This window comes from Notamacropus eugenii, chromosome 2 (genome assembly GCF_028372415.1).
Source record: "Notamacropus eugenii isolate mMacEug1 chromosome 2, mMacEug1.pri_v2, whole genome shotgun sequence".
NCBI lineage: Eukaryota > Metazoa > Chordata > Mammalia > Diprotodontia > Macropodidae > Notamacropus > Notamacropus eugenii.
The window spans coordinates 422,964,313-423,108,491 of NC_092873.1; the positions used below are offsets into that span (position 1 = coordinate 422,964,313).

General features: G+C 37.3%; 1 long non-coding RNA gene across 5 annotated transcripts; it reads left to right on the forward strand.

The window, feature by feature from the left end:
* The first annotated feature begins 253 nt into the window (after positions 1–253).
* Positions 254–84,605, forward strand: LOC140529292 (uncharacterized). Of its 5 annotated transcripts, none has more exons than XR_011975484.1 (6): positions 254–437; positions 29,184–29,260; positions 42,265–42,310; positions 46,147–46,249; positions 58,681–58,741; positions 84,376–84,605. It is a non-coding gene; the product is annotated as an uncharacterized lncRNA (long non-coding RNA). The 5 variants fall into 5 exon arrangements; XR_011975482.1 differs by lacking the exon at positions 84,376–84,605 and adding an exon at positions 68,897–69,095; XR_011975483.1 differs by lacking the exons at positions 58,681–58,741; positions 84,376–84,605 and adding an exon at positions 51,334–51,985.
* Positions 84,606–144,179: the final 59,574 nt, after the last annotated feature.

Consider the following 144,179-nt stretch of genomic DNA (forward strand, 5'->3'; position numbering starts at 1 on the left):
GAACAAAGGAGAAAGAAAAATAATGGGGGACAGGGTGTTGTGTTAAGGAAGAAACAGAAAAAGCAAATGGAGAAAGGTTGCTTTGATTGCGCTTTGAGTCCCCACCTATCCCGGTAAAGGCGTGCGGAAATTATAACCTAAGACATGAAGCATCTGCCAGAGAATAAAGCACTAAGGGATGCCCTGAGGGCCAATGCTTTGCTGGGTGGGGTTGGTCCCCTCTGTGTTCCATGTTCCCATGGCAATGATTGCCACAACAGCCAGTGCTGCCCAACCAGCAGCCCTGCCTGCGTAACCACCTGGGCTTCTGCTTCTTCTGCTCCCTTTCCTTCACTCACTTTCAAATGCCACCAGACTGATGGGTGAGGCCTACAGCCAGAGCCACCACAAGGGGAAAAGCACTGACCCTGGGAACAGGATTGTCTCTTCTCCAAAGGGTAAGAATTGAGTTCCCAGCCCCAAGCGATACTCTTGGCTTGAAAGTTTTCTCCAAGACTTTCTGGAGTACTGCTCTAGAAAACAAGGGAACTTGGCAAAGAGATTGCTTACCAAGCTCTTCATCAAGTTGATGGGCTGCTTTTCAGCTTGACTGTAGCCACTGGACTTTGGCTTCAGTGCAGGGAAGGGGCAAGGGTGTAGGAATATATGAAAGGGAGGGAAAAGGGAAGAGAGAGAGAGACAGAGACAGAGACAGAGACAGACAGACAGAGAGAGACAGAGACAGAGACAGAGAGAGAGAGAGAGAGGTGCCCAGGAAAAACACAGCTAGGAATGCCTTCTCCTCTAAAGAATGGAGAAGGTATCTTTTTTAAAGAACAGGAGGCCTTGATGGTTTTTGTTTTGGGGCTCAAAACTACAAGAAAAGGGGTTGATATTAAACAATCAACACACATTTATTGAACACCTGTTACGTGCAAGGTAGGGGTAACTAGATAGAGTGCAGGGCCTGGAGTCGAGAAGACTCATCTTCCGAAGTTCCAATCTGGCCTCAGAGGCTTTCTAGCTGTGTGACCCAGGGCAAGCCAATTCACCCTGTTTGCCTTAGTTTCTCATCTATAAAATGCTGGAGAAGAAAATGGCAAACTCCTCCAGTATCTTTGCCAAGAAAACCCCAAATGGGGTCATCAAGAGTCAGACATGACTGAACTATAAAAACAACAATGTGCAAGTAGGAATACAGAGACAAAAATGAAACAAGAGTCTCTAACCTCAAGGTGCTTCCATCCCGTTAGCAAAAATATATTGATTAACAAAGGGGTGGTTCTCAACTGCAAGAAAAGGAAGCCCTTGCATTCAAGCCAGGTGGTTTGCTTCTCTCTTAAATGGCTGAGACTAATTTATGGATGAAAGCAAACTTAAAAAGGAAAACAAAATAGAACTTCTCTTCCTCTTGTAGGAGTCTCTATAAGTAGCCCCGCCTCCCTACGTGAGTGACTTCATCAGCCACCACTGGCTACAGCAGCATCCTTCCTGAGTGGCTCCACAGTATTGTGGACGGAGGTTATTATCTCAGTAATGACTCAACCTCAGAAGGCCACTGTTGCTATGTTTATCCTGAGTGTTGTCTGTTTCTTAAGCACATCAACTTGTGTGCATTGGGAGCCTGCAAAATGGGAACCAGGTGCAAGAAAACATAATGTGAAAAAGAAAATACTCCTGTTAGCACTCCATGGCCTCCTGATGCATAAAAGTTTATATTGCTCTACTTCGCATGTTCTACTTCGCTCCAAATAAGAGCATAGTACAAGATGGAGTTCTTCTTCAGCAGCCCTTCCATAGACTGGGGGCCTTCCATAGACCTGGGGGCTGAAAAATCCTAACAAAGAAACCAAAAAATTGCCTGATTCAAGGAGTAATTTTAAAGGCTATCAGCACTGATCTATTTTCATCCCTCCATGACTTGACTCATATGCTCCCACACTCCCATCAAGTCCACCCCTTTAAAATCCCTCTTTTCTTTCAAAACCAAACTCAGGAACCACCTTTTCCAGGAAACTTTCCCTGATTTTTCTCCATTGAAAATTAGCATTCCCACCTTGGATTTGTTATGGTATATTGTCTCTGCCTCTCTATATTCTTATCATATTCTTCTTTAATCATTCGGCTGAGTTAATATTTATTAATTTTTTAAATAAAATTACTTTAATTTTAAAAAATTTTTAAAAATAATTAAATATTTATTAAATACCCACGATATGCAAGATGGGACAGTTAAGGTAGTACAGGGATAGAGTGCCTGGCTGGGAGTCAGGAAGACATCTTCTTGAATTCAAATCTTGCCTCGGACCCTTACTGTGTGATCATAGGCAAGCCACTTAACCCTATTTGCCTTAAAATGAGGCACCTGTAAAATGAGGTGGAGAAGAAGATAGCAAACCACTCTGGTCTCTTTACCAAGAAAACACCAAATGACGTCACAAGGAGTCAGACACAATTGAAAAATGACTGAACATAAACATATAAGATAAAGGCAGATGGGCACAGTGGATAACCCTTTAATCTTAGCATCAGAAAACCTGGGTTAAAATTGCATCTTGGCAGCTCAGTATCCATGCCAGCTTTTACATCCAATTCAGCACCAATCTGATGCTGATGAAGTAAGGAGTAAATTTCAGTAGTGATCCTTGAAATCCAGCTACATGGTAGCTAAAACAAAGACATATCAGCGTATGATATTACCTTTGGCTATGGAGTTGGTGGAAGTAATGCTGTGTGTAAACCATGCTATGTTTTAGCCTTCTCTCCCTAGACACCAGCCAGCTAAGTGGCATAGTAGATAGAGCCCTGGGCTTGGAATGAGGAAGACTCATCTTCATGAGTACAAATCCAGCCTGAGACACTTACCAACTGCATGAACCTGAGCAAGTCACTCAAGGACCCTCAGTTCCTCATTTACAAAAATGAGCTGGAGAAGAAAATGGCAAACCACTCCAGAGTCACAGAGTCAAACCCAACTAAAATAACTGAATAACTCCAAAGTGGGATAGGGAAGAGTATACTCCCAAGGTGGTGGTGGAGGGAGGCAGAAGAAGTAGCTTCGTATTTTTGTGATTATTTTATCTTCAAAGAAAGTATCCCTTTATAAAAGCTAATTGATATTAAGTAAATAAATGGAACTGGGCTACTAGTCACTGGCACATGATTATGTGAGCAGAGAAACACAGTTGGCACCCCCACAACCCCTACCCGAGAAGACTACAGTTAAGCATGGATATAGAGACGCACGCATAGACACATACATGTATGTGTGTAAATACACACATATATACATATACATGGGTATACATAAACATGCACATATATACACATATAACTCGTGTGTGTGTGTGTGTGTGTGTGTGTGTGTATATATGGATATATATATATATATATGACCAATTATGCTTAATTACCCTTCTTATCAGTTCCTCCATGGATGCATAGAATCTTCCTTCATAAGTCCGTCTTTTCATATTTTTCTAAATCTATTAGCTTATCATTTCCTACACCACAACAGTATTCCAATCTAATCACATTCAATCTGAGAGATTGTCTATGAAGTTTTTTTCCCCAATTTTTCTTCATTCTCTCTATTCTTAGCTACATAGATTTTACTTATAGGGGAAATTTTTTATTTAAAATGGTCAAAATTTTCCATTTTCCACTTCAACACTCATCTCATCCTATAATATGATTTAAGTTCTGATACTACCCAGTCTAGTTTCTTCAAATCTTTTTTCCTTGGTTTCCTTAAAGTTCTGTTCTTCCTTAAAGTCTGTGTTCTTCCAAACGAAACATGTTATTGTTTTTTTCTAATTCAGTTAGATAACTTTTTAGTAATTTAATGAGGTTGGTATTACATAAGTAGATTAGTTAGGTAAAATGTCATTTTTAATTATATTAGTTTTACCTACCCATGCACAATAAATATTATTTCAGTTACTTAGATCTTTGTATAAAAAGTGTCTTGTGTTTATATTCATATAGTTCCTACGTTTTGACAGGTATCCTCATATTTTTATACCATATTATTATTTTATATCGTCCAAAACTTGATTAAGATGACTGACAATTGTGTAGTTTCCCTATTTTTTCTCTTTTGATTAAATCTTATTTTAGCTTTAATTTAATCTGAGATCATGATTACTATCCCTGTTTTTTTACATAAATTCTATTCCTGACCTTTATTTTATGTTTGTATATATCCATCATTTTTATAGCATTTCCTAAAAATAACATATTATTGAATTCAAATTTTTACTCTGCTATCAGCTTCCATTTTATGGGTAAATTTCATCCCATCCACATTCTAAAATATAATTAATTGTTATATATTTTCCTCCTTCCTATTTCCTCAATATCCTTCTCACCCTGTTCCTATCGCTCCTATCCTCTTCTTTACTCCTACTCTCTAACTTGTCCTCCTATTCCTAACCTACCCCACCTCCAAGAATCCCTCCTTTATGTCTCCCTCCACCCTATCCCTTTACCCTCTTATTTCTTTCTGAATTTAGAAGATTTTCATACCCTTCTAAATATATGTGTTGCTCCTCTTTATCCCAATCCCATTAATCTATACACCCTTTTATACCCTCTCTTATCCTATTCCCTATCCCTCCTTATCCTTTTCCCCTTCCCAATCTCCTTGCCCTTATTTCTTTCTGAATTTAGAAGACCTTTATACTCTTCTAGATATATATGTATTGTTCCCTCTTTAATCCATTCCCAATAAGAATATGGTTCCAGAACTACCAGTCTCCTCCCTCATCTAATTTCTCTGTATCAGTTCTTCCATTTGCATTTCATTTGTATGAGATAATTACTCCTTTTACCTTTTCTTACATCATTTTGCTTTTTAGAATCACATTATACTCAACTGTACCCTACTGTCTTTTGAACTATCAAGTTACTAATGACAGTCTTAGACATACAGTTTATATTTCCTCATATAAAAAGTAAACAGTCTGTTGCTATTGAGTCCCTTGTAATTAGTCTTTGATTGTTTACCTCATATTTCTCTTGGATCCTGTATGTCAAATTTTCTGTTGATTTTAGGTCTTTTCACAACAAAATCCTGAAAGTCTGACAATTCGTAGAAAGTTCATTTTTTTCCATTCAGGATTATACTTAAATTTACTAGGTATGATATTTTCAGTCACAACTCCAGTTCTTTTGCTCTTTCATGTATAGTGTTTCAAGACCTGTGATCTTTTAGTATGGCCGCTGCTAGGTCTCGTGTAACTCTAATTGTGGCTCCACTATATTTGAATTTTTATTTTCCTTGTTGTTTCTCTTTTCTCCTTTACACCTATGATATTCTGAGTCATCTCCAGTCATCCTGATGAATATCTGGTCACTGGATTCAGATGGCTCTGGAGGAGAAGTGAGGCTGGTGACCTGCACAGCCCTCCCTCACTCAAAACAAAGTCCAGTGCAAGTTATGTCATCATTTCTCTATGTGATGATCTTTTTCAGCAATGAAGGATGAACACAACAACAATGATTTTCCTGTAGGTTTTCCTCCAACGATCTTGTGGATCAGTGAATTTTTTTCTATTTCTATTCTATTCTATTCTATTTCTAGTTTCTATTTCTACTTTCCTTTCTTGTTCTAACACATCAGGAAAATTTTCTTTAATATTTCATGTATTATCATATCAAGATTCTTTTTCTGATCATAGCTTTCAGGTAGTCCAATTATTCTTATATTTTCTCTTCTTGATCTGTTCTCCAGATTCGTTTTTTTAATAAGATATTTCACCTTCTCATCTATTTTTTTCATTTTTGTATTTTGTTTTATTAGTTCTTGGTCTCTTATAACTTCACTGGTTTTCCCTTGCCCAATTCTAATTTTCAAGGAGTCATTTTCTTCCTTGATTTTCTGTATCTCCTTTTTCAGTTGGTTGACTTTCTTTTCATAATCTTGTAATTATTTCAGGATTGTTCTTATTTTTAAAAAATTTCCTCAATCTTTCTTAGTTGATTTTTGAAGTCTTTTTTGAGTTGTTCTATGAATGCTTCGGGGGCATGTGACCATTTGATGTTACACTTTCAGATAGAAGAGGATTTTTATTTTTTTCTTTTTGCTTCAGCATCCTCCTCTGAAGATGAACTCCAGTCTTCTCTGTTTCCATAGTAATTGTCTGTGGTTGGATTATTGCTCTTTTGCCTGCTCATTGGTGTTTTTTTTTTCATTTTAGATCCTGATTATTATATTCACCTCTAATCCTGGAGTATGAGGGGTGGTGTCTCTGGCCTCAGGTCCTTCTTATTATTATTTTTTGAGCTTTGTCCTAGACCCAACCTCTGCAATCCTTTTCCACTTCAAGCCACAACTAGGGTCGTTCCGTGTACTATTCTGGAAATAGTCTTGTTCCCTGAGAACGCTCCAGTGCCTATGACCTTTAGTTCTTCCCTCTGGCCTAGAACTGAGACCAAGAATTCAGCTCTTCTGTAAGTGCCTACAGCCAACAGCATCCCTGCTTCACTGCTTCTACACTCCTTGGGCATGTGCTTGCTCTTTCTCGCTCAGGACCATCAAACAATCTTCCCCCCTGCCCCTGCTTAGATGCCTGACTCACTCACTGTCCACAAGGTGAAGATTCCTGTGGTTGAGGTAGATACTACCTCCCAATCCAGCCGCCCCCATGGCTCACAGGTTGCTGTTTCAGGAGAGCTAGCCTGGAGTTTACACTTCACTCAGGGCTGAACCTTTGTCCTAGGATCTTTCTTCAAATCTTCTCCCATTGTCCCAGGAGGACCATGGTTCTGCCCCAGCTCCTGTTTATTTTTGCCACTCTATATTGAGCTCAAGGCATTATTTTGTCTTGTTTGTAAAAGAAATCTGGAGAGCTTTAAATTTTCCTACCTACTCGGCCATCTTCCCAGAATCTTCTCTCAATACTTCATTTTCATCAGCCCAATTGTTACCATATCTATATATTGCAATCATTATTCAGTACTTACACATTTAACCTTTTTTACATTTTTATTGATATATTTTGTTTTTATTATTGCCTTTATTTAAAAATATATTCCTCTCCATCCCTTATCCAATGAGCCATACCTTGAAAAATAAAAATAAAGAGGGAAAAAAGCAGTTCAGTAAAACTAACCCAATCTGGTTTTAATCTCTTAATTCTATCCCAACTGTCCCTTCTCTTCTTTTTTATACATTCTAGGATGTTTATAAATAGTGACCCTTTTATTGTTCTGTCCCTCTTCACCTTGGCACTGGAGACATCAGACCACACATTTCTTTCATTTGTCTTTCACTTTCAAGTGTTTGTTTCCTAATTACTTCACTTTGCTTTTTCTATTTTCTCCATTAATAACTTCACAAGAATCTGGGGGGGGGGGGTTGCTTTTTACTTTTCTCCTTCCTGTAATTCTTCTTTCTTTCTTCCTTTAAATAAATGTCAAATTGAAAGGACAAGGCTTTCTTCACTTTGGTCATCCCTGAAATGTATTGGGTTGGTTTTCTTTTAAATTTCTCACTGTTCTAAATGGGGTGGTTAATCCTTTATCAACTCAAATCTCTGCCAAACTTCCCTGATTGGGGGAAATTAATTTGGTCCATTATTTTGGAATGAAAGCAAATTTTACATGTCAGAAACTCTTTTTTATTTGTACTTAAATACCATCAATTCCATTGGTGCATTTTTCCCTTTTTTGTAGATATATTCCATGCTGTTAGCATTTTCATGCATTCATAAAAAATCAGGCATAAGGATGGACTGAATGTGTGCTGGTTATGCCTTCACATGCTTTCTGTACATACACCTGGAATTTTAGAGTTGGAAGAACCTTTAGAGATCATGGACTCATTTTTCAAAAGAGAAAAATTATACATACAGAGATTATCTGTAGTAGTAACTTGAAAAGGTAACAGTTATTTAGTCATAGTGCCTGGACTTCAACCAACATCCCCAGACTTTTCAATCAAACCTAAATAAGTGTCTTTTAAGCTTTTTATGGCCATACAATATTTCTCTATATTTGACTTAATGGGTTGCTTCTTGATTACTTCCAGCCTCATTTCTTCTTCCCAAGATCCCCACAAAGTCTCCTCCATATACCAATATTTCTTATTGTACATATAGGGAAAGCGACATAATTTTCTAATCTTTTAAGAAATTTGTGCATCCACAAATCTGATGGTTATTACTCCCCCCAGTTCACACCCAGAAACACCCACATCTTTTACATATTATCATTCAAATATTCATATTACCTGTGAAGCAAAAAATTTTATCCAAAGTGTCACTTTGTCAATATAAAGGTAAATCTAGTTTTTTTGTGTGTATATACAATGAATTTATTTTTTATTCAGACTTGTTTCTTGAACTCAAATTACACCTCAAATTATGGAGCTTTAAAGGGCATTTCTTTAGCCATTTCTTTTTCTAATGTTTTTCTTCCTGTTTAGCTACAGCTTTCTTGTTTGATTTATAATGAAAATTTCAATAACAATATGGTTCCACTTCTCCAGTATTATGCTCAATTATTGACCATTGGCTAAGTGTCTCATTTTTGAAGTACCAGTGACCAAGTTCCTGTTTATAAGCAATATAAATGAGTCAGTCTATTCTATCCCATTTTATGACCCTCTGTCGCCATCACTACAGAAGCAGAAAGATTTAAGAACTCTTCTGTATTTTTCCTTTCACCAGGTCCAAAGAATTCATCACAGAGTGATCAGGCTACTGATTGTTGGATTCTTGGTACTTGGCTAAACTTATCCTCAGGAAGTAATGTAGCTTGTTTCTTAGGCCATACTGAAAGCCTTTCCACCATGGTAAAACATGCCATAGCTTATGTACTACTGGTCTATCCTTCAGAAACCAGTGGTCTGCTCCATGCCACAAAGAGGCACCAGAGTATGGTTTGATGGAAAACCTGCAATTCTCCTTGCAGAGTTGGACAAAGTAATTGGTAGCATTAATGGTCTTGTGTATCCACAAGCAATAAAAAGCATCATTTTATCAGATATTTAGTCATCTTGTATTGTAGTGCATTTCCAAAGAACCACCATGAAGATGATTAAGAGCTAACATAAATTGCAGAGGCTGAGAATAGCACAGCAAACGTTGGAGTAAGTCATTCAAGAATAAGAAACAAACGAAGCTAAAGGTGACTACAGTACACAAAGTGATAATATGGTTCAGTGGAAATGGCTCAAATCCTATCTTTTCCGTTTACTCTTGGTGTGACCTTGAACAAATCAGTTAACTTCCTTGAATCTCAACTTTCTCATCTGTAAAATGAGTGTATTAGAGTAGTGAACTTTAAGGTCCCTTGTAGGATATATGATCCTATTCACAGAATACTTTCTTCCAGAAGAGAATACAAAAGTATTTGGCCTTGACACGCATACCAATATCATCAAAAATAAATTTATTATGTTTAAAATTATAGCAAATTATGAATGAAGTAGTCCTTTCATAATACCCATCATAGTGTGGTCATACTACTACATTCTTAGAGAAAAGATCAAAATGATTACCAGATTAAAAGAAAAAATAATAATTAGAAAAAGGAGTAGTACATAACTGAGTCAACTCAAACTTGAGTTAAAAGACTTATTTACTCCAAAAAATAGAAAATACATAGTAGAACCAACATAATTATATACTATCACCATTTTCTAAGGAAGCTTCATTGATCTAAATGAGTTTGCCACAGCAATATAAGCAAGAGATCCCAGACCCTCCCTCAAAAGGCAAACATTTGATTTCCATGATAAGTAGAAAAATAAGGCATCTAAGGACCACAATAACTCAGAAAAAAAGCAATTACTTTGTGAAGTCTTCTGGAGGAAGATAGCAGAAGACAACGAGCAGTATTTCCTCATAAAACAATGAGAAGCAGTGCAGATACAAACAAGCTTACAGAAAACTTGAAGAGAGATCCATCTAATCTAGATCATTCTGAAGTCACTCAAGGTTGATACTGGAAGTACAATAAACAGAATTGAAAAAAATGGGAAAAATCTGTAAATACTTCTGTAGAAAACTCTCCATCATTTATCATAGAGCCACCACATTTGTTTCAGGGAAACATCACAGACCCTGATGAGCTCCATGAGGAAGTAGAAATGACACTAAGAAAAACAAAAATGGGAACAGCAGCTGGAGGACATCAAGTGTACACAGAAGATGTCTGTGCTGGAGATGAGACAATTTTGAGGTCATTGAGGGATGACTTCTTAACACATCTAAAGAAAGGGAGGATACCAATATTTAGAAAGGCTACAGACCTTATTACTACCAAAAATAAGAAGACAAGAAAAATATGAACTATTAATTCATGTGCCCATTTTCCTATCTCTAAAAAACCTTTATGAAAACATAATATACAAGGACAGCATCTTTGATGAATGTGTAAGAAGGAAACACTTAGGACTTTCCAAACAATATTCTACATTGGACCTTGTCTTTGTAGTCAAACAATTGATTGAAAGGTGTAGAACTATAAGACCTCACTGTTCTTGTTATTGACTTTTTTTGAAAATCATTTGATTTAACAGAACAAAGGATATCTATGAATGTATGCATATATACACATATGTATTTATATATATGTGTGTGTGTATGTATATGTGTGTATGAGCATGGGTGTCTTAAAGGCTATACTCACACACAGTATCTTCCATATATGTTAAAATCATACAAGATTTCTTCACAAATGTAGCAACAGAAATGCTTTTGTTCAACAAGCTTTTGTTTATTAATATCAAGTGAGTCATAAAATATCAGGACTAGTTTGATGAAAATGATGGCAAAATTAAGAAGCTGCTAAACAAAAAATGAGAACTTTACAGAGTTTGCCAACAGGATAGTTCATCTATCTCTAAGGAGGAAGCATTTAACTCCATCAAAAGTAAAGTTCAAGTGAAGCTTAGAGAAATTCAGGATTCTTGGCTCAGTAACAAGGCAGATGAAATTCAGTTTTATGCTGATAGTAACAATCCAAAGTACTTTTATGATTTTCTGGTGACTATTTATGGGCCAAAGACCTATGGTGCATCTCAACTACTGAACACTGATGAAACTACATTGATTTGTCATAAAAACATGATACTGGAGAGATGGAAATACTGGAGAGACTCCAGAAAAAAATGCCAGCAGAACAGAGGTCTGTACACAGTGTTTGTAGATCTAAGACCTTTGATACTATTGGTCATGAAGGCTTGGGAAAAATCATGGCAAAAATGTGAAAGATCATTGGTTGCCCATGGAAGTTAATCAGTATAATATGCAAGTTCCCTGACAGCATACTTGCATGAGTTCTGGGTAATGGACAAAGCTCTCTGGCCTCCCAGTAACCAATGGAGTGAAGTAGAACTGTGTGCTTCCTCCCATGCTTTTTAGCAGGATGTTTTCAGCAATGTTCTCAGAGGACAAAAATGGCATCAAGGTCAGCTGTTGCACAGATGATAAATTATTTAATTTGTAAATGCTACAAGCTAAGCCTAAAGTGGAGGAAAATTTGGTTCATGAATTTTGTTTGTAGATTATTGTGGGGAAAAATGGACATTCAATGTATTGTCAGACTTTCAGGATTTTATTGCAAAAAGACTTGAAGTCAATAGAAAATTTGACAAACAGGATTCAAGAGAAATATAAGGTAAACACATCAAAGACTAATTATGGGGATTCAATAAAGACAAACTGTTTACTTTTTATACTAGGAAATGTAAACTATATATCTAAGATTGTTGTTAGTAATTGGGTAGTTCAAAAGAAAGAATGGAATAGAGCTGAGCATGTGTGTGTTTGTCCTTCGTTGCCAAACAAGACCACGACATCAGAGAAATAATGACATGACTTGCACTTAACTTTGTTTTGAGTGAGGGAGAGCTGTGCCAGCCTCACTTCTCCTCCAGAGCCATCTGAATCCAGTGACTAGACATTCCTCAAGATGACTGGAGATGACCCAGGATGAGGCAATTGAGGTTAAGAGGCTTTCTCAAGGTCACACAGTTAGTGAGTGTCAAGTGTCTGAGGTGAGATTTGAACTCAGGTCCTCCTGACTCCTGCATTGGTGCTCTATCCACTGCACCACCTAGCTGTCCCAGAGCTGAGTATGCTGTGATCCTAAAAAGCAAAATGAGGTTCAAGAGGAAAAACTGATACAGAGGAATTAGATGGGGAAAGAGGGTTGGTAGTTCTGGAAACCTACTCTCATTGGGAATGAGTTAAAGGGGGAACAATAAATACCTATCTAGAAATGTATAAAAATCTTCTAAATTCAGAAAGAAACAAAAGGCTACAGGAATAGGGAGGAAGGAGAGGATTAGGGAGAGATTTCAGGGTGGATGGGTAGGATAAGAGAGGGATCTTTGGTGGTGGGTAGGTTAAGTAAAAGGAGGGCAAGGTAATGGGTAGACCTAAAGTAGAGGGGTCAGGAGATACAGGAAATAGGAGATACAAAGAAATATAAAATAAGGATCAAGAGTAGAATTTATTAGGGGAAAAAAGCATGAGTAGTAATCATGATCTCAGCAAAGTTAAAGCTAAAATAGATTTTAGAGAAAGAGAAAAATAGGGAAGCTACACTATATGTCAGTCATATTAATCAATATTGTTTTAGATTTGTAAATAACTAGACTGTATAAGGTCAGAATATTGCTGTGGTATAAGAAACGATGAGTTGATAGAATTAGAAAAATATGGAAAGACTTGGATCTATGAAGGAACACATTATCCACCCACAGAGAAACAGAGGACAAACAAGTATAGTATGGTCTTACATTGATGCATATGAATACAAATATTTATATATGAGTACGATTATAGATATCTAAGTGCATATGTATGTATGTAAGTGCATGTATGTATATGTATATATAGCATATATGTGTGTATTATATATATATATTCATATGTATATATGTGTCTGTGTATCCGTACTTACTTATAGTCTTGAGGGGGAAGTGTGAACTTCCTCTGAACCACAGTTTCCTCATGTGTAAAAAAGGGAATGACACTTCCCCCACGCATTTCACAGGGTTCTTGTAAAGATAAAATCACTATATCTGCTGTTGTTCAGTCACTTTCATTCAAGTCCAACTCTTTGTGGCCCCATTTGGGGTTTCTTGGCAAAGATACTAGAGTGGTTTGTCATTTCCTTCTTTTCATTTTACTTATGAGGAAACTGAGGCAATCAGGGTTAAGTGACTTGCCCAGGGCAACATAGTTAGTAAGTGTCTAAGTCCAGACTTGAACTCAAAAAAATGAGTCCTCCTAACTCCTGGGCTGGTATTCTATCCACTATACCACCTAGCTACCCAAATGACTATGTACATATTAGATCAAAATATATATTGCCATATTAAAATAACCTATGAAATTTATATAGCACTATAAATTATACAAAGCACTTTTTGTTCATTTTATGATTTTATCCTCATGACAACCCTTTAAGGTAGTATATACTAAAGGCATTATTTATTATATCCACTTTACAAGTTAGGAAACAGGTTCAGAGATGTTAAATGACTTACATGATAACAGAAAGCTAGTAGGTGTGAGAGGCTGAATTTAAAACCAGGTCTCACCTGAATCTGAACTGATCATGTTTTATACTATACCACATTGCTTCCCATTATTACTAATACAGGATTATTTTATTAGTTGCTCTTAATAAGTTGACTGTTTGATTCAGTCATTTTTTTTCAGTAACATATGACTCTTCATAAGCCCATTTGGGGTTTTCTTAGCAAAGATACAAGAATGGTTTATCATTACTTTCTCTAGCTTATTTTACAGAAGAGGAAACTGAGGCAAGTAGGGTTAAATGACTTGCCCAGGGTCATATAGCTATTAAGTATCTAGGGCCAGATTTAAATACAGGAAAATGAGTCTTCTTGACTTTATACCCAGCATTCCATCCACTGTGCCACCTAGCTTCAAGGACAACAAATTTAACAAGTAAGTAAAATATATGTTTAAAATATTGGGGTTTTAGCTTACATAAATTAATAAAATCCCAAGATTTTTAAGGAATCAAATACTAGTATTCCCCAGGAACCATGAAACATCTCCAGATCATAGACATTAAATTCATTTCTCAGGTAGTCTCTTATTCATGAATGCACTATACTTATCTCCTGACTATACATTCCACACTCCACAGAAACTCTGCCAGTAAATCAAATAAAATCAAATTCATGTTATGCTTTTTAGTGTATAGTTAGTTCAAAGAAAAACTAGAATAAATTATCTTCAATAATCCTCTGGGATAGAAAATCCAAAATGCATTTTGGAACATATATTTAAAAATTGACTGATACTTCTGATGTATTGACAGACAAGAACTTATCTAAAAAATAGACATAGAATGTTAGTATAATTGACTTAGTACAGGAATCTGGTTCTATGGCATTACTGAGTATGTTATGGGAAATACTTCCTATGACATTTTCGTTATGCTTCCTCATAGAGAACAAAAGTTGTTGAACTGGAGAAAAAGAGATTGATTGAATGAAATACCATGGGGGTGGGGAGGGCAGGAATTAACCAGTGATTTAATTTAGCAGTCCATATCATTTGTAGTAGGAGGTTAAAAGTTGTTAAAACTCACAAAACATGATTTTGATATGCTGCTGTCCATTCACGGTATTTACCTGTTCTCCCCTCCCTTTCCAATAACAAAATGAAATAAAATAACTATTTGTGTGGCAGGAAAAAAAAGGAAAGGAGTAGTAACAAATATCAGATAAGTCTAACATTACACTATATTCTCAGAATGTGGAGCATACTTATGAATCAACTATTCAAGTGAGTATTGGTTCTCTTTTTTTTTCTCCCTCCTAGTCAATGTTTCTCTATCCAGTATGCTGCTTCTAGAAAGAAATTACTTCAGTGAGATATAGGCAGCTTAAAGACTAGCTGCTGCAGAATGGCAATACTGAATGGTATACGAGTGTGAAGAATAACTTCTGAGAAGAAAAGTACATCAATATTTTTATCTTTGACCAAAGCAACATAAGAGTTAGGATTGATGAGTTTCAAAGGAAGTTTCTTTCATAGCTACATTAGGACAACTTCTCTGTTTAATAGCTGTCTTCTGTCACACACTGGCTTTGGCACCATTAACAAATGCAGTAAGAAGAAAATATTTCAGTAAGTTGAGGATGTATTGAATTATTTTTAATTAATTGACAAAATATTTTATTTGTAGAATTAAGTGTTTCAAAATCCTTTTTGAGCTCTTTCATGGCTTGAGATAATTGCAATTTTTTTGGAGGTTTTGGATATAGAGCCTTGACTTTGATGTCTTCTTCTGATGTTATGCTTTGCTCTTCCTCATTCAAAAGGATGGAAGAAACCTTTTCACCAAGAAAGTAACCTTCTATAATCTTATTTCTTCTCTTTTTGGGGCATTTTCCCATCCAGTTACTTGACTTTTGAGATCTTTGTCAAGTGGAGGATGTACTACCCTAGGCTTCAGAGGTTTTGTGCAGCTGTTCTCTGAGACATTTCTAGGGACCTGTACATTCTCAGTTCCTCCAACGTGGCACAATCAAGGGAGAGGAGTTTGCTCCTCTCCTGCCCTGCACTCTTGTCTGTGAGCAATCACAAGCACTCTTTTCTGTCCAGGATCTGTGAGTAGGATTCCCTCTTCACTGCCACCACCAGCTCCACCACACCAGAACTCCTTCTCACTCCAGGACCACCACTCAGGACCGAGATCCAGATCAGCTGCTCAATTCCCCAGGGTCTCTAGGCCAAGGGCTAGAAAAATGACTGCAGCTACCCAGGAGCCCAGACTGGGGCCAGACCATACTCCCCTCTCACCCAGGTGAAAGAGCTTTCTTACTGACTTTGAAGCTGTCTTTGCCATTTGTGGATTGAGAAACATGGGAACCACAGCTGCTACCTGTGATCCCGCAACCTGAAGCCTCCTTGAGTCCTGTCTGTGCTGTATGGCCCAGGCTGGGCTGCACTCCTCTCCAAGTCCAGTGCGACAGACTTTTTCTGTCAGCCTTTCAGAATGTCCTGGGCTGGAAATCTGTTTCACTCTGTCATTTTGTGACTTCTGCTGGTCTAGAATTTGTTTAGTCATTTTTTACAGGTATTTTATGGGTTATAGGGGGAGAACTACAGCAGGTCCGTCCTTCTACTCCACCATCTTGGCTCCGCCCCCCGTTGAATTAAGTATTAAAAATCATTTCTTGCTAAAATGTCTTTTAGAATTTTCACTCTTTTACTCAACATGCAACTGAGGTGGTACTAAATCAAATTTCACTTCATACCCAGGAGGGAGGTATAAAAGGTATATGGAAAGGAAACTACTTAAATTGATTGACACAGGGAGGGGGGTGCAATAAAGATATGCAAGGTGTGTGTTTCTAAAAATTGCACAGAAATTCATTTTTGTGACTGGAATCCTACTTTCTCTTGACCTCATATCACTTAACTTCAGCCAAGCAAATTAGTGATCAGTAAACAAATATTTAAATGTAAAAAGAAGGGGAAGGAATGGCTATGAAAATCAAATAATCCTTTAAAAAAATAAAATAGGTGGGGAAGTCAAGATGGTGGAATAACAAAACACACTTTCTAGAGTGCTCCTGCCAAACCCAGCCAAATACCTGTGAAAAATGACTCTAAAGAAATTCTGGAGCTGCAGAACCCACAGATGATGGAGTGAAACAAATCACCAGCCCAAGACATCCTGGAAGATCGCCAGGAAGTGTCTATCTCACTACACTGGGAACAGAGTGCAGTCCAGCATGGGCTGCAAGTTCACAGAGGGGACCTGAGCAGGCCATGGAGTGACTGAATCCCTCACACCTGTGGTGATTTCCAGACTTCATGACCCCAAAATGCTGAGGATAATTTAGAAAATCAGTGGGAAAAGCCTGTGGGACCAGGGCAGGAGAGTGGAGTGGTCCAGCCCCTGCCCTAGGGCAGCTGATGGGGAAGGGGGCAAAGGAAGCTTCAGCAATCACAGTAGCAGCAATGGCAGCTGCAGACACTGTTTTGGTAGCTCTAGGTCCACAGATTTTGGGGGGGGGGGGGATTGAGCACCTGACAGTATACCCCCCACCCTCACTGGAAGCAGAGAACTACCTTGACAAAGTAAATGACTGGTGAAATAAGCAAAAACCAGAAACACGATCAGATAATAGAATCTTACTTTGATGACAAGGAAGACCAAAGCACGCAAACAGAAAAAAACAAAGTCAAAGCTCCTCCATCCAAAGCCTTCAAGAAAAATATGAATTGGTCTCAGGCCAGGGAAGAGCTGAAAAAGGATTTTGAAAATCAAGTAAGAGAAGCAGAGCAAAAATTGGGAAGACATGAGAGTGATGCAAGAAAATCATGAAAAATGAGTCAACTGCTTGCTGAAGGAGACCCCAAAAAAAGTGCTGAAGAAAATAATACTTTAAAAAATGGACTAATTCAAATGGCAAAAGAGATCCAAAAAGCCAATGGGCAGAAGAATGTGCTAAAAAGCAGAATTGGCCAGATGGAAAAGGAGGTCTAAAAGCTCACTGAAGAAAATAATTCCTTAAAGATTAGAAGGAAGCAGATGGAAACTAATGATTGTATGAAAAATCAAGAAATTATAAAAACAAAACCAAAGGAATGAAAAATAGCAGACAATGTGAAATATCTCATTGGAAAAACAACTGACCTGGAAAATAGATCGATGACAGACAATTCAAAAATTATGAGACTACCTGAAAACTATGATCAAAAAAAAAAAGAGCCTAGACATCATCCTTCATGAAATTATCAAGGAAAACTTCCCTGATATTTTAGAATCAAAAAGTAAAATAAATATTGAAAGAATCCAATGATCACCTCCTGAAAGAGATCCAAAAAGAAAAACTCCTAAGAATATTGTAGCCAAATACCAGAGTTTCCAGGTCAAGGAAAAAATATTGCACGTGGTCAGAAAGAAACAATTTGAGTATTGTGGAAATAAAATCAGGATAACACAAGATCTAATAGCTTCTACATTAAGGGATCACAAGGCTTGGAATATGATATTCCAGAAATCAAAGGAGATAGGATTAAAGCCAAGAATCACGTACTCAGCAAAAATGAGTATAATGCTTCAGAGGAAAAAAATGATCATTCAGTGAAATAGAGGATTTTCAAGCATTCTTGATGAAAAGACTAGAGCTGAATAGAAAATCTGACTTTCAAACACAAGAATCAAGAGAAGCATGAAAAGGTAAACAGGAAAGAGAAATCATAAGGGACTTACTAAAGTTGAAGTGTTTACATTCCTACATGGAAAAATAATATTTGTAACTCTTGAGACTTTTCTCAGTATTTGGGTAGTTTGAGGGATTATAAAAATATAGAGAGAGGGCACAGAGTGAGTTGAATAAGAAGGCATGATATCTAAAAAAAAATAAAATTAAGGGATGAGAGGAATATATTGAGAAAGAAAAAGGGAGAAATGGAATGGGGCAAATTATCTCTCATAAAAGAGGCAAGAAAAAGCTTTTTCAATGGAGGGAGGAAAGGGGTAGGTGTGGGGGGAAAAGTAAAGCTTACTCTCATCACATTTCGCTTAAGGAAATAATAACATGTACACTCAAATTGGTATGAAAATCTATCTTACACTACAAGAAAACAGGGGAGAAGGGAATGAATGGGGTGTGGGGGGAGATGATAGAAGGAAGGGCAAGTGGAAGGAGGGGTAATTAGAAATAAACACTTTTGGGCAGGGACAAGGTCAAAAGAGATAATAGAATAAATGGGGGGGGCAGGATAGGATGGAGGGAAATATAGTCTTTCACAACATGACTATTATAAAAGTCTTTTGCATACCTACATGTGTACAACCTGTATTGAATTACTTATCTTTTCAGTGGGGATGGGTGGAGAGGGAGGAAGGGAGAGATGTTGGAACTCAAAGTTTTAAAAATGAGTGCTAAAAATTGTTTTTTACATGCAACTGGAAAATAAGAAATACAGGTAATGGGGTATAGAAAACTATCTTGCCCTGCAAGAAAGCAGAGGAGATGGGGATAAGAGAAGGGAGAGGTGTGATATAAGGGAGGGCCACTTGGGGGAAAGGTTAATCAGAATGCACAGTGTCTTGTGGTGGGGGGAGGGGAGAGATGTGGAAAAAATTTGGAACTCAAAATCTTGTGGAAATGAATGTTGAAAACAAAAAATAAATAAATAACTTTTTTTAAAAAGAAAATAGTTGCTTTCTAATTTGTCTGACTTGAAAGGCAGAGCCAAGATGCCAGAATGAGGCAGGAACTCACCTGAATCATCCCAAATTTACTTCCAAACAATTATAAAATAACACCTCAAAATGAATTCTGATGCAACAGAACCAACAAAATGGCAGGGAGAAACAACCTTCTAGGCCAAGATCACTTAGAAAGCTGGCAAGAAAGGTCTATTTCAGGCAAAAGAGAAGCACAGTCCAATGAATGCAGCAGCCAGGTAAGCCAGCAGTAAGCCATGTCCCCGCAAGTCAGCAAGAGACCCCAAGTCCCAACACAGGTAAGTGGTAAGATCCCACAGCCATTAAGGGATCACAGGACTTGGAATATGATATTCCAGAAGGCAAAGGAACTAGGATTAAAACCAAGAATCACCTACCCAGCAGAAGTGAGTATAATACTTCAGGGGGGAAAATGGTCATTCAATGAAATAGAGGACTTTAAAGCACTCTCGATAAAAAGACCAGAGCTAAATAGAAAATTTGACTTTCAAACATGAGAAGCATGAAAAGGTAAACAGGAAAGCGAAATCCTAAGGGACTTACCAAAGTTGAACTGTTTACATTCTTACATGGAAAAATAATATTTGTAACTCTTGAGACTTTTCTCAGTATTGGGGTAGTTGAAGGGATTATATGCATATAGGACAGAGAGCACAGGGTAAGTTGAATAGGAAGGGATGATATCTAAAAAATAAAATTAAGGGGTGAGAGAGGAATATATTGGGAGGAGAAAGGGGAAAATAGAATGGGGCAAATTAGCTTTTTTCAATAGAAGGGAAGAGAGAGGAAGTGAGAGGGAAAAGTGAACCATACTCATCACATTTGACTGAAGGAACGAATGATATGCATACTCAATTTGCTATGAAACTCTATCTTACACTACAGGAAAGTAGAGAAGGGTATAAGCAGGAGATGGGGGGATGATAGAAGGGAGCATACATGGAAGGAGGACATAATTGGAAGTAAATACTTTTGAGGGAGGGATAGGGTCAAAAGAGAGAACAGAATAAATGTGGGGGCAGGATAGGATGGAGGGAAATATAGTTAGTCTTCCACAACATGACTTTTATGGAAGTCTTTTATATAACTACACATGTATGACATACATCGAATTGCTTGCCTTCTCAGTGGGGATGGGTGGGGAGGGAGGGAGGGACTGAAGTTGGAACTCAAAAGTTTTAAAAAGCAAATGTTAAAAATTGTTTTTACATGCAACTGGGAAATAAGGTATACAGGCAATGGGGTATAGAATTCTATCTTGCCCTCCAAGAAAATAAAGGGGATGGGGATAACAGAAGGGAGGGGTATAATAGAAGGGAGGGCAGATTGGGGGAAGGGGTAATCAGAATGCATGCTATTGGGTTCGGCAGAGGGAGGGATGGGAAGAAAATTTGGAACTCAAAAACTTGTGAAAATGAACGTTGAAAACCAAAAAATAAATAAATTGTAATTTTAAAAAACTAACAAATGTAAATTTGTCTCAGGCTCAAAAAGAACTTTTTGAAGAGCTCAAAAAGGATTTTAAAAGTTAAATAAAAGAATTAGAAGAAAATTTGGGGAAAGAAATGAGAGTGATGCAAGAGAATTATCAAAAAAGTCAACAGCTTGGAAAAGGAAACATTAAAAAATGGGGAAAGATGTATACAAATTCACTGGAGAAAATAATTCCTTAAGAAATAGACTTGGCCAAATGGAAAGGGAAGTACAAAAATTCAATGAAGAAAATAATTCATTAAAAATTAAAATTGGGCAAGAGAAAACTAATGACTCCACAAGACATCAAGAATCAATCAAGAAAAATCAAAAAAAAAAAGGAAAAATAGAAGAAATATTTCATTGAAAAAACAACTGACTTGAAAAGGAGATTCAGGAGAAATCATTTAAAAATTATTGAACTACCTGAAAACCATAATCAAAAAAGAGCCTGGACATCATATTTCAAGAAATTATCAAGGAACACTGTCCTGATATCTAGAACTAGAGGGTAAAATAGAAATTGAAAGAATCCATTGATCATTTCCTGAAAGAAATACTAAAATAGTAAGTCCAAGGAATATTACAGCCAAATCTCAGAACTCTCATGTCAAGGAGAAAATACTGCAAACAGCCAAAAATAATTCGATTATTTGTGGAGCCACAGTCAGGATTATACAAAATTTAGCAATTTCTTCATTAAAGGATTGGAGGGCTTGGAATATGATATTCTGGAAGGCAAAAGAGTGAGGATTACAACTAAGAATCACCTAGCCAGGGAAACTGAGCATAATCCTTCAGGGGAAGAAATTATCAGTTAATGAAATTAAGAACTTTCAAGCATTCCTCATGAAAAGACCAGTGCTGAACAGAAAATCTGATTTCCAAATACAATAATGAAGAGAAGCATAAAAAGAAAATAGGAAAGAGAAAACTTAAAAGATCCAATAAGTCTAAACTGCTTACATCCCTATATGGCAAAATGATACATGTAACTCCCAAGAACTTTATCATTATTAGGGCAGTTAGAAGGAATATACATACGCAGAGAGTGCAAATATGAGTGGATCATGATGGAATGATATCTTAAAAATAAAATTAAGGAATGAGAAAGGAATGCAATAGAAGAATTGGAAGGGAGAGATAGAATGGGTAAATTATCACATAAAAAAGGCATAAAAAAAGCTTTTACATTGGAGTGAAAGATAGGGAGTGGGTAATGCTTGAACCTTGGTATCATCAAAACAGCCTCAAAGACAGAATGAAATCTATCTTACCCGACAATGAAGTAGGAGAGAAGGACAAAGGAATTGGGGGCTGATAGAAGGAAAAGTGGGTTGGGGGAGGCAATGATGAGAAACAAAACCCTTTTCAGGAAGGAAAGGGTGGAAGGAGAGAGAAAATAAACAGGGTGGGGAGCAGGATGAAGGGAAATTCGCAGGTAGTAATCATAACTGTGAATGTGAAATGGGGTGAACCCACCCACAAAATGAAAGCATATAGAGTGGATTAAAAAACAAAGTCCCACAATATGTTGTTTACAAGAAGCACATATGAGGCAGAGTAAAGGTAAGGGGTGGTTCAGAATCTATTATGTGTCAGCAGAAGTAAAAAAACAAAAAGCAGAGTTAACAATCATTATCTCAGACTAAGCAAAAGCAAAAACATAAATGATTTAAGGAAGGAAATTATATCTTGCTAAAAGGTAGCATAGACAATGAAGTAGTAACAATACAAAATAAGTATTCACTAAATGGTATATCATTTGAATTTTTAAGGGAGAGGTTAAAGGAACTACAGGAGGAAATAGACAGTAAAACTATACTACTGGAGTACCCCAACTTTGTTATCAAAACTGGATAAATTTATTTTAAAATCAAACAAGAAACTTTTGCCTCAGTTTCCTCATCTGTAAAATGAGCTGGAGAAGAAAAAGACAAACCATTCCAGTGTCTTTGACAAGAAAACCCCAAATGGGGTCACGGACATAACTGAACAACAACAGCTTATCACTTATATTTTTACAATATTTCTTGTGTTTCTTCCCTTCTTGCAACTAACACTCTTTCCTAGTTCTGGCCATCTCATCACTTCTTATCTACATTATTGCAATGGCCTCCCAATCAGTCTAGTCTCTCCCCTCTTCAATTTATGTGCAACACAACTACCAAATTTATATTCCCCAAATACAAATCTGAACCTGTCACTCCCTTAGTCAAAAATCTTAAGTGGCTCCATATTATCTCTAGGATAGAATACAAAACTACACAGTTTGCCTCCCAGTCACATTTCCAGTTTTATTTTCATATTACTTCCCTCACACAATCTCCATTTCTATGAAACTGGTCAACTAGCTATTGCCCATTCATAGTACTCTATCTCCTAGTACCATAGTTTTCCCTAGGTGATCCCTCTGAGAGAGGGAAAAAGAAAGAAAGGAAGAATGAGAAGGGAAAGAAAAGGGAAACAGAAAGGCAGAGGCAAAGGCAGAGGAAAGTAAAAACAGGAATCCATTGAAGAAGTGAAATTGCTTAAGTCATCTTTTTCCCCCTTTTACAATGAATATCTCAAGTTTCGTTCAAGAGAAGTTTTGGGAAAATGAAAATAAATGTCAAGGCAATCACTTCTATAATTTTTAATCTCATTTCAGGAATGTAAGAACAGCTACTATTTTCTCTTTGAGCAGTCATCAAAAAATACATTCACCTTCAAGACAGAAATAGGCTTTACTATGAGGTGTATCCAAAAGCAGCCTGAATTCAGTGCATTCTAATTTCATTACTTACAGGTTTTTTTAATGGTGCTATGGTATTTGAATCTTGAATTTTTCATCTGTGAATGTTCACATTTTATAATGTCATAAGAAAAATCAATCTGAAACTAATGGCCAAGGGAATTTTTAGACACACAGGAAGATGCTGTATTAGACATCTAACAGTCACTGCTTTGTTGCCCATAAAAGTTGGATTATTTCTTCTTTAAAAGATTTATAGTTTTTTTAAATTCTGTGGTTCTAGTACAAAATAAATGATTTTTAGAAGACACTACCATTTTACATTTGAGCAATCTTTTATCTGATTTTTACTTGTTAGTAACAAATATCTGAGTAACAAAATTCAGACTGAGAAAACTCAATAGTTTTCATCTATTGGGGAGATAATCTATTTCTTCTTTGGTTGATTTATTTTGGACCATATTGCTCCTGTTTTTGTTCCAATTTATCACTAACAGTGTAACCTAGAAAGATAAAATGCATTAATTGTTGTTACAGTAGTAGAGAGACAAGTACAGGTCTAAAAACTACCAAATTTGGGTTATCTCCAACCCCCACGATTACTTTGTTTTATGAATTTAATACAAAAGACTAAGCTCTCTGGTCTTCCCTTTCCTCATCTGTAAAATTTAAGGGGTTGCACTATATCAGGAATAATTAGCTTTTTTGTGTCAATAGCCCCCTTTGACAATCTGATGAAGCCTATAGATCTTTTCTCAAGATAATGTTCTTAAATGCAAAAAAAAAATTCAAAAGATTACAAAGGAAACCAATTATATTGAAATAAAACTATTTTTCCCACCCAAGTTCCTAGATCTTATAAAATCTTTCCATGGATTCTTAGATCTATTGGCCCAAGAGCAAAAAAGCCCTAGGAGATGTCTTTATGTCCTTATGTCTTATGTCCTTCCTGACTCAAAAATTATAGCTAACTCAAATTCTGTTATTTCTACCATTACATGAAAATACATAGATGTTTGGTTGACAGTGCCTTCCATTGCAACCCTCTTTGACTTAGTAGATAAATCCTAGGGAGTTGCCTAGGACACTTAGAGATCAATTAATTTACCCAGATTTTACAATGACAGAATTTGAACCCAGGTCTTTCTGACTACAAGCTCAGCATTCTACCCACAATTAATATTTTAATGCTTTTAATTGTTCTTTGGGGGGATGCTTCTTACCAATTGAAGTAGCTTAGTTTTCCTGCAAACATAAGCATTATTTTTGATTTGTCCCTCTTCTGCTTTGCTGCAAATAACTTAAATAATCTTTTACTCATACTTTTCCAATCCAGGTGGAGCTCATTTTGTGGTATTTTATGCCTGCATGTCCTCTCTTCCTTTACTCTTCAGTTCTATCCCCAGAGAGTGGCATTCTCTCCAATCCTTGCTTTTTTTCCCATCAATAAAAATTTTAAGAGTTTTCTTGAAGGAAAGATTGAGAAAGTGAGACTACAATCAAAGCATCAGTATCTATAAATCTTACAATGTTATTTCAAGAATGCAAGAGCTTTTAATAAATTTGGTCTGAACCTTTATAGTCCTATGTTTAATAGTCATCAAACTCCACCATGGGTGTAGCTTAACCTTGAATGCAAAATATCCACTTTAAAAGAGCTACTCAAAAGCCCTTTTGATTAATTGCATTGTAGTATCATTAATTTTGTGCTGTTATTGTCATTGTTTTAACATTACCACATCTACCCAGTAGTTTCTTTTGCCACAATGATAGTCGTAAGTCGAAAAAGTAGGAATTAATTTTAATACAGTAGTATGGATAGAAAGATCACTGGTTGTGGCATCAGAATCCTAGTCCTACCCCTTACCTTTCTATATGCTCTTAGGCAAGTGATTTAAACCTTAGGACCAGTTTCTTCCTTTTGAAAAAAAAAAGGGTAGGGGGTTTAGATGGCTTCTAAGGCCCCTGCTATCCCTTCTATGATCCTTATTTTAGTATTTCCCAATCCACTGGCATCATTGTAGTGGACTCATAATGGTCACCATCGAGGTTTTATTTCTCAATCTTATTTTAATCATTCAATCTTTAAACATTATAAAGCACTTTAAGCATGTACAAAATATATACAAAGCATACATGAGATCATTTCTGTACTATGAGATCTTTTCAGGGGGAGACACTAGTAGCTGAGGAATGGAGATCAGGAAAGACTATAGATAGGAGGTGGATTTTCTTATCACTATGTCCATACTAGTAATTGTCTTCCATATTCAACAGGTAGCACTGCTGTTCATCATTAACAGTATGTGGGATGACTACAGCTGGACAGACTGAAAAGACCAACACTACTTACAGCTCACAGAGACTAGCCCTTAGTTCATAGCTAGATTGTCAGTAGTTATAACTGTTAGAGATTTGGGACAGCTAGGTGGTGCAGTGGACAGAACACTGGGCTTGGAATAAGGAGGACATCTTCCTGAGTTCAAATCCAGCCTTAGACACCAGCTGTGTAACTCTGGGTAAGTCACTTACCTCTGTTTGCCTAAGTTCTTCATCTGTAAAAGGAGTTGGAGAAGGAAATGGCAAACCGCTTGAGTATTTTTGCCAAGCAAATCCTAAATGGGTAGCAAAGAGTTAGACACAACTGAAAAAACACAATAGGTATGTAGAAAATGGTGCATGAGATGAGTTTCAAAGGAAACTCTGGATTCTAAGTGGAGCTAAGGAGATAGAGCATTCCAGATGGCAAAGAGCTTGAACAAAGATAAGAAGACAGAAATTTAAAGTCATTTGTGAATGTAGTCCTCTTCCAACCTTCCACTGGCCAATGAGATAACTACTTGGGGGAGAGTTTTACGAGCCTCACCTACAGGATTTGGGCCAAAAGGCTGGGAGAAGGGAAGAAAGGAGCAAGCAGGACAGAGAATATGGAGCAAGAATACGATCCAGCTTCTCAGCTCATGGTCAGCTTCACCCTCCAGGGCCGGCCGTCTGTCTAGAACTCCCTTTTGGAAGGACTGAAGGCTAACCTAGTCAGCAGTAGATTTACCCCTACCCCATTCAGGATGTATAGTGGCTGAGGAGTGTGTCTTCTCCCTTCTCTATCTGTTTGGATGGAGCTGAAAGTACCCAATTGTATCCCATCTTGTCATCCACCATTGCTGCTGGTATTTTGTAAGTCTGATTCTCTTTATATACTTTAATTCATTCTCACTTACTGTTGGCAGGCATGTTATGCCTTGAGATCAGAGTGTACATTGGAGGGGTGGCCTTGGATTTGTGTTTCACAAAATATCTACACTAGGACCCTGGAGTGTGAGAAGTTAAAGGATCTGGGGGCTATTGGATCACCATTTAGTCTTATGAATGATTCTATAAATCTCCCGAGCAGTGATCCCAAGATCACTTAAATTTCTCCTGAAAAAAAATGATTTGCTTATGCACATGTTGCTACTTGAGGGACGGTCTTAGAGAGTGCAGGTCCAAAAGGCTAGACTATGCCCCTTCTTATCTGTTCCACAGCAGCACCTACTGTCACATAAAGGGCAACAGGAAGGCCTTTGTGAACCACAGAGTGGGAAAAGGGGAGTAATGTTTACTTAGACTGGAGAGATCTTTAACTATAATAACAGCAATAATAGTTAATATTTATATAACACTTACTCTGTCTCAGGCATTGTACTAAGTACATTTCATTCTCACAACAACCCTAGTGCTATTATCTACAAATTATATATTTAAGAAGAGGAAACTGAGGCACAGAAAAGCTAAGTGACTTGTCAAAGGTCACAGAGCTAGCAAGTGTCTGAGGTTGGATTTGAATTCAGGTCTTCCTGACTCCAGGTCCTGTGCTCTATCCACTGTGCCACCTAGCTGTCTCCTTAGATATTGGTAGTTTTTAAGGAAAGATGATATGGATTATAGCAGTCAATTGGAGTTTGTTAGTGGGGCAGGAATATAGGGATAAAAGTATTGTAAAATATGAAAGAGTGTATATTTTACTCTAAAGGCAACAGAGAGTCATTGACGATTTTTAGCACACAAGTATTATGGCCAGAACTTTGCTTTAGGAATATCAGTTTGGCAGTTCTATGGAGGGGGGACTGAAGAGGGGAGATAGAAGTGAGGAAATCTGATTACTATGTGGAAAGTACAGTGCTAGATATGATTAAGCCAGGACAAAAATGACACACTCTGTCCTAAATAAAAAATTTACATTCAGCTGGGGTGAGGTCAGGGAATTGGGGAGGATAAATATGACATGTATATCACCAAAGTGCATCATTTGATGTGTTTTCAACATGTCATTACAACACTTTTCCTGCCCTCTCCTTCTTACAACCTCAGTTTTTAAGTTTTCAAATTGAAAAGCATTCTTCTTATTATAAATGTTCTAGAGCAACCAAGATCTCTCCCCATTAGAGTACTTTGTCTAAAATGAGGCCATGAAGTCTTTTCAAAAACCATAAATCTCTTTTCATTTCTGACCAAGCACAGGACTATTCACTTTCCTATCTAGCTTTTCCATTAACTCCACACTACTAGAAACCTCCTATAACCCTTATGGAGCCACAGTACAGCTTATTAAACTTGTTTTTTTTAAGTATATATTAATCTTATACAAGGAAACTTCATTTACTGGCATAAAAGAAATGACAGATGGTAAAAGAATGTTCCTTTGGAATTTGCCCTTGTCCTTGTATGGCCTTCTGTGAAGGTTTTCATGCCAGTGTTTCTCAAACTGGGAAGGGGAATGTGGAGGTACAGAGAATATACAGTCATGACCACAATGGGTCTTGTACAGAAGTTCCTAGGGTAAAGGGGATGGATCAGGAAAGGTCCAGCTAATATCTTCCCATCTGTCACCAAGCCACTCTTTCTCATTACCATACTGGTGCCTTGCCCATGCCATATTCACCTCCATTCCTCTGCCTTCTCTTTCCTCCAGATCTTTAGCTTTTCCTTTCAAGGGGGTGAGATGAAGAAGAGTCATTACCATTCCTCTCGTTATTTCAAAGGAATGGAAATCTTTACGTATTTGTATTTTTTTAGTACAAAGGTAATGTAGGTTATAGCAATAATAGCACTGTTTGAGGAAATTAAAGGAAAAAGGGACAAAAAAGATTTTAAATTGTCACTTGAGGTTTTTTTGTTCCTCATTTTATCTTTTTCTCTCTTCATTTTGTTATAAAATGTTTGCTCTTGGCTTTAGCATATGTTATTACCCAGATCCTATGACACCTTTGCATTCCTGCGTGTAAGAGAGTGAAGCCCATCCTGTATCCTATGACTTCTATTTCACATGGCTCAGGATTATTTCAGCTTCCCAATTGTGCTGTTTTTTTGAGAAGTTATTACATGCGATTCCCTGCAGGGAGCTTTGTTTTCTTAACTAACAGAAAATATTTGATTCTACCATCACAGAATTTATCAATTTGTTACTGACAATGACTGGCACACTCATTTTGAACGTTGGGTTTGATTTTTTTTTAAACCCCGAAAATCATTAAAACAATCTTCCCGGGATTCTAGCTTGCTTAATAGCATTCATATGTGATTTTTATGTGATCTTCTGAAGCTAATGTTTGTATTTAAAAAAAAAAACATAGCAGGTGTGAACACTGCCATCTGTCTCCATATTGATTTCAGTAAATGTCTTGTTTGCTAAAAAATTGATATGAAGCTCTTATTTAACATTTGTGTCCATATACTATAGAGAACATGTTGCCAATTGGTGCTTAACTCAAAAAATTATTTATGTCTTCTCATGTAAATTACCTTCTAGATATTAACCTGATCAGTGATTCTCAAACTGTGGTACATCCTAGGCCTTTTCAAGGTGTCTTCAAAGGTTTTCCAAAGGTGAGTGTCTTGTTCCATATGAACTACGTCAGTCATCTGTATACCCCATCTCTTCACGGCACCAAGCACTGGAGCTATGAGCTACTGAAAGCAAAGTGTCATTGTTGATTCCAGAGATATGAAAAATACTTCATAAAACATATTCCCTTGGAGAAGGCTGAGGATAATGGCTAAGTGATATACCCTTCTCCCATGTGATTTTGTGGCTCATTACTTAAACAATAACACTCTTGTTTTGTGGACCCTCAGTGCTTTCTAGGGCTCAAAAAAGAGCTCTTTTTTAAAAAGAAATAGCAAATTAGTATATTATTTACTGATCAGGTATCTATTGTATGTATGAAGTGGGACATGTATAGCTACTTTATGGAGAGGAATGATGTTTTAAAGCAAATATAGTTTTTTTCCCTTTCTTTTTCTTTATTTTCTTTCTTTCTTTCCTTTCCTTTCTTTCTTTCTTTTCTTTCTTCCCTTCTTCCTCCTTTTAATTTCTCTGAGAAAGAAGGCATAATATATACTATACTATTTATGTCATATGCCGTGGATATGTATAAAATCAGGATTATTGAGAAAAGACACCTACAAAAGGCAGTGTGGCACAGCAGATAAGGACCAGCCTTTGAGTCAGGGAAATACAGATTCAGATCTTGCTTCTGAAACATTAGTTCAGTGGCCCTGGGCAAATCACTTGACCTCTCTTACCCTGACCACTCTCTAATAGTGTAAGCTGCCAAGTAGTTGCTTATTTGCAGTGACAGTGGAAGTTTCCTTACTGGGAGTTTTCTACAGATAAAGTCACAGGTCCAGATCAAAGAAGCAACATTCAAATAACACTTTAAGGTCTGCAAAGCGCCTTTTAGACATTATCCCGTTTGAACTTCACTGTAACCCTGTGAGGAAGGTAATACAAGTATGAGTATCACCATTTTACAGAAATAAAAGGATATAGGAATGACAAATAACTTGTCCATAGCCACTTAGCTACAGCCACAGCATGAAAGATGCTTCCATTTGTCAGAGGTAGGATTTCTGTCCTATTATAGACCTCTTAGAATCATGGAATATTAGAGCTGGGGAAGACCTTGAACATCCCTCTCATATTACAGATAAAAAAAGTGAGACGTAATATCTTATCCAAAGTCATATAGCTAGCTAACAGCAGAACAGGACATAACCCTTCCGTTCTATTCTTCTAGGTCTCCTCATTCCCTGGACAGTAGGAATCCAATACATGCTACTTATTGCAGAATTACTGCAGCTTTTGGCATATGTCCCTCCCTCTATTTAGAATTTGTGAATTAGAGGCTGAGAGGGGTCTGTAGTAGAAGTATTTAAGGATTTAGGAGAATGAAAATGAAAACAACAATAGAAAACTAAACCTAGCTTAGGAAAAACAGCTGCCATCACTGTCTTCTCAGACATAGATTTCCAGTCTTCAAATAAAAATGGCTCAATTTGCGGGACTTGGTTGGAGTTTTCCCTGAATAATAACTGACAATATTGGAACCATAAGAACATTAGAGACAGTTGCCATAGCATCTCAACTAACATTCATCTTTAATTAAGTGTCAGAGTTAGGATCTGCCACTTCTACACACAGGAAGATATTGTGCTTTTTAAAAATGGGTATATATGAAATCAGATGGAAAAAAATGAGTTTAGCATTATTAATTCTCTACTTTTGCATTTATAAATTTTCTGATAAGATATTTTTAGGTTTATGGACCATATTCATATATCCTTATTTTTCCACTCTTTTTTTTTATTTTGGGGGGTGGGTACAGAATACCCTTTATTCTACCCCAGAAAGAACATAAAAGCAACATAAAGGATTCACAATATTCCTCTCTCCATTGAGTTCCACCTCAGAGACCTACATATTGAACCATATGACACTACCTTGAAGGTTTAGAATATTTCCCCTTCCCTGGGAGGAAATGTATGTAGCATGGCTATATAAGCACCTTCCAGTCTAATGGTGAATTCTATTATATGTGTACCTAAATAGGTATCTAACTTTATGGTACTACTTAAGGGCTTGTTAGAAAAAAAAAAAAGGATAATATCTGATTCCAGTTCCCTAGATACGCTCTAAAAAGAGAACAGATGATTTTAGGTTTGTCGTTTCCCTTCCCCTATAATTCCACCTATCCACTCAGTGGTCATTACACAGCATGTCTTCAAACAGATGTAGTTTTGACTGGAAGAGAGCAAAAGGAGAGGGTAGGGAAGGGAATCCTACATGATCAAACTAATATTCTTTGGCATAGGACCCAATAAATATTTTGTTCACTGTATGGCTCATCCACAGACAATTTTTAACCTCAGGCTAGTTCTTAATTATGTCTTCTGTAGTCTATTAAAATTAGATTGCACATCCTGAATTTCTGCCAATGGTATTTGGAGAAAACTGTTCCAAAGGGTGTTGGGCACAATAGAGAATCAGAGGATCAAAGGACAAGAGATTTATAATTAAAAGAGACTTTAAAGGTCACAAAATTCAATTCTTCATTTTTACATATGCAGAAACTGAATCTCAGAGAGTTTAAGTGACATGTCCAAAGACACACAACCAGTAAGTGAGTGAAACAGGATTCAGACCTAACTCCCACTGACTGCAAGACCACTACACCACCTACAACAGCTTTTAGTATGGGTCCACAAAGCAAGAATATTATTGTTTAAGTAATGAGCCACAAAATCACGTGGGAGAAGGAGAAGGGTACATCACATAGCCATTGTCCTCAGCCCTCTGCAAGAGAGTATGTTTTATGAATTATTTTTCATATCTCTGGAATCAGCAATGATACTTCTGGTGAAACCTGGTATCCCTAAGTTAGAGGGGTTTAGGGAAGAGGATGGAGAAGAGGAAGGAAAGGGGAGCTGAGAGAGAGAGAGAGAGAGAGAGAGAGAGAGAGAGAGAGAGATGCAGCTGGTAAGGTAGTGTTTCTCTGGAGTTGGCAGCACAGGGAGAAAGGGGAGAAAATCATAATTCATACCTAAATCACTAAAGATCCTTAAGGAGTCATTTTGAAAATGGCATCACTCTTAAGAAGTTAAAACTCCCAAGATTTAATAATATCTAGATTTCATTGGTTTTTGTTAATATTAATTGGATTGTATTGACCTATGATCTAGATTTTAGTTATAATGGATAGTTCACAGCTACAGACATAGAATAGTAATGACATTGACTCTTCTCCCACTGTACTTACTTAAAGAGTGATTGCTTGTACGACATTGGCTAACAGAATATCAGGCTTTAAATTTAAGAACAGAAGCATCTTCAATTTGGATAGCACTGGTAGTGAGTATACCAGGATGTTTCACACATCAGTATCATGTAACCCAGAGATCTCCATCTCCACTGAAAATAGAATAGTAATTTAGAGCTATAACTAAATGGATTTCCTTGGGTTGCATTGAGTTCCCTGTCACTGGTGGTCTTTGCAGATTTGATAACCCACATGTTAGAGATGTTTTAGAAAGGATTACTGATAAAATATAGCCTGGACTAGAAGGCTTCTGAGGTCCCTTCCAGGTCTGATTTTCAATGACATGACATCATATCTACCTAACCCTTTCTCTCCATTCATATAGTTACCATTCTAGTACAAAAATGGTCTCTCTGCCTCAGGTATCTCACCCTCTCCTCATCTTAAACACAACTGTCAAAAATGATATCCATAAAGCATAGGGCATGTCAAATCTTCATTCCTCCCACCTCCAATATCCATTTTGCTTCCAATTCTTATGACTTCTACCTTCACAACATCTTTTGCATGTCTTCTTCTCCCAATCAGTGTAGCTACCACCCCAGTTCAACTCAAAATCACCTCTTACCTAGACTAGTCAAGTGGCCACTCTCTCTCTTCTCCAATTCATCCTTTATGTAGCTGCCAAAATAATATCCCCCAAACATAGGTCAGGTCAGGCCACTCCCCTACTCAATAAGCTTCAGTAACTCCCTACTACCTCTCAAGCCAAATACACACCCCCTCTGTTTGACATATAAAAACCATCCATAACCTGACCCAACCTACTTTTACAAATAAATTTCCAGGGACTGAAATCCCTTATTTCCTTAAAAGCTCAGCTCAGGTGCCACCTTCTACATGAAACTTTTCTTAGTCCCCAACAATTTCTAGTGCCTCTATGAGAAAAAAAAAGCCTTGCATAAGTATGTATCCATATATATGCTTACTAATGTACACATTGTAATGTAAGTTCCCTGTGGGTTGGAACTGTTTTTATTTTTGGATTTATATTCCTAGAACTTAATGTGGTGCTTGGAATACTTAATAAATGCTCACTGATTGGTTAAATTGAAACAAGAGGGTTATATTAATTCAGTAGTCCAGCTCAACAAGCATTTACTAAGTACCTATTATGTGCAAAGTATTGTGTTGGGAGCTGGAGAATATAAAGGTAAAACAAAAAGAAAACCATTTCAGCCCTAAAGAAACTTCCACTCTTATTAGAGAAGTAGAATTGATTCTTCTATTTGCAGATGCATTTTGTTGATTAAATCAAGACCCAGGACACTGAAGAATCTCCTGAAAAAGATCTATAATTACTAAGAGGATTTTGGCCTGTCCTTCTACACAGGAAAGATCAAATGAATGAAGGTCTATTGCTCAGATGTCTTCATGCTTCAGAATAGACATCCAGGAGAGGTTGTCCAACGTTGCATATTGCACCATGCAATACGGATGAACTATGAGCATGGCCCAGAGTTGAAAAGGAGGAAAGTGGAATGAATTGCAAAGCACATTTCCTGACCTCAAACTTCCCACAATTGCAAATACCAGGCTTTTCAATATAAACATTTCCCCAGTGTTGCTGTATGACAGCAAGACCTGGAATGCCACTAACTCCAAAGAATTAAAGATGAGCATCACACAGAGGGCAATGGAAAGACTCGTGGTAGGTGTAAGCAGGCTGCAACATATAACCAATAAAGAACTTGCAAGAAAAACAAGAATAAAGAATGTCATCGAAGAATGATGTGACTGAAAGAGAGGATGGGAAAGTCATTTGACAAGAGCTAGCAATGACAAATAAATGGCTAGAGTGTTCTATTGGTACCCCGACACTGTTGGGAGAAAGTGAGAAAGGGCTTTAGCATGTTAGGGGACCCTTTATGACAAACTTTTGGGAGGACATGGAAAAGAGTTGTAGACATGGACAGAGAGACGAGGATGAGTACCAATCTACATTGTAAGAGAGATACAAAACAGATAAATAAACAAAAGATCATTTGGAAAGGGTCCTAGTAGGTGCATTGCTTTTGTCCTGAGGGTTTGAATAGAGGGAACAAGAAGTGTAAGGCTAGTATCCCAATGCTGTAGAAAAGAGGAAGTTGCAGAGGAAAGTAAACCAGGAGAACAATAAAGAAATGATAATGACAACAAAACTTACTCTTGAACCATTTAGTCAAGTCTATACATACACACACACATACATATGTATGTCTATACAGTCTCCCCAAAGGAATATACACACATATATGTATATGTCTGTGTATATGTACATATTTAAGCATATTTGTATACATGTGCATGTACGTATGCATGCATGTATGTGTATGTATGTATGAATGTATGGAGTCTCCCATAAGAGAATTAAGTTCCTTGAGAGTAGGAACCCTTTGTTTCATTTTTGTTTTTATAGCCCAGGCACTTGGCACAGTGCCTGGCATAGAATAAACACAATAAACATTTGTTGATTAGACAGGTAGGAGGATAGCCACATTCGTTGTCACAAATGGCTACGATGAAAGAAAATTTGAGTGAGAGGGAGTCATTGTCAGCATAAAAACTGCAGAGAGGTCAAGTAGTGTGGAGAATATTTTTAAAAAAAGATCATCCACTTTAGCCAATAAGAGATAAGCAGACGCAGAGAAATGCTTCAACTTGATTCACAGAATTGCAGTTTAGTTTACAAGGGATTAGTGAGTAGGAAGTGAAAAAGTGGAGGTTATAGACATACATACATTGATTGATACAGAGGATAGCTTTTTCTAGTTTGTGAAAGGATGACGGCTTGAGTATCAATGTTAAGTTTCAAGTAACTCTTTAAAGAAAGGGAAGGTCCACATATGGAAGGAGCCAATTCATAAAGAAAAATTGAAGATAAGAAAAAGGAGATGAGCAAAAGAGTAATCTCCCAGAGGCAACAGGAGAGGATGGTATCAAGGAAACAAGTAGAAAATTTCATTTTGCTAAGAAAGACTATCTCCTCCTCTGAGACAGGGTGATAGGATGGGGAATGGTGTGGAGAGATTTGAGGAAGGAGAAGGAGGGAGAAGAGGGAGGTCTCGCAGAATGGTCTCCGGTTTGTTTTTTTTTTAATAAAAGACAATTTCCTCTGATGAGAGAAAGTGGTAAGAGATGAAATAGAAGGATTCAGGAGAAAATATTTCAAATATGCATTTTGTGAGAAGTGATAATCAAAATAAAATGTTGCACAGATTCTGATCTCAAGATACAGTCACTAAGTTCTTGGAAAAAGGATGAAATTCCCACTTTATTCTCCTGTGATTGTGTTTTTCTACTGTATCTAAGGGTCCTTACAACTTCCAAACTCCTACATGCACTGACAAGTCGAGTCCCCAGAGCAAGATTGCCATGTATCCCCTTAGGGTTCGAGTCTAACTAACCTTGGAGTGTTAAATGTTGTTTTTTCTAGTAGTATTATTCATGGTCCCCCACAACTGTCCTTCTCCCTATGAGTTACCAGTTGATACCAATTAGTCAGTCACACAATTAGCTTTTAGAAAAGGGTCTTTACTATGCTAGTATGGTTGGTATAAAATATCCTCTAACAGTCTATAATAAACTCTCCTATAAGTTCATATATAGTAGAGGGGAAAATGAGCTGACACTTAGAAAGCATATGTAGCAGAGGGATAGGGCACCTCCTGGAAGTCCTTTTGTTGGAGTACACAAGAGGTTCCCTTTAGATATGATATAGTTTTTCTGCTGCTGGGTTCTTGGTAGAGTCTTAGATATGTATCTAGTCTGCCCTTGGCTCCTGAAGGAGACAGTTGCATAAGTTGTTCTGGGAACACTACAAGGATGTTCAGGGGAAGATGGACGGTCTAAATCCTCCAACTTTCTGAACTTCACAAGGTTGTCCTCTAGCCAAGAAAGAAAAGGAAGAAAGATGGGCCAAGTTGATTTCCTCACCTCTCAGTTGATTCCTTCTCAGGAATTTGTTTGGAATCTTTGCCCCTATATCACCACTTTCTTCCATCTCATTTCCAATACCTCAGTGGTTCTATTCAGTTCCCAGAGGACAGCCAATCTGAACAGACCTCCTGTAACAAGTAGGAGATATCTAGACTAGTAGACAATTCACAGCTAGTGGACAATTGAGATGTAGTGTTGCCTTAGAAATGCGTCAGGTCTAGGTGGTCAACTTGTGATCTCACCTGATAAATCTTTCAGCACATTACATATTATTGCTTACTTTAAATGGTGTGGGAGAATTTATTGAATGACTCAATGACCCACTACGAAAATTCAAAGAATAAAGATGTCCATGGCAGAAATGAGTGCAAAGCTGATAAACAAGTCAGAAAAATCAGATCTGAAGGGAGCAAGTTGAAGAAAAGAGTAAGAATAAACTAAGTCAACTGGAGTGGAATTGAAAAAGGAAAGGACAAAATCAAATAGAAAAATAGAATCAAGAAAACTGAAAGAAAGAAGACAGGGCTCAAAAGGTTTGAGAAGCTGGACAAAAAATAAAGTCACTATGGAAACAAATTGTTGAATGAGAAAAAAGGCTGGTTCTTCTGCCTTTTGTAAATTATACATGGGATGTAGCACTTTAAATTAACCACCACAAGGAAATCCAGAGTTCTGACATGTGAAACATGAGGATGTCGTTATTAGCTGGTGTTTGAGCATCAGCCATGAAGTATATATTACAACAAAGTCCAAACTCAGTCATTTCAATATTATCAAGTTAATCTTAACACAAACCAGAGAAGTTTGTGTTATAATCCCGTTAAGATGAAGAAGGAATTCAGACATACCAACTCTATTACTGCAGACTCAAAACAATTCCAAATATTGTACCAGGCTGCCCTGCTGTTGAAGCATATTTTTTAAAAGTGCTTTTAGAAATCCATTGGGATGAAAGCAATATTAAATGCAATTTTTACTACCTCAGCATGATTCGTATTTCTCTCTACCTTGCTGCTTTGTCTCCTTCTGTCAAAAGTTCGCCTACAATTAATGTACTCACAGCACACTTATATTTCATGTCAAATGATAAAAATGTCAACAAAGCACTATTTTAGGGTACATATTTTCTTGATCATTAAGAAAATTTAGAAACCCCATTTCAATACTAAATAAAGTCTCAAAGTGAGCATATAAAGTTAATTACAGGTAAATCCAACAAAACATTGTCCCAGACTCACATCATTTTTAATAATATTAATAATGATTATTAAAGTCAGACTCCATCATAATACCACAAAACTCTACTATAATATCTTGTTGTCATTCTCTCATATGCAAATCTGATAGTCACATACTGAATGTGACTCGAGCCACTTTGTCAGTCAGTCAATCAATAAGTACTTATTAAGTTTCTATGGTGTGCCACATGCTGTGCTAAGCACTGAGAATACAAAAAAGAGGCAAAAGACAGTCCAGCCCTGAAAGAGCTCTGTCTACTGGGGGAAGATAATGTGCAAACAATTAAGTACATACAAGTCATACAGGAAAAACTGGAAATTAACAAGAGAGAGAAGGCACTAGAATTAAAGCAGATCAGGAAAGGTTTCTGTAGAAAATAAGATTTTTAGCTGGGACTTGAAGGAAGCCAGCCAAGACAAGGAGGGTCAGATGAGGAGGGAGAGAATTCCAGGCATGAGGGAAAGTCAGTGGAAATGCCTGAAGCAGAGAGATGGAATATTTTGTTTGAGGAATACCAAGTAGGCAGATGTCACTGGACCACTGAGTACATGGTAGGAGGTGGGGGAGTAGTGTACAAGTGTAAAGGTAGAGTAGGAAACAATGATGAAAATCTTTAAATGCCATACAGGGTTTTATATTTGATTCGAGATGATAGAGAACCATAGGAGCTTATTGAGTAGGAGGGGTTGATATGGTCAGACCTATGCTTTAGGAAGATCACTTTGGCAGATGATTGATAGATGGATTGCAAAGGGTGAAGACATTGGACCAAGTCACAGACTATCACATTAGTCCCTCCTATCATTCACCACTTTCATTTCTTTATGTGTGCTGATGAATGAAGGGAAGTGAATCACGCAAGTGTTCTGAGCCCATTAAAAATTAATGTTATATAATGGTAACTGGGTCCTCAACTGCTGCTAGGAAATCCTACTATACCTCCCTTATCAACTGACTGTCCCACTCTCTGCAGTGGTTCTTCCAAACCTTTCCTTTCCTCCTCAAACCTCCCTTATCTCTCACTCTTTTCCCCACTCTCTCAGTTGAGAACCTTGCCTCCTTTTACCAAAAAGGTTGAGGCCCTTCACAGTAAGCTCTTTCTTCAGCTCCCTTCTGCCACTTTTCCTTCCTTCACTGTTGTTGCACATAATGGAATGGCCTTAAAACTTACCAAAGGCTAACTTCTTTACTTGCACAAGAGATCCCATTCTATCACTCTCTCCTCCAACAGATAAACCCCTCTGTCATCATTACTCTCACTTATTTTCAACCTCCCCCACTCTGCTGGCTCATTTCCTAATGCCTACAAACATGTCCATATCTTCTCAATTCTGAAAAAAACTTTCACTTGATCCTTCTATCCCCACTAGCTGTTGTCCTATAATTTCTTCTGTTTTTTGTAGCTAAACTCCTCAAAAAGACTGCACAAGAGGTACCTCCACTTCCTCTCCTGTCACTCTTTTCTTAACTCCCCAAAATCTAGCTTCCAATCTTATCATCCAAGTTACTAATGCTCTTAGTTGCCAAATTGAATGACCTATTTCTAATATTCTCTTTTCTCTAGGTTTTCAGGACACCACTCACTTCTGGTTTTCCTCCTACCTATCTGACCTCTCCTTCTCTGTCTCCTTTGCTGGATCCTCCTATAGATCATGCCGTCTAACCACTGGTATCTCTCAGGGTTCTATTCTGGACCCTCTTCTTTTCTCCCTCTATATTTCTTTACTTGGTAATCTAATCAGTTCTAATTAGATTTATTTACCATTTCTATGCTGATGATTCTCAAAATTAACTTTCCTGACCCAATGTCTCTGCTGGCTTCCAGTCTCACATCTTTAACTGCCTTTCAGAAATCTCAAATTGGATGTCCAGGAGACATCTTAAACTTAATATGTCCAAAACAAAACTCATTGTCTTTCCCCTTAAACCGCTTTCCTATAAGGGAAAATCACGCTCCCACTCCCTCAGGTTCAGAGCGTAGGAGTCATTCTGGATTCCCTACTATTTCTCACTTCCTATATCCAAACTATTGCCAAGGTCTATTGATTTCACTTTGGCAATATGTCTCCAATATATTCACTTCTCTGCTTTGTTACTGCCATCATAGGTCTTCATCACCTCACACCTGGAGTATTGCAATAGCCTGCTGATGCCTGCCTTAAGTCTCGCCCCACTCTAATCCATCCTTCATCTAACCACTTCAGTAAGAGATTTTCCTAAAATTCAGGTCTGTTCATGTAATCCCCTTGCTCATTAAACTCCAATAGCTTCCTATTGCCTCGGGGATTAAAGGCAAAATGCTCTTTTGGTATTCAAATATAGGTAATATAATATTTATAACCTACCTTTCCAATCTTCTTACACCTTCCTCCCCAACATGTATGCCTCAATCCAGTAACACTGGCCTGCTGGCTATACTATGAACAGGATACCATCTCTTGACTCCATGTATGTTTTCTGTTATCCCTGATGCCTGGAATGCTCTCTCTCCTCCACTCCAACTACTGACCTCTCTGTCTTCCTTTAAGTCCCTACTAAAATCCCACTTTCTACAGGAAGCCTTCTCCAACTTAATTCCAGTGCCTTCTCTCTGCTAATTATTTCCTATTTATCTTGTATACACTTGCTTTGCATAGTATTTTGCATGTTGTCTCACCCATTAGATTGTAAGCTTCTTGAGGACAAGGGCTATCTTTTGCCTCTTTTTGATTCCCTAGCTTTCAGCAAAGTGCTTGGCAAAAAGTAGGTGCTTAGTAAATATTCATTGACTGATAATAAGCATTATAATACATGTAAATCCAAAGGTTATTTTCTTAGTTCCCAATGAGCCTACCTCAAAACTTTTCAATACACAAATCTTAGAACATTTTCCCAGGAGGAATATCCTAAGGAATGTCTTCATTTAAACTGATACTTTTTCCCCATTTTTCAAAGTCCCATCCTTTAGCTATCCCTAAATATGTGTTGCTAGGATCATTCAGAAGGCATATGAGCATCAAAAGTAGTGCTAAGTAATAATAACCACTCTGAATTCTATAAAATATTAACAATCAACATGAATTGAATTTAGTGAGTTGGAAATTCTATTTTAGTAAAATAAATGTCTCATTTTCCTTTTCTTTAAAGTGATTAATAATGACAAAAGACAGAGCATGAAATTTTTCCTATCTATATTAAGTGACAACTACATAACTCTGTGACCTCCTGCTTACTTTGGAGAAGTTTGTGATATAGGGATCAGAACTTAGAACTAGAATTCCCAACCTAATTTGAGGGTTTATTGGCCTTGAATTGTTTGGTGGCCACAAATACACTTAGAAAGGAGAATCTCAGTGAACTACAGGCACAGGTAGAAACTCAGGATTCAAGCCAGACACAAGGAATTAAGTGGATAATGAAATTCCAACCAGGAAATGAAAAACAGTACACCACCATCATGAACAGACATATGTGTCCACACAGCAGTACAACTTAGGCATGATGATTAAATGTCAGAGAAGGACTGCATGCCCTTTGCCCTAGTTTTAAGTAAACTTCTTTTTGTGAGCAGATAACAGCACATATCCACCTTCACACCATGTTGCTTGCCCTCTGGTCATTATCCCAATCTCCCTCAGCTTGAAATTTGGACTCTGCCCTTGGGATACCAGACTTTGGGAGGTGAGTTTTCAACATCTTGCCAAGAACTAGGCATCCACATTTCCCATTCATCTCTATACATTGTCACCTACACTTCAGGCATCACCCCATATATTCCTCCACACTTGTCTCAATCTCCAGCTCTGTACCTACACCCTCTACCTTATACTACACTGCAGGGGACCCAGTTTCAAATCCTGTCTTTGATAGTTACTTCCTATAAGACCTTAAGAAAATCACTTGACTTCTGGAAGCTTTGGGGATTGGAGCATCTTTGGGAATGGCAGATAGAGCAGAAGACTAGGAATCAGTAAAGTCTGAGCTTAATTCCAGTTAAACTCCATTAATTTTGTGACCCTGGGCAAGTCACTGATCCTCTGTCTGCCTCTGGTGACTCACTAGGGCTCATGGATCAAGCCAGATCAGCATGGTTGACCCAAAGTGTGTAATGCAGCTTCCACAGTCATCACCTTCACTTCAGTTGCTACATTTTTCCCTAACTGTAAAAAACACAATTGTGGCCCCAAACGTGGCCCCATGTGTATAGCTCAAGATAATGCAGCCGTATTCCTCCACAAATCTCAAGTTTTGGAATTAGGCAAAGAAAATTATGTTCTGATCTTTGTAAGTGAAAACAGCTTTCTTGGAATGGCCTGTCTCATTCAAATTGAAGGGAGATGATTTTAATTTTTTTTCTTGTTTGTTTTTTTAAATAAACCCACACACTGGATAATAAAATATAGTGGGGAAAATATAGTAGCTAAGATTTTAAACTTTTAAGTTAAAAATATTCTTTTTTACTAATCCTTTCAGAAAATGGAACTTAAATCTCTTAACATGCTATTATATGGCTATAAAATCAACCCTCATAGCATCATAAATTTAGATCTACAAAAGACTTTAGAGGCCATCTAATCCAACCCCTTTATTTTACAGATAAGAAATTAAGACACAAAGAATTACTTGTCCAAGGGCTACACAGGTAAGTGACAGAGACAGGTCTTCAACCCCAGCTGTCTTAAATCTAATACTCCTTTTCACTCTAATTCCTCTCTATCACTTTGATCAAAGAATCAAATGGTGCCATGGAAAGACTATGGAATTGGAAATCAGGGGAACTGAGTTCTACTTTCTTCCCCTTTGCCCATAAAGAGTCATATAAGCATTATGGGATCTGACGACTTGGAATATGATATTGTGGAGGTCAAAGGAACTAGGATTAAAACTGAGAATCACTTACCCAACAAAAATGAGTATAATCTTTCAGGGAAAGAAATGGACAGTCAATGAAATAGAGTACTTTCAAGCAATCTTGATGAAAAAACCAGAGCTGAATAGAAAACTAAACTTTCAAATACAAGAATCAAGAGAAGCATGAAGAAATAAACAGGAAAGAGAAATCATAAGGGACTTATTAAAGTTGAACTGTTTATATTCCTACATAGAAAGATGATATTTGTAATTCATGAGACCTTTCTCAGTATTAGGATAGGTGGAGGGAATATATGTGCATATACATACACACACACACACACACACACACACACACATACACACAGAGAGCACAGGGTGAGTTGAATATGAATGGATGATATCTAAAAAAATAAGGGGTGAGAGAGGATTATACTGGGAGAAGGAGAAAGGGAGAGGTAGAATGGAGTAAATTATCTCATATAAAAGAGGCAAGAAAAAGTTTTTATAAAAGTTTTAAGGGGAAGAGAGGAGAGGTGAGAGGAAAAGAGTGAACCTTACTATCATTGGATTTGGCTTATAGAGGGAATAATGTACACACACTATTGGATATGAAAGTCTATCTTGTGATACAGGAAAGTAGAGGGAAGAAGATAAGAGGGGAAAGGGATGATGGAAAGTCAAAAGGGAGAATGGAGTAATCAGAAGCAAACACTTTTGAGGAGGAAAAGGATCAAAGGAGAGAACAGAATAAATGGAGGACAGGAGAGGAAATAGTTAGTCTTTTACAACATGACTGTTATGGAAGTATCTTGCATAACCACGTATGTCATTCCTATATTGAATTGCTTGCCTTCTCAATGAGGGTGTGTGGGAAGGGAGGAAGGAAGACAATGTGGAACACAAAGTTTTAAAAATGAATGTTAAAATTGTTTTTACATGCAACTGGAAAATAAGATATAAAGCAATGGGGGTATAGAAAGCTATCTTGCCTTACAGGAAAATAGAAGGGGAAGAGATAAGAGAAGGGGTGGGGAATGTTAGAAGGGAGGGCAGATTCGGGGAAGGGATAATCAGAATGCATTCCATCTTGGGTTGGGGGAAGGGGAGAGATGGATATAAAATTTGGAACTCAAAATCTTATGAAAGTGAATGTTGAAAACTAAAAATAAATTAATTTTTAAAAAGGGGAGAAAAGAGCCATGTGACCTTGAGTCTTTAAGCTGATTCGCAGCTTCCCCTTTTCTAAAATGAGTTGGGACTGGATGACCTCAAAGTACCTTTCCACTCTAACATTTATTAAATTTTCTGATTCATTTCACTCATCTTTTGTCATTTTGAAGCCCAGTTTTCTGCTGCTTCTCTGTTTATAGTTCCTCTGTCATTGAGGACAATGGAAAAGATCAGGAGAAAAATTCAAATCTCTGTTTTTATCAGAAGCTCTAGGGAAACCATTTGAAACTACTGGCTAAACTTCAGTTATTTATTATTTATCTATTATTTATGCCTTGGAAATTCAAAACCACAAGTATTTGTTTCTTCTGTATCCCCTTCAGAGACTAGTAACAGGGATGTTATGTATACCATGTTTGTGGAATACATGCTCATGGAACACTTTGAGTTTCCCCTATCTGTTGTCTAAATAATTTCCTTCCATTGATTAATTTGGTGGATAAGGATGCAAAATGGTTTCAATTATAATCTCTTGGTTAAATGTTCATAACTTTGTGAAAAATCTGCCTTTTGATTTGAAGCTTTCCATTCTGTGTTTAATCTCCACCCAAGTAAAGTTATTTTTTCCCTTTTGGAAAATTTGAGGAAAAGCCCTGTGATGATTTATAAGTTATGAAAGTGGAAAAATGCACTCTTCCTATTATTTAGTGAAATAAAATCAACTGATAACTACATAAGATTGAATAAACAACTACTGTCCAATGAGTGCTTTTCTATAGTAAATATAGAAGACTTCAATATATAAAGATCAACTTTTCTCTATTTTGGAAAATTTCTTAATCTAAATGAATAATGGTAGGGATGACAGAAAATTCCTTGTTGATTATACACAGTAATCATTTTTAAAAGAAGTTTAAATATAAGGAACAATATAATGCTCATATATGTATGCATGTATACATATATACACCATATATAGGCATACACATTCTTGTTAAAAACTGACATGGAGTCCGAAAAACTGAGTTGAAATTCTGCCACACACCCCTCTCTGCTAGTTATGACTTTGAAAAAGTCACTTACATGCTTCAAGTCATTATTTTCTCATGTGTAAAATAGCGTTCCTTATGCCAGTCCTGAATGTGATAGGTTTGTTGGGTCAAGCAAGATAATGGATTTGAGAGGGCTTTGTAAACTGAAAAGTCTGAAAAAGTAAAAAGTATTATTATTCATTTAATTTTTCTCATCTTTTTTCCATCAAGTTCAAATAGAAAAGGGCCATAGGCCCCGTCACTGGATTCTATTGTATTTAATGTTCTGTTGTGTTTGTCCTTCATTCTTGAAGAGGGCCATGACATCAAGATGATGATATGACTTGCACTTGACTTTGTTTTCAGTGAGGGAGGGCTGTGCAAGGTCACCATCCTCACATTCTCCTCCTGAGCCATCTGGGTCCAGTGGCCAGATATGGGCTCTTGAAAGGTAGATAATAATAACTACTATTTGTAACTGAATAAAGGTCAGCTCACCTGTAAATTCACTGTCATCTTCAAGACACCTCTAGTAGCAGAACTTCACCCTGTTTCCCTATTAATTTGATTTCTAGCATCAATAGCTATTTTTTTATTTCTGGCACTAGATCTGTATGTTTTGAATGCTTTTTCTTTCCGCATAACCTTGAAATTATGAATATTTGCTATGGTAACATCTATTTAAAACATTCTCTTTAAGTTTTTAAGGATCAATGTCACATTAATTTGATTGTGGGCAACAGTTTTGGTCTGTGATAATAATCTAGTTGCAGAACAGTTTATCTGTTAAGTTCCCAGGGATATTTTGAGGACTATTTGTAGTACAGAGATTTGTTGTCCATTTACGGAATAAAACAGCTTCTGATACCAATTCTAGTCGCCAGGGTGGTGTCTTGCTAGATATTCAGTAGATGTTAAATTGTTGCAGCCTACAACTAAAAGTTGTACTAAAAATATAATTAAAAGTTTCTGTTATTATATTGTTCCTCTCATCTTTTTCAATGAGATTCAGAAGCCATTCTGTGGCAATTCACTAACCATCTATTAATCTTTTCTATTTAATGTTCATTAGCCTAGTACACAGTTGGATAAAATGTTTTTTAGTCATTGAAAAAAGCTCATCTGTATAGGTTCACTGAAAGTATCTTTGATATAATTCTAGCATCAGACAAGACAACACAGATGATATGCCCCTTATCCTGCTCTCATATAGTTTTGATTTCTTCTGCTAATTCTCTACATTTTAAGTTTTTCATTCCATATAGCTTGGAGTTTCTGAATATTTAGTATGGAATTATATGTTTAAAAGAAAAAAATATTATTCTTAGGTCTTTGTAGATCAATATCATATCTGGGCAATTATAAGAGCTTGGTCTGTGACAAAGATCCAAGTCCATTCCTATTTTTTGGTTATATTCTCCAGGATCTTCTGAGGAGGTCTATGTCTGTAGTATGAAAATTTGTTATCCACCAATCTATGAAAGTTAGCAAGCTTCAGATAGATGTAGCCAACATGTCAAGTCTTGGTAAGTATTCATAAGGTACAAGTTTGCAGTAATGTGTTGCCCAGTTTCTCCGGCCCCTTACATAATCTATATTGATCACTAAGTATAGGTTCCTTCCATAATTTCTAGTAGCAATGATCTCGTCATAAATTGTCATCATAAACCCCTCTATTTCTACAAATAGATCCACTTGACTAAATCATTTGTTCAGTACTTGTTTGTCAACAGATAGATGGCTGAACTCATGTGGATGTTACACATGGAGGGACTTTTGCTTCCATTTTTTGATATTATATATTTCATAAGCTCCTTTCAGAGATAAAACATTTTACATAATATTCAACAAATGTGAAAGCCCAAGAATGGAGTCAGTTCGTTCCAAAAATATTTCTGTAGTCCTGTTTATCCTGTCATCTAAGTATACCTACAATCCCCTTCCTCCTTTTTTAATAAAAAGTGTCAATCTTTCTACAGCTGTCTTAGGTTGATGGGCCCTATGTTTTGGTAATATTGTATGCAAGGTTTGGGGGTGTTGTTTTTAGGATACTTTCCAGTTCTCTTCTGGTGTGTTTTACTATCCTAAAAGTGTATGCTAAGACTGGCACTGCACAGCTGTTATTTTTTTTTAAACATGTTCTTACCATTTGACTTTGTCTCAGGATTCCAGGAGATTTTTAGCCAAAGCCTTTGCCTTGATGACTCTATGCTTGACGAGTCTTGCCTAGAATGGAAGTTTTCATAGCTCAAATCCTTCAGTCTTCATCTTTCTTTAGTGTGCATTAAGAATTTTACTTATCAAAGTCACATGACATCTTGATTTCTTTGGAGAAAGATTCCACAATTGAAGGAGTTGTTTAATGTGTTTGTCAATGGAGCCATATAGTTTGGTGCTGGCCATATACATCAGTGATTAATAAGATATTTTGGCTCTATTCTTTTGAATCAGATTAAGTGAGGTAATATTTGAAAAGCGGTTAGCAGAGTGCAAGGCACATAGTAAATAACAAAACCTTTTTGAATTTCCTCCTAGCTTTGAAGACTTAAAGAAGGAAATGTACTTTGAGATCTTCCAGTCTAATGCCCTTATTTTGCAGCTAAGGAAAATGAGACCCATAAAATTTAAGTAATTTGCTTAATGTCATATAAGTAGTGAATGGTAGATTGAGGATTTTAACCCAGGTCCTCAGATTCCAAGTCCGTCAGTCTTCCCATTGCTTTGCCTCTTGTGATCAAACTTTCAGGTTATTTAAAATGTGGACATCAAAATAAAATTTGTAAAAATACTCAACTTATGTTCATGAAATTTGGAGATGTGAAAATTAGTAATTTCACAAAATTCAGGTAAGACAGAACAAGGGATTGTGAACTAAGTCACTCATGAGTTACCGGTAGCATGCTGATTGTGCTGAAGTCTGACAGTATTTATGTTTTGAATTAATAAATAAAACAAAGAATGCTAAAAATAAATCTTGAGCTATGACACATTCATATGATTATGCCAGCTTTCTGCCTAGTAAACAGTCAGAAGTTCTTACTATCCTCTTAACAATGTATTTTTCAAAAGGCACTAATGCATGAAAAATAAACAGTGTAATTTTGTGGGTAAAAAAGACACTCCCATGAAAATTTCTTAGTGCTATTAAGCCATATTTCTGCATTTGCCACATTTATTTGTCACATATATTGGCATTAGCATCTTGTGCTCCTGTGAACTTAAGTGAACTGTTTTCTTACTGTAGGGAATTAAATGAAATACTCAATTTTGATTTACTACGATGAATTTCCTTATCTGTACTAAAACAACTTGCATTTTCATGCAATTTCTTTATAGACTCACTAAATCATTTTATTGTATCCTGAGTTCCCATGACTTGCACTGCATATTCATCTTACTAGTTCAGATCTACATAGGGTTTTAAGGTTTACAAAGTGATTTCCTCACTAATGAGGTAGGTGGTAGAGGTATCATCATCCCCATTTTATAGATGCAGAAACTGAGGATAAGAGAAGTTAATGGATTTGCTTAGAATCTTAGCTTTAGTAAAAGTCAGAGCTATCAGCTCTAGCAATTGGTAGCTTACTTTTCAGTAATGCTTTTAAAAGGTCAGCATTGTTTACTGCAGGGCTAGAATTAAAAGGGAAGGAAGGAAACATTTATTAAGCACTTACTACATACGGGTCACTGTGTTGAGCACTTTACATATATTATTTCATCTTATGAACAACAGCCCTGGGAGGTAGGGCCCATTATTGTCCCAATTTTATAGTTGAGGAAACAGAGTCTGAGGTTAAGAATTTTTCCCAGGGCCACAAAGCTAGCAGACCTTCTTGACTCCAGGCTCAGTGCATCAGCTAGTTTCCTGACAATGACCATTTACAGTCAGGAAGAAAAGGGAGAGTTATTTAAAGAAACCTCTGTGGCTGTTAATTCCTCTGCTGACTTTTCTTCATTGCTGGGGGTGCCACATTTGGCACTGTCCAGACCTACAGCCTCGCCTCTTTCCACTGGGCTTATAAGCCTGCTATGAGTCATGATCCTAGTCCCATGATGAAAATGACTGGAGAGCCAGATGCCAGATCACTCCACATTGTGCCAATGCCATTCTGTCTTTCCTTTTGCCCCTTCCTTCCCCAAAGTTGGCTGACTTAGTGTTCTTATGCTATTTCCTACTCAGACTTTCAGCTGTCTTCATATAAGCCAAAACTTTATGGGAGGAAATAACTCAAAATACAGGGCCCACAGTTTCTCAGGTGGGGGCATACACACAATCCTAATTCACTAACATCTCAGTTGGTCAATGAGTTACTTAGGCATTCACACTGGTATTGTTCATCCATATACCTTTTTCTGCCTCATCAGAATTTTTTCTTTCAGCATCTTCAGAATTCCATTCTTAAGAATTATCCATCCCTACTGGAATGATATTTTAGAAAGTTTTTGGCCATAAAATGTTAACCATCCTATCTCTACACAACTTTAAACTGGCTTCCTCAAAATTTCAAGTATGTGTCAGACCAAGCTTGGCTTTCTTCTCTGCAATCACAAATTTTACAATGGAATGTTTCAGTTCTCCCCAAGGTTTCCATTATTATATTATTTTTAAATCAACCAATTACTTCTTCATGGTTGATAAGTATCAATAGAACAGAATATTCTTAATAGAATTTCTACTTTGGGTTTCCTCTATCTTTAGAAGGAGGAAATTATCATTTAGCTGAAAATGTATTTGCTTAAGGGAGGAAAAAAAAGAAAACATAATGGCTGATCTGCTTTTGGTAAGGAAGGAGTTCCAGAAGATGTCTAGATATTGAGGTCACACATTATGACTATATTATACCTCTGGGCAGGCTTCTGATCTGTTTTCCAGATTCATCTTTTACTCTTTGTTTCTAGGTGCATTATATTTTAATAACTCAAGTGCTCACCCTCACACTTTCCTCACTGTGATCATTTTCATTTACCCACCTAAGTTTGTCTTCTTAATATATACTATTCCACTACCTTTATTTTACCTCTCCTGTTTTTTTTTGGAAAAAGGCATATTCTTCTCGGGTCATATTTCAGTTACCAAGGCCAATGATATCTATTTAGTCAAATTTAGCTCCTTGCCTTAGGTTGTTTATTTCATCTTACTCATTCCCTTTGTGGTTTCTTTTGCAAGACTCAAGGCAAAAAAAAATCTCACCAACTGTTGTTGGGTGCACTCTGTCTCTGACCAGAAACAAATCATTTCTATATTTTAAGCTATATGAAGAAATGTAGGTTCCATTCTCAGGTGCCATCTTCTTTCTTCCCTCTAGTTCCTGGATTTCCTCAAATGTAGGTATCTTTGGAATATACAGTGCTACTCCACCACACCTATTTAATAGATCCTGATTCTTTGAATCAAGTATATCCTCCCAGTCACCAATCTTAGGAATACTCCAGTGCTTAGCACAGAACTTTGCATATAGTTGGTGTTTAATAAATGCTCATTGACTGATTGAAACCTGTGGGGTCAAATTTATCTCCGTGCATCTCTAGTTCATCTTCCTAGTTATCATCTCCAAGGTTCGGTTCAAGTGCCACTCCCTTCAAGAGACCTTTTCAGATTCCTCCAAAGGCTTTTCTCCTGGAAAAATCACTTTGCATTTTTTATATATCCTGTGTTTACTGATGAGTGAATGTGTCGCACCCCCAAGGAGAATGTAAACTCCCTGAGGGTCGCAACTGTTTCACTTTTATATCTCTATCCCCAACACCTAGCACAGTACCTGACACATCTTAAGCTGAATCACTAGAAGCTAACATGGCTCCATCAAGAAGAGGTTGGTCTAGATGAACTTCATTTCATTAATGATGATCCATTACTTACCGTTTTGACAGAGTTAGATCAAAGAAATGTTATAGATGTATACTTTTCCTAGATTTTAGCAAAGCACTTGACACAGTACCTACGCTGTCCTCATGGATAAGATGCAATATAGGCTAGACAATACATTCAATTGAGGCACTTTGAAATTGATAAGCAGCTATTAATGACTCAGCGTCGTCTCAGAAGGAGGCCTCAAGTGCACTATCCTGGACTGAGACTTGTATAATGTTTTGGCTTGGTTTTGTCTAAAAATAACACAATCACAACTTTTTTTTTTAAATACCCTTTAAAATGTGGTCTCTCTGGGCCAGCCCACTAGGGCTAGTGCTGCCCATGACCATGCTCAGGTTGAGTCCACAACACTCAGCAATTTCAAACCCAATACAAGTGCATGCTTTGTGGTTGTCATTTCAGTTGTGTCTGACCCTTCATCATCCCATCTGGAGTTTTCTTGGCAAAGGTACTGGAGTAGTTTGTCATTTCCTTCTCCAGTTCATTTTACAGATGAGAAAACTGAGGTAAAGAGGGCTAAGTGGCTTTCCCAGGTCACACAACTAAATGTGTGAGGCCAGACTTGAACTCAGGAAGGTGAATCTTCCTAACTCCATGCCCTGCACTGTATCCACTGTGCCACGTAGCTGCCCAGTGCATGCTTTACAATAGTATTAAACATCATGGAAACTTATGTATAAATAAAACATTCTTTTTCTTCTCCACCTCTTTTAACTTTATACATTTTAAACAAACAAGAGGGACAAAGGACAAGATGAAGAAGAAAAACAGCCTGTATAAAAAGCCAAATCTCCTTTTTCCAATGTGCTAAGAATCCTTCATACAAATTTCTTCTAGTGTGTGGATTTTGATTTTGCTCATATCGCAGAAGAGATTTCCCAGCAGATGTGACTGGAGAACACTGAACATCTCCAGTAAGAAATTCAAAAAAAATCTTGGGAACGAATAGAAATTTCAGTACTTCCTACATATTCTTATCCCACCAGCTTCCTGGATACTGCCTGATTAGGAGTTTTCAGAACTCATCATGAAGCCGGATGAAAATGGCATATGGTACCACTAAAAACTAATACTGAACCTGAAACATGGTGGAATTTAGGACTGTAACACTTCCAAATGCATCGGAGAGATTAGTGATATGATAACTTGAGATGCAAGTCCAAGCCAGCTGAATTTATTTCTGAAGAGATTTTGCTGGAAAATTGAATTTACTCATGGTTTTGGGTTTTTTTTTTTTGCTTATTACATCTTATATTTGCTGAACCATAACTGAAATAAAGTAAACAGTATAGCCAGTGCAGTCCAAGTATTTCTACTAGTATTTTGTCCATTCTTGTCCATAGCCGTCTTTGAAGTCATTCATATTATCATTTTCCTATAATGGCTGTAAGTAAATGAGTGGGTCATATTTGAATCTCTGGCCCACATAGACAATAAAGTAGGTAAAGAAGCTCCCACAGATTTTAAGATTCCAATTTGGAGGTAGGAGTACAAAGCCAGGTTATAATTAATTCCCCAATCGGTCCTTCCTGGGGCATGGCTCCCGGGTCATGAGCTTTCTTACAGGCTAAGGCAATGGAAGGAATAACATTAGTGCCCAAGCTGATGAACAAGATGGCAATAGTACCAAAGGGCAGGGGGACCCCAGCAATGGCGAAGATTAGGAAAAGGGAAAGTTTTTGGCTAGGGGGAAATGCAATAATTTTTTTCAGATTGCTAGACCTGTACTGTTTAAAATTTTTATCAATTATTTAAATTGGGGGCTTATGAAATTTATATATAATGCAAAACTAGGGAAAATAGCTAATATGCCAAAAACCAAAAATGTCTTCACAGGTTAGAATATTGGGGCAGATCTAATCAGATGAATTTTAGTAGATTTTAAGTATTACAGCTGGGATCAAAAAATCAACCTCAAATGTGACAGAAGGTTTCATAGATATATTTGACAAGCTATCTATGAATAGTTTGTCAGAAAAGACTTGAGTGGGAAGGATGGTTATAAACATATGATATGGTAGCCATAAAAGTTCATTCAACTTTGGGCTACAATTTAGATAGGGATATTGCCCTGAATGAAAGAGATAACAGTTTTGTTATACTCTGCCATGATCATACTATATTTGAAGTATTATATTAAGTTCTTGATACTTTATTGTAGAAAAATGCATTGATAAATAGGAGTAAAAGTAGAAAAGGGCTCAGAATTTCAAATCTGAGGAGCTGGATCTGAATCCACACTCTGCCTCATACTTCCTTATGACCTTTGGCAAGTGATTTCTGTTCTCCAGGCTTGAATTTTATCTATAAAATACAGGGGAGCAGGGGTGGGGGGAGGGATTCAATGGCCTCTAAGGTCCCTTCCCGCTTTGTCTGTGATCCTATCATCTTATAGGAATAGAGCACTCAGATAGCAAAGACAATGCCTATGAGAATATATTGAAAGAACTGGGGACTCAGTTTAATGAAGAGAAGACTTTGGGGGCAGGATGCAGAATACAAAAAGACATGAGTGTTTTCTTCAAGGACTTGAAAGGCAGTCCCATAAAAGAGGGACTAGACTTGATCTTCTTGAATGCAGGAAGAAGAACTAGTTTGAAGGGTGGAATGGGGGAGAAGTTACACCAGCATAAGAATGTACAGCCTTTCTGACATATGGAAAAACCTTAATTAAAGCCACCCAAAAATTTAATAAATTTTGATCAATAGAACTGAACTGAATAATGTCATGTCAAACCAGCATCATTTCTTTTTTTCAACAAGGTAACTAGACCTAAACCAGAGAAACACAATGGATTCCAGCAAAACATATGGCAAAGTCTTTCATAAACTCCTTTTGCATAAGATGAAAAAAGGTGGGCTCGATTATAGAATGCTTAGGCAGATTCCTAGCTGGTTGAGTAATACTATTGGAAGTGTTGATTAATGAATCTATATCACTCCAAAGGTGAGTCCTAGTCTGTATTTTTATCAGCGACCTGATTGAAGACAGAGAAGATATGCTTCTCACACTTTCCCATTACAAAGCTAGGAGGGATGGATGCCTCATACAATTTCTCTGAGTGTTCTCAGACACACCTGGAAGTGATCTCTCTCTCCTTTGATCTCATAGCTGTTTCTACTCCTTTGTACGCATGCATCACATTCTAATATGTCTTATCACCTCTACTATCACCCTAACAAGGTTAGTTTCTTGTGGGTGTATTCATACATATATGCATATACACATGTAAAAATAACTGCATAGTATAAATACGTAATGTGCATACATATATGAAGACAACATTAAAATGTTATTCATCATGGCATAGCAATGACCCTGAATTCACAAAAGCAATGCCAGGAAAACACAAACTCCTTCTGGTTATACCCAGCTAGGAAAGACTGGTGAATTGGCCCCATGGTAGATTATTCATCTGTCATCTGACAACCAGGCTAGCTACTTTTCAGAGAGGCTCTCATCACCAGACAGTTGGTCACCAAATGATGTTGTGTTTGGGGTTAGGCTTTCATATTTTAAATTTAGAGGGTTAGGGTTTTTTGGTGAGAACAATTGATGTAATTCATCTACTAAGACAATGTACGTAGTACATTGGTAGAGGGTGTACCCAAACCACTGGACTCAAAGACCCATGAGACATTGAAACAATATGCAGTGAACCCAGCAATTGACCCTTGACTCCAACGCACAAGGGATTACCATTTCCTGCTAGGTCTCTTTATATCCTTGGATTTAGGAAAACTGTCAAGAGAATTTTATGGTCCCCTATGACCAGAGAGTGTGACAGTTTCCTCTTGTGTAATCAGTGGAAATCATCCCTACCTTATCCCTCCAGAGCATTATAAAATTAACTTTGTATCTCTCTTCTGAATCTTCCACAAGCATTTCACATTCTACTCTTGTTGAATCAAGAGAAAAACAATCAAAGATGGGAGCAGTACCTTAATGGAAAAGTACTTTGCGAATAAATTCAAAATGAATCATACTCTGCAACAGTGAATATGATTTACTTTCCTCCAGGTCTCTTGCAGATCTGAAGAAGAAAAACTCCAGCCACCATTTGGAGAGAATCTCTTTAGTCACCAGTTTGCAAGTAAAATGAACAGATTGAAAAGTGGTTGCGTCTTTGTTGGATATAATAAAGTTTTATAAATGGTTCAAAAGGAAAGCCCTCTTTTCCCTTTTTAAAGTTTAACAAGAATAAGCTCTGAGTTAGAGTTACCTTGTATTCTATATATTAGAGAAGAAGTTCTTGGTAGAAACCAAATATTTGTTTTAGGATCCCAGCCAGAAAACTGTTTCCAAAACTGGTTTTCCTACCCTTCTTTCTCATACATTGCTTTCTTGATACACAGTATTACCACAACATGTAAGGCTTAAAATCTGGACCAGATAGGCATAGGAAGGAAAAGCAATGAGGGGCACCTATGGCAAATGTGAGGGGTAGTGAGGAGTATGACGGTAAATGTTTCACCCAGCTCTCTGGGGGAAGAAAACTGTACACATGGCATACTTTTAAGCTTAATCTACATTACTGGTATTTTTCATCACTTCTTGAGTCTAGACAATTAACCAAGCAATAAATCATTCCCTGATTTGTAGTTTTTGTTCATTTCCTAAAGTATAAATGCTTACGTTGAATAGTTCAAGTTAGCTTCAGCACAACCCTGGAGGTACTCCACTACTCTTTAATAACTATCTTTCTGCAGTTCTAATTCTTTCCTCTCTTTCATTCATTCTTTCCCTCAACCCTGCCCCCTACTCCCTCTTGCCTCCTCTCCCACACTACTTTTCTCCTATCCTTTTTTGTTTCTTCCCTATATATACCTTCTTTATCTACCTTACTCTAGTGATGACTGTCATGGATGATGAAGATGCTGATACCTGGGATAAAGTGCTTCCACTAGTCAGAGGTAGTTAAGATTTAAGATGAAAATTAGAATGGCACTATCTTGTTGTTTTGAGGTTTTTTTAACTTGGAATTTGTGGTTAAGCTATTTTATATCTGTCTTTAACAGATATAAAATTTTAACAGATTTGTTCTGGATCTTTTAATAAATTGTTTATGGAAATGAGCCAAGTTTTAACTCTGCATCTCTGGTCATAAAATTAGTTCTTTATAATAGAATAATAGTACTCAAATTTCACTTCATAGTAGATTCAGTTAAGGGAGTCAAAAATTTAAATGCAGGAAATCAAATAGAAATGAGATATGTCATCTCTTTCCATTTCTGGAGTCTGTAGGGAAGAAAAGAACAGGGAAGAAAAAGTCAGTTAAGAGGCTCAGTGAACAGACTGCTGGATCTCAAGTAAGAAAGACCTGAGTTCAAATCCCACTTCAAATATTCACTAGCTGTATGACCCCTGAGCAAATCACTTAATTTATGTTTGCCTCAGTTCCCTCATCTGTAAAACAGAGATAATAATAACACCTATGTCCCATGATTTTTTGTAAGGATAAAATGAGATAATATTTGTAAGTATCACCTCAAAGTGATACTTAGCTGTTAGAAGACAGTCAGAGAAGGATACTCTAACCAGAGGAAGAGCAAATGAGAAAAATCTCCTATAAGGACTTTTGGTTACCACCAAGTTGACTTGTTGCAGGATCCAGAAATAGAAAGATCAAAGAAATGGCAAAAATATTAGCTGATGTTATATAATTAAGAGTTGCAAAATGCAATATATAATTATTTCATGGGATCTTCAGTGTGGTATGTACTGTCTTATAGATAAGGAAACAGTTTGGGAAGGTTGAACAACTTGAACACAGACACACAAATAACAAGATTTAGAGGATTCAAAACCAGAGTTCCTCCTAATTTCCATTCAATAGTCATTCCCTTCCTTACATAGTAGATTCTGGGTAAGTTCTGCTTTGCTTCAGATTCAAAAGATTTTGATTAAACTGTTCAATTCTGTCTTTTAATCTTAAATTTTCTGCTTACATGGCGTTTAAAAATTGTTCTGGACTTGTTGGGAATGCTCGGTGGACTAGGATGGAGATTTCTGCTTGGTGCAGGTTGAGCTGGATGATCACTGAGGTTCCATCCTTTTCTCATGCTATGTGATTTTAATCCTAGTTTATAAATGTGCCAAGGGAGGTGAATATAGTTCATTCAATCCAATCCAACAAGCACCTATTAAGTGCATACTATATGCCAGCCATATACAAGGCACTTTGCTAGGCACTGGAAACAGAAAGACAAAAACAAAATCTGTTCCAAGAAGTATATATATACATACATAAGATAATTTTAGAGTAGTAAGGCTTCATGTAGAAGGTGGGACATGAGCTAAGATTTAGTGATTATAATAAATTTATAACAGAAAATGCATTAGCAAATAAGGTATTAAATCATCCCTTAACTTTTAAACCTTGTTCTTTAAGATAATTATATTATTCTAGTCTTCTTGGCCAAGGTGAGTCTTCTGTCTACTAAGTTATATACTGCCTTGTACATAATAAGTATTTGATAAATGGCTGTTGAATGTTAACGATTGAATTCACTTCACTACTTAGTTGCTTTACTGAAAAATTATATTATTTATTTGGGGCTGGGGGAAGAAGGAAGTCATGACAAAGTGATAATAGGAATATTTCAAGGGTGATCACCTTTAGTAGTTCTCCCATTCACAAAATTTCCAAAGGGAGTTGGAACCAATTCACTTCATCTCTCCACCTTGCCCCTCCCAAAAAAGAGGGAAAAACCAGTAAGCTCCATGGTGGCAGATACTATGTCTTAATTACCTTTATCACCTTCAAACCTGCTACTAGTTTGCAAAGGAGTAGGAGATAAGTTGGATGTCTAATTTCATTAGGGTAAGAAGTCCTCCCCTTGAAACAGAACTGCAATGTATCTATTACTTATTGTCTTAAGTTATTCGCTTGGAGCACTCAAAAGCTAAGAACTTTAGAACTAGATGGTGTAATGGATAGAGTGCTGGACTGAGGGCTGAGTTCAGATCCTGCCTGAGACATTTACTATCTGTATGATCATGGACAAGTCAATCAATTTCTCTTAGCTTTAGTTTCACTGTCACTAAAAGGGGGATTATAATAGCATCTATCTCACAGAGTTGTGAGAATCAAATATGATTACACATTTGAAATGCTAAGGAAATTTTAAAGCTATAGACAGACAAACAGATATATGAATTATTATTTCAACACTGCTATGATGTTAGTGGCAAGACTTGAACTCTAGTCTTCTTGACTCCAAGTTGAGTTTTCTGTCTACTAAGTCATACTGCCTTGTGCGTAATTGATATTTGATAAATGGCTGTTGAATGTTAAAGTATGAATTCACTTCACTGCTTAGTTGCTTTACCGAAAAATTATATTATTTGTTTGGGGATGGGGGAGGAAGGAAGTCATGATAAAGTGACAATAGGAATATTTCAAGGGTGATCACCTTTAGTACTTCTCCCATTCACAAAATTTCCAAAGGGAGTTGGAAGTTTGGGTTGTTTGGAGAAACTGCCTTTATTATTATGCAACTGATATGAACTGAATGTCAAACTCTGTGGATTTTTCCATCCTATTCCACAGCAGGGATAGACCAGGACATAAGAATAGATAGAGAAGAATCATTTTTTTTCTAATGGTGCAAAAATGGAAGAGGTAATGGTGCCAAGAAAAAAAAAGCCAGAACAAGGAAAACATACAAAGGAAAAAGGATGTGGGAGGAGAAACAATGAAAGCTTCAGCCAAAAGAAGGGAGCTAAGGGAGAGAGTTGAAAATGGAAGTGAGCTGAAAAAGTAAACAAATAGTAGTATTATTTTTGCTTACTATTTATTTGATAAAAACCTCAAAGTAATCTACAACCATATAACTACACATACGTCTTGCCTAGAGAAATGTCACAAGATCCAACAACCTAAGCTTAGCTTTAAAAACTTACTAATTTCTACTCAGAATTACTGGTAATCCAGTTAGAGTATGAAGTGAAGTTTCACACACCTTGTAAATTAGGCATCATTACAATTTTTTAATTGGCTTAATTGTCTATAATAAAATCCGTACTTCTTAATGTAACATTTAAAAGGCTTTCCATGATCTGATCTCAACTTATCTTTCCAGCTTTATTTCACACTACAGTTATCCTCTCCATGTCACAACTTTCCTGATCAAGGTTTTGATGGTAAGTTGGCATAAGAAATTAAATGGGAATTTGGGGAGGGGGGAGTTTGTGGAAGCCACAGGTAACATTCAAAGGCCAGTAAATAACAGAAAAAGTTTAGAAACTCAGAAATGCATAAAATAACATATAATACTATATAATGTCAACAGTTTATCTTTTAATACCATAATAATTTGTATTTCATCTGTTGCTCAAAGGGAGGGTCAAAAAAATTTTACCTAGATTTTCCAAATTGTGGAGACACTGCACACCTAACCCACATGATATGAAAATGATAACTGTACCCTCTTTCATGTACCAGTCAAACCATACTATTAAGCAGTGCCCAAACATGCCCCATTTTTCCTCCCTCTGACATTTTGCTTACACCAAACCTTATTCCTGACATATGTTTTGCCCTCTCTTCAACTGCTGTAACCCATGCTGAGAAAGTCCAATTCATGGTGTCTTCATGGTTTCTTCCCTAATACTTCTAACCAAAAGTAAAGTCACCCATCTCAGATGTGCCATAAAACTTTACTCATACCACTCTTATAGCACTTATACTATTCTATTTTAACAGTAGTGATAGCTAATAGCCCACATTCACATATAGAATATTACATTTAAAGAGTATTTTGTTCACAATCCTTCAAGTTAAGTCCTATCTTATGTATGTGTCATCTCACATATTCATCTTCATAGTCCACATAGCACCTAGAACTGTACCTTGCATTCTAGGCAGCTGGCAATTAATAAATTCATGTTGAATGTTAGGTGAATACATGAAAAAATTTTCTTTTTCCTTGTCTGAATTTCAAAAGTTGAAGTAGGAAGAGAAGTACATCATCAGCTTCTGAGCAGAATCTATATCCCATTTCAACACTGCTTCAACTTGAAGAAATTTGGTCAAATCTCTGGCAAGCTCCCAGGTTCTCCCCTTTACCCACAGTAGAACACATAAGAATGAATACTCGGTCAGAGTAACTTTGCTTTTCTCAGAAACAGTTGCCCCAGTTCTTTGGGTCCTAGGCAGACAAGTGAAATTTACATAACAGAAATAGTGTGTGAAGACATACCTCAAATTGCTATTGGCAAAAGGCATCCTCTGAGACTATAGCTCTGAATAGTACCCAGATCTGCCAAAAACATGGCTATCAGGTAGCAAAATAGCTACCCTGGCATACCAATGTGAATAGTGTTGTGTAATCCCCCATTATCTACAGAGAGATCCTGTTTAGCTATCTTTCCTAATGCCTAGACTATAATTGGCATAAGAAGGAGTAGTAGTGAGAGTATGGGTATACTGACACCAAAATTTCTCATATATGATATATACATGTACTGGAGAGGATTAACCAGACAATAAGCACAGGGCAATCTCATATTCTTTATACCTTTTGGTCAATTGTGTGACAGAAGGCAAAGTAAAACATTATTTGCGACTGCTTGTATCTTTCTTAACACTTCATCAAGGATATACTGGGTAAGGGTGTAGATCATCCCTTAAAAATATCATAGATATGTGAAAGTATGCATAGGGGTCATTAGTTTTTGTTATTTTCCAGGCTACCTTTTTTTGGTAATAATAAGGTCAATGATTTTTTTCGAAGCATTTAATATCCTTCCTGCTTTCAGATATTCTGAATATCAATCCCTTAACACACTCAAAATTGTATTACCACCAGCACATTCAGCTTTAGTGAAGATTCCATTGACTCTAGCTATTCTTGCCTTCCATGTTTTCCTTCAATGATATTTTTAATTCCTCACGGGACACATGTAAAACTGTGGTGTTGAGTCCAAATCAGCAACTCCACCGTCATCAATGGGGAACAGGGTTATAGATATCAATACAGACATTCTTCATTTTTTTCATATCCTCTTTCCAGTTTCATATCTAAATGCTCTCAAGATGATCTGGTTTAGATGGGTATCTTGCCAGGCTTTCTCTAGATGTTTTTCCCCTCCCCCACCTATTCATTGTTTTATGAGGTTATAATCTTGATAATCCTTCTTTATATCCCTCTAAGAGATTATATAAATGAATTTATATTATTATAAACCAGTGCTACCCTTTTCTTCCATGCTTCTTTGTCAAGGAGGTCAATGTTGTCTTGCTGAGGCAGTTTTTAAAGCTCTTTTGATTTCCTCATTGTAAAATCTGACCTACATTGGTTAGATTTCCTTGGGAAATAACAACTATCTATGCTTGTTCCTGTTTCTTCATTCCCTCATTTTTTGCTCCTGAACTATGTTTTCCAATATGTTTTCTCCTTAATCTTTCACCTTTGCCCTGAAATCTTTGGGAATTAAAGTATATATTAGGTTATTTTGGAGGGTCTTCTCTATTTCTAGAGAATTTCTCTACCTCCTCGTTCTCTACAACTAAGTTTGGCATATAAACTGTAAATATTTTCATGGTGGTCTTTTCACAAATCTTAGTCATGAGTTTGGAAATATGAATTGCCCAGATAATGTTCTTATTGCCATTGGATTCATGATAAAACCATTCTACCAAATTTCTTTGTCTCTCCAAGGAGAACCTATGAGTCATCCTTCTAAACCGTTGCAACTTCCTTTTGTCTTCTGGTATCATTTATAACAAGAATGTTAATATTGATGTGATTCACTTCCTGAACTCATTGGTCACTGGACAAAGATCTCACAGTTAGGGTACCAACAGCTAAGTTAATGTTTATGAATGGCTTAAAACCTGCGTGACTGTTAGCATCCTTTGTCTTCAGAAACGGAAAGAGGTAACCCAGGACTGGAGGCTGTTAAGTAGAAGTTTACAAAGGTTTTGTATTGTTAAATGTTATTATTTACATAGATGCCAAATGGGAAGAATGTCAGGAACAAACCTTACAGATTTAAATGTCTGTATGCATTTGTACAAAATATGAATAATAAAATTAACTCAAAAATTTAACACAATGAGGCCAATGTGTGACCTCGTTGATGATCATGGTCAAAAAAAAGAAGTTACTTGGTGGCCAACATTCTGGCAATCATCGTCTCCTTACTCAGTTCATCCTCAGATAACAGTCTAAATTATGGCTCTAAACTGGAACCCTCTCCAGTTTGGTAGAAATCACCAGAACTTGAGTTTCACTGGTGTAGTGTTCAAGTACCCCAGTTTGTCTCCATGCCATGATGATACATTGCTTAACACTTTGTTGGAAAAAATAGAATAAGACTTTAACATATTACAACAAGCTCTAGTATATTACAAGGCTTCTTCAGTGGAATCCACATTACAAAAATCATCAGTTTAACTGTCCATGCTGAAAAAGTAAAGTAGAAGAAAAATTCATATTTTCCAGACTGCTACATGGAACTGGACAGGAACAGACCATAAAGTGAGTCCACCAAAAGAAATATATTAGAAAATGCCACAGATGAACACCACAATGACTCCATAATGGAGTCATAGGAAAAGATTGAGCCAGAAAATATTTTGGAAATTGGGCAGTGCTTGCGATGAAACGGTTGCTTGTTCACTGTCACAAAAGCCCATCTCTTTAATTACAATTAAAGTATAGGACAACATTTTCAAGAGATTCAATTTTACAAACTTTTATAAAGTGCCTACTATGTGAAAGGAACAAGGCTAAGTGATGCAGATACAATGACAAAAATGAAGTGGTTCCTGCCCTCAAGAAGCTCACATTCTACTGGGGCAGAGGGATATAATGTGTGCACATATAAGTAAACACAACATAAGACAAGGTAATTTCAAGATGGAAAAAGGGTCAATGACTGGTAGCAAAGAAGACACGCTGGCCCACAATAGAGCCTGCATGATTTCCATGCTTAGTGGGCTCATGGAAGAGGAGATCTCAATGAAAGACACTGAAAAAGAACAGTCTTACAAGTAAGAGGAGAACCAAAAGACAGAAACTCTGTAAAAGCCAAGAGAAGAGTTAATATTCATGAGCAGGAAGTGATCATCAGTATCAAAAGCAGAAAAGTCAAGTAGAGAGAACTGAGAAAAAGTCATTGGGCTTAGCAGTTAAACATCATTGGCAAACTTGGAGAAAACTGTTTCATTTTAGTGGTAGTGTAGAAGACAGATTATAAAGGCTGGAAAAGAAATATGTGAGGAGTAAGAAAAATGGGAGGAAAGTATAGATGATCTTTTCTTGGAGTTTAGTGATGAATGGGGAAAGAAGGGATAGAATAATAGCATGAAAGGGAAACATGGGCAAGTGAAGGGGTTTTTTTAGGCATAGGGCACTCCTGAGTTTGCTTATGGTGTAAAAGAAAGAGCAAATAAAGCCAATACCAATAATAGCAAGAAATTACCAATAGCAGATAAATAAAATGAGGATAGAGAGGAGCTGGAGAGAGACAGACAGACAGAAAGAGGAGGGGAGAGTGAGAGTGAGAGCGAGAGCAAGGGGGGAGAGAGAGAGAGAGAGAGAGAGAGAGAGAGAGAGAGAGAGAGAGAGAGAGAGAGAGAGAGAGAGAGAGAGAGAGAGAGAGAGAGTGAGAGAGAGAGAGAGAGAGAGAGAGAGAGAGAGAGAGAGAAGGGGATATTGGGGAAATAAAGTCCCTAAAGGAAAGAGGAAATTGGAATCAAAAGGACAAGTGAAGAAGGTGAGGTGGCTTTGGCAAAAAGGGAAGACTTTCCCAATGCCTCTTAATTCTAGTGTCTTCCCTCTGTTGTTCATCTCCATTTTATCTTGCATATAGCTTGTACAGTTGTTTACATGTTGTCTTCCTCATTTTGATTGTGAACTCCTTGAAAGCAAAGACAGTTTTTTGCCATTCTTTGTGTCCCAGGTGCTTAGCATATACTGGTTTAATAAATGTTTATTGACAGACTGACAAAAGAGGAAAGAACTGGTTGTGCTAAAACGAAGGTGGTTGGGGGTCTGAGGTCTGAAATTGCATAGAAAGACAGATTGCCTCTATTTTCTCAATAGGAGAAACCCTATCCTGAGAGGGAAGGAGAAGGTTTGAGTAAAGAGGAAGGTTTGGAATAAACACCATGGAGAATGTGATAAAGAACATCAGGAAAAAGTAGAAAGGTTGCAATGTAGCAATATGTGCTAGTTGCAATTAGTTAATACATATTTAATGAACCCAGTTGTATGGCCAGTTACAGGTGTGATCATTAACAAGAATGGAGATGATAGGTAGGGAAAGCAACCATCATCAACCAGTGATGCTGTAGAGTTACAAAACATGAAACACACTGAGTTTAGAAGAAGTAAAATTACAAATACCTGTAGAAGTCAATGGAAACATTTATAGGGGTGATATTGGGGATCAGTACATTATTAACTTCTTGCAGCAAGATGTTAGTAGGTAAAAGATACAACAAGAACATATGCATACGACAGCAAAAGGAAGAAGACCTGTCTTGCCACACAGATAGTCTAAGTGGATCATTAATACTCCTAAGACATTAAAACAACCCGAAGAGGAGGTTAGCAAGTTGGGAAGAAATTCTTTAGAAGATTCAGGAGAAACATATAGCTAAAAATTACATAGATGTAGTCTTTGTTGGAGGCATAATCTTTACCATTACAGTAGCAGCATTACATTTAGTAGCAGCATTACATTTAGTCTCTGCTGAGCATTGCAACCTGTTGGTCTTGCATGGCAATGAACTATTGGTCCTATAATCTCTGTTGGTCACTGCCAGACATAGCCCCATTGGGCACAATATTGTGAGCTCTTCTCTGCTTCCAGCTGTTAGCTTCCTCTAACATGTCCAGCTGAATTACTCCCTCTTCTTCCTCCTTTCCTGTTATTCTTTAAGCTTTAAGTCCAGAAGCCTTTCTTCTACATCCCTTTTAGAAAAGGCAGAAGCTGTAAAACACTTGATCATTGAATTAGGGACAAGTTCTTTCTGGCTTTATTTCCCAAAAGGAAGTCTATCTATTTCTCCATCCCATAGCTGGAAAAGGAGATGCCTTGTTCAAGATGCCAAGCTCTATAGGATACAGAACAGAATTGCCCTGCCTAACAAGTAACCTTAATTCTAAATTTATATTCTAAGAAACTACTTCCTGATCATCAAGAGCCACATCTCTCAGATATCCAACTTGAACTTGGGGTCAGAAAGTTCATTTAACTCTGTGCTTACTTTCAAATTGCTCATCTCTTCCCAGCCTGCATTCACTCATAAACTATTCTTCCAGAAAACTGCAGCAGGTTCTTGGGGCTTCAGCCTTTGCCCTAAACCTCCATTTTGTTTCTTAACTGCATAACTGTTTTACTCTCTCATGTAAATGAAAGGCATTGGAACAAAACTAAGCCCAGGAAGCAAGGCTATTGTCTTTTCCCTACCTAGTTATGTTTTTCACCTTCCCTCTGGATATATATCCAGTAAGTTGTGACATATGAAAAGTATAAGAGACATAACTTCTCGGTAATTAACAATTATTTTATTAATTATGGCCAGTGAATAATTAATAAAAGTACTGGTCATTTGGTCATCTCTCATGAACCAAAGATCCCTCATGGAATCCCCTCAACTCTTACATGCCCTTGAAAAATTGGGTATTCCTGAGGGTGGAAATCAGCTCTGATTGGTTAACAAGTAATGAAAAAATACATACTATAATGAGGAGTGGGCTTGTTCTAATGATGGTCCTGGGATGTGACTGATGACTCAGTCTTAGACAGAGACTCATCTATACCCATACCACCCCATCTAGGGTGATCGAGGCAAAAGTGGGAATCCACTTCCACTCAGAACTGTCTGACTAAACCACATGGGTCTAAAATTCACCAGTTTACCCAGAGTACATTTTTTTTTTATCTTTTGATCAGATCTAAGTTTTCCCTTTTGGGAAGGCTATCTGAATAGCCTACAGGGATTTATTTCTGAATGAGGAAATAGAAGGAGGAAAAACTTAGTACTAATTCAAAAATTGGTTATTTATATGAGAGAAATAAACATTTCTCTCAATGCTTTTCTAGGTTTTAAGTTGATCTTGCGCAAGCATAAGACTTTACATTTCTTCCTATTCAATTTCATGATTTTAGATTAGACATTTTGAATTAACCTGTCAAGATGTTTTGGGTCCCTTATTGTATCACTTAACACATCAACTTTGCCTCCAAATTTTGCACCATGTACAAATTTTGTAAGTATGTCAATTATATTTTTACCTAAATAACTGGAGCAAAAGAGGGGGTATAAACTACATAGGACATAGATCCCTAGTAAACTCCTTCCAAGTTAACATCAAACTGAATAAGGAAATTGACAAGTGCTGTGCTAATATCTATGATAAACTTCATTCTATAGCATTTTCCTACTCTGAAAGTCAAGTAACTTTGTTAGGAAAGGAAACAATGATGATAAGGTCTAGTGAAATCTATTCTTGGGGGAGAAGCCAAGATGGCGGAGTAGAAAGATACACATACACTAGCTCCAAACCCACAGCCCATAAATTACCTGTAAAGAAGAACTCCCAACAAATTCTGGAGCAGCAGAAGCCACAGAACAACAGAGTGGAGGAGATTTCTGTTCCAGAGAGCCCTGAAAAGCTGACCCAAAGGGTCCATCTCCCACCAGACCCAGAGCAGAGCCCAACCCTGCCTTGGCCACATGGCACTGAGAGGAGCAGCTCCGAGCAGGCTTCAGGGACAGAATCTCCAGCAGCTGCGCAGGTCCCTCCACCCACAGGTGACAAAGGTCAGTGAGAGAGTCTTTTTGGGTGGCTGAGAGGGGAGTGGGGTGTCCCCATAACTCAGGCCCCCTCGGGAGGCAGCAGAAGAGGCAGCAGCAGACAAGGGTTCCCCAAGCAGGCAGGAGCTCAGATCCATTGTTGAAGGTCTCAGCATAAACCCCCTGAGGGAACTGAGTCCCCTGAGGCAACCCTGCCCCAACCAAGCACCTGAACTTAATCTCACACTGAATAGCAGCCCCACCCCGCTGAAAGCCCTGAGTCTGGGAAGCAGCATTTGAATCTCAGACCCCAAGCATTAGCTGGGTGGATCTGGAGGCCAGGGGGTGTGAAGAGGAAGCTCAGAAGTCAAGTCACTGGCTGGGAAAATGCCCAGAAAAGGGAAAAAAAATAAGACCATAGAAGGTTACTTTCTTGGTGAACAGATATTTCCTCCCTTCCTTTCTGATAAGGAAGAAAAATGCTTACCATCAGGGAAAGACGTAGAAATCAAGGCTTCTGTATCCCAAACATCCAAAAGAAATATTCCATGGGCTCAGGCCATGGAAGAGATCAAAAAGGATTCTGAAAATCAAGTTAAAGAAGTGGAGGAAAAACTGGGAAGAAAAATGAGATAGATGCAAGAAAAGCATGACAAGCAGGTCAACACCTTGCTAAAGGAGACCCAAAAAATGCTGAAGAAAATAACACCTTGAAAAATAGGCTAACTCAATTGGCAAAAGAGGTTCAAAAAGCCAATGAGGAGAAGAATGCTTTCAAAAGCAGAATTAGCCAAATGGAAAAGGAGGTTCAAAAGCTCACTGAAGAAAATAGTTCTTTCAAAATTAGAATGGAACACATGGAGGCTAATGACTTTATGAGAAACCAAGAAATCACAAAACAAAACCAAAAGAATGAAAAGATGGAAGATCATGTGAAATATCTCATGGGAAAAACAACTGACCTGGAAAATAGATTCAGGAGAGACAGTTTAAAAATTATGGGACTACATGAAAGCCATGATCAAAAAAAAGAGCCTAGACATCATCTTTCATGAAATTATCAAGGAAAACTGCCCTGAGATTCTAGAACCAGAGGGCAAAATAAGTATTCAAGGAATCCACCAATCACCCCCTGAAAGAGATCCAAAAAGAGAAACTCCTAGGAACATTGTGGCCAAATTCCAGAGTTCCCTGGTCAAGGAGAAAATATTGCAAGCAGCTAGAAAGAAACAATTCAAGTATTGTGGAAATACAATCAGGATAACACAAGATCTAGCAGCTTCTACATTAAGGGATCGAAGGGCATGGAATAGGATACTCCAGAAGTTAAAGGAACTAGGACTAAAACCAAGAATCACCTACCCAGCAAAACTGAGTATAATACTTCAGAGGAAAAAATGGTCTTTCAATGAAATCGAGGACTTTCAAGCATTCTTGACAAAAAGACCAGAGCTGAGAAGAAAATTTGACTTTCAAACACAAGAATGAAGAGAAGCATGAAAACAGCAAAGAGAAGTCATAAGGGACTTACTAAAGTTGAACTGTTTACATTCCTACACGGAAAGACAATATTTGTAACTCTTGAAACTTTTTGGTATCTGGGTAGTGGGTGGGATTACACACACACACACACACACACAGGGAGAGAGAGAGAGAGAGAGAGAGAGAGAGAGAGAGAGAGAGAGAGAGAGAGAGCACAGAGTCAATTGAATAGGATGGGATCATATCTTTAAAAAATGAAATTAAGGGGTGAGAGAGAAATATATTGGGAGGAGAAAGGGAGAAATGGAATGGGGCAAATTATCTCTCATAAAAGAGGCAAGCATAAGACTTTTTAGTGGAGGGAAAAAGGGGGGAGGTGAGAGAAAAACATGAAGTTTACTCTCATCACATTCAACTAAAGGAAGGAATAAAATGCACACTCATTTTGGTATGAAAACCTATCTTACAATACAGGAAAATGGGGGAGAAGGGGTTAAGCAGGGTGGGGGGGATGATGAAAGGGAGGGCAATGGGAGGAGGGAGCAATTTGAAGTCAACTCTCTTGGGGAGGGATAGGGTCAAAAGAGAGAATAGAAGAAATGGGGGGCAGGATAGGATGGAGGGAAATATAGTTAGTCTTACAGAACACGACTATTAAGGAAGTCACTTGCAAAACTACACAGATATGGCCTATATTGAATTGCTTGCCTTCCAAAGGGAATGGGTGGGGAGGGAGGGATGAAGAGAAGTTGGAACTCAAAGTTTTAGGAACAACTGTTGAGTATTGTTCTTGCATACAACTAGGAAATAAGAAATACCGGCAATGGGCTATAGAAAGTTAACTGGCCCTACAGGACAAAAGAGAAGATGGGGACAAGGGAAGGGAGGGATGTTAGAAGAGAGGGCAGATTGGTGATAGGGGCAATTAAAATGCTCGGTGTTTTGGGGTGGGGGGAAGGGACAAATGGGGAGAAAATTTGGAACCCAAAAATTTGTGAAAATGAATGTTAAAAGTTAAATAAATTAACTAATTAAAAAAAATAATTCTTGGTTGGACATAGAGGAAAAAGAGAGAGAGGAAGAAGAAGAGGAATAAGAGAAGGAAGAGGAAGAAAAAGAAGGAAGAGAAGGAGGAGAAGTAGCCTGCAATCCATGATTAAAAATGACTCTGGCTGGACATACCTTATTCAAAAGAAATAAAATGGATTAAAGGGGTTAGTTAAGAGTGGATGGAGTAGCGTTTCATATTTAGCAGGTATATACTCAGCTCCAAGAGTCTCTTCACCCTGAAATATCCATTTTTCCCTTCTCACTTTGGAACATTCTTCCATGATGTCAACCCTTTCTTACATTGGAAAGTTCCTCCCAGGGCTTCTATTTTGGGGAGAAACAGACCAGTCAACTGTTATTCTCTACCTAGATCTGCTTCTGACTTTCCAGACTTTTCATGCCCCTACATGGGTACTTTCCTCAACCCCAGTTTTCAGGGTGTTGCCTTCCTCCATATGGATATTATGTCCTGGACAACAGGGATTGTCTTTCTTTGTTTGTATTTGTATCCCCAGTGCCTTGCACAATGCTTGGCATAGAGTAAGTGCTAAATAAATTCTTGTTACCTTGAGAAAAAAGAAGAAATCTATTCTTAATGAAGCTACCCTGGCATTTTGTGATCTTAACTGTCTCCTTATAATATGTGCTAGAATTTTTACATGAGTGAAGTTTATTGGTTTATAGGGCCTCCCTTCTCTTTCCTTTTTTGCAAAAAAGAAAAATTAATCATTCTCCAAAGCTGTTCTTTTCTTGTTTTCTACAATATTTGAAAGATAACATACAGTAGATTGGTGATCACTCCTGCCAGTTTTTTCAGTACCTTAGGATGTAATTTGTCTGAGCCTGATGACTTGAACTTATCCAGAGCAGCTGTTTCCTCTTGTACAATCTCATCTTCCTACCTATCTTCTTCTTATTAGCCATTTTTTTATTCATCTTTTCTAGTCCAACAAAAGACAGTCTAATGTAATTGAAAGGAAACTGCATTTGGAGTCAAAGAACTTGGATTCAAATCCCCCTTCTCTAAGGACCTGACTGTAACCAGACTATATGAAGGACTAGAATGTGATTCCAGGAACCACAGTCTCTGAAACTCAATCCCTATCTCTTTTCAAGTGTGCTCACTTAGTTCACATTCTTCCCCTTTCACACCAGCGAGAGAGGAGTTTTCCCTTACAAGACAGAATAAACTGCCTGGGTCTCTCTCATAGCCTTGCCCAAGTAACTAGAGAGAGAAAAAACATGAAGCCTTCCACAGCTAAGTAACATTTCCAAACTGTAAAGTATCATATTAATGTTATAATTATCCTTAGAATTATTTTCAGGTTAACTGATTTTTTAAATCACCTGTATCTAAAGCTTTTTCTGTCATTAACTGACCCTCGATATTTTGTAGGTAGAATCCATGAACACGTTTATTTTAAATCCCCCCTAGTGAATGCCTTCTTTGAGCATGCTCTCAGACCAGGGCACAGCTACTACATGAAGTTCTGACAATATAATCACTATAAGAATAACAAAGGTCCAGAAGTTGAAGGAATCCATTATTCTCCCAGAAGAAGGCCAGCTACATCTCCCCCTAAAAGCTGTAGGAGTCTTTCTGTGCTACCTGCTAAAGTTGCCATTCCCATTTTCCCTCACTATTAACCACCAGTTACCCCAATTCTATTTAACCAATGAACATTAGTTATCCTTTGTGAAGGGGCATTTACTTGGAAGATTTAGCAAGAACAGACCCACAAATAATTCTCCCCAATACCTTGGAAGGAGTATACTCTTCCCTATGCCTTTCAGCCCTGGGGACAGTAGATTCATACTTAATTCAGTGTCTATAGAGTATTGTCCCCACCAAATTCAATTACAGATGTAGGATAGCTGCTAGAGAAATCCTCAACTCAGTTGCTGCTGCTCTGGGTCCCTCAGGTTGTTCCTTAAGGCCTTAACTGCTGGACTGGCAAGGGAAAGCTCAGCATAAACTCTACCTTCTTAACTTCTAATGGCTTACCATTTCTATGTTCACATGGTTGTCCCTCTCTCCCATGCTGCTCAAACAAGAAAGAATAAATACAAAGTGATAAAATTCACAGGATATGTGCCAGGTTCTGATAAGAAGGGTTCAAGGCCTTTATCCATCCAGTCTTAGAGCAGTTATCTCTTCCCAGGGGGAAAAAAAACAAGAGCAAGAGGGAGGAGAACCTGGAGCCTCAAGGCCACACATGGCCTTCTAGGCCCTTGGGTGTGGTCTTTTGATTGAGTCCAAGTTTTACAGAACAAATCCTTTTATTAAGGGGATTTGTTCTGTGAAGTTGGGATCCAGTCAAAGGGTTGCACTTGAGGACCTAGAGGGGCCACATGTGACCTCAAGGCAGAGGATTTCCCCACCCCTGAGCAAGAACCTCACTTTAGCTGATTAGTGCCTTTGAAGAACCACCATTTACATTCCACAGCTAATTGCAAAGGTTCATCTTCACCACATAAGATAATAGACCAGAACCAGTTACAAAATGTCTATGAATGTTTCAGGGTCTACATGGGCATTAGATCTGCCAAACAGGCTAAGCATTCAAATGAGGACTGGACTTCTCAGCCACGCATGCACACACCGGCTACAGATCATAGGCAATAACAGAAGATTATCATGACCTGGAAGGGAAGTATGAAGGAGAGGAGAATCAGGGTACCAAAGAATTATTCCCCTGTTCAGTTCACTTATAGCAGAAACTTATAGGCTATTTGGCTGATTTATATGATTTTGTGTTTCTTTATGAGTTTCTATGTATAAATTTTCTGTGAGGTGAAATACAGTACGTCCTATACACGATATGCATTTCCTGCCTTGAGTGCTTTCATGGTAACTAGAAACCACATTTGACATTATTTAGACATGGACAGTGCCATACTATGAGCATCTAGACTTTCCCAGAAGAATTTCCAGGTAGGGATAAAACTGACCTTCTTGGGTGCAGCTCCCAGAATTTGACCTGGTCTGTATGAGTTGAGAGTCTTCATAGGGTCATGGTTATATATAGACAATTGTGGATTTTTCTGTCAGCAGTAAGTAGCCCCATTCCGTTTCCAAATTAGAGATTTAACTCTGAGCACCCTTCCTGAGCTCTGAGGAAATTAGAAGTATCTCTTCCTCCCAAAGAAGCTGATGGTCTTGGATGAGCAGCTTTATATAGTCTCTTTTTCTCTCAACGAAGGAAACTAAACCCTGTATCTCAATCCCCTTATATAATAAATGGAGATCTAAAAACTATTCTGACCCAGAGTTTCTTCATCTTTCTAAATTTTTGCTTCACCTCCACTAGGGGCTGTTTTGTTTCTGTATCTGTATCCTCAGTGCCTAGCACAATGCTTAAGTACTTAATAAATTATCTTTGAGCTGAATGTAATTAGGGTAGCATGGCAAAATGAAAAGAGTACTGGCTTAGAATTCAGAAGACCTACCTAGGTTCAAATCCCTCTTTTGATGCTTCAGGCAAGTCAGTTACTGAGCTTTAGTATTCTAATCTTTAAATAAAAGAGTTGGGCTAGTCAAGAAATATTTATTAGGCACATATGTGTTTATAATCAATTACGGGCCAAGCATGGAAAGGTAGGGAGAGGGGAGGAGAAAAACAAAGAAAAATAAAGATGGTTTCTGTTCATGACAAGTTCACAATTTAGTGGAAAGATAACATGCAAACAAACTTTGTGCAAACAAGCTTATATGCAAGATAAATAGAAAATAATCAATGGAAAAGGCACTAGAATCAAAAGGAATTAGAAAAAGTTTCCTCTAGAAATTGAGATTTTAAACTGGGATTTTTAAAAAGCTGGGGAAGTCAGAAAGTAGTGATGAGAGTGATTAGGTGGTCTGTTAAGGTCCATCTGAAACTTGGCATTTAGAAATTCAGGGGAGGAGAATGCTATAGGGAATGTTTTTAAATCTATGTTTGATGTAAGAAAAATAACAAGGAAATCTAGGTCAGGGGTTCTTAACCTGGAGCCCACAGATTTTAGGAACTTTGAGAACTTGAATAAGAAAAAAATCCTACTTATATTCACTAAATTCTTATTTAAATTTGGCATTTCCTTCAATTATTTATAAACATCATTACAAGGAGTCCATGGGTTTTACCAGACTACCAAAGGAGACCATGATACAAAAAATGGTTAAGAATGCCTGTACTGGGTCCACTGTAAGGGACAGAGAATGTAATGTTAGCAGTCAACAGAGAGAAATCAAAATTTTTCAACTCCTATTATACTTTCATCTTCTCCTTTAAAGAAAAAGATCTTCACAACAGAAAGAAGAATATCCTTAGCAAGGAATGCAACTTGAGATAGTCAGAGGCAGCTGGTGGCTCAGTTAATAGAAATCAGGTCTAGAATCAGGAAGACCTGACTTCACATCCAGCCTCAGATACTTACTAGCAACTCCAGGCAAGTCCCTTAACCCCAACCAAAATTGGGGTGACAATGTGCCTACTTGCCAGGGTTGTTGCGAGTTTAAAATGAAATAATACTTATAAAGTACTTTGCAAGACTTAAATCATTCTATAATTACTAATTAAGACAGTATCTAATTTCTTTAAATGAATTATCTCCTGGCATAGACCAGTTAGATCTCTGAAGAACCTTCAAGTTGTGATCCCAGCATCACTGATTACATCAGGCAGTGAGGAAAAATGAAAGAAGTGACAGAAGATTAGATCAATAAACAAGTATTTATTAAGTTTCTATTATATGCCAGCCATTATGCCCAGCATTGCAACTATATGTACTAAGAATGAAGGATCCCTGCTCTCAGTGAGTTTATATTCTAATTGGAATGACAGCATCAAAGTTGTCCTAGTAAGGAAAGACAACAAAATACATATAAAAAATATATATGGAATAAAGATAAGGTTAATACATATGTGTATACATATGTACATATATCCACAAATGTGAGTACACATATACATATGTGTATGTGTGTATATATGTGTATATATACACACATATGTGTATATTTTTTAATTATACTTGTTCAATACATGGGAGGTTACAAGCATTGAGAGTATCAGGAAAAGTTTCATGCAGAAGATGGTATCTAAACTATATCTTTAAAAGAAGAGAATGACTCTGTGAGACAATTCTAAGGAAATTTAAATTAAATTTAAGACATTTATTTCAGACATGTGGGACAGCCAGTACAAAGGCTAGAAGTTAGGAGACGAAATGTTGAAAGTTGGGAAAAGGAAAGGAGAGCATGGCTGGATCACAAAGTGTGAAAAGGGAATGAGCATTTATGTAGTGCCTACTGTGTGCCAGACACTATGCTAAGCAATTTACCAATATTTAGGAAGGGAACTAAAGTACGAGGTAGATGGAAAGGTAGGTTATGGCCAGGTTGCATGGAATTTTAAAAGCTAAACAGAATAGTTTCTATTTTATTCTAAAGGTGATAAGAAACCACTGGAATTGGTTGAGTAGGATCATCACTCAATCTGCGCTCAAGACAGTGATGTACAGAATGCACTGGAGCAAATGAGAGACGTGAGTCATATCGAACAAATAAGATGTTGTTGCAATAATCTAGGTGAGAGATGATAAGACCTGAACTGAACTAGACTCTCAATGAGCAGTAAGAAGGACTCAGGTGCAAAGTTGTAAAGGCAGAAACATTGAGATTTGGAAACTAATTAAATATTTGGCAGGGGAGAAAGATGAGTCAAGGAAAATGCTGAGGTTATAAACCTGTAACAGTGGTGACTTCAACAGAAATAAAAAAGTTTGGGAAAGGAGAGGATTTGGGGAAAAGATAATGAGTTCAGTTTTTTGACATGCTGAGTTTACGATGTCTCGGCTTGGAATATCCAGTAGGCAATTAGAGATACAAAAAGGCAGAAACTCAGGATAGACAGTCAGACTGGATATTGAAATGCATGAGTCATCTGCAGAGAGATGATAGTTAAACTCATGGAAGCTGAGATGTAACATTGTTGTTGTTGTTTCTGTGTTTGTCCTTTATTGCCAAAGAAGATCATGACATCAGAGAAATGATGACATGATTTGTGGTTGACTTTAATTTGAGTGAGGGAGGGCTGTGCAAGGTCGCCAACCTCACCTTCTCCTCCTGAGCCATCTGGGTCCAGTGAACAGGAAAGGGAGACTAGGATAGAACTTTAGGGAATACCCACAGATAGAGGGTATGATATGGATGAGTCAGGAAAAAAGACTGAGGAGGAGCAATCAAACAGATTATAGGCGAACCAGGAGAGAAGAGTTAAAATGAAAACCTAGAGAAGAGAAAATAAGTATCCAAGGACAGAGTTAGTCAACAGGGTCAAATGTAGCACATGAGTTGAAAAGGATTAAAACTGGGGGGGGGAACCATCGGATTTGATATACATTTTTAAAATCCTCTTTATTATACTGAATGATGAACCTAAATTTCTTAACACAATTAAGCAAAAAAGCAAAAACTCAGAAAAAAAAAGTGAGCAATCATAATCCGTTGTTTTCCAATATGTTGCAATATGTTTTTCTTTGTGTATATTTTCATTTTCCAGTTATAGGCGGACAAAAGGAACAGAGATGGGGGAGGGTTTGTCCCAATTAAGTTCCTAGCTTCTTCTAAGTTAAGGATGAAATGCTTAGTACCCAAAAGCTTATCTACATTTAAATTAAGTTATGAATCTACTTAATTAGAGAACTACCAAGTCTGTGTGAATCAATGAACTTTGTATGAAATAATTATAGTGACTTTCTAGGGGGTGACCAAGATAATTTTCTTTGATTAGAATTTTATCCTAAAAGACATTACTCCATTTTTATACTATCCCTCAACAATACCATTAACACTAAAAGTTACAAGACTTAATCATTTTTTAATATGAGGTAGGGAGGGAGGGAATCTCTGGGAAAATAATGGTGTAATTGGTATTAGAGAGGTGGATTTTTTGTGATGGTGAATAATGAGCAGTGAGTGAAAACATACACAATTTCCAAAATGTTTTGTAGCCCAATATTTAACAGTTGAATGACCCAGAAAAAGTCATTTAACCTCAGCTTTCATATTTCTAAAATGAAGGAGTGGGACTCAGTGATTTCTAATATGCTTTCTAGCTCTAAATCTATCATCCTGTAATCTTATAAAAAAAATTTGGCCTTTGACCTTAGCTGTGTCAGGTAAGAAGATATCCAGCTGTAATTCATTTGACTGAAATGGAAATGAATGTTCACAAAATCAGAGCCTTAAGCAATAATCCCAGAACCAGGGTTAAATTCACTCGGGACAGGCAAACCCTCAGTATCAACAGAGGATGTTACAACAATGGGAAAAGTCTCACCAGCAGAGGGAGCAGACTGTTCCCAAAAGAGCCTGACCTTCACTTTACAAGGTATGGGGATGAAGACAACAGGAATGAGAGCGGAGTCTGGGTGAGTGATTATGAAAGTGATGGCCAACAGACCACTGCATCATATGTAGGCATGAGCCAAAGAGGAGCCAATATAAAAGGGCAGGGTTGTAGATGCTGAGAAGAAAACGTAAATCACACCCTTATGTCTTCATCCTGGTGTGAAATCCCAATTACCCTATGCTAATTATAGCTCTAATTAACATTGATAGATACCTGAGGGCAGCCGGTAAATTCTGTTTTTCTACTATATACTTACTTGCATACATACATATTCTGCTAAAATCTTACTATATATTATATATAAAATATATGTGTGTATACATATGCATATACACACATCTGTAAGCAAAATTGATGAGCCATGACCACGGAGAAAGTGTTTCAGTAAAGTCCTTCTTGTATCTAGGGATTTGTTCAATTACATTTGGGATTTTTTTAATTAATGAAAATGTATTTTCTTTTCTCACCCCAATCATACTACTGGGGGGGAAAAAAAGAAAGAAAAAGGAAATCCTTATAGGAAATATGCATATCAAACAAAATACATTCCTCCACTCACCATGTCCAAAAAATACATATGTTTCTTCATACTGAGCCAATCACTTCACTGTCAGGAAGTGTGTAGTATTCCTTATCAGGGTTCCTCTGGAATCATGGCTGGTCGTTCAATTAACCAGAGTTCTTATGGATTTCAAATTTGTTTTTATATAATTTGTTATTACATAAATTATTCTCTTGGTTCTGCTCTCTTAGCTCTGCATCATTTCATATATATTTTCCATTATTTCAGATAGTCCAATACTATTCCATTTCATTTATATACATAGTTTGGTCAACCATTCCCCAATTAATGGGCATTCCCTTAGTTTCCAGTTCTTTGCTACTACAAAAAAAGGCACTAGAAGTATTTTTTTACATAGGGATCCTTTTCCTCTTTCTTTGATCTCTTTGAAGTGTAAGTCTATTGTTAGATCAAAGGGAATGATCAATTTAGTAACCTTTCGCTTATGGTTCCAAACTACTCTCCAGAATGGTTGTATCCATTTATACCTCCACCAACAGTGAATAAGTATGCCTCTTTTCTGGCAACTCCTAAAACATTTGTCATTTTCCTTTTTTTCTTTGTAGTGTTTGTAGCAATCATTTCCCTTTAACAGGATCCCTAATAAATCTTTTTTATACCAGATTCTGTATTGTCACATTGCTATTTATTCTATCTAAGTAATTATAATCGTTTCTATTTATATAGCCCTTTAAAGTATACAAAATGCTTTCCTCACGACCAATCCAATTCATGTACAATTCAAGACATCGCTTATGATGTCATTGTTTGAAAAATGAAAGACAACAATATAATTTGACCAGGAATCAAAGTCAAGCTCATAAGCCTATAGTTTAATAACATGATCCTCCCTCCATTTTTGGAAATCAGAACATCAAACACTTCACGTCCTGTGGCAACTCACACATTGTCCACCAGTTTTCTAACATGGCTGTTGGTGATTGAGTAATAACATCTAGTAGCAGTAACAGTCACAGTCATGAGAGCAGCTCATTTTCATTATCATCAGTGTTGTTGGCATCATTGTCCTCATTGCATTCAGCACATAGTCATCTTTGTAAGTAGTAATAATAGTAACTGTTTACATTTATACAGTTTTATTTAGGTTTATAAAGTGCTTTTCTCAAAGGAAACTGTGGGGCAGAGAGTTCAGGGAGTCTTAGCCCTATTTTATAGATAAATAATTTGAGTGACTTACCTATTATCAAACAGTTAATAACTGTCACAGCTACAATCCACATTCATTCTCTCCAGATCCCAGGGATTGAATTCATTTGGGACCAGAGCCTTGACCAAGATCATTAGGTGTTTTATTATGATCTCAAATTCAGGTATGGGGTATAGTGGGGAAAACACTGATTCTAAAGCCAGGAGACCCAGTTTCAAATCCTATCTTTGGCATTTACTACCTGTGTGACCTTGGGCAAGTTATTTAATCTTGGTGGACCTCAGTTTCCTAATCTATAAAATAGATGTATTCTGAGGTCTCTTTTGGATCTAAATCTGTATGAAACAATGAGTTATAATTTTTTGCCACTTAGGTGGATAGAGCTAGACCTGGAGTCAGGAATAACTGGGTTCACATCCTATCTCAGACATTCACTAGCTATGTGATCCTGCACAAGCCCCTTTGCCTCAATTTATTCGTCTGTAATAGACTTAGACTAGATGGCTTCTGTAATATGTCTTCTACCTCTGAATCAATGAATATATAATCTATGGTCCTTATTTATCTTGGATTAATGGCTAACTTCTCATTAGCCATTTTTATACTCTTTTTCCCAGGATAAATATCATTCTCAATATAGAAAAGAGAAAATGAGTTGTTCTGTTTTCTGTCCTTCATCAACTCTCATTGTCTCATCCACTCTGAGAAGCAGTTCTATCCATTCTTTGATCTTCCTTTTGACCCCAACATAGCCAAAAATAGCCCCCCTTTTTCTTTAATATTTCTTATGAGCAGGGGCAGAGTCAAGATGGCAGAGTGAAAGCAGGGACTTGCTACAGCTCTCCCTCCAAACCCAGCCAAATACTTGTAAAAAATTACTCTAAACAAATTCTGGAACTGTAGAACCCACAGAATAATGGAGTGAAGTAAATCTTCAGCCCAAGACTGCCTGGAAGGTCAACAGGAAGTGTCTTATTGCTCTGCACTGGGAGCAGAGCACAGTCCAGTGTGGGCCATGGGATGGACCTGAGCAGGCCTGGGGGGGGGGGGGGGCAGGAAGGGATGAACCACTGGCACCTGTGGTGGTTTCCAGACTTCACAACCCCAAAACACCTTGAACAAATTGGAAGATCAATGGAAAACACCTGTTGGACCTGTATGAGACAGTAGACTGGTCCAAGGACAGCCCCAGGACTGCAGAGGGAGTAGAGGAGCTCACAGAAGCTGTAGCCAGAGCAGAGAGAGTGGCTGTTTCTGGAGTTCTAGGCCCACAGATTATGGGAGGAATCGAGAAACTGACAGTACACCCCTGCATTCCCACTGGAAGTTGAGAATACCTTGGGAAAGATATCAAAAGTCAAGTAAATGGCTGGAGAAATGAGCAAAAACTGGAAAAATAATCAGACTATAAAATCTTACTTTGGTGACAAGACCAAAATATACAAACAGAAGAAGACAACAAAGTCAAAACTCCTACATCCAAAACCTCCAAGAAAAATATGAATTGGTCTCAGGCCATAGAAGAGCTCAAAAAGGATTTTGAAAATAAAGTAAGAGAAGTAGAGCAAAAAATGGGAAGAAAAATGATTGTGATACAAGAAAATCAAGAAAAACAGGTCAATTGCTTGCTAAAGGGGACCCCAAAAAATGCTGAAAATAGCTTTAAAAATAGACTAACCCAAATGACAAAAGAGATCCAAAAAGCCAATGAGGAGAAGAATGCCCTAAAAAGCAGAATTGGCCAGATTGAAAAGGAGATCCAAAAGCTCACTGAAGAAAATAATTCCTTGAAGATTAGAATGGAGAAGATGAAAGCTAATGACTTTATGAAAAATCAAGAAATTATAAAACAAAACCAAAGGCATGAAAAAATAGCAGACAATGTAAAATATTTCATTGGAAAAACCACTGACCTGGAAAATAGTCTCTCCAAGATAGGCAATTTAAAAATTATTGGACTACCTGTAAGCTATGATCAAAAAAAGAGCCTAGACATCATATTTCAAGAAATTATCAAGGAAAACTGCCCTTTTATTCTAGAATCAGAGTGTAAAATAGATATTGAAAGAACCCAACAATCGCCTCCTGAAAGAGATCCCAAAATGAAAACTCCTAGGAATATTATAGCCAAGTTCCAGAACTCCCAGGTCACAGAGAAAATATTGTGAACAACCTGAAAGAAACAATTCAAGTACTGTGGAAACACAATCAGAATAACATAAGATCTAGCAGCTTCTACATTAAGGGATTGCAAGTCTTAGAATATGATATTCCAGAGGAGCTAGGATTAAAACCAAGAAACACCTACCCAGCAAAACTGAGTACAGTACTTCAGGGGGAAAATTGGTCATTCAATGAAATAGAGGACTTTCAAGCATTCTTGATGAAAAGGTCAGAACTGAATGGAAAATTTGACTTTAAAACATAAGAATCAAGAGAAAAATGAAAAGGTAAACAGGAAGGAGAAATCAAAAGGGACTTACTAAAGTTGAACTGATTACATTCCTACATAGAAAGATAATATTTGTAACTCTTGAGACTTTTCTCAGTATTGGGGTAGTTGGAAGGATTATATACTTATAGACAGAGGGCACAGGGTGAGTTGAATAGGAAAGGATGATACCTAAAAAACATAAAATTAAGGGGTGAGAGAGGAATATATTGGAGGAGAAAGGGAGAAATAGAATGGGGTGTATTATCTCTCCCATAAAAGAGGCAAGATAAAGCTTTTTCAATGGAGGGGAAGAGGGAGGAGGTGAGAGGGAAAGAGTGAACCTTATTCTCATTGGATTTGGTTTAAGGAGGGAATAACATGCACACTCAATTTGGTATGAAAATCTATCTTACACTACAGGAAAGTAGGGATGAAGGAGATAAGCATGGGGTGAGGGGATGATAGAAGGGAGGGCGAATGGGATGAGGGGGTAATTTAAAGTAAACAATAGAATAAATGGGCAGGGTAGGATGGAGGGAAATATAGTTAGTCTTTCACCTCATGACTGTTATGGAAGTGTTTTACATGAGTCCACATGTATAACCCATATCAAATTGTGTGCCTTCTCAGTGGGGTTGGGTAGGAAGGGCGGAAGGGAGAGCAGTTGGAACTCAAAGTTTTAACAATGAATGTTAAAAATTGTTTTTACAGGCAACTCGGAAATAAGACATACAGGCAATGGGGAATAGAAATCTATCTTGCCCTACAAGAAAACAGAAGGGAAAGGCATGAGAGAAGGGAGAGGTATGATAGAAGGGAGGGCAGATTGGGGGAAGAGGTAGTTGGAATGCAAGCCATCTTGGGGTGGGCAGAGGGGAGAGAAGGGGAGAAAATTTAGAATTCAAATCTTGTGGAAGTGAATGTTGAAAACTAAAAATTAATAAATTAATTTTTTAAAAAGAAAAAATACTTCTTTATGACCATAAACTCCTTCTGAACTTTCGCATGCAACATTATTATTTTTTAAATCACACAGGTAGAACATAAGAGAACTAGGATTTGAACCCAGGTGTTCTGAATCTGAGGCCAGTGACCTTTCCATTACACCACAAGATTCCAACACAGTGAATTTTTAGTCCTAATAATATTCATCATAATGGAATTCTTGCTACCATCAAAAACGGTAACATTTTTGCAAAGTTAAAATAAGATAGATTACTTGGCAGTAGTTCCCAGCCCTATTATAAGGAAACAGAAAAGGAGGATGGAGAATAAGAATGCCAGTAATGCAGCATTTAGACTCTAACTTGCAAGCATTCTTTTTTTGACCAGCATTCTGAGTACATGATCTAGTGAATTGTAAAGTCCTTTCTGAAAAGTGTAATTATGGGTATGGAAAGGAGTGCTGTTTTTATGATGCCCAATGATGGAAAAATGGGGTAATTTTCTTCACCTCAAGGAGTCATTAATTGCAGTTCTGGTCAATTTTTCAGACCGCAGTTTCTGAGCCTCATGCTCAAAGGTTTCATAGTTTCTTATCCTCATAGGGTTCGCTGTCATCATTAATCATTGATTAATGATTAAGCTTTGAAAATACTCATCCTTTTAGTATGTCTTTGTTGGTGTCTTTATGTATTCATGAAAGTCAGATTAGAATCTCCCTCTCTCTGTTCTGTGTCTCTCTCTGTGTGTCTCTCTCTGTCTTTCTGTCTCTGTCTCTGTGTCTCTGTCTCTCTCTGTGTCTGTCTCTGTCTGTCTGTCTGTCTGTCTATCTGTCTCTCTCTCTCTCTCTCTCTCTCTCTCTCTCTCTCTCTCTCTCTCTCTCTCTCTCTCTCTCTCATACTAAGGGCTTAGTATGGACTAAAAAAGAGAGTTTGGACTAAAAAAGGTGCTGAACCTATAGGCAAAAGATTGTCTTGCCTCTGCGACTTTAAAGATAGATGACTGTCAGGAAAGTCATTTTGCCTCTCTCATTTAACTTCTTAGTAATCTTACCTAAAATATGGGGTTGTTTTGTAGATTAACTGAGAGCATGCATGTGAAAGCATTTCATAAAGTAATAACTGTAACATGTTTCTATTGGAAAGTGATAAACTGTAATATATTTCTGTTATAACATTAGATTTCAACCAATATCTCACTCTCACTCTGCATAATAGCAGCAGAGATAGGCATCATGGGTAAATGTTTAAATTAGAGTGAATTCTAAAAGGAGAGTTACTCTAATAGAAATGTGACAGCCAGTAATGATGCAAGGAATGGATAGTGACAGAATGCTTGAAACGAGAAAAGGAAAAAGGAAGAACTACTCTTTCCTTATTTTAAAAGTCAGTATTTGTTGGAGGATGGGGGTTAACTTTGAATGGAGAGGCCAGCTCAGCAAGCTGCAATCTAAACCCAAACTATCAGACCCTTAGCCCTGGATATATTCTACCGTTCCTTTCAAAGAAGATGGAAAGTAATGTAAATGTCACCTGAAACCAGTGGACTATAAGCTCCATGAGGCCTGGAACCCTGTCTTACTGAAATTTTATATCTCAACCAGCTCTAAGCACAGAGTTCTGCACACAGTAGGCACTTAATAAATTTTTGTTAATGTTGACTTCAGTAGAACATTTTTTTTAAATGCCGTCTAACTAGCTGAGAACTACGAGCTCAGGCTTTCAAAGTCATCAAAGCTAAATTCTTCAAATGTGTGTATGTAGGTGTATGTATGTGTGTATGTATGGTTGTATGTATATATACATATATGTGTTGTGTATGTGTATATATGTTGTGTACACATATACACACAATGCCATTAAAAGATTCTAATAGGGTTTTGTTGTCATGGTTGTTGTACTAATACTACATAGTTGTTGAAATGTAATTTTCCCAGAATCAAGGTGTTCTCTTCAGTGGATAGGATCTACCCAGTTCTAAAGAATTCCAGAGCTAGAAGGAACCTTAGAAATCATGTATTCTATGTTCATTTTATAACTCTGGTCAAGAAATATGAGAAATATAATGTGGCTTCCCCAAAAGTAGCAAAGCCAAACTTGACCCTAGGTTTTCTGACTCCAAATCCAACGGCTAAAACCACTGTTGGTCAGGTTTCCATATGTGGCTGTAATGTATTGAGTGAGAAGCCTCTTGGTTAATATAGGAATGAACTTGGCATCAGAACTGGTTTCAGTCTAGCAGGTTCTTTTTTGTGGGGAGAAAAAGTCCCTCTTCCAAGTCTCCATAAATACAACTGAACAGAGGGCTTGCTTCAGGTGTAGGTGAGATGTGGCATCTAATGGGAAAATTCCCTTGGCCACTACCATGGCTGCTGTTTTCCATGTGTGGACACCATTTACTCCATGCCAACTGTATTGAAATCCACTTAGAAGTACAGAAACGAATCACAGGGTGAAAAATGACTGGGAAGTCCTGGCATCAGGCACTACATAAAAAAATTGACAAATGGATAATCCAGCACCTTTTTTCTTTAAAAGTATTGATAAAGAGTTTTTCCTTACAAGCCAGAGCTTCATTCGATATTGGACAGAAACACATGGATGGTTCATCCTAGACCCTAGGGAATGTCAGAAGGTTCTTATTAAAATGAACACTGAGTAATAAACTTTAATAGTCTCCAGAGGTACGTAATGCCAAAGAATAATACATAAAAAATGCTGATTTAATAAGAATACTTATAAACTCCTCATAAATCATTTATTACAAACCATAATTTTGAATTACACAAAAGATTTTTAAACTGTGATAAATTATAATCCACACTGAACTGAGCCTCACATTTCCAGCATCAAATAAATAGGTAGATAAATAAATAAATACCCATAATTAGCAGCTGAGGAGGAGAAATCATGCGTAGTGCTAAAAGAATCCTATAACGTCTGTGAAATTTCCAAGCCTGTTGGCTAAAATAAGCTTTTCCCCTCTCACAGCTTTTTTTCCTGGACCTTCCTGCAAGCTGTCAACTCAATATATCATTCAGGATCACATGGCTACCCATCACAGGAAATTGCTGTCTGCCAAAGGTATTTCCAATCTGTAATGATTACTATATCTGTCAAGAAGATAGTTAAAGCAATGCCATAAAGTTAAAAGTCTGCTGCTTACCCATATGCTTAGTTGACTAGGATTTTTTTTTCCTTCCTCACATGCACTTAACAGATGTACTGTATTTGCTAGAATTCCAAATCAGACCAAATGAGGCTTATTCTCTCATATTTGCATGAGCAATAATACCAAGTATGGGAAAGTGGGAGAAGAAAAAGAAGAGGTTGGTTTGTCGGGATTTTTGTTTGCATTTGCAGCTTCCAGCTGTAGATGTCTAAACAGGTATAGCATTTTGGAAGGCAGGATGTTACTAGTTTCTGTAGCAAAGTTAGTTAAACTGAGAATACCAAGGAAAGATCTGGAGGAGGAACAGAGGTCAAGGTTGCAGCTATATTTTTCTTTCTCTCAGAACTGATTCTAATTTTGGCAATTCCCCTGACAAGTGAAATTCAGTGACTCTGAAATGCTGCAGCATGGTGAGCTGTCAAAGCTTCAGATTTTTGTAGTGAACACCTAGCAGGTGAAGGAAGATAGGGAGGGAATTATGACAATGAACTAAAACCACCCTGACTCACAAAATCTCTAAATTGGAAAGACCCTTTGAAGTTATCTAGTCCAGCCCTTCCTAAACAAGAATTCCTTCTATTACATCCCAACCATCAAAACTGATAGTGACTTTCCATGGGCTTTATTGATGTCATCAGCATAAGGCAAATCTAATTAGTGAAAATAAGGCATCCCAGGATTGTATAGTCCAAAAGATCACTAAATTGGAGGTCATTGGCTCTAACCTCAAATCCTAATTATTCTATTTATCTACCTTTGTGACCTTTTGCCTCAGTGATGTCTCTGAGACTTAGTTTCCTTATCCATAAAATAAAGAGATTGGACTTAATTATCACCCCTTCCTGCTCTTAAACCCTATAAAATGAATTTAGGAATCATAGGATTCTGCTTTTAGAATTGGAAAGGACATTAGAAATCATAAAATACAACCTCCTCATTTTACAAATGAGAAAATTGGGATTCAAAAGGTTAAGCGACTTGTCCAAAGATATACTGGTAACAGTAAATTGGGGAGTTGGGATTTGAATTCAGGCCCTGTGACTAACTCCAAGTTCACCATTCTTTCCCTTGAGCCATACTGAATGGGAATTGTCCCTAATTATTACTCAAAGCCCTCAGTTTTTGCTATTATAGACTATGATGTGTTGGCAATCTGCTTAATATTTTTAGATTAGTTGAAAGGCAGTACAGTGTAGTGAACAGAAAAATGGACTCAGAGTCATATAATGTCGGTGTGACTCTAGGTAAGTCACTTAACTAATCTCTCAGGGAGCTAATACCACATGGGTTGCAGAGCACTTAAAATCTCTATTGGTAGAAGTGGTTCTTCCTCCTAGGAGTTCTCTATTTCAGTCATTTCAGACTAAATAGAAATGCGACTATCCTTGGAGGCCACAAATTAACTTAGAAAGCCACATATTAACATTATCTATGTTCTATTTTATTTATTTGTTAAATATTTCACAATTACATTTTCATCTGGTTCAGGCCCCACTCAGAGTTAATGGGCCAAGTGTTTGACACCTCTGCTTTATGTAAATGAAATCACAAGTTCAGTAGGCTTATCTGAGGGAGACCTTGGGTTTTTTTTTTAAGGTATGTAGTAATTTGAGGCTCTGCTGTATTATAGTGAGTTATGGAATCTGCAGATTGAAGGAAAATATGAAAGCTTGACAACAATAAATGACAGGTATATAGAGTTCTAAGGTTTATAAAACACCTCACATATAAAAATTAACTTGATCCTCACATTAACCTTATGAAGTTAAGTGCTACATTTATCACCTCCATTTTACAAAGGAGGAAACTGAGGCTCAGTTTGGACCCTTGTCAGCAACATTTCAAGGGAATTCATGGTCTCAACTTGTGTTGAAAAAGACTACATGGCAAGTGAAGCTGGACAAGCCAAAATATGTCCAAGGGAGAGAATCTCCATCCTTGTAATTCTGACCTTTACAATAAAAGTTAACTACTCCTGAACTACCCCACTTTTCTACCCCACAACTTTTGGAGTAAGAATGGAATGGTTGGAAAAGGGTAAGTGATACTTATCACTCATTTTTTTTCTATTTCTCATCCTCACCTGAGGGTACTTAGAACCTTTGGATATAGGTCAAATCACAGTTTAACAAATACCTTTAGTTCTATTTTCAGTGTTATTTTCTTGAGGCGATGTGAAACAGTAGGGAAAGCACTAAAAATGGAGTCCTGAACTCTAATCCCGACTCTGCTATTGAGCAAGTCACTAATTTGTCTAGTAAAATGACTTTTTCTCTGTAAAATGAGGGAGTTGGAGCCAATGGTCTCTAAGGTTAAATATATGATCACATAACTCTATCAAATTTGAGTCTTCTTCTATCTCTAGATTTATGATTCTATGTACCAGAAGCATTGCACCTTCCACAGGTCATACACAATAACAAAAAGAAATTCAATATTCTACTTTCCTCCCTACCTCTTCAATATAGCACCTTCCCTCTGTCAATTATTGCCTATTTGTCATGTAGATTATTGTACGTAGCTATTTTCATGTTGTCTCCCCCATTAGATGGTGAACTTCTTAAGGGCAGAAAATGTATTTTACCTCCCTTTGTATCCCCAGCACTAGCCCAGTGCCTGACATTTGGAAGGTTCTTAATAAATGTTGATTGTTGGATATCTGACCCTCACTAAACATGAACTTAATATTTGAAAGAACAAATAGGGATAGGAACTAAACCTATAGTTTAATTGTTATGAGGAACTCTCAGAGGAGGAAATTCCCTATGTCAATGCAGGTCTGCACCTTCTCTGCAATTTATAGTCTGAGATAGTTGCCTATAACCTGAAGAGATTTACTTGCTCAGTCACCCAGTCAATATGTGTCAGAGGTGGGATTAGAACCTAGGTATTTCTGGTTCATGGGTTAATTCTCTATCAACTACATCACACTGCCTCTACTTTGAGAAGCATGTCCAATCATAATTATATGATCTTAAATATCGTTTGATGGAATTCTAGAAGAAGAGTGTAACTATCCCAAACAAGTGCATTTGGGGAATTTGCAAAGCATTCCTTGTCATTTGGGGTTAGTGTTCTCCCCCTATTTGTTATGGCACATAAATGCAATCTGAGTCAAACACTTGCTCTATGAAGACAATTTTTTTGAATGATTGGTACTATGTATACACTCTGGACCCAATATCAGCTAACTTCCCTTTTAACTAAAGTTGAAAAACAATGCAGTAATGATGACATCACCTTAAAATGTAATAGTAGCTCATCACAAAGTGTATTTTTTTTTGATGTTCCACCAAGGTGATCAAAATCTCCACACTCTTATTTCTTAATAAATCATATGCCCAAATTCTTTTAGCACATGAAGATAAAAAAGGACTATTCAGCCTGGTTTGCGTTTGGGATATTCTCTGAATGTTAAACTAAACTTGATCAGGCTTCTAAATGAGGGGTAGATGAAGAGCAAAGGGGAGATGTTATTTGAGAATCTTCTTTCTGAGGTGGGGCTAAGAATTTCTTAGTATGTCCCCAGGAACTTTGTTAGGAATAGTTGCAGGCAGAGAAATGTTTCAGGCAGAGAAAGAGTCTGTAGATTTCTCCATCTGGGAATCCAAACAGATTGGAGTTTTATTGAGTTCAAATGCTGCTGCTCTTTGTCCTTTCTAAAATTTCAGCTGTCATGTTGTTCCTATGCCCTAATTAATTCTTTTAAAATGCCTTTTGTTTCTATTAAGAAAACATCTGAGCATTTCTATTCTGTTTTAATATAAAACCTTTTTTTTATTATGCCTCTAAAGAGAAATGAATTTCTATAAATAAGTAAAGTAAAAGATAGACAAATAGTTGGATAGATGGATGATAGATAGCAGATGATTGATAGATAAAATAGATGATAGAGGAATAGAAATAGATACATAATAGATGACAAATGATAGATACAGACAGATAATAGATGATATGGATAGATTGATGACAGATTATAGATGTATATAGATAAATAGAAATCCACAATAGATGATAGACACAGAGAGATAGAAGTAGATGAGAAATGGCTGATGGTAGAAACAGACAGGCAGATGACAGATGATAAATAGAAATAAATACATGACAGGTAAATAGATATAGAGAGATGATAGATAAATAGAAATATACAATAGATGACAGAAGATAGACACAGACAGTTTAAGGTGGATGATAAATGTCAGATGATTGAAGATAAACAAAAATAGATACATGATAGATAAGATATAGAAAGATGATGGAGGACAGATAATAGATGATAAATTGATGTATATACATGATAGATATAGATAGATAAAATAATTATAGACAGATAAAAATACACAATAGAGGCAGATGGATAGATAGAAAGATAGACAGATAGACAGATAGACAGACAGACAGACAAACAGACAGACAGACAGACAGACAGACAGACAGACAGACAGATAGATAGATAGATAGATAGATAGATAGATAGATAGATAGATAGATAGATAGATAGATAGATAGATGGATGGATGGATGGATGGATAGATGGATGGATGAAAAGAAATAACATTCCTAGAAATAAAACATTCCTTCTTACAATTTATTGCCATCATTGCATGTTTTAGAGTCATTTGGTTAATTAACAATTACATGTCTGAAAGAAATGGATCTTTTCTTCATGTTATTGACAGTTCTATCCCTCTTCAAGAATTTTTATTCATAGACATCTCAGTTCAAATTGTCAGGCTCATTGGTACTCAATGTCTCTTCCAAGCAAATAGTTTCTTTTAAGCGATACAAAAGAAACAAATGAGAGGAAGCAGCAGAGAGTAGCAATGTATATTAAGATGACCTGCTTTTCTAAGCAGTCATAAACTCTGGAAAAGGGAAAGCATTAAAGGGTATTTGGTTGAAGACTAGTGGAGGGAGAAACTTGTGATAGAAGCATAAAAACCAACCTGCCAGAAGGTGGAAATAGATAATGAATCCTAGAAATAAATCACAAACCTGGCATAGTAGTGTAGTGATGGGTGATTTCACTTATCCAGATAGATCTGCTAAGGGTCTCCCTATGCTTAAAAAAAAAACTGATAAATCCTTTACTTATATGACAGAAGCAATACTTACTAAGGTCCTGTCACACAAGCTAATCTAGTTTCTCCTAAGGTTCTGTCATGTAGACCAGGCTGACTTGTCCATTAAAGGAAAAAAAGATATCCTCAAGATTTGATTGGTCCAGTGGGATAAGGCTCAAGCCATTGATATGACTTCCTGGTTGCCTGGCGCATTAAAAAGACAGCCCACCAGGAGTCAGTGCCCCTTAGACATGTAAGTCATCACATCCATCAAACCCAAGACACTCTGCTGACCAGCTGCATTTCCATATAGAGAAGAAGCAGTCATATCGTCCCATTGCTTTGCTATTTCCTTATTGAGTATCCATTCAATGGCTAGATAAACCTTCTTTCAACTGTCATATGTTCTACAACTGTGTCATTTCATTCCTGTCCTGAATTTGAACTAGCAGACTGCTCCAAGCTACACCAGGCACATAACTTGCCTTGATGTTAATTTCATTCTTCAAAAAGCAATAAGAAGAATTACCATCCTGGATCAGACTCTGATGAAAGAAGAGAAACTATTTGCCAAATCAATCATTCAATCAACACCTATTCAACTTTCAGCTATGTGGCAGGCCAATGTGCACCCTAGATTTTTGGAAAGTGTATTTTCAAAGAGTTCAGAGAAAGGATAAGTGGGAACCCATGATCTAAAGTTCTATAGAAGTCAACTCAATTAAACTGAATGCTTATAAAAATGAAATCTTATAATGTAAATAAAAAATTATTACAAGAAGGAAAAAATAGGTAAGGGGAAGCTGTCAAAAGAGGATAATATGGCTACATGGGGACCTCCTGGAAGGAACTTCCCCTAAACAAAGCAAAATTTTACCTTCTCTGCAGCTTATAGCTTTAGAATGCTGAATGGGACACTGAGAGATAAAGTGACTTACTTAAGGAGGAAAAGATTGGTATCTGTCAGAGACAGGATGGAAAGGTAGGTTTTCTGGATCTAAGATCAGTTCTTTAAACGACACTTCTTTTAAAATGGTGAGCCAAGGATGACCTGAAATTTAGCTAACTATGAAAATAATGAGAATAACTGTCCTCAATAATTTTGAGTCACAAGGCATATACAAACTCCATTCCTAGGTGCTGGTAGAACTTGCAGATATGATTATTAAGTTGTTGTCAATGATTATTGAGCTGCTGTCAATGATGTTTGAAAAATTTTGTAGTATTAGAGAAGTGCTTTGGAACTATAACTGAACAAGAATGTTCTAAATTTTCAAGGAGGGAAAGAAGGCAGATAGGGTGCTCCTCAAACTATAGGCCACTGAACTTGACTTTAATTCATGGCAAATTTCTAAAATTTCATTAATAAAAGGATGATTTGTGAGAATTTTAAATGAGCTCTTCCAGAGTTGGAGTCAAGATGGCTCCAAGAGTAGAAAAAGCACTCAGCTGAGCTCTCCCAACATTCCTCTCCAAACAACTTTAAAATAATGCCTCAAGTCAAATTGCAGAATGTCAGAGCTAACCCAAGAAAACTTAGGAGGTCAGAAGATGGAGGGTGATATGAGGGTGGAAGTCATCCCAGAGCCCAGGTATTTGAAACACTAGTGGTAGGACTAGATGGTGGCAGCAGAAGCAGAAGCAGTCTCAGAAGCTCTCAAGTCAGAGATGGCTTGAGATCTTGCAACTGGTTAGAAAGAGCTTACAGGGGATCCCTATACTAGCACTGGATGAAGGACTGGAAGCTGCTTGGCAACTCCATTGCCTACATGCACTTCTGGATCACAGTTCAAGGGAAAAAAGGAGTATTTTTAATCAAGATGGAGCAGGGTGCTGAGGAGCAGTATTGCTTCTGATCCAAAGAAATCAAAGACCCCAAGAAACAGTATCACTTCTGGTCCCAAGAGATAAGGGCCCTTTGGAAACAGTATGAATTTCAATCCCAAGGGATCGGGGTCCTACCTGAATGAACCAGAATGCAGACCAAGAGGATAGTGGTCACACCTCTCCCCAGATCAAACCACCTAGGAAGCACCAAAAACTTCCAAACCCCAGAACTAGCTCTGAAAACAACAGTGCAAAAGAACCTGAAGCATAAGATAGTGCCTCTCGCAACACACACACACACACACACACACACACACACACACACACACATACACAATAACTTGACCATAAAATGCTGCTATGGTGACACGGAAGATCAAAATACACTCAGAAGACAATGAGACCAAAACAGCCACAAGAAAAACCTCAAAGAAATAACAATATAATGTGAGCACACATCCAACAAGAATTCCTGGAAGGACTAAAAATTATTTCCAAAATCAAATATGAGTAATAGACAAAAAATAAGAAAAAAAATAAAATCAAAGGAAGAAAATTTTGAGAAGACATTTAACAGCTTGGTAAAAAAAAAGGTACCAAAAATGCTGAAGAAAAGAACTCCAAAAGCAGAATTGATAAAATAGAATAATAGGTACAAAAGCTCACTAAAAAAATTTTTTCTTAAAAAGTAGAATTAGGCAAGTGGAAGCTAATGACTCCAGGAGACATCAAAAATAATAAAATAAAGTCCAAAGAATGAAAAATAGAAGTATGAAATATCTCATTGGAAAATCAATTGACCTGGAAAATAGATCAAGGAGAGATAACCTAATAATCATTATACTCTCTAAACTTCATGATCAGATAAAGAACCTATCATATTTCCAGCAATTATCAAGGAAAACCACCCCAATATCCTAAAACCATAAGGTAAAATAGAAATTGAAAGAATATACTGATTATCATCTGAAGGAAATCTCAAAATCAAAACTCCTAGGAATATTATAGTTAAATTTCAGAGTTGTCATGTCAGAGAGATAATACTTTAAGGAGTCAGAAAGAAACCAGAAAACCACAGGCAGGATCATAAAAGATTTACCAGCAAGCATACTGAAGGAGCAGAAGACTTAGAATATGATATTTTGGAAGGCAACATAGCTGAGATTACAGCAAAGAATAAGCTACCCAGCAAAACTAAGTATAATCCTTCAAGGGAAAAAATGAAAATTTAATGAAATAGAGGACTCTCAAGCATTTCTGGTGAAAAGACCAGAGCTGAATAGAAAATTTGACTATCAAATATGAGATTCAATAGAAGCATAGAAAAGCAAACATGAAAGAAAAATCATAAGGAACTCAACAAAGTTAAACTTTTTTATATTTCTATTTGGGGAGATGATACGTATAACATTTAAGAATTTTATCATTGTTAGGACAGTCAGAAGGACTCTACATAGAAGGCAGAGGAATGAGGCAATTATGTTTGGATGATGTTTAAAAAAAGGATGAGTGAGAAGAAGAGATGCTTTGGGATTAGAGGGAAGGAAGAGGAAAAGAGGAAATTATCTCATATAAAAGAGGCAAAACAAGGAAGAGCTTTTACAGGAAAGGGGAAAGTAAGGGGAGGGCAATGTTTGAACATAATTTTCATCTAAATTGGTTCAAACAGGAAAGAAAAATATGCACACACTCAATTGGATATAGAAATCTATCTTACTCAACTGAAAAATGGGAGGGAATGAGGATTAAGAGAAAAATAGGGTGACAAAAGGGAGGAAAGATAAAGAAAGACAGTGGTCAGAAGCAAAACAGACTTTAGAGGAAAGACTGGATAAAAATGGAAAGAGCAGAATAAAGAGAAGAAAATATGATGGTGGGAAATGCACAATTAGTGATCATGACTGTGAATATGAATGGGATGAACTCACTCATAAAACTGAAGCAGATAGCAAAATGGATTAGAAAAGAGAATCGAACAATATGTTGTTTACAAGAAATACACTTGAAACAGAGAGACATACACAGAGTTAAAATAATGGCCTTGAGCAGAATGTATTACGTTTCAGCTAAAGCAAAAAAAAAAAAAAGGGGGGGGATGGGGCAACAATCATCATCTCAGACAAAACAAAAGCAAAAATCGACCTAATTAAGACAAGCAGGGAAAATACAATTTGCTTAAAGGCACCAGAGACAATGAAGTAATATCAATGCTAAATATATATGCACCAAATAGCATAGTATCCAAATTCTTAACTGAAAAATTAAATTACTTACAGGAGGAAATAAACAGTAAGTCTATGTTAAAGGGGGACCTCAACTTTCCTCTATCAGAGCTATATGTATCTAACCAAAGAAATAAATAAGAAAGAAATAAAGATATGAATAGAAGCTTAGAAAAATTAGATATTATAAACCTCTCAAGAAAAATTAATGGGAATAGAAAGGAGTATACTTTTTTCTCAACTGTCTATGGCACCTTTACAAAAGTCAACTATACATTAGGGCATTAAAAATCTCATGACAAAATGCAGGAAACAAGAAATGTCAAATACATCCTTTTCAGGTCACAATTCAATAAAAATTACATTCAATAAAGGCCTATGGAAACATAGATTAAAAATTAATTGGAAATTAAAGAATGACTGGGTGGACTTGAAATTGTGTTCAACCTGTAGCACTATAGTAGCAACTTCCTGAACTCTGAACTTCCAGTGCTGGAAGACAACTGGGTCAAAAAACTGAGGAAGAGAGGGAGCAGGGACACTGAGTACACTGAGACATGGTTACCATGGGGAAGGGGGATGATTTACTGCACTCCACTAAGCATGAAGGAAAGAATCTAGTCTTCATCTGGGGGCAGTTCTGTCCCTTTAAAAGTCACTTGGGGCAGAGACGTAGGCTGCAAACATGAATTATCCAGCAGAGGAAGAGACTGAAATACCTAGAGATTTACTCTTTACACATACATACATACATACACATACACATACACACACACACATACACACACACACACACTGCCCAAGAAAACTACTATCAGAGAGGAGGGAGTCAGAAAATGAACAATAGAAGAAAATAAGGAGAAGCAACTGAAATTGTCACAGTTGTTAGGAAGAAGAAAACCCAAAGGACTTTATTATACTCAGATAAATCAACAAGGAAATCATTAAGAGCAGAAGGAAATATGACCTGCAGATCTAGTAAACAAGTTCAGGCATCTATGAATAAATCCTCCACCACTACAGAATCTCCAAAGTGGGATGTGGTTCACTGACAATGCCACCTACCACTCTCTGAAGAGCAGAGGTGAAGTCACACTATGACCAAAAATAGGAGACTTTTGAAAGGTACTCTTCTATGAGGTGCCTCAGGGAGCTTTTTTACATTCAAGTTGGTTGACAGAAGGAGTAAAATTGACCAGGTTAACATTAAGTCTGCTTTATGGTAGGTGAGGATGCATCAGGATCTCCCTATCTTCCCTTCCCTTCAAACCTCTAAAAATTATTCCATGTTTTCCTCTGCTCCCAGTAGCTCTCACTTCACCTTCCTCTACCTGGGTAGAAGATGACAGAGATGGCCCCTAGTTGAAACCAGACAGCTTCTCTTCCCACAGGTCCCACAATATGCTGGAAGTGTTCTTCCAATCCATCTGTAGAATGGATAGCCTTGAAAATATGCCATATGAGGATTAAATGAAGGAACTAGGGCTAAGGAGGCTTAGCAAGGTGGCAGTAGCTGTCTCCCCATGCATGTCCTGCCACCATGGTCCAACTTTTCTCCATGATGTAACCCCACATAAGCAAATGCAAATTTCATGTTATGATCAAAATGCAGCAATTTCATTGGAACAAATGAGCATTTTCGAAACAAATGTTATGGCAGAATTGACTGCATGTACATGTTTTTTGACATGTTAACTCCCCAATACAATGTGAACTCCTTGAGGCTGATAGGAACTGCTTTTACCTTCTGTTGTATCCCCAATATTTAGTATAGTGCCTGGCACATAGTAAGAGCTTAATAAATTATTTCTGACAGAGATAGATTACCAGATAAAGAAATAAAGTTTGCAAAACAGTTTATAATATCATAGAATTTTAGGGGTACAAGGACCTCAAAGACTATGACCCAATCTATACTTGAACAGGAATCTTCTCTACAATATTGTTGATAAGTGATGGTCCAGTTTTTACTTTAAGATTTCTAGTAAGAAAGAGCACACCACCTCCAAGGCAACCCAGTCCACTTTCAAATCAGCTAGGTGACGACAGTGGTTAGAGTGCTGGGTATGGAGTCAGAAAGATTCTAGTTCAAATCCAGTCTCAGACACACAACAGCTATGTGACTCTGAGCAAGTCACTCAACCTGTTTGACTCAATTTCTTTAACTATAAAATGGGGATCACAATAGCCCTTGCTTCTCAAGATTGTTATGAGGGCAAAATGAGATAATCTTTGTAAAGCATGTAGCACCACAACCCTGTAACTGGTAATAGTAGGTGCTATAGAAATAGTAGCTGCTGCTGCTACTGCCACCACCACTACAAATCTCACCTCTTACTAGCAGTGCAACGCTAGGCAAGTCGTTTAATCCTGTTTGCCTCAGTTTTCTTATCTATAAAATGAGCTGGAGAAGGAAACAACAAGCTATTCCAATAAATCCCAAATGGGTTTACAAAGAGTGGGACACAACTGAACAAGCTGCTAGTAAGTTTTTTCTTACATCAAAGCACAAGCTATTTCTCTGAAACTTTCACCCACTACTCTTCATTTTTCCTTCTGGGACTAAGTAGAACAAGTTTTTCCACATGGCAACCCTTCAAATTCTTAAAGGCAGCTATTCCAGTCCCGCTAAGCCTCCTCAGCCCTCGTTCCTTCATTTAATCCTCATATGGAGTATTTTCAAGGCCTCTTATTGTCTGGATCACCTTCCTCTGGATTCGGTGTAACTTGTCAATGTCTTTCCTAAATGTGTCCCCCTAAAGTAAGCACCATACTCTATGTGTGGTCTGACAAGAACAAAGTAGAGTGGATCTACTCCCTCTTTGGTTCTGGACATCCTGCTTCTGTTAATGTAGTCTAAAATGGCGCTGGCTTTTTTGACTGTCATATCACACTGTTGACTGGTATTATATCTGCAGTCTACAATATCCTCAAGTCTTCACATTAACTGTTGTTTATCCATGCCCTCCTCATCTTGTACTTGTGAAGTTTTGTTGTTGTTGTTGTTTAAAGCAAGTGTAGGACTTTGAATTAATTGCCATTATATTTCATTTTATTAGATTCAGTTCATGGTTTCAGTGTTTTTTGGATCTCAGTTGTGTCATTATGTGAAAATAGGGGATATCCTTTTCCATTTCATGTTGTAAATAGTAAACATGCCACCACTGGTATCTAAGTTCATTGATAAAACACCACCCTGTACAGCTCTAAGGACAACAGAATTTTGCAATCAAAAGGGCCAATTCCATTTTTAAAATTATGAATCAACTTCTGTGTTGTCATTCAGTCGTTTAGTCATGTCTGACTCCTTGTGATCCCATTGAATATAGTATACCAGGCCCTTCTGTCCTTGATAGTCTTCCAAAGTCTGTCCATGAGGTTTTCTTGGCAAGTAACCTGAAGTTGTTTTCCGTTTCCTTCTCCAGTGGATCACCTTTTGTCAGAATTCTCCACTATGCCCTATTCATCTTAGGTAACTCCATATGGCGTAGCTCATAGTTTCACTGAGCTATGCAACTCCTTCTGCCAATGCAAGGCAATGATTCAGGAGGGGATCAACTTCTGTACAATTCAGGAAATTGCTTATTGGGTGTATTTTAAGGGTCAACTAATTATTTAGATATGGGTGTGGCTATTTGGTCTCTAAGTTTCCGACTCTAAAATTCTATGACAGTCAAGAAATACCTATTGATTGACAGGGATCTTGTGAACAAAGGCCACTTACAAAATAGCAAACCTGACACTTTTCATGTGAGATACATGGACACAAAACAAAACCCCCACAGAACATTAAGAGGTCTCATATATGTCCAAATTCAATGACCCATCCATGCTAAAGAATAAAACTTTATAAGGTTTAACATAATACCTCTCCCAACGATATTTATATTTTAATAGTCTTTTTAAGGCATTCTCTTCATTGGCTTTTTGGACCACTTCTGCCATTTGGGTTAGTCTATTTTTTCAAGTTGTTTTTTTCTTCATATTTTTTGAGTATTTTAGCAAATTGTTGACTCGTTTTTCACGATTTTCTTGCATTGTGCTCATTTCTCTTCCTAATTTTTCCTCAACTTATCTTACTTGATTTTCTCTGTGAGCTCTTCTATGGCCTCCAGCCAATTCATATTTTTCTTGGAGGCTTTGGAAGTCGAAGTTTTGGCTTTGCTGTCTTCTTCTGGTTGTATATTTTGATCTTCTTTGTCCCAAACTAAGATTCTATAGTCTGAGTTTTTATGCTGTTTGTTCTTCTTCCCAGCCAAATACTTGATTTTTAACTCTTTGTCAAGGAAAGACTCTGCTTCCAGTGAAGGGTGGGGGTGGGTATACTGTCCCAGGATTCAGGGGCTTTGTATCAGTCATTCGATTTCTCACCATCTGTGGGACCAGAGTTCTGAAAGCAGTCACTGCTGCTGCTGCTGCCACCACCTCTGCCAGGTCCAGGTTCTTCTTTCATCCAGGCCCCCCAGAGTTTTCTTAGTGACCTTCTATGCTGTCTTTGGCATTTGTGGTTTGAGAAGTCTGGAAACTGTCACAGCTGCCAATGATTCAGTCCCCTGAGGCCTGCTCTGGCCCTATCTGTGTTGGCATGGCCCATGCCAGACTGCACTCCACTCCCAGCCCAGTGCAATATACCCTTCCTGTTGACCTTCCAGTTGTCTTGGGCTGGAGATTTGTTTCACTCTGTCATTTTATGGATTCGGTAGCTCTTGAATTTGTTTTGAGTCATTTTTCACAGGTATTCGGAGGGCTTTGGGGAAGAACTCAAATAAGTCCCTGCTTGTACTCTACCATCTTGGCTCCACCCCCAATTTGCATATTTTAATAGTCTTAAGCCAGAGAAATTTCAAGTGTCATTTACACAAGTAAGGATGATATTGGGGGAGAGGGGTAAGAGTAGCTATGTTTGGTGCCTAATTAACATACACCTTTCCTTCTCTCCCATTAGAATGTAAGTTCCTTGACAGGAGGGATTATTTCATTTTTTGTTCTTGTGTCCTTAGTGACTGCCACATGGGAGATACTTAAAATGTGCTTGTTGATTGGGTGGTTTATTGGTTGTTTGACTTCTAAAGAATCAAAGATCTTTGAAAGGATCATTTTCCTTCATTGATACTGTATCTTCAGTATTTAGCATAGTCTGGTACATAACTGGCTCTTACTAAATCTTTTATGACTAACTGGTTGAAGAAATCTTTTCATTTTTCCTTTGTGAAGGTTATAAGCCTCTTAATTAGGGATTTTCTCTGTTCTGTTAAGACAGTCTTCCATCAAATCAGTTTGAATCTAACCAATTGCAGATGCCTGATAGATGCTCAACAGTCCCAGTGGGAGTGTCAGAATATCTTTCCAAGTTATAAGAGAAGCAATAGCCCACAATTCCAAATTCCAGAGCCCCCATAGCCAGTCTAAATTTTTAACTCAAGACCTAATTTGTAACTCTAATTATGGAATATGCATAGCTTATTGAATAGAGTTAAATCCACATTCTCAAATTTCAGAGCTCCCGCAACCCACCCAAAGTTCTAACTCAGGACTAGATTTTTATACTGATTACAGAACCTATATAGTTTATTCAATAGAATTAAATCCATGGTGCTTCCAGCCCACTAGGGAAGGAGGGGACAAGCCTAAAAAGGGCCTCAAAGAGTTCCTCTAAGTAAACTGTAACTCCAAAGGACTTTGAATACTGTCCTGCCCCCATCGCGGGGTCCTGGCCTAAAATTTGAATCTAGTAGGTAGATCTTCTAGAATGGGTACAGAAGTTTTTAGCTGACTCTATAATAACCTATCACTCTGGCAAATAAGGCCCTGGATGTATTTCAGCATAGATTATTTCAACAAGGGTCATAGACTAGTGAAACTGATAGACATTCATCATAAGCTCCTAGGTTTGCCAGATAGCACAGCTGGAATGAAGGATATATCGTTATAACAAGTCCTAGAAGGAGACCACATTTTGACCCTGATTTCAACAAATTTCTTCCCATGGAAAATTTCCTCTAATTTTACCAGTTGGCTCTCCATTTAAAAAATACAAAAGAACATTACATAGGGGAAATGCCTCACTAAAAGTACTAGGATATCTTTAAATAATTTGAATCACTAAGCATGCAGTTTTACAAGTAGGAGATAAAAGGGTTACATTAAAAAGGGCAAAGTATACAATGATCTTATATGAGGTCCCTGGTCCCTAGAAGATATTACATTTGCCTCATCTCTTACCTATTTGTCATTAATTGTAACCTTCTGTTCATTGAAGAATATTGAAAGTGGTTTACATCAAAGATGTCACCTAGTAGAACATTTTTTCCATGTTTTGTGAGCCTCATATTTAAAGCTGCAGGTTACACAAGTATGTTTTATCTATTCATCTAGTAGCTGTTGATTTATCTGCACCCAAGAGCCAGTGCAGAAGCATTAAATGTGAGTGTTGCTTTACTTTGATTTCCCAACTACATTGGGTTTTCTTTTCCTTTATTTCTTTCACCTGAAAATATTTTTTCCTTGGACCACACCAGCTTGTTTTATTCTCTCTTACATGCGGTGTTTGGAGAAGGCACAAAGACATTGGAAGTTTCCCTAAAAGCCTCTGCCATCAAGATGAAATGACTAGTTGGTTTATTCCCAAAGAGAACCAAATTGACATCACTATGTTGGAGTCAAGGTACAATGTGTCCAACTATGGTTGATCAAACCAATGCAAGCTCAGAAGTCTCTACTACAGGCTGGGCTCAAATAGTCCATATGAATATTTGGAGTAGAGATATCTCTACATCTGGCATCATATCAAGGTCTCTCAAAGTGAGATAAGTGTGATGGCAACGGATACAGTGATTTTTATTCAAAGCCTTCAGAGTTTGTTTCCCTTCTGAAATATAGCTACTCTTTTCACATTGAAAGGTTAGGGGTACAGTACACCCCCATGAGCTGGAAAATCTATGTAAAATTTTTTGGCCCTTTCTTTATACTCTGTCTCAATTTTTTCTTTTTATTTTAAGGGGTGTTTACAGTATCTTATTGTAAAATTAGGGTTAAGTATTTGGTTATGTGCCAAATGTAGGTCAAAGTCATGTCATCTGCTGGCCTTTGCATGTCATCTATGGCTTCTGCAAAACTCCAAAAAAAAAATTCCCATTTATAGTAATTTCTTATGCCGACCCGCAATACATCAAAACTGGGGAAAGTTGTGACGTGAAAGAAATAACTGTACAACAATCTTCTAAAGTAGACACAATAGTTATTATTTTCTGCATGTTATACAGAAGATAACTGGGGTTTAGAGAGATCAAATGACTCAAGTATGGTCATGAATCTTTTAATTGTCACAAGTGGGTTTTAAGCCCAGATTTTCCCACCTTCAGGTCTAACCATTATGCCAGGCTACCTCTCAAGAAGGAAAAAAGTCTTGAAGAATGCAGAGATGTTACGTATAAAATCATTCAATCAATAAGCATTAATTAAGCACCTACTATACACCAGGCACTGTGCTAGGTGTTGGTGAATATAAATACAATATGAAACAGCCCCTACTGTGAAGGAACTTATAATGTACAGGACACATGACTCCTAAGCCTCAATGGGCCCTAAAGCATGACCTCTGATTCTATGTAATTTTTTTTTAATACAGAAGCTATGCAAGTTTGTTGGACTAAGTGCTCACTTAAGATCTCTCCTGTTATGAATGAAATGGATTAGAATTTCAGAGTTGAAAGGGGCTTCATAGGTCATTTTTACTAGTCCATTTAAAAGATGACAAGACTTGAGGAAGATACTCCCTGTACCCTCCACCATCCCACCCCCTACAAGGTTTACAACCAAATCTGCTAGAGCCAGTGCTCTTAGGATCTCCTAGGCATTGGACATGGAATCTCTAAGAAAGCTAAATCCCACAAAACAAGTGCATTACTTTCTTAGAAAATATAGATAGAGGGGAGGAGCCAAGATGGCAGAGTAGAAAGATACACATATGCCAGCTCCTAACCCACAGCCCATAAATTACCTGTAAAGAACTCCCAACAAATTCTGGAGCAGCAGAAGCCACAGAATGACAGAGTGGAGGAGATTTCTGTTCCAGAGAGCCCTGAAAAACCGACACGAAAGGTCCATTGAGTACTGGACCCAGAGCAGAGCCCAGCCCTGTCTTGGCCGTGCCCCACCAAGAGGAGCTGATCTGAGCAGGTTTCAGGGACAGAATCTCCGGCAGCCACGCAGCTCCCTCCACCTACAGGTGCCAAAGGTCAGTGAGAGAGTCTCTTTGGCTGGCCAAGAGGGGAGTGGGGTGTCCCCATAACTCAGGCCCCCTTGGGAGGCAGCAGCAGAGGCAGCAGCAGACAAGGGCTCCCCAAGCAGGCAGGAGCTTGGATCCATTGTTGAAGGTCTCTGCATAAACCCCCTGAGGGAACAGAACCCTGAGGCGGCCCTGCCCCCACCTAAGCACCTGAACTTGATCTCACACTGAATAGCAGCCCCACCCTCACAGAAGCCCTGAGGCTGGGGAGCAGCATTTGAATCTCAGACCCCAAGCACCAGCTGGGAGGATCTGGAGGCCAGGTGGGTGTGGAGAGGACACTCAGAAGTCAAGTAACTGGCTGGGAAAATGCCCAGAAAAGGGGAAAAAAAATAAGACCATAGAAGGTTACTTTCTTGGTGAACAGGTATCTCCTCCCATCCTTTCAGAGGAGGAAGAACAATGCTTACCATCAGGGAAACACATAGAAATCAAGGCTTCTGTATCCCAGCCCACTCAATGGGCTCAGGACATGGAAGAGCTCAAAAAGGATTTTGAAAATCAAATTAGAGAGGTGGAGGAAAAACTGGGAAGAGAAATGAGAGAGATGCAAGAAAAGCATGAAAAGCAGGTCAACACCTTGCTAAAGGAGACCCAAAAAATGCTGAAGAAAATAACACCTTGAAAAATAGGCTAACTCAACTGGAAAAAGAGGTTCAAAAAGCCAATGAGGAGAAGAATGCTTTCAAAAGCAGAATTAGCCAAATGGAAAAGGAGGTTCAAAAGCTCACTGAAGAAAATAGTTCTTTCAAAATTAGAATGGAACACATGGAGGCTAATGACTTTATGAGAAACCAAGAAATCACAAAACAAAACCAAAAGAATGAAAAGATGGAAGATCATGTGAAATATCTCATGGGAAAAACAACTGACCTGGAAAATAGATTCAGGAGAGAATTTAAAAATTATGGGACTACCTGAAAGCCATGATTAAAAAAAGAGCCTAGACATCATCTTTCATGAAATTATCAATGAAAACTACCCTGATATTCTAGAACCAGAGGGCAAAATAAGTATTCAAGGAATCCACCAATCACCTCCTGAAAGAGATCCAAAAAGAGAAACTCCTAGGAACATTGTGGCCAAATTCCAGAGTTCCCTGGTCAAGGAGAAAATATTGCAAGCTTCTAGAAAGAAACAATTCAAGTATTGTGGGAATACAATCAGGATAACACAAGATCTAGCAGCTTCTACATTAAGGGATCAAAGGGCGTGGAATAGGATATTCCAGAAGTTAAAGGAACTAGGACTAAAACCAAGAATCACCTACCCAGAAAAACTGAATATAATACTTCAGGGGGAAAAATGGTTTTTCAATGAAATCGAGGACTTTCAAGCATTCTTGATGAAAAGACCAAAGCTGAAAAGAAAATTTGACTTTCAAACACAAGAATGAAGAGAACCATGAAAAGGTGAACAGCAAAGAGAAGTCATAAAGGACTTACTAAAGTTGAACTGTTTACATTCCTACATGGAAAGACAATATTTGTAACTCTTGAAACTTTTCAGTATCTGGGTACTGGGTGGGATTACACATGCACACATGCACATACACACACACACATAGAGACAGAGTGCACAGAGTGAATTGAAGAGGATGGGATCATATCTTAAAAAAAATGAAATCAAGCAGTGAGAGAGAAATATATTGGGAGGAGAAAGGGAGAAATGGAATGGGGCAAATTATCTCTCATAAAAGAGGCAAGCAAACGACTTATTAGTGGAGGGATAAAGAGAGGAGGTGAGAGAAAAACATGAAGCTTACTCTCATCACATTCCACTAAAGGAAGGAATAAAATGCACACTCATTTTGGTATGAAAACCTATGTTACAATACAGGAAAGTGGGGGAGAAGGGGATAAGCAGAGTGGGGGCGATGATGAAAGGGAGGGCAATGGGAGGAGGGAGCAATTTGAAGTCAACTCCCTTGGAGAGGGACAGGATCAAAAGAGAGAATAGAAGCAATGGGGGCAGGATAGGATGGAGGGAAATATAGTTAGTCTTACACAACACGGCTATTATGGAAGTCATTTGCAAAACTACACAGATATGGCCTATATTGAATTGCTTGCCTTCCCAAAGGGAATGGGTGAGGAGGGAAGGATGAAGAGAATTTGCAACTCAAAGTTTTAGGAACAACTGTGGAGTACTGTTCTTGCTACTAGAAAATAAGAAATACAGGTAAAGGGGTATAGAAAGTTATCTGGCCCTACAGGACAAAAGGGAAAATGGGGACAAGGGAAGGGAGGGATGATAGAAGAGAGGGCAGATTGGTGATAGAGACAATCAGAATGCTCGGTGTTTTGGGGTGGGGGGAGGGGACAAATGGGGAGAAAATTTGGAACCCAAAATTTTGTGAAAATGAATGTTAAAAGTTAAATAAATCAAATAAATAAATAAATAAACTTTTACTCAAGGAAGGAAAAAATATATAGATAATAGAAATTGTCAATATGTGGACTATAGGAGACAATTGAAAGAGTGCCTGGATATGAAGTCAGAAAGACTTATCTTCCTAAACTGACATCTGGCCCTTAGACACTTACTAGCTATGTGATCCTGGGGGAAGTCCCTTAACTCTCTGTCTCAACTTCTTCATCTACAAAATGAGCTGGAGAAGGAAATGGGAAACCACTCCAGTATCTTTGCCAAGAAAACCCCACATGGGCTCAACAGACATGAGTCAGACATGATTGAATTGTGTGAATAACAATGACCATAGGAGAAATCAAGTTATTAGTAATCACTAGCACATATATAGCACTTTAAGGTTTGCTACATGCTCTACTATTTCATTTGATCTTCTCAACAACCATAGGAGGAAGGTTCTATTATTTTCACATTTTGCAAATAAGGAAACTGAGACAGACAGGGTTTAAGTGGATTGCCCAGGGTCACATAGCTATGAAGTATCCAGTCAGTTTGAACTCAGGTTTTCCTATACTTAAGGATAGTGCTCCATCCCATCTAGATTCTAAACCTCTTGAGGGCAAAATTCTTATCCAACACCAAGTACATAACAGAGGTCAGTAATAGACTGATTCATACACTACTCTCAGGTCTTTAGGCAAACAGGCATTCTGAGAGATTTGATTACAGACTCTCACCTACTCAATGCAATTCAACAAACACTTATCTTTTTTCTATCACTGTGTGATGGGAGACACCACACAGCAAAAAAAAAAAAAAGCTTTTCGGAATCAGAGGCCATGGGTTAGAATCCTGGGTCTCACACTAACAAACTTATATAATCTTGAGCAAGCCATTTATTAACCTTTCTAAGCCTTGGGCTGTCTCTAACATGAAAGTAATCATAACTGCACTATGACCCTCAGAAGAGGAAGGATTTGCTTAGACAAATAAGGTAATAATGTGTGTAAATAGCCATTTTAAGTTTAACACACTATTATCGTCATTAACATTACTTTGTATCTCAGGCACTTGCTACCTCATGCCTCAACTATTGCATAAAAATCTGGTGGTTCTCCATACTTCAAATCTCTCCCTACTCCAGTGCATTCTCCACTCAGCAGTTCTGAATGTGTTTTACTATCCTCCTATTCAATAAATTCCAGTGGATCCTTATCCCCTCCAGAATCAATTATAAAATTCTGCTTGACATTTAAAGTTTTTTCATAACCTGACCCTCTCCTACTTTCCCAACCATCTTATACTTTACCCTTCCTATGCACTTTGGGATCCAGTGACACTGATTTCTTTGCTGTTCCTTAAACATGACATTCCATCCCTTGATTTCAGACTGCCCCTCATGCCTGGAATTCTCTCTTCCCTCAACTTTGTCTCCTGACTTCCTTCAAGTCCCAGCTAAAATTCCAACTTCAATAAGGACAATCTCCAGGAGGAAAACCTCCTTTATGTAATTGCATGTCAATATCATATTTGCACGTAATTGTTTGCCTCTTGGTCTCTTCCATAGACTGTTAGCTCCATAAAATCAGGAACTGGATTTTTTTAAAGGGGGAGGAAGTTGCCTTTCTTTGTATTTCCAGCCCTTAGAACAGTAACTGGCATGTAGCAGGCACTTAATAAATTCTTATTGACTGACTGACATCTGAAATGTCCTTCAGCCAACATAATAATTCCAAAAAAACTCATTCACAGCTGACAAAGAAATTATCTGTTGTATGTCCAAGTTGCAAGAATAGGATGGAATGCATTGTAACATCCTGCCAGATGACAGGGCATAGGACTTACTTGTTGGATAATTATTTTTAAAGTGGTTATTTGCACGTGTACCTCTTTGGAGAAGTTTATTGTTTTATAAGTCCTTGCTGATCATCCTAAAAGACAAAAACGACAAGAGATTGAATATGCCCAGAAGCAGCGGAGTTGATTGGGTTAATTTAACCTTCATATACAGGTAGACCAGAACAAGTCTGGGGCTGAGGGAGGCCAGCCGCCTGCTATGAACCCAATGTCTTTAAGAACAGCTTTGCACTGACACCTACTGCCATCTATTGGTCAACCCTTGAATACCTCTGCAAATCAGTTATCCTTCACTCCATATACACTCTTAGAATCTAAAAACAAAGGGAGTTTATCTCCAGCGGTTGAGTGGTTCAGTGGACCTTATCCTTTCTGCTGAAATTATCAAATCTCACCAATGAGTATAACTGCAGTCTCTAGAAAGTAGATCTATTTTTTCCCTAGAGAGGAGTCCTTAATCTGGAATCTGTGGACTTGGGGGGCAGAAGGGAGGGGTAGATTCAATATTTTGATAAAGGCATTTCTTTTGCAACCCTATGTATTATATTTTATTCCTTTAAAACATTTTTCTGAGAAGAAACTCATGGGCTTCACTAGACTGTCCAAGAGGTCCGAATAATCCAGAATTGAGAAGTATGTGGTATCAGTAATAGTAGTTACATACAATCAAAAATTAAGAGCAGAAAGGGGTGTCAGAGGTCATCTAGTATAACTTCCTCATTTTGCAGATGAAGCAGCTAAGACCCTGGGAGTGAAATATCTTACCCAAAGGCACACAGAGAGTCAAAGGAGGCCTAGGTATTATGACATCAAAGTCAACGGTCTTTACATTTAAAGATGCTTTATTTGCAGAGGGGACATAGCTCTTAAATCATAAGTAAAATTCAAATTAAGGGTAAGTTGGGAACTAAAAATATTACCATTGAAATATGAAATACAGACATGTAACTGTGTTTGATTCCTGAGTTAAGGACTTAGCCTTTCTAGACCTCATTTTCCTCATCCCTAAAATAAGGGGTTGCAATTAGTTGGACTCTAAAGGACTTTTCAGTCCTAAATCAATGATTCTATAGGGTTTTTTTAATTACTACATGTTGTACAGGGATTGTCTATTGATACTAATGAAAGTTATAAACTAAATAAACATATACATCATTTTTTTCTCATTTTATCTCTTGTAATTCATTTTTTTCTCTTTTAGTATTTTTCCGATTACATGTAACTTATAACACTCTCTTTAATTTTGAGTTTTACGTTATCTCCTTTCCTCCTTTCCCTCCTTCCTCACTGAGAAAGCAATTTGCACATGCGCAGTCATGCAAAATATATTCCCATATTAGTCGTGTTGTAAAAGAAAACAAAGACAATAAAAGAGAGAAAGAAATTTTTTTTAAAAGTGTACTTCAATCTGCATCTGGACTCCATCAGTTCTTTCTCTGGAGGTGTGTAGCATTTTTCATCATGAGTCGTTCAGAATTGTCTTAGATCAATATATTGCTGAGAATAGCTAAGTCATTCGCAGTTGATTATTGTACAATACTGCTGTTACTGTGTACAATGTTCTCCTAGTCCTTATGCAGGTCATTATTAAAAAAAGAACAGTCATAGTATTCATTTCTTGATATGGCTGGTCTTAAAGGACTACCCTGTATTCCAAGACTCTGACTTTGTTTCCTTACCACAAATAAGAAGAGTACAAAATAATTGATGCTGATAGAAAGAAGAAATGAGGAAAGCAATTTAGATTTTGTCTTCAAGGCGCTATCATTCTTCTCTTTTTTGCCTCTTTCTTAGTTGTATAATCAAAGGAAAATTGGGGGGAAACATGTTTATATCAGTGGTCACAAAATACTCCGTTACATTACCCATGAAATTTAAAGATGGTAAATAGATTCTTTTTTTCCCCTGTATCTCTAACAACTTTGAAGTCCTATGAAGGAAAGTGAAGGATTTAGATGCCCATGTGATACCTTCATCTTATTTATTTACCCTCACTCTGTCTCAGTTTCCTGATCTATAGGGAGAGAATTAATTCACATTTGGGTGAGGAACCTGTAGCCTCAAGACTTTCTAGGTCCTTGGGTGCAGCCTCTTGACTGTCTAAGTTTTAACAGAACAAATCCTTTTATTAATGGGATTTGTTCTGTGAAGTTTGGGTTCAAAGGGCCACAAATGAGATCTTAGAGGTTCTCAGTGGCCTCAAGGCCCCAGGCTGCCCACCCCTAATTGTTCACAAAATTGTTTTCTGTTATCGGATCTTATTCGTTATAGAATATTCATTATTCATTATAGAATCTTATTTGGGAGGCTTTGTATTGGAAAGAGTACTGGAACCAGAGAGAGAGCTGAGTTTGAATCCAGCATCTAGCAGTTCTCATCTGATGCCAAGCAACTCACTTAACTTCTGTATGCCTCAGTTTCCTCATCTGTAAAATGGAGATCATAATAGCACCTGCCTTTCAGGATTGTTGTAAGGTTAAGTCAAACAGGGCTATAAAAATGGTAGGCATTGTTTATTATCACCATCATTATTGTGGTTAATGTTATATGATTTTAGATGCAATCTGTTATTGTAGGAAAAGCACTGGATCTGGAATCAGAAGAGACCTGAGTTTGAATTCTGCCTCCAAATCTTACTAGTTGTATGACCAGGGGAATATCACTTAATCTCTCTTTAGCTTTAATTTCCTCATCTGAAAATGAGAATAACATTCCCTGTACTACTTGCCTAAAAGGATTCTTGTGAACATCAGTGAAAGTATAAGCGGGGTGTTTCACAAACCTCAATAGTTATAAGTTGGCTGTTGCTATTACTGTTTATCTAAGTGCCTTATACAACAAAGTAGTGTTGGTAAAGTGCTATACCACCAGCCACTATTATTATTTCATTCAAAGGTCATGATACTGAAAGAAGAAGGAGGGCAGGGAATGAGAAGATTTCTGAACTATTGCTTATTGTAAAAGAAAAGTAGGCCCCTGGCAAAAATCATATATATTAAATCAGAAAGGAACCTTAGAGGTTGTCCGACCTCCTGATTTCACAGGTGAGCAAAATGGAACTCAAAAAAGTGAAGTTGTTTGCCAGCGGTTACATAGCTAGTAAATGTCAGAGGTGGGATTTGAGTTTAAATTCTTGAATTCCAAACCAGTTGCTCTTTCCATTGGACCTTACCACTTCTTGAGAAGACCAGCAAGAATACATTTGGCAAGAAATTTAGTGACCTTGTAAAGAGGGGTATGCCCTAAAATTTTAAGGAAAAGGAAGGGGAAAGACCATACAAATCCATATAAACAGACAGAAAGACAGGAAAAGTAGTGTTGGCAGTACCTTGTATTTATCATGAGAAAGTAAAAGCAAAGATGATCATGAATGTAAACACTGGACTTGGAATCATAAAATCTGGGTTTCAATCACAGTATGTCATTTCAAACCTCTGGAATCTCAATTTCTTCATCTATAAAATAGGAATATTTATATTGCTTATGTTACAGGAGTATTGTGAGAAAAATTCTTTATAAACCATTAGGAGCTACATAAATGTTAGTAATTGTTAGTATCTATGACTTTAGATATCTATATACCAATGCCTCAAATATGGGTAATGAACAAAATTGAACTTGGAATTTTAGTACAAAGAGGTACATATGATCTCATGGTAGTCAGAAAGACCTGGTGGGATGGTAATAGAATATAACAATGGAAGAATATGACATTCCAGACTAGCCTCATTCCCTTTTAGTTTTTTTTGAGGGGGGAAGTAAGACAATAGGCGTTAAGTGATTTGCCCATGGTCACACAGCTATTAAGTGTCATGTGTCTGAGGCCAAATTCGAACTCAGGTCCTCCTGACTCCAGAGCCGGTGCTCTGTTCACTGTATCAACTAGCTGCCCTGACTCATTTCCTTTTTTAGACAGGGTAATCTAGTAGATGAAGAGAATGCTGTGTATATAGGTTACTAAGATTTTAAGAAAGCTCTTTGATAAAGGATCTCATACTATTCTTATTGAGAAAATGGAGAAATATGGATTAGAAAATAATGCAGTCAAATAGATTCAGAAATGGATGGACTCAAAGAGTAGCAATTAATGGTCTCACGTCAACATGGTCGGAGGTCTTCCACTGAATAGTTCAGAAATCTGGATTTGGGCCTGTGGTGTGCCTATCAGATGTGAAAATGACACCCATTTGGGAGGGAAAGCTAACACAATGGATCAAAGAGTCAGGATCCAAAAGGATCTTAACAAAATGACTGAATCTAATAAGATAAAATTCAGTAGAGGTAAATATAAAATCTTGCACTTGGGTATAAAAAATCAACTTTATAAGCATAATATGGAGGAGGTATGATTAGACAGCAGTTGTTCTAAAAAGCTCTTTTTTGAGCTTGGGGTTTTACTAGACTACAAACTCAATATAGGTCAGTAGTGTGGTACAGCAATCAAAAAAGTCAAGATCATCTTGATCTAAATCAACAGGGACAAATATTCCAAGAGCAGGGAGGCAGGAGTCGTCTATCCTCTTTAATGTCTTTGCCATCACCAGATCTCACTGGAGTTATATGGAACTATGTTTTAAAATATAAGCTGGAGACTGTCCTTGGGAGGACAACAGAATATAGTAAAGGGCACTGAGTCCATGCCATGAGCACCAGTTCAAGGAATCGAACATGTTCTGATACGATAAAAGAATCAGGAATAACATGACAGCTATGTTCAAATATTTGAAGGATCATCATGAGGGGAAAAGGTTAGACTTATTCTTTTTAATCCTGGAAGGGCAAACAAGGAATGATGGGTGGAAGTTGCAAAGGAAACAACTTCAGTTTGAAATCAGGAGAAACTTCCTAAAAATTAAAACTGTCCCCAAAGTGTAATAATGGGCTGCTTCTAGAGCTGGTAGTTTCCCTCTCCTTTGAGGTCTTCAAACCGATACTGGATGAGCATTTGTCCAGTATGTTAGAGTGGAGATTCCTTTTATAGACTGGTCTAGTTAGTTCTATGATCCTTTTTCACTCTCAAATTCTGATTCAGTGGTTCTGACATACCGTGTTGCAAAGGAATAGATCTAATAGAAGGTGTACACAATTGCGCTGGAGGCCAAGAAGTTATCTACACTTATGGAAATCCATGAACTAGAGGGTAGAGCCATGATGGCTATTTAAGGAAGAATCTAAAAATGATTAAGATGGAAATTATATTGCTATGGAAATATATTAATAACTTTCCAAGCAGAGGGAGAGTACAGATGATGCCCCTTATATTTTGATCATCCCTTTTTAAAGGTGAAAAAACAAGCCCTAAAAATTCATCAAAAGAAGCTCATTATCAGCACTCTTTATCACTCAACATCTATGAAAATATTTCAATTACTTATATTCATATTACTTCATCTGACTTCTTCATGATTTTGTTCCCTGACTTCTCAGTTCCTCTTTTGCACATTCAGAGCTTTTTAAACTGTGGGTCAAGATCCCACATGGGGAGCACTGAAGGAGTCATAAGTGGAAAAAGTTTAGAAGCTTGCTCTAGGATTTAACTCTGGTCTACTTGGCCACTGTTTCGTTTCTGCTTCTTCCTGTTCCCTTGGTTTTAGCATTTCTGGTTTCCTCTCTGGTTCTCCACTTGCCCTTTCTGGTCTGCTGTTGACATTTCTAGCCCATTCTATATTCTCAAAGGGACACCCAAAAAAATATAAATTTCAGCCATACCTGTTAACCATTCCTTCCAAGCCTTTAACCAGACAGTTCAACAGATATCTTAATATGTATTAGAAAACTGGCACAGAAGCAAGATGTAGTAGTAGTGAGGAATTCCCAACTATTTAGCTGCCAGAAGTCTTATTCTAATAAAATATGAGACTAAAATAAATCATTCACTGCCCCTACTGGAAATTTAATTTCTCAAACTGTTAAGAAAGTAAGGAGGGAACTCTGGAATTAACATACTCAACAAGAAAGAATCAGATCATGAAATGAAAATAATAAGAACCCTGTGAGAAAGTAACCACCTCATCTTAAAGTTCCTTAAAGGACTACCCTGTATAACATATGTGTAGCCAAGAAAGTGTATGCTGGGAGAATCAGACACTTATCATGGGTTTTCGAAAAGAAGATCTCAAAAATTTCCCAGAAAAGACATTTAGGATGGAATGTTTTAAAAATGCAATTTTAATACTATCATGATAAATTATTACAGTGAGGAAGGGATAAAAGAGCAGGCTCTAAAGAAAGCAATGAGGCTACAAAAGAAATTCTCTGATGAGCTCAGATTTTAAAGGGCACATACAAAAGAGAGAAGAGGTACTTGATAAAGAAAAAATATTCTAGCTTTAACACCTAATGATCAGACTGACCTAAGGATAGCCCTCTCCCCCCCCCCCCCCCAAAAAACCACTAAGAAACATTTTCTGGACCTTTTAAGTTACTTCCGGAACAAAAAAGGAACAGATAGGACTAATGTCTGAGAAAGATTGTGAATTATCAACAGTTGACAAAGAGAAAGTAGAATTAGTTAACTCCTACTTCACTTCCCTTTATCTATCAAGGACAATAATCTTTAAATGAGAATGGTTAGAATAAACATAATTAACATGGAGTTCATTCTTAGCTGTTTCACATGAGCTCAGATTTCCAGACCCAAGTGAATTATGCCTCAAGGAAGTGAAATTATTTACTTATATGACAGTAGAAGTACTTAATTTTTAAAGAAGTATAAAGAAAGGGAAGGGTGATAGAAAACTAAATGTAGGCAGGTAGAAGAGTCCAGAAACAATGGACCGGAAAACTTAACATCAATCTCTTATACAATTTTACAATCAATTATTAAGCAGATGGTTTGTGAGCACTTAGGAAAGAAAGAAGTGATCATCAGGAGCCAACATGGGTGCATGAAAAACAAGCCATGTGAAACTAATTACTTTTTTTGATAAGACAATGAAATTGACCTACACAAAAATTTATTTCAACACTTCACTGTGGTGTGGACATAGTCTTTGATTCTAGAATGTTATGGCATCTGAGTGCAACCACTGGAAAGTTTTAACAGTGCTGAAAAGCTTCAAATGTGGTCCCAGTGATAGACCATGTTAGTGTTCTGAAAATCAGGCTAGCTCCATATTGAGAGACTCATTGCTAATAGGCTAGCCACTAGAGGATGAAATTAGATCATGCAACCCATGACAGAAAAATCCAACATGATCTTCCACAATATAAGGCCAATTGCCCTTTCTTCAATGACTGTGGAAGAGCAGTAGGAAAATGACAAAAGGTTCTAAGAAAGATTAACATCACTTTTAGACTACACATGCTAACTTAAGTCTAAACATGACCTCCTTGCCCAATTGCCAGCAAGTGGCCATACAACTAAAAAAGCTGAATTATAGCAATCTCTCTCTTTTTTTAATGCATTATTTATTTATTTTAACATTCTTTTTTAAATTTTGAATTCCAAATTCTTTCCTTCCCTTCAGTCTCTCCCCTACCCACTGAGAAAACAAGTAATATGATATCAATTATACTCATGAAACCAAATCATAGCAATCTTAACATTCTCACTGCAAACTGAAACAAATTCAATTTGTCAAAGACCACAGGAAGGTGCACCTCAGTAGAAGGGGATCCACAGGTTTCCTTGGAGATATAGATAAAGGAGTAGGCACAAATGGTTCTCACATGCATCCAAAAGCAACTTCCCCAAAAAATCATTTTATGGAACAAATAAATGGACATTTTATATTGCTCATCATCATATGATAAGCCAGTATCAGAGACAAAATTAAGCTCAATTCTTCCTGATTTCAAACTCAAAACACTATCTACTACTCAACAGTGCCTCTTTCATCAAGAAGGCATATTAGAAAATACATTGGCACAATTTGACAATGATCTTTTAAAAGGTGGATTATTTAAAACAAAACCTTGTGAGATTTTTCTTATAGCATTTCATCTAGATCTTTCCTTTGCCCTTTTCACTTTTAAATTTGAATCATATTAATTTATTATGCCCATGTCTTATCTTCCCTACTAGATGTAGAGCTCTTTGAGGACAAAGACTATGTCTCACTTGATTTTTTTTTAATCTAGAGTACATAGAACAATGATTTGTACATAGGGGGTAGAAATTAAATTTGTTATTTCGTTAGTTATAAAGAACTCTAAGATGAGCAATCTCCTTTCACCAAAAAAAGGCCAGTGCCTTCTCCAGAATTAACAGTCAAAGAGAATAGAGTTGCCTGGGTCACTGAGAGTTTAAGTGACTTGCCCAGAGTCACAGACAATTTGTGAAAGAGGTAGGATTTGAACCTCCCCCTTCCTGCCTCAGAAGCCAATTGTCTATGCACTACAATACTGCCTCTCCAGATTTGTGTATGATAGGTGTTTATTTTTAATTGAACTAAGTTCAAGTTCATATTCAGTCTTGAAATCTGTGTGCCTTGCCTAACCGAGGTTCAGTCCTTTGGGTGAAAAAGTTCCTCCTGTCTTCTATCCTACATTTTTCCTCAAGTCCTAGTCAACCTACTCAGCAAAGCAAGAGAGCTGACAGCCCCTTTCTCTTTTTTGCTGGTTCAAACTACACTAAGAGTATTGTGGTCAGTTTGAGCTGCCACATTTTAAGAGGGGTGCTAAAAAACTGAAGCATATCTAGAACATAGCCACCAAGATAATGATGTACCCAGAAATAACATATGAGAATGTTTGAAAAAAATATGAAGGTTTAGCCCAGTAAAAAAGAAGGTTTAGAATAAGCATGATCATTGTCTAAAAATGCAGGGTGTCCCAAAGATCTCTAAAAGCTTAAAACTATACTAAGGCTTTTGGAACACCCTGTATGTGAGGGACTGTGGTGTAAAAGAAATGTTAACCATATTCTATTTAGTTCTAGAGGGTAGAATTATATCAATGGGTAGAAGTTCCAGAGAGTAAGATTTTGACTGACTATAATCAGAAGATGGAATGGCCTACCTTGAAAGGTAATAAGCTACTCCTGTTCAAGCAGAAGCTGGATAAACAATTGTCAAAGATGTTGTAGAGGGATTTAATGCATTTGGGGTGATGGTGGACCTGGGTTCAAATCTTGACTCGGCTACTCACTGTCATGTGACCTGGAACAAATCACTTAATCTTTCTGAGCCTGAGTTACCACCCCTCAGCAGAACAGAGTCATACGAAGATGGTCTTTGAGGTCCCTTTTTCCTCGAACATCTTATAATTGTATGACATGACCTACTAACTTCACAGGTCTGTGGTGAGTCTGTACTATAATCATATTTGTAAAAATATTTTGGAAAATAAACTACAATATGCAAAAGATCAGTAAGTGATGGTCATGTCTGACCAGCTGTGCTACTGAGGTACCAGAAGTCTGTCAATGCCTTTCCATCTTTGGAGTCAGAAGATTAAAACTTTCCAAGACATTCCCTTAGATATCCCAAAGTGATTTTTCCCCTAGCTACTCAGCTGTATTGTGTGCATCTTTGTCTGTTTTATAGGAGAGTAGCAGGATGTACGCAAATAACTCAAGAACAAGAACTGCACCTCATTTCCCCCACACTGTTCTGGAAACTCCCCTAAAGCTCATGAAATGGGGCTTAGTACTTAAATTAGATGGCCTCAGTATGCTACACAAATTACAATGTACCAGACAGACTCCATAAACAGGGACTTGTTTTAAACCAAACTCTGCAACCATGAAATTGGGCTGGAAGAAAATATTTCATCACTGGGTGGCTGGCATCTTGCTCACCTATCTCACTTTTAAATACAGATAAGAAGTAAAATGACACCAGCAGCAAGCAATGAAGTTTGGTGTTTTTCATATACACATAATATTAATAATATACCTTGACTATATTGAGCCTGTTATGAGTTTTCATTGATATTTACGGTATTATACCACCTATGGGCAAAACACCAACCACAGGGAAATATTTATGTCCAGTAGGGACTCATCTATAATTCAATGCTGCAGAAGAAAATAAGACATGGAGGATGATCCAGTATGTATCATACCCACTCTTACAAAGTAAATCTGAGCAACTATCAAGGGCAAGGGTGGGGAACCTGTGACCTCAAGGCCCCATGTGGTCTCTAGGTCCTCAAGTGCAGCCCTTTGACTGAATCCAAACTTCTCAGAACAAAAAGTTTGGATCCAGTTGCAAGGTTCCTCTTGAGGACCTAGAGGGCTACATGGGGCCTCAAGGCCACGGGTTCCCCATTCCTGGTCAAGGGTCAGTTATTTTCTTCATGAACACATCCCATCTTTGAAATTAAGAGGGAAATCATATTTGGACTCTGCATTCAAGCTTTGCTTCATTTCTCCCAGCAAAAATAATAAAGCTAGAGCTTTCCTTGGAATATGTGAAAGAGGCACAATTTTTTCATCAGGTTCACAAATATTTTGAATGTTTCTGGGAAGGTATTAGGTATGCAGTTTCTATGCAAGGGGGGAGCTCAATTGCCCCCTGGGAAAGAGCTCTTCTTCAATAGTTCTTGCAGATTCTATGAACAGAGCATTGAGGAGGTTATGGTCATGAATAGGTTTAGACCTGAAAGATACCACAGAAGCTCACAAGTCAATTCTTACACTTTCACTTTGCAGGAGGAGTAGTAGCAGTAGTAGTAGTAGTAGTAGTAGTAGTAGTAGTAGTAGTAGTAGTAGTAGTAGTATAGTAGTAGTAATAGTAGCTGTTGTAGTAATAGCTAACATTTATATTGTGCTTGGTAAGCACCTTTGCAAATATTTTCTCAATGTATTCTCACAACAACCCTAGGAGGGAGGTGTTATTATGATCCCCATTTTACAGATGAAGAAACTGAGGCAGGTAGTGGTTAAGTGATTTGCAAGAGGTCACACAGTTAAGTGTCTGAGAAGAGACCTCATTCTCTTTTGTGTAGAGAAGACTTATAGATCACATGAAAGACACAGTTTACCTAGATTTTACCTAGGTTTTAATCAAGTCTCATGTGCCATTCCTGTGGAAAGAGAAAAAGGGAATAAGACAGTAATACAATTAGGGGGGTTCAGAACTGGTTTGATGGCTGGATCCATTCATGCTTCTATGTCAACTTGAAATGGGGTCTCTCTAGGGGAATCCTGACTACTTCCTTTCTCTCCCCAGAAATTTCTCCTTAATGTTATGCTGTTTTCAAATTGTCAATAACTTAGATGAAGGCATAAATGTTATTTTTCTCACCTTCACAAATAAAATGAAGCCAGGAGTATTACCTAAAAGATAACGGATGCCAGAGTCAGGATCCAGAAGGATCAAGCAGGTAGAACATCAGGCCAAATTTAGGGAAATGAAATTTTAATAAGGATAATTATAAATTCTTATGCATGGCCAAAAATAAATAATAATAATCACCTTCTTAGGTCTTCATAGGTCATCTAATGCAACCTACTCATTTTGCAAATAAGAAAAGCGAGGCCTAGAAAATGACTTTCCCAAGTTTCCATGGGTAGTAAATGGAAAACCTAGGACTTGAACTCAGATCCTCTGATTTCAAATATAGCAGTCTTTTAGGTATGTTTTGGAAGGTATGTTTATTGTAGTATGGGTTTTCTGTGACTTGTGAGATCACTTTCAACTGACAGATTTTGTCAACTTATATTATATTCAGGTGAACGTAGTTCACCTGAAACTCCTTGGGAAGTAAACTTTGATGAAGAAAAAACAAAACTGAGTTTACAGAGAGCACAGGTTCATGAATAACTGATCCCAAGAACTGTTAGACTTGAGGCAAGATTGAAACTATTGGTGCTTTGATTTCTATGCTAGAAATAACACCCCCAAAAAAATCTGATTCTCAGCCAGGAAAATCTCATCTTTGATTTCAAGTCCTCTTAAAATAATAATAGGTCAGATTTATATAATATTTTACAAAGCACTTTCCTCACATCAACCCTGCGAAGGAAGTGGCTCAGGGAAATGATTTACCCAGGGTCACATAACTAAAAAGTGGCAGAAGTAGTAATCAAAACTATACTAAATCAAGCATCCCTTCCAAAATATCCCTGGCCATTCAGCCTCTGCTCAAAGACCTCCAGGGAAGGGGAATCCACTACCTCCTGAAGCAATACATTCCACTTTCCACAGCTCTAATTTCTAGATTCTATCATTCAAGCCCAGATTACCTCACTCCAAGCCCCGTATTTTTTTCCATTGAACTATACTCAGTCTAGAAAAGAGCTTTTGAAGCAGCAGGTACTTTGTAGGGCAGTGTGCTACAGGTCCCAAATGTCTTCATTGGCCGGATATCTAGTTTCACATGCTGACCTTGAAAAAATAACCAATTCATGTCACATCGTTATGAGCTACATTTTCATTTTGGGCTATAAACTTTAAAAATAGAAACTGCTGAGAGTACATCATGTCTCAATTTTTGAAAAAAAAAAAAGAATGTCAGAATCTATTTATAGATGGATTCCTTTTATAAAATCCTTTTATAAAGAATCCTTTTATAAATCCTTTTATAAAAATTATGCCTTGAATTCTATATTCCACACCTCTCTGAAATTCTTACAATTCAAAACAAATTATCTAAGCGAGACATTTTAAAATACTTAATATACATCAAGGACCTATGATTTCATCCACATGGGAATTCCCAGTGAGAATTCTGTCCACCTACTCAGACCATAACATTAACACTCAACATGCGCATAGCACTTTAAGGCTGGCAAAGCACTTTACTCCAATTGTATGATTTGCTGGTCACTCACCCTGTGAGTTAAGTAGGTAGGTAGATAACGATAGAATCGTAGGGTAGTCTGAACTGAAGAGGACCTTAAGTCCCCTAAAAGTCACTGAAACCAACCCTTTCATTTTACCCATGTGGAAACTCAGGCCCAGAGAGGGGAGCTGATCTGTCAAAGATCACACAGTAGTTAGTTAAGGGATGGAGCTGGAATTTTAACCCTAGTCCTCTGATTCCAAATCTACTGTCTTTTTAAGGGGCTGTAGGTATCATTATTTACATTTTGCAGATGATTAAACTACACCTAGGCCATTTAAAGTGATTTGTCTATGATCACACAGTTAGTAATTCATATAGCAGGATGCTTTCCAACTCCAGGTGGAATGCTCTACTCACATTGCTATACTGCCTCTCCAGTTTCTAAATATTTTTAATTTTGCCCTCATATGCTTCATTTTTTCCAACCATTGGAAAAAACTATTATTTAATTTCCAGATAGGACAAAGCAAATATACCCTGGATTATATCATTTTCATCAAATAGAATTTTAATTACCTATTTGTATAATATATATGTGTGTATCTACATAAACACACACACACACACACATATATATACATGAATATATGAATGTGTGTGTATGTATGTATATATTCCCTAGGACAAGAGCCAAATGGGTCCTGCTTCGGGACAATTTACAAACTAATGTCTGACACAGAAGCAACATTAGGGACAAATAGAAAAGAAAAAAATTTTAATAAACTAAGAAACAAATTATTTACATTATGAGAAAGCAATTTCACATGAAGTTTATTGTTAACACAGATTGTAGTGGATTCTTTCAAATAAATCCTACGTGGCATATAAAGCATGTTAGTAATTACTAATAAGGACAAATAAAATTTACAATATTACAACATACTGATGTGATCCTACTGCCTCCATTTACCTCCCTTCAGTGATGATCATCTGTGCTCTATGTTACCCTAGAGATGTACATCTTCAAAACTCATTAAGTAATTTGCTTAGCGCATTCCACGATGACTAAAGAAGGAGTTTCGGAAATTGAAAGTCAGAAGAGAAAGATCATCTCTCTTCCATTTACACAGAGATTCTGGGAAAGAAAGAAGTTATGCAGAGCTGTTTGATTAATGACAGAATTGAGTGAATTGGAATAAGAAGGACATTCCATGGATAATGTGCACTTTGGAGAGGTTCGTAGTTGGGAGTGTAACATCTTTGACATGTTATGCTTGCGCTGATGGAGTTGGCTACAAGACATCCAGAGTTCAAGTTTTCTTCTTGGATTTGTCTACAATTGATTTGATTAAATTAACCAACCACTCAGCAATTTGTAATGCTATCAAAACATCCAGAATGGCAAATTGAGTTGTATAGGATCTAACCAAAGGGGAAAGTTCAGAAGCAGAGAGGCAGATTTAGGCATAACTCATATATATAGATAGTTGAGCCTATGGGAATAACTGCAAAGACTCAACCCGTGATTCTTCAGGCAGCAGTTGGACTAAATGATCTCTGAAGTTTATTCTAGGACAGAGATTCTCTGACTCAATTCCATTTTCTCTTTCTGTATGTGTATGTATGTACATAAAAACTCTAATGGCCTAAATAGAGGCTGCCCGCTAATATAAGGCCATGCCATAAAGACGTAGCTAGACAGTATAATAGATAGCGCACCAGGCCTGTAGGCAGGAAGATCTATGTCCAAATCTGGACTCAGACACTTATTAGCTGTGTGTCCCTACACAGAGCCATATCCCTAAAATGAAAGTGGGCAGCTAGGTGGCAAGGTGGATATAGTGCTAGGGCTGGAGTAAGGAAGACTCATCTTCCTTAGTTCAAAGATGGCCTCAGACATTTTCTAGCAGCGTAATCCTCGGCAAGTCACTTATCCCTGTTTCTCTCAGTATTCTCTTCTGTAAAATAAAATGGAGAAAGTATAGAATCAGGTCATCTAATTCAACATTCCCATTTTATAGATGAGCAGACTAAGGCCCAGAGAGATTAAATGACTTGCCCAAGGCTATAATAATCAATGAGTGGAAGAGCCAGTATTTGTGCCAGATTTTCTAGTTCTAAATCAAGAAGTCTTTCTATGGCACCATGCAAACGGTCATTTGGTTTCCACTGGGAAATGTTCAGTGCCAGGGAACTTACTATCTACTGAGGTCTCCTATTTCTCTTTCAACAGCTCAGGCTGTTAAGAGGTTTGTCAATCTCTATATATATGTATGTATGTATGTGTGTATGTGTATGTATGCGTATGGTTACTGACACAACAAAGCATTGAATTATATAACAGAGACAATAAATTCAAAAGAAATTTGAAAAGGGAGACAGTGGAGTATTACGAAAAGTGCTAAACTTGGAGCCAAGAAAAACCAGAAATCAAACCCCTACTTTTGGCCTAATTACTTTTTATGTGACCATGGACAGTCATTCCACCTCTATGACATTCAGTTTCCTCATTTGTTCATTGAGTTTAGTACCTGTGGTACTTACCACACAGTGTTGTTGTGAACATCAAATGAGGCATCATATTTAAAGCACTTTGCAAACCATAAACATGTCAGTGATGATGATGATGATGATGATGATGATGATGATGATGATGATGATGATGATGATTAAGACCTTGAATCCTGAGAGAACACTTCACAAAGTAGGTAGGATGTCACCTGAACCCTAGGAAAAGGATGGTCTACAAAGGTAGAGAAGAATACAATGGAGATTCTACCCTGGAGAAATAACAAGAACCAAAAGGAAATCATGAGTCAAATGCAAAAAGAGGAGACTAGGTTGACTGCAGCAATTTCTGAATTGGAGTAGTGAATGTGGATTTGGTGTCTCACTCATGCTTTTTGAGATATAATGGAAAACTTAGTATCAACATTAGAGAAGCATCACCCCAACTTTCAGGACTCACAGCCAAAAATAATATATCTGTAGCATGGGAAAGTTTATAAAAGACTTTCCTGATAACAACTTTGACAGGTAGGTAATCCAAGAATTATCATCTCCATTTTATGAAGGAGAAAATTATGGTTCAGAGAAGTTAATGACTTGCCCAAAGCATCCTAGTTAAGTAAATGATGGAATGGGGATTCTTATCTAGGTCTTCTGATTCTCAAACCATCAATTGTTCTACTATATGCCACTCCTTTTTGTACATATACCAAAAAATTAATGTTATCTGTCATAACTTAAATGAGGACTTGCAAACCACATTTTATAAGCAAGTCATTTAACCTCAAAATGACTCTAGGAAACTCTCTGAGTTATAGAAGGTGCTAAACTTCACCAATAGAGGAAGTTTCTTCCCCAGGAATGACCCACACCAATGAAATCACAAGTTGGTCCCCAAAAAAGTAGGCATTTTTCAACCCTTTCTCTCAGCAGAGTTTCCCAAACTTATTTGGTCAACCAAAATTACTATAACTTCCATAAGTCTTAGATTTTCAAACTGAAAACAAATAAATTAATTTAATTTTTAAAAATTAAATTAAAAAACAATTACTCAGTGACCCCCTGAAAATCTACATTCTTTAACCTTTTAACTTTAGTTGATGCGTGGGCTTATAGTAGAGCTATGAATTGGTATACTATTTTGGGAAATAGTATGGCATCATATATTAAGAACTACAAAACTATTCATTGTTTGACTCAGTGATTCTACTATTAAGACAATGCCCAAAGGAAGAAAAAAAAAGACATATCTGTACAAAAATATACGGAGTTCTATTCATAAAGGAAAAAAACAGAAGCAACTCACATCCAATAATTAGGGAATGACTGAACAAATCTTGGTATATGCACGTAATTGAATATAATCACCCCATAGGAAATGACATGTGAAGAACACCAAGGTAGAAGCAAGAGAACAGTGTGCACACTGATGATAATCACCAAAATTAAAATAACAGTAACAACAGCAATGAAATCTAGACAAATACACAACCAGAAATAAAAAGTTCAGCAGAGGACACAAAGTATGTACAGGTAACCTTGTTTTTTAAAACACATAGCAGAAGTTTGTGATTTCACATACCATTCTTTTGGGTTAGTTTGTTTTCCTTTCTTTATCTAAATGTTCACGTATGTTGTTGATTGTTAAGTTTGTCATAAAAAAGAAAATGTCAGCTGGAGTTCCTGATTTTCACAGTCCTCATAAAAATGTATGCTCAGGTGTAGATTGTGCCTTACAAAACAGAGAGCTAAATTTGCAGCTGGTCTCTACACCTGTATTGTTTCTATTGAGTGGTTTCAGTCATATCTGGCTTTTTGTAACTTCATTTAGGGTTTTCTCGGCAAAGATATTGGAGTGGTTTGCCATTTGCTTCATTTTACAGATGAGGAAACTGAGGCAAATAGGGGTAATTGACATGTCCACACAGCTAGGAAGTATCTGAGGCTGGATTTGAACTCAGGTCTTCCTGACTCCAGTGCCACCTAACTGTCCCTCCACCTAGACACAGGCAAAAGCACAAGTCACTACAGAGTCAGTGTTTATCTTTTCCTGCCCCTTATAAAAAGTCCAAAAGGTTCACAGCCTTGTCTCTGATTTATTTATATTTACTTCCATCTGAATACAATTTCTCCTGGCACCCTAGCACTTCCAGAATTTCTCCTCTAACAGGCATTGAAACTAAAAGCAAGTTTTTCAGTTTCTCTCTAGAGTGCTAATTAAAACTTCCCTACTTAAAGGAAGATTTTGTTGTAGAACTAAAGGGGCAATGAGGATGAGGGTGATGGAAACACTCAGAAAAACGTAGCTGCATTTGCCTTGTTATCTAGACCAATAATCTTCAAACTTTTTGGATAACATATGAAAAACGTTTTGTGCATACACCCCTAATATATGGGTGTTTGCCTATTTATAAATTATGTACATGTAATTATGTACATAAGACTTAAACAAAAATAGAATTTAAAAAGGATGAGATAAGGATGAAACAGCTCATTCTAGAGAGCCACTGGAGATTAGGGGAATGACATGGTCAGTCTTGGGCTTTAGGAAAATTACTTTGTCAACTGTATAGAGAATGGAATGGAGAGGGCAGAGGACTGAGACAGACCAAATGGGAGACTACTTTCTAGACTGGTCGTGAAAACCTCAAATAGAAATGAGACCATTAAATGGTTAAATGAACCATTAAATAAAGAAATAGGACCATTAAATGGTTAAATGAACCATTAAATAAAGATTTCCGGTGAGTGCATATTGATTTAGGAAACTACGTGTTAGAATTATCTGCATTGTACTACATTTTTATCTATTTTATTCAACATTTCCCAATTACACTTCCCAATATACATCTGGTACAGATCTTGCTCAAAGAGTGTTGCCTGCCACAAATCAGACTGGCCATAGTGTGTTTGACCCTTCTGGTCTAGATGAGAATTAGCAAGGCCTTGAATTAAGATGTTAGCTCTGTATGTAGAGAGAAGGGAAAGACACCAGAAATCTCATGGAAGCAGAAATGACCAGACTCAGGAATTTGTTGGATGTATGGGGTAAGGGAAAGTGAGGAGGCAAGAATAATATCAAAGTTGAAAACTTGGGTGAAATAGAGAAGTTTAGAAAAGGTTGGTTGGGCAGGGGTGGGGGGAAAGGAAGGTAATGAACTCAGGACAAGATGTGTGGAGAAACTAGGAGGATGGAAATATGCCTAGAGAATGCTATAAACAGGTACCTAGACCTGGTTAGATTATGTCCTTCCCACTTTGAAAGGTCTGCCCCTTACAGTCTCCGTAGATCATGTGGGAAAGGGAGAGTTTTTAAAAGAGATGGTACAATTGTAAGGGAGACAAGCCTACAATTAGCTTAATGGGAGCGGGGAGAGGGGGGTAAAGCCTCCTTTTTGGAAATCATTGATCTCATAGACCAATGATTCTAATATTGTTTTCAATGGTGGAGCATCTCACTTTAAACAAACGTTCAGCAGAACTTGAGCAGTAAAATATTTTCAAAAAATTTTTTTCATTCAATTCAGTAGCATCTTTGTAGCTCCCACAGCATCTAGTACAATGTTGATATCAACTACCTTGACAAATATTCGTTGAATACATGACAAAAACCTGCGGTAATATATGCTTAATTGTGAAATGAATGGTATAGATTGTAAATGTCATGAGTTGAAAGGGAAGGGTGACGGAGAATAGGCTAGGAAGACTTCATAGACATGGGACTTAAGCTAAGCCTTCAAAGGTAGATAAAATTTTGAGACGGAGAAAAGAGAGGGAAGGAAGCACTATATAGGAGGAATGGTGTGAACAAAGGCCAATGTATTTGGAAAACAATGAATAAAAGAGCAAAGTTTGTAAAGTAAATTAAAGACCATAATATGGAAAGCCATGAATATCAGACTAAGAAGCTTGGAATTTATCTTGTATTCAAAAGAAAGTCATTAAAGGTGTTTAAGGGGAATCAATTAATCTGACTTTAGTGTCCAGGATAAATTGAAGCTAGAAAGAAACTGAAGTCATGGAGCTAGTTCTGAGTCTACAACTATAATGCACGTGTGAAATAAGGCACTGACCTACATTGTAGGAAGTAGAGTTGGATATAAGACATTCCAAAAGAAGAATTTGTGAGCACTCAGTGACTGACTGCAAGGCTAAAGCAGAGAGGATGCCTTAGCTGCTTTGTGATCCTAGGCAAGACACTTAACCTCTGTTTGCCTCAATTTCCTCATCTATAAAATGGGGATAATAATAGCACCCATTTCACAGATTTGTCGTAAGGATCAAATAAGCCAATGTATACAAATTACTCTGTAAATGTGAGTTGCTAGTATTTGCCTCTCTCCAGGACTGATTTTTATTTTGTCATATCATACTATTTAGAACCTTGATGACTGAAAGAGTTGTGGAGTAATCAACAAAGAGGGAGAGCCGAGCTTTAAAGAATAGATGAGATTTTGAGAGAGGTAGAAAAGAAGAGAAGGGAGCTCTGAGCAATAGTCTGAACAAAGGCAGCCATTCATGAGATGTTTTTGGAGGATGAGGAACTGTTTTTTGAAGAAAGACTGAGCCTTGAGATCACACCATGTAAGGATTGTTTTCAAAGAACTGGGAGGAGGGCAAAAAGCAGCTGTCCCACAGAAAAGGAAATAAACTTGTGTTGTTTGACCTCAGAGAGCAGAACTATGAACCATGGGAAAAAGTTGTGCCAAGGCAAATTTTGTCTTGATACAGGACAAGCTTACCAACCGCTAGAGCAATTCAAAAGTGGAATGGGATGCCTTGGAGGCAGAGAGTTCCATACCACCATTATTCCCAATGGAATCCTTCTGACATTGTAGAGGGCAAGATGAAAAACACCGTCCACCTCCAGATAGAGGCTGAATATAGGTTGAAGTTTATGTTTTTGTCTTTATTTTTTTTCCTTTGCTTGGTTTGGTTTTGGTTTTTTGATAACATTGCTAAAGAGGAAATGTGTTTTGCATGACTCCATACGTATGATGGGTATCACATTTCTTGCCTTCTGTATTGGGTTAGGGAGGGCATGGAGGGATGGAAAGAATTTGGAACTGAAAATAAAAAATTTAAAAATACATATTTTAAACATTGTAGAGAGGATCTTGTTCAAGTATGAGTGAAACTAGATGACCTCTGAGATCTTTCCAACTCTGAGATTCTGTGATTTGAGGATTACAAACTTAATTTTAGATGTAATCCAGAATTCAAGACAAGTCTGGGTTGTTTCACGTGCTGTGTATGCATGATTCTGTGTATGTACAACATGATACATTAGGAACAGAGTTGACATGAGAGTTTAAGAGGAGTCTTTTTCTTCTTCGAGAAGACAGGCATGGTAGCAGACTCCCTAGGGAACCAACTCTAGACACACAAAGAAAGGCAGACTTGGGAAGTGGAAGACATGTGAAGGAAGGCAAATTCTCTTCATGTCCCTGATTCTATCTATCACAGTGCCCAGCACATAGTAGGTGCTTACTAAATGGCTGATGACTTTCTCATCTTGTCTCCTTAGAGACTTTAAGGAGTTTTCCCCTTGGATGAGATTGGGACCTCTGTCTTGGTTGAGCTGAGATCTCACAGACATCCACATAATGCTTTCCTAGAAAAGAAAATGGAAGAATTGAGAAGATGCCCTCTGCACCATAAATATTGGCATTTGACATTGAAATTCTAAGTCCTACAACAATTGAACTTGGAAACTAACAAATATCAAATTCAGATGTTCTCAAACCTCTTAATCCATAGGAACAAAAGACCTTATAAACACTGATGTATTAAACACTACAAAACTAACTTCCCCCAAGCACAGTATCTCTTGAACCTTTCCACTTTAAGCTACTTAATCTTGGTCATTTCATGTTAGAAGAAAGAAATTAAAGTATGTAAGTAAGGGGAGGAAGGTCAAGCTCTCAACATGGGTAGTTTGACAAATGAGAAGAGAAAATAAGACAAAGTCAGAGATGATCTGCTTTGGTAATGACTACATTTTCCCACTGAGGACAAGGAGCACATAATGCTGAGGGGAAGGTGGAGGCCCTGGAACACTTGGAGGCCTCTGGCTTGGGCAGAATTAGGAAGGTGCTCAGCTAGGAAATCCCTGCCCCTGCAGAGAAAGAAGCTCTTGTAGCTTCTTGCTTTAACTAATTATTCTTGCTTAGCAAGAGGTAGGCAGCTAGGTGGCAAAGTGGATAGAGCATGGGATCTGGAATCAGAAAGACTCATCTTTCTGAGTTTAAACCTGGCTCAGACATTAATAGCTGTGTAAACCTGGGCAAAGATTGTCTCAGTTTACCTCAGACTCTATTTGCTTCAGTTTTCTCATCTGCAAAATGAGCTAGAGAAGGAAATGGCAAACCAGTCCAGTATCTTTGCCAAGAAAACCCTACTCACAAAGAGTTAGACATTATTGATAAATGATTGCACAACAATAAAATAAGAGCTAGGCAACACGGAAGAATGGAAGGAGTACTGAATTGGTTTGGGCTCCAGGTTAAAATCGTGTGTGTGTGTGTGTGTGTGTGTGCGTGCGCGCATGTGTGTACACCATTATCTACTAAATCATCGTCTACCCTCTGTACTGGAAGAGGAAGGTGGAAGATCATAGAACTAAAGCTAGGAGATTTCTTAGAGGTCATCTACTCTCATGTTATCATATTCAGAGATGAAAATGAGAGTGTTTCCCAAGTTCACACAGGTAGTAACTAGCAAAACTGGCATTTAAACCTAGTATTTAAACTCTAAACCCAATGGTCTTTCTGATGGTGAAAAAGGAAGAAAAAATTCCAGGCTTTAAATTTTAATTATCCTGTTATAAACATGACTTCTTCAAAAGTATGCCTTTCTATTTTTTTTTTTTTTTTGTGGATGGGTGATTACTAGAGTCTACTTTGCAAGGAAAGCATCCCTCCCATCATGCTACAAGAAATGGCCTGCCTTGGAGACTCACTGACAAAGCTCTGTCATACTAGCTTTAGCTGTTACACATGCAGAAAATAAGATCTTTGTTTCTAGATTGTCATGGATGCTATTTTACATGTCATAATCTTCTCTCTTTTCTCAGTTGTACAAGTAGGGAGCAGTAAAGGAAAAAAGATTATCCAAGCAGTTGACAAGCATAACAACAGAGATCCCCCAGAACAGCTCTCTCCCCACCCCCAACTTGACTGGAAAAATGTTCCCAGGAATCTTCTAAGTTGAGCATTATAGTATGAAGGGACTCAATGATGAGCTCTGATTCATTCCAACCTACCAAAAGTCAGACTCAGGGAATTAAGATGGTGTTTCTCAAAATGAGGAAAGGCTTTGATCATTTAGGGCAGACATAGTTGTAATATCATACTTATTGAATAACAGAATTTTTGAGCTGCTAAGGACACAGATTGTCTACTCCAGCTGCCTAGAATCATGAAGTCTTAAGAGTTGAAAGGGCTCTTAGAGGTCATTTAGTCCCACCATCCATCAGATGTAAGAATCCTCTCTACAAACATCCTCAGCAGATGGTCCTTCTCCTCCTGACTGGATCATATAAAAAAGCTCTATTTGACTTTTAAAGTCTTTCACAAGCTGGTCTATTCTGACCTTTCTAGTCTTTTAAAATTTACTCTCCTCCTCATGCTCCATGATCCAGACCACTTGCTGTTTGTCACATGGGACATTTCATCTCCAATTCTTTCCCTTTACACTAGCCATTTCCTATACCAAAACTGTTCTCCCCCCTCATCTCCATCTCTTTGCCTCCCTCACCCCTGCTAAGATCTTCCTTCTGAGGTTACTTACCATTTACTCTGCATATACCTTGGATATATAGTTCCTTTCAAGTTGTCTTCTTTTTTAAAAAAATTAATTTTTTTAATTTATGGAATAAAACAAGCATTTCTATAATCATACAATTTAAAAAGATGATTGCACATGAAACCACAAATTCACTACATACAACTTATCCCCTTTAAATTAAATACCCAACAAAGTTATCAAGTAAATTTCTTTTTGCCCCTCTGTTTTTCTTCTCTCCCCCCTACCTCAGAGAAGTTATCTCAAGTTGTCTCCTCCATTAGAATGTGAGCAAGTTTTTGCCTTTCTTTGGCTCCCCAATGAATAATACAGTGCCTGGCACACAATAAGCATTCAATAATTTTTTGCTACCTCCCTGACTGAATGCTGGCAGGATGAAGTGTTCACTATTTTGAGTGACCATCAATCCTATTAATAGATAACTCAGGATTAGAAGGCAATTTGGAAAGACTTAAGATCTCTGTCCAACACAATGAACAAGTATGATCCAGAAGAACCATGATGAAGCATACTGCTCACCTCCTGACTGAGGGATGATTAAATAAACAAGTGGAATGAGACATGTTTTTGGAGATGGCTATTATGGGTACTGGTTTTGCTTGACTATGTATATTTATTACAAAGGTCTTATTTCTATTTTATGTTCAGTAAGTGGGAAGGGGAAAACATAACACTTGTTCATTTTAAAATAAAATTTACTTTGAAAACTGAAAGGTACAGTAATAACAAAAAGAAAGGCAACTGATTATCCCAAGGAAGAACAACAGGAAAGAGATGGAAAATGGAATTTTTTTGACATTTCTGAAACAATCTATTTTTATCATCAGAGGTAGGCAGACTAATAGATTTGGATTTTAACAACTTGGTCCCAATGTACAATGCAAGAAAATTGAAACAGCACTTAAGAAGATGAAATTGAAAGAATTTTACAAGATCTAGTCACACTAAGAATGGCAGTCTGGTTTGACCAGTTCTTGCTGTCCCACATCATTTCCCACCCTCATCTAGCCTCCTATGCAAGCTACCTAATTGGCTATCAAGTAGGGCAAACTTCATGCTAGAGTAGTGCTCAAGAAAGGGAACTAGAGACAATAAAATCATAGTCTGTTGCCTCAGAATGGCAGGAAGGTTATGAAAGCTATGCCAGCAGAATGTAACCACCTTTCTGACCGGTCCTCCTTAACACAGAGGATGGGACAATGATGGATGATAAGCATTTCTGTTGCCCAAGGCCAGAGCATTTGATAGCCTCATAACCAGAAGTTTGACACCAGCTTATGGAGTTGGGGGTTTTTTTTGGCCACAACTCATGAAATCACTAAGTCATGGAAGAATTGCAATCTGTGTCATGGACCTTCATAAGGGTGGAAATCTTGCTGACATATCCCTTGATTTTTGCATTTTTCAGTCTTTCATGTTATCCTTTTGCACATTATAGAGAAACATGGGCTGGATAAGAGCATAGTTGAATGGATTCAAAATTAAATTAACTACTACATCAAAAAAAAAATATTGATAAATAAAGAGAAGCCATTAATAAAAAGAATCACAGGGTTCTGTCCTTGGTCCTATTGTCATCAACACTTCTACCAGTGATTTGGATGATGGCATAGATCACAACCTTAACAAAAAAAAAAAAGAAAATGAAAATGAGATTAAGTGAGTTCAGTCTGGCATAATTTGTTCTTGATCAATCTGTAATGACTGTTGCATCATTTTCTAAGTGTTCTCAGAACAGCAGAGTGACTGTGGTTTTGCCCTAGGCTGCCAAAGTGCAAGGACTGCAGAAAGTACTTCAACAGTATTCCTTTAGCAGGCATAAATATCTGATTTTAGGAACTAATTAGGAAGAATAATATCCAAACAGGAAGCTACTACACTTCCAATGAGCTCTTCCTTACCCTGCCCCACTCTGCTGCTCCCCTAGCAGCAGACTTCCCAGCAGTGGCTTGGTAGAGTGCCAGGGTCTCATTCTTTGAGGACAAATATTCCAAGAAGGCTTTGTCTCATTGCAGTTGTACCCCTCAGTTTCTACCACCCATGCAACCTTGGATCTAAAGGTATCTACATCTAATCTCTGATTGAATTTGTCCTAAAAAGTTGATATGAAGATAACTTTTCAGTCCATTTGTCCCATTTCAAATGTTTTTGCCTTTTGAGGACCAACATCCTCAGCCCACCTCCAAGTCTGCTTTTCTCCTAGTTAAAAATCCCTAGTTCTTAAAAATGTTCCTCATATGATTTGGTTTCTAGATCCTTAATCTCCATCTTCCAGATGTAATCTAGCCCCTCTTGCAATATGGTGCCCAGAACTAACCATATTGTTCTCAATTTGCTCATCTACTTAATATTATGTAAGCAGATGTATTATTCTTGGGAGAGTCATCTATAATTTACAATTATATGTGACTTTCTCTCCTTGAAGACTGCAAGGATATCCTCCAGCTGCCAGCAAGTCTCTTGGTAGACAATTACAATAGGTATCTGGAATTTTGACAGAGCAGCATAAGGACATAAGAAAGAGTACCGGCATTAGAGTCAAAAGACATGGGTTCAAATTCTGTCTCTGAAATCGACTAACCCAAGGGTCTTGGGTAAAATACTTATTTCACCTGAGACTCAATGTCTTCCTTTACAAAATGGGGATAACAATGTTTACACTACATACTTTACAGTTATAACACCACTGCCTTCCCTCACTACCCAGAAGGTTAGTTATGCTACATTTCACCTCTCTCTAAGGGTTGTTCAGCACCCTTAAGAGGTCTTGCAGTATATCTAGGCTCTCTGACAATGGCTCCAACCCCCATCAATGATGTTTCCCCAATTGTAAGAGGTGGGAGCCCCTGTACCCCAGTTCCATTTAGCTACTAACAATTGGACTAGCTTTTACAAAGGAATATTTAATTCAAAGGTATAATAACAAATTAACAAACATACATTCAATGTGAGGAGCATTATTGCTCCCCACTTTGTACCACTTCACACTCTAAGGAGAAGTGTAGATTCAGGTCATAGTTTAGTTCAGTTGCTATATAAGATAGTCTTAGGTCCATGCCCAAAACCCTCTCAAGCTCAAGACCTAGAGATTCTAACTTCCCAAGGCTTCCATTCTTAGCTGGCTGGCTACAACATCCTCTTCTGCAACTCTGGCTCTGAAGTCATCATGGCCTCCTATTCATGAGTTGGGTAGAGGAATCACTGTCCACACCTGAAACTGAGGACAAACAGTGTAAAACAGAAACAAATGCTCCCAGGCCAATTTCTCAGAATTGGGATAATAGGGAGGGCAAGGAAGATGTCCTCCCATCCCAGTGCAATTCATGAGTCCTGGACTGTGGGATGCATCAGGAAAGAGTATACAAGAAAAGACAGACTGTCTCCATTTGGCCAGTTTTAAAAAATCATGTTTTCTGGCTTTGCAGCCAATCAGAGGAGGCTTTCTCTACACATGTGGTAGGGAATACAAAAAGTTTCCATATTAGAAAATCTGGGCATGAGCAGGCAAGCCCAGTACTCAGGGTTGCTGGGAAATAAAATGCTATCTAAATACAAATTCTCATTTATTCTCAACTACCAAATACATTTTTCAATTAAGTATGTTTTCATACGTTTCAGTGGAAATGAGTTTTAAAGCCCCAGACAAATGCCTAGTTTCCATAACCCTCCATCTCACAATTGCCCATAACCCATGGCAGAATGTGATGAAGACACTTTCAGAGATCCATAGGAATCAGTTTCCATGCAACCCACAATGGAACCAGGATTTCCTGACATAACTTCCAAGCCTCCCAAAAGAAATAGCAGTGTTGTCTAATAGACAGAGAATGCTCCTAGACAGATGAGAAGATAGAAACTGCCCTATTGGGCCTAAGTCTTTTAATACTTCAAAATGCCTTTAGGTGTCACATTAACCAGCAAAGACCCAGGACACAAAAGACTAGAGATGGACTCAAATTTCTGTCAGCAGCACATGACCCCCTTGGTGATCACTGTCTCAGGTTTTCTGACTTGGACCTCTGCCCATCAAACAAGCCTCAGCCTATCTTGCACACTAATCTGCCTTGATCCCTATGACAACTCTTACTCAGCCTACTGCTCTGTTTATCCTCCTCTGAGTCCCTTCCTGACCAAGCCCTAAGCTTCAGGGCAGATTCTGAGTTCTACTCATCTCAAGCCTGGTCAAGCTTTAACCTTCCCTTCAAGCCTCATCAGTGAAATAAATACCCTATCCCTTGCCATGTTGTCTTTTGCACCATAAGGTACCTCAAATCCATCCTGCCAGACCATACCTGGTTCAAGTTCCCATCAATCCTCTCTACTTACCTCTAACTTCTGCTGTTCCTCTAGAAATGACAACTAATTAATGACAAATGAAGGGGGTGAAGGAATGGTAGTACCACCCCCCAAAAAATAATTAAATCCCTTTGCCCAGAAAACCGAAGGCAGGATCTTTATAGCCTTTATCTCATTTAACATCACTCTGCCTCTACATTAATGACAAGTAATAATATTCGTCGTTGCTTTGTAATAGACAAACTGATACAGAAAAAGGCCCGACCACCTTCTGAATTGGGCCATGACATTTTTTTCCAGCAGTGTAAGGCACTTAAAACATCACTGAACTCAGAATCAAAGGATCCCCCTTCATCAAAGTCTCTTTGGTGGGGCAGAGTCAAGATGGCAAAGTAACAGCATGGACTTCCTAGAGTGCTCCCCTCAACCACAGCCAAGTACCTGTAAAAACTGGCCCTAAACAAATTCTGGAGCTGCAGAACCCACAGAATGACGGAATGAAGAGAATCTCCAGCCCAAGACAGTCTGGATGGTGGCAGGAAAGTCTCTATCCCACCACGCTAGGGGCAGGGCATAGTCCAGCATGGGCTGCACAGACACAGATGGGACCTGAGCAGGCCACGAGGCGACTGAATCTTGGGTACCTGTTGTGGTTTCCAGACTTCATGACCCCAAAACACTGAGGACAAATTGGAAGGTCACTGGAAAAAGCCTGTGGGAGACCCCAAAAGGAGTCATGAAGAATCAGATATGACAAAAACAGATGAACAACCAAAGTTAATATAGCTCCCTATATTATTTGAAGGGAAGCACATCATGCAGCTAGAACAAATGACCTGGGTTGAATTTCTGCTCTGACACTGTCACTTTGGCCAAGTCAATCTGAACCTCTGAACCTCCTTTTATTCATATGTAAAATGTAAAAATAACCTGTACCTCTTACACTTAACCTCCCTGGACCCAAGTTTCCTCATGTACAAAAGAAGGGAGTGGCAATAGATGTCCAGTGAGGTGTCTTCTAGTCCTGGTTTTGTCATTCCAATACCTCCCAAATTTGCTGTGAGAAAACATTTTGGAGTTTAAGAAGCTGTATATGTGATCTATTATTCTCATTTCAGTCTGCATCTACAATCACAACGGATTAGATTGTTCTAGATGAACTGATCAGATACTAATTGGTTAAATGAAGTACAAAGAGGAAGAAGAAAAAAATTGTTTTTCTTTTCATGGCTCGATTTCTGCTCCTTAATCCTAAAGATACAAATTGCTCACTCCAGTAGAGCCTCTCTCAAGGTCCCTTATCGCTGTGACCCTCTCTGGCTTTCTTCTCACACACCCCCATCACCTCCTTCTTGTCCTCTTGATCTTGCCCTGCCTTCTTTTCTGCTCCCCAAATGTCATAAGCCAAAATGGATTTTGGATTAGGAGGAGGACCTGGCCAAGACTAATACAACAAACTATATTCCTTATCATTTCTGACTCTCCCATCTCAAGTCCTGAAACTGTTATAATGGTACAATTGATTGAACATGTAGACATGAATCAAAAATTTCTTTGGAAAAAATAAAACTGTGAATTCTTATTATCTCCTGAACATAAAACCACCTGCATTTATTTGGAAGTCCTGGTGATAGAGGTGTTTCATTACTGCTTCAGAAGTCATCCTCCTGTGGTTCATTCCTAGGATCAACAGACATCCATCTTTCATTACATTTCAGCTCCCTGTTGTCCCAGTCCCAACCCATCAGACTTAACAGACCAGTCACAATTGAAAAAGACCAATCAGGTCTGAAAAAAGGCACTACCCAAGACTCTCTAATTCTAATGGTGAGAATTTGGCTTTGTAATAAAAGCCACAATGAAAATGAATCTATAAGAGAAACAATTAAAAGATATGAAGATATTTTAATGCGTTCTGATTCAGTGCTCAGCATACAGAGAATAAACATAAAAACATAACGCAGGTATGTATACAGTGGTGACCTTCTCAAAATACATTCTGACTGGTTCACTGCACCAAGCCAAACTTCTATCCCACAGACTCTGAAGACATCAAGTAAATTTCTTCTCTCTCTCTCGCTCTCTTTCTGTACATACATATACGTATATATGTGTGTGTGTGTATGTATTTATATAAATACATACACACACACACACACACATATATATATATATATATATATATATATATATATATATATATATATATATATATATATATATATACACATATAAACAAACTGCCCCTAGGTAGAGGAAGTTCATTTCCCTTGTGTAGTTCACTGTCTAGGTTAGGGAACACTTTCACCACCAGGCAAACCAAACAAGGTAGGTAAAATATTGCATGAAAAAAATAGATCCATTAAGTCTGTTGCTAAACTAACACTAGAAATTAAATTGTATATAATTTTGCACCACTTCTTTCAATAGCATCTTAAGATGAATTTAGCAAATCATATAAAATGGCAAAATTGGTTTTGCTCACCTACCTTCTTTTAATCTTGCAGCTCTCAAGAGAAATCACCTCTGCAAAGTGATGCTGATTATCCTACACAGGCTTACAATTCAGTGCTTCTAAGTTGGCAAGTAAGCATATGACATCAGTATTCACAGGGAAAAATTCTGTTGGTGCCATCCATGATAGACCCTTCAGGGGTTCCTCTCACTCCAATGGACTAAATGATATAGGGGATGGGGGGATGACAGTTGATGCATAAGATGAGATTAGTGCTGAAATAAGTGGTCACCTTAACTCAGAAGTGAGCAGCTGTAGGAATTAGTAGCATTCAGCTAAATAATGATAATAATTTTCTGATAGTGCAAATTTGGTTTTTTAATAAGGGCCACAATTAAAAAGTGCGAAGATAATTTTAATATGTGTCCTGATTCTGTGCTCAACATATAGAGAATAAACATAAAAACATAATAGAGCAATATACATTTATAATACGATTCAAGAGACCAATTTATCAAAGAAAATTTTCTGAGAAAAAAATAAAGTATTAAACAAATACAGATGATGCCTAAAATTCTGAATGTGTTCTATGGGGAAACTATAAGAAGAAATTCCAAAGGTGGATTTGACTGCTATGTATCTTGCTAAGGAGTCCTTTAGGACTTCTTTCCATCCTTTCGGTTATCACAAAATTCATTCTTGCCTTGGTTTTGCTGTGTCACCTTGATGTCAGAACCATGTTGGTCATGAAATGGTTATAGATTGGTCTATCTTCCAAATGATTAAATAACAAAATGAGGCAGCATGGTATAATGGATAAAAAGCACTAATCATAGAAATAAGACTGGGTTCAAGTCTTACTTCTGAGAGATATTCGTTGGGTGATCAGGGTGACCAGGAGCTCCCTACATGGATAAATCCAAGATTTGGTTTAAAAAAAAATCAGCAAGTGCAATGATTTGTCAGGAAAGGTCAGAACGGCCCAAACTTAAGACCAACAAATATTGATCTCTGTTCTCTGTTCACCATTAGTTGAAGCATGAGGGGAAATGTAGAAAATGGAAAGCACACTGCCTCATCTCTCAAAGTCAATGTGGGTGGGACCTAACAAACATGAAACAATAGTAAACTATACAAGCCCATAGATAATTAAGGTTTAAATTGTCTGGGACTTCAAAAGAAAAAGATATCAGTGGGTGGCAGAGGAGTTAGGAATATCTTAATGAAGAAGGTAAATTTAAAGCTGGGTCTTGAAAGAAGAATAAGAATTGGGTAGAGTGAAAATGATGCCATTCTAGATTAAGGGAACAAGAAGACCAAAGACCCAAATATGTGAATGAGTATGGCTTATAAATGGCAAGAGGATGAGGGGTTAATTGATACATGTTACAGAGTAGGAGAGAATAATGTTGGGTAGGTAGGGAGTGTCTGATTATAGATGAAGAGTCCATGAGATTATTAAAGGACTTTAGATTTAATAGGGAAGAAGAGAAGGAGATGCACAAACCATATAATAAATGTAATTATATCCTCTTCATGGTATTTCGATGTAGTATACATTCCTGACTTTGGAGTTGATCAACAAATATTTATTAAGCTCCTACTACATATTGGGCACTGAGCTATTGGGGATACCAAAAAAGAAAGAAAAAGGAAAACAAGTAGTCCTTCTCCTCAAAGATCTTACATTTAGAAAGAGGCAACATGTACATACGCACATATATACACACACACTCACGTATATTATATGTGTATGTATATATGTAATATATACACATACAGAATACATACAAGATAAATATAATCTAGTTTAGTAAAACAATGCACTAGTAGCTAGGGACTACAAAGAAGATGGTGCCCTCGATAGAAATAGAGAAGGTTAGAAGAGTCATGAATTGAGAGAAAGTAAGGCAGGGGAGATAATGAGTTATTGTTTTGAACATGTTAATTTTCTAATGACTGTAGGACTCTCAGTTTGAAATGTCCAAAGTGTTGGTTGGTGATGTGGAATTACAGCTCTGAAGAGCTTTAAACTAAGGCTAGATTGGGAGATGATGACAATTGGTAATTGAACTCAATGAAACTGATGAGGTCACCAAATGAGAGCCTTTGCTGTTCCCCAGCACCTTACCTATAGACGCCTTTAAGTCCTTTCTTCCTCTTTCATTGCCTAACTAAATTATATCCATTCTTTAAGCCCATTTCAAGAAGCAACTCTTGCATGAAACCTTTCCAAAATTCTCTTTAACCAACAATGATAATACCTATTTTTCTAAAGTCCTATCACGTTTAAAATTGATTCTGCATAATCAGTTCCAAAAGGCATCAGAATTCAATTGAAAAAAAAATAACTAGTAATGATTTGGGGGGACCAATGACGACACATGTGCTTTTCCAGACCTCCATGCGGAGAGGCAGTAGACTACAGTAATAGAAACTTACACAAAGTGTTAGAGATGATCACTGCCAAGGGATTTAATTGGTCCTGATTCCATTCAGTGAGCTCAGCAGGAGCCAGCACCACTAAGGGTCCCCCACCTGCCTTTCCCCAGTCAGCCCATGTACCAGACCAGGTTTCCTTCTGAAGAAAACTGCAGGAGTAGGCCATATGGGAAGCCCTTTCCCCCTACCCAGCCACCTCTCCTTTCCTGCTAGGGTTCCTTCCTGCTTTCCCCCTGCTGTTTGGACATTGACCCATTATGTTTATCCCAATGAAGGGAACTCATAATCCAGACCCCAACCCATAACTATATATTCTTCCTCTTTAAAAATGGCTGGTCAGACCCCTCTAGCCTCCCTTCTCTCCCCATCTCTTACCCCACCACCACAGTAGTAGGCAGTTAGATTCACTCATACCACTTGGATGATCAAGGGTATCACCAATAATAATCCTTACAGTAAGACAGAGGATCACTGGACCTTAACATCTATTCTGCCTCTTCCACTTCCAGGCTCCCAGGCATCACTATCTAACCTGCCAATCTAACCTATCTAACCTAAGGACCTCTGGGGCCTTGCTCTCTTCCCTCATCTCATCCTTAGGACCACCAGGCCCATCTGTCTCTTCCCTGGAGTTAAATCTTCCTGGATGTGCTGTCTCCCCAAATCAAATGTGAGATTTTTGAGAGCAGAGAATGTCTCATTTTTTCAATTTGTGTACCCTAAGCTTAATATAGTACTTGGTACATAGTAAGCATAAATAAATAATTTTAATATATTTGTTCATTTATTTGCTTTTGTTAAACAGTTTTTCTTTGCTATAATGGAGGATGCTAAGGACAGAGTTTATTGGTATAAAAAACAGGAGGCATCAATAAAACATTTTTTAACCTTCCTTATTCAGTGACCAAATCCAAAAAACCCTCTAAGCTTCTAGGAAAGCAAAAAAAAAATTGATTGGAATCAGAATATTCTCCTTTTAAAGGAACCAAGTTGGACGTAGACCTATGACCATCTTGTAAATTTCCAAGTCATTTAACTTTTCCATGACTTTATTTCTAAAAAACAAAGAAAGATAACATAGATGCCTAAAATAATTAAATTGGGGATCCTTCTCCTCTCACCATTTTTGCTTGTTTGAAAAATGTAGAAAAGAGGATTGTGGCTTACATAACCTGAATCATATCTGGAAAAGAAAAAAGGATTTTTATTTTAAGATATTTTCATGTAATCACCCAACATTTAAAATCCAAATTACTCACAAGGGCAAAGTCGCTTTAATGTCAGAAATCAGGAAAAGGACGTCTCCAAGCTGGAGTCTGACAAAGCAACATGCAAAATTGTGTCTACCTTGAAAGGAGGGAGGAAGTCTCAAGGTAACTTAGTAATTATAGCATTAATTAATATTATTTTGCTTTTCTCTAAAATTAAGATGTAAAAAACAACTACAAGACATTCATTAGAAAAAAAATGTTATTTGAAAAAGTGCTAAAAAGGGCCAACATTAAAAAGTTAGCAACAAGGTCCATTTAAATTTCATTTCTTTGCATGTACATGTATCTTGCATAAAATGATTCAAAGGGGACTTTAAAATGTTAGCAGGTGCTTTTATACAGCTCTGTCATCAAAGATAGATGCTTTCCATATTCTTAGAGGGTCATAAGTTCTCATCTTTATTCCCAGGTGACACTTTTGATGAGCCAAGAGATACAGAAGGGTTTTGATATATGTTAGAATATATCTTCATTGCCTCCTGCAAGTACCTTGTAAAAACTCAATAGATCAAACGAGGGTAGCTAGAGGGGATATAGTACCATGAAAGGCACTGCTGACATTGAAGGATCCTTTAACTTGAATTATGAAGAAGCCAAAAAAAATGCACCAGGAATCAACCAGCTCAGAGGAGTTATAAAAAAGTAATGAGTTGTACTATAATTAACACACTGCTGTCCTGGGGTTGGAGAAGAGGAGATTTCGGGGTATGTATCAGAATATTACTGTTGGAAACTGTCAGAAAAAAGAAAAGGTAACATATTGCAGCTGCCCATGTAGAGAAAGAAAAATTATTTTCACTATAGTACAATAAGCCTTTCTTGCCTGTCTGTAAAACTGGTCATGGTGCTATGAGTATAGAGAGTGTGGAGAGTAATAAGAAAAAGATAAAGTCATTTCCTTTGAGAAGCTTATAATCTAGTTGTTTAAAAAAAAAACTTTTTAAGATAAATCTGGATTTGTAACTAAAATGGTGTGGAAAAACTCCCAGTATGAAAACTCCCTCTACTGATGACAATTATCAACTGCCCTGTAAAATACTCTTTTTTTGTATTAACATTTTTATTTAAAATTTTGAGTTCCAAATTCTTTTCCTCCCTCTCTTCCCCCCCTTCCCTGAAATGGTAAACAATATAAGTTATACATGTGCAATCATGTAAAACATTTCCATATTAGCCATTTTGTACAAGAAAATTCAACTAAAATTTTAAAAATGAAAGAAAGTGGAAAAAATAGCATGCTTTAGTCTGTATTCAATTAATGTTAGCTCTTTCTCTGGAGGCAGATGTTATGCTTCATCATCAGTCCTTTGGGATTGTCTTGGATCATTGATTTGCTGAAAATAGCTCAGTCATTCACAATTCTTCATCAAGCAATATCGATTTTACTGTGTACAATGTTTTTCTGGTTCTGTTCATTTCATTATACATCAGTTCACGTAAATCTTTAAAGGTTTTTCTGAAATCATCCCACTTGTCATTTCTTATACCAAAATAATATCATATACACAATCATATACCACAACTTGTTCAGCCATCCCCAATTGATGGGCATTCCTTCAATTTCCCATTCTAAACCACCTCAAAAAGAACTGTTATAAATATTTTTGTACAAACAGGTCCTTACCCCTTTTTTTAGATGTCTTTGGCATATAGACATAGCAGTGGTATTGCTAGATCAAAGGGTATGCATAGTTGCATAGCCCTTTGGGCATAGTTCCAAATTGCTCTCCAGAACAGTTAGATTAGGTCATAACTCCACTAGTATGCCTTAGGGTCCCAGTTTTCTGATATACTCTCCAAAATCCAAAGCTGTCCTTTTTTGTCATATTAGTCACTCTGATAGGTGTGAGGTGGTATCTCAGAGTTATTTTAATTTGCATTTTTCTGATCAATAATAATTTAGAATATTTTTATATAACTATGGATACCTTTTATTTCTTTGTCAGAAAACTGCCTGTTCATATCCTTTGATCATTTATCAATTGGGGAATGATTTATATTTTTATAAATCTGACTCAGTTCTCTATATATTTGAGAATAAGATCTTTATAAGAGTTTCTTGTTGCAAAAACTTTTCCCCAGTTTTCTACTTTCCTTATAATGTTGGCTACATTGCTTTTGTTTATGCAAAAATTTTCTAATTTTCCATAATCAAAATTATCTATTTTACATTTTGAAATGTTCTCTATATCTTCTTTGATCCAAAATTCTTCCCTTATCCATAATTCTGACAGATAAACTGTCCCATGTTCTCTTAGCCTTTCTTATGGTAAGTCATGTACCCATTTTGACCTTATCTTGGTATATCATATGAGATGTTGATCTATACCTAGTTTCTGCCATACTGTTTTCTGATTTTCCCAGCAGTTTTTGTCAAATAATGAGTTTTTGTTCCAAAAGCTTGGGTTTATCATATACTGGATTAGTGTGGTTATTTACAATATTGTAATTTGTACCTAATCTATTCACTTTATTTCTTAGCCAGTGCCACATTGTTTGGATAATTACCACTTTATAATAAAGTTTGAGATCTTGTATGGCAAGCCCACCTTTCACATTTCTTTCATTGATTCCTTTGAAATCTTTAAGCTTTTCTTCTAGATAAATTTTGTTAGTATTTTTTCTAGTTCTATAAAATATTTTTGATAGTTTGATATGGCATTGAATAGATTAATTTACATAGAATTATCATATTTATTATATTGAGTTGGCCTACCTATGAGCAATTAATATTTTTCTAATTGTTTAGATCTGACCTTGTGTGAAAAATGTTCTATAGTTGTGTTCAAACAGTTCCTGAGTTTGTCTTGGTGGGTAGACTCTCAAGTATTTTATATTTTCTACAGTTCTTTTAAATGGAATTTCTCTATCTCTTGCTGGTGGACTTTGTTAGCAATACACAGAAATGCTGATGATTTATGTGCATTTATTTTGTATCCTACAACATTGCTAAAGTTGTTAATAATTTTAAGTAATTTTTAGTTGATTCTCTAGTATTTTGTAAGTATGACACCGTATCATCTGCAAAGTATAAGAGTTTTGTTTCCTCATGCCTATTCTATTTAGTTTATTTTTCTTTCTTACTATTATAGCTAGCAATTCTAGTGCAAAATTATATAACAAAGGTGATAGTGGTTATCCTTGCTTCACTCTTGATTGTATTGGGAAGGCTTCTAGTTTATCCTCATTACAGATAATGCTTTTTGATAATTTTAGATCAATACGGCTTATCATTTTAAGGTAAGCTCTATTGTTATGCTCTCTAGTGTTTTTAATATGATTGGGTGCTGTATTTTGTCAAAGGCCTTTTCTTTTATCTATTGAGATAACCACACAATTTCCGTTGGTTTTGTTATTGATATAGTCAATTATGCTAATAGTTTTCCGTATATTGAACCAGCCTGGCATTCCTGGTATAAATCCCACCTGGTCATACTGGGATCATATACCTGTAATATATTGCTGTAATCTCTTTGATAGTATTTTATTTTAAAATTTTGCGTCAATATTCATTAGGAAAATTGGTTTATAATTTTTTTTCTCTGTTTTGGCTCTTTCTGGTTTAGGTATCAACACCATATTTGTGTCATAAAAGGAATCTGGTAAGACTCTTTCACCTATCTTCCCAAATAGTTTATATAGTATTGGAATTAATTGTTCTTTAAATGCATGGTAGAATTTAAATGTGAATCCATATAGTCCTGGAGATTTTTTCTTAGGAAGTTCATTGACGGCTTGCTCAATTTCTTTTTCTAAGAGTGGGCTAAATATTTTTTCTTCTTCTGTTAATCTGGGTAATTTATGTTTTTGTAGATGTTCATCCATTTCATTTAGATTGTCAAATTTATTGGCATATAATTGGGCAAAATAGCTCCTAACAATTATTTTAATTTCCTCTTCATTGGTGGTGATTCATCCCCTTTCATTTTTTACACTATCATTTTGGTTTTCTTCTTTCCTTTTTTAAATTAAATAAATGCAATGGTTTATCTGTTTTGTTGGATTTTTTCATAATACCAGCTTATAGTTTTATTTATTAGTTCAATAGTTTTCTTACTTTCAATTTTATTAATCTTTCCTTTGATTTTCAGGATTTCCAATTTGGTGTTTAATTGGGGATTTTCCATTTGTTCTTTTTCTAGGTTTTTTTTTTTCAGTTGCATGCCCAATTCATTGATATGCTTTTTCTCCATTTTATTGATGTAAACAATTAGAGAGATAAATTTCCACCTAAGTATCACCTTGGCTGCATTCCATAAATTTTGGTAGGTTGTATCATTGTAGTCATTTTCTTCAATGAAATTATTTATTGTTTCTATGATTTGTCCTTCAACCTATTTATTTTTTTAGGATTAGACTAATTTCCAATTAATTTTTAATCTCTCTTTCCACTGTCCATGATTGAATGTAATTTTTATTGCATTATGATCTGAAGAGGATTTGTTTACTATTTCTGCTTTTCTGCATTTGGCTGTGAGGTTTTTCTGTCCTAGTACACTCAGTTTTTGTATAGGTGTCATTTAGTGCTCAGAAGAAGGCATATT